Raw genomic sequence first — 144,179 nt, 5'->3', positions numbered from 1 at the left:
TTTACCTCAGTAAATCATTGAACATACACACATAAATATATAAGTGGTGCGACCAACGCATTAGAGTCATCTGCGCCAGTTCAATGGGCATATAGGGTTATAATGGGTGTGCGTTCGATTAGCTTCCCCGGGTCGACCCCGGTGTGTGGCGTTATCTTTTTCCAGGACGAATGTGTGCAGATAATTACCCACATGCGTTTTGGAAAAAAAAACCTGCCACACACCGGGGTCGACACAGGGAAGCTAAACGAACGCACCCAATATGGGGACTAAACAATGGGCCTTTGGACAATACTGTTTACCGAAAGGACCAATATTGTCGTCAACCCGTACTGTATTGCAAAGTGTTTACCACTGCCACGTTTTCACAGGGAATGTTTATAGGCTGTAACAGTATCAAGTCATTAGCAATGTGGTTCCTATACGTGCCTCTGTACGCTAAACCCACTGATACGAGATCGTGCGTCCCCCTTCCAGGCGAAGACATTGCGTGACTTAGCGGCAGGTGTGTACGCTGTCCAACATTAATGAAAAAGGTGCTTTCCTCAATTACTTTTTTTCAAGAACGCTAGGAGGTATATATGTCAATGGTAAAGTGGTCGTCTAGGGTCTGGAGCACATAGCACACCTCAAGGTAGAGGGAACTCGGCCAAAAGTAGCCATGGGGTGTGTGGGGGGGGGGGGGGGGGGAGTAAGCACCAGTTTGGGTCCACGATCTGCACTAGACCAGGAACTATCCGCTCTGAGTGTGCGATGTGTTGTACGGACCCTTGGGTGAACAAACAGCTCGAGTATAAATGGAGAGAAATGGGGTGTAAACTAGTGGGCACTTTTATTAACCAAACAACTTCTATAATATCGAGTTTAATCGTTGGAAGAGTCTATGACCAGCACAGTCATGATACACTAGACCAAGAACTACATGATTTGCTCCGAGTGCACGTTGTGTTGTACAAAAAAACAGATCAAGCGGCTTCTTATAATTGGAGGGAAATGGGGTGTAAAATAGCAGGTACTTTTTTATCAACCAAACAATTCATATAATATGTTGTGTTGGACGGACCCTTGGGTGAACAAACAGCTCGGGCGGCTTGTTATACATGGAGCAAAATGGGGTGTAAATTTGTGGGCACTTTTGTCAACCAAGCAATACACAATACGTCGAGTTAGTAACGTGGGAAGTTTATTCTGCCACATTGTGTACCATAGTCCGTGGGTATAGCATAGGGACGGTAATGATATCATGTCACGCCGAAGAGACGGTAATGATATCATGTCACGCCGAATAACATATATAACACAGTAAAACGAAGCCAGTCCAGGAGACGGATCAGGGCGATAATCGAAAGTATGGGTTACAGTTGGGTAGCATTTTGAACCTGCTTTGCCGCAGTCAGTTTGTGCTGTCCGCATTTACACCCAGCCATCGTCGAATCCTAGAGAGAATACGGGTACGACCGACAGCCAGACAGATAGACTGGGTCCCTGTCTTTATGCACAAGGATAAAAACAGGTGTCCTGCTACTCAGTTTCAGTGATTCTATTGGATACAATGATATCATTGGATAAACGACATGAGCTTCCCAATGCCCAAATACTACACTCCTATCACGTCCGCCATAGAATTTGATTGCGTATCTCTACGTGAAATGAATGTAGATCAAAGGTGAATGTACACGCCGGCTGGACGGCCGGTCTCTGATGTTATTCACGAGCTTCGAAGTGTCATATGTTCAGGCTACCAGACTGACAGACAGATGTTGTCGTTCACCGCGAGTGACATAATCGGAGACTTTTGACGGTAGGTGGCAGCAGACTTTTTAATTTCTATAGACCTTATCGCAAAATCTACAATAACCAGACAGGTTAACAAATTTAATCTACCCAGTGTGGATATACACATGGTGTTATACCGCAAGCCAAATATACATAGATACCTGACATGCAATGCCTCTAATCTATCAAAAAAAAAAAAAATAATCCTACTCATGCTTACTTTAAAACCCCCAAACGATTTGTACTTTTTAAAATTTTTTAAATAAAATTAACAAAGAGCATCGGTATAAACATGCCTCTTTAAAGTTGCATCACAACCCAACGACAGCATTTACTGTGAAGCCGTGAAAACTAAATTAGCCGAGGGGCCCAAAGCGTCTTCGACTCCAGTATCCTCTTACGATAAGTGGCTCTCTTGGGTTGGTCTCCGTGAAACATTAGGGACTTTTCGTTTTCGACGACGGATGGTTCTGCGACGGGTAAGATGACATTTGGCGTCATCTGCGCATGCGTCGGCTTTGAGGACGGTCGTCCCTCAATTTCTACGACAGTACTTTGGATGAATCTTCGTTGTGCTGAAAACGACAACGTTTAGCTGAACAACCGTCGCAGAACCATCCGTCGTCGAAAACGAAAAGTCCCTATAATCGGGCTGGGCACACCGCATTATTAAAGTCAAGTATTCGCTAACATCATCATTCAAAATAATAATCACATAACGAAACGGTAAACTCTGCCAAGTCACTGATAAAAAAAAAAAATGAAAAAAAGAGAGAGATGTTTCTGACAGTGTTGTGTAAACATTCAAATAAAACCACGATATGAGATCCACTACCCGCTGGGCGATTCGTCCGGGAGGAAGCCTTTTGATCTATTGAAAATCATTTGGGGAGATACATAATAAACACCACACTGTGTGAACATAAAAATAACTGCTGAATAAATCACGGCAGAGTAAAAGGTGCGCCATTGCTTCTAGGATGAAGGAATAGTTCCCGACCCGTACTTTTCCATAAAAACACAAACGCATCAAGACCAACGTTCGTGTCAAATTTGACAAACTTAATGATGGTGTCACGTTTCCACAAAATTTGTAAAATTGATCCGAGTTGAAGTCCAATTTATGAAGTTGATTTCGAGGTCAGCCTGACCGAGAAATTGCTCAGGCCCCCCTGGATCCGAGTCAGTGGTAAGCCCCCCCCCCCCCCCCCGCAAACCGAAGTTCGTATCAGTTCTGAGTTTGAAAAGAGATTTACACATGGTGCTACTGCACACCTCACCCGATAGCCTTGAAAAGTCCCGACAACGCACAGATTTTTCTTGGAAAGTTATGATTAAGAAATAAAAAGACACTTCAGGTACAGGTATCATCTTTGTGTTGGTGTATGTCTTTCTTAAAACATCCACAGGCAGGTGTGATATTCGGTCATCATCTTAGCAAAGTCCTTGCATTAAGGGCCGAATCAGTTACACCATGGGAGTGGTACTCAAAGAATAAAATATGGATTGAAATGCTTTTGTAACTGACCGACCCACATTAACAACTACACAGCTACCTCGCACTGACCCAATTACACTCAAATGAACAAACCCGAGGTGGGCGGGAACAATTTAGTCAGGCCACACGTATTTTTTGTTGGTGTGTTTGCTTCTTGTTGTTTTTTTAGATGATTGTCCCGTCAATGGAACACTGCAAACTCCCAAAAGAGGATAAAAATACACGCCAAGCTGGGAACAGAGCTGTTTCTCCCACAAACAATGGTTTATTGTATATGATATGAACTGCAAAAGTCATCAAGAAAGTGTTATTCAGTAATAGACGACGTGAATTACGTGGTTATAGTTCGAACCCAAAACCTTGTGATTGCAGCAAGTCATACAGTCTAATCACTAGACAACGGTGTAAATTAATAACATGACAATAGGCCTACATTTGTTAATATCAACAAAGGAAAATGACAAGCAGACTGAGCGCCGAGCGGCACCAGGTAAGAAAGTCCAGTAAATTCCCAACCGTTCCCCTTTAAGTCCCCCAAACCCTCCCATTTCAGCCTGAAGAAACATACTGACAGGGGTCATCCGAAAATGGTTCATTTTGCCTATCGTACGGATGCACATTCTTAAATCGATACATTCCCACCAGCAATCTATTGATCCATCACAAACTACCATTGGAGAATATTACTTTTATAAACAAATTGATAACTGATGGCTTCAAATTTAATGAAATATGATACTTCATGAGATAAAAATGAGTTTGGAACTTTAGGCCCCCATCGGTTAAAAAAATATCCGTCTTCTAGCAAATTGGCTAGATCAATAATACAAGTTTGCGAAATATTCTTTTTTAGCTCTTTGGTGCTCCTGGAAAAAAGGGGGCGGGTGTAAAAATAAAAGATGAGTAAAACGAGAAGGTAGAGCAATCTTGTTGGCACGGCAGATGTCCCGATTGTGTCTAGGTTCCTAAGGCATGTCTTCTGCCGAGAAGTTACAGGCGTTCCATGTACTTGGTGGAAAAAACCCAGCTCGACTTAGAATAACTGGTTACATCAGGTTAAACAGACCATTCAGAGTTAAGTCTTCACAATCTGGACGATTTCTTATTTCAATTTGGAACGGAACATAATGCCTCGGGGAAAGTAGTTTTAAGCATGTTTAGTGTATTTGGGTTTCGGAAACCCCCAGGGATGTGCACCGTGTGAATCCCGGAAACAAACCTACTTCGCTTGATAATAGGCTGGTTCTATTACGCCGTGATCCACTTCGTTGTGATTCGGGATATATCAACTTCAGGGCATACGACCACAATTGCTTTTACACGGCCTATTGAAAATCCCGAGCTGTTAAGGTTTACTTTTATCAGTGAGGCCGCTCTCTTTGCAGTTTAAGAGGAGGGGCACAACATCACATGATTGAATCCTTTATACTAGGTTGTGTTTGTTGGTAAAATATATTAACCAAAGGTCGACCGCAAAATAAAATAATTCTGAGAATGTAGTGAATAGGCCTTGCAACCATAGACGATAGATGAGATTGCATCAGGTGTCCTTAAGCGGGCCCAAACTATAATACGACACTGTAGTTTCCAGTACTAGTAAACAAATTGGTATCTTTAAAAAAATAGTATCTTAAAACAAATATTATCTTGAAAACAAATGGAAATGGCGGCCATATCGCATTTTTCAGTGGCTTATTATTCTATTAGGACAATAATGAATGCCATCTTAGAACCGGCAGCCGTTGGATGTTTGAGTGGTTAGCATCACTCAAGGAAAAATATGCGGCCATCTTGGAATTGGCGGCCATATTGGATGTTTGGTGGCTAATGGTTTTTTTTCGCCTTTACTGACGTCAGAAGAGCATCCATTGAAATGTTGATGCTTATATAACAAAGTGAACAATTCATGCACTTATGTCTATCCTTGCGGCCATGTTAGCATACCAAAATACTTCTAATGTAAACTTAACCGCATAGGTACAGAGGAGTGCGTCACAATAACCATACATTAATTCTCAGCATAATAGAGAACTTCTTTTCAAGAATTGTGAAACCGTATAATTGTTTATGAGCACATTAAAAGAGTGACGTCAAGCACGAATGACCTGGCTTAAGCCTATAGCCATATCTTATTTTCAAGTTGTAACACTGGCCTTACACATTTGATCAATCACCACACATTCTCGAATGAAAAACTCTTACTAAACTATAAAATGTCACATTTGCACGCGAGAACAAAATAATGTATTCGCAGATTGATAAATGATAACCATTTAGCCACTGGACCGCCCGGCCACCTAAAGCGATACACTGTATTATGCGGTAGGAGGAAACCTCGCTATAGCTTTTGTTTGTAGAATAAAAAGAAACATCAAAATAAAACTAGATAGTCATTAGTAGGTCTACGCATTGGTGAATCCATCTAGTTTTGTACAGATCATTATTGATTCATCCCTTCACAGTTGACTTGTCGAAGCTAATGATGATGAAATAATTTAAGCTCTTACCCAACAAAACGATCATTAGTAAACACAAAGGAAACGGTATTTTCCTCATTTATGGTGATATTGTCGAAAAGTAACGCCTTCGCAAATAATCAGCACTGAGCCAGATAAAAGCCTTGAAAAGCTATTTTGTCCATTTTATCATTATACAAAAGTAATCGCCACAAATACTACCGTATGCGTTTAACGAGGGGGGTTTATTGTGTGCCCCCCCCCCCCCATAAGGACTTGTACAAATATCACCGAAAGGGTCAAAAATTGTGCATTTATTTATAAATAATCAGCCTTGGTAAATGTTGAACTATGATTCCAGTAATTTACTGCAAGAATCTTGAAAAATCATTTCGGCAAACTCAAACGGTGCAGGGACTAGAGGGATAACATAAGGCCAGGTGGGGAAATGGCTGATAATTGCCCCGGTGACGTGGGGGTTACGTGGCGGGGTACAATGCCCGCGGTGACTCGCCCCCACCCAACGGGCCGGACACCATGATGAAGATTTCAAGGTACCAGGGTCTGATTGGTAATTATAGTGCTAACAACTTCAATTAAGGTATATCATCAAAGGCACTGGACACTAAATTGGTAATTGCTCAAAAAGGCATGACATTTTATTTGGTAACGAGCAATGGAGAGCTGTTGAACTTTGTGAGAAACGGCTCCCTCTGAAGTAACACAGTTTTTGAGAAAGAGGTTTCTCACTCCAATATAAAATACTCCAGCTGCAGCGTTTTTTAGGGATTATTCTCCGTGCAAATTTGATGGCCAATTGAGCACAGTTAATTTTCACAGGTTTGTTATTTTATGCATTATGTTGGGATACGCCATGAGAATACTGATCTTTGAAAATTACCAAACATATCCAGCGCCTTTAAATGAATGTTAAGCCGGCCACAGCGTCGGAGAAGTATTCATTTTCTCTCCTTTTCCTGAAGAGTTCGAAATTTGTTCGTCACTTTAGATCGCCTTGGGGACAGCACATAGCCGCGTAGTCTAACACCGCTGCGGAGCAGCACCGTAATGATGTTATATTGAGGTGACAACAACATCAGAATTTCTCATCATGTGTAAATTAAAGAGAAGGAACTTTTTGCAATCAAGTTTCAGAGATACATATTGGGCTAAGAGTCACCTCTGACCAATTTTTGTTGAAACTGATGGGATCCAGATTTTAGGAGGACTAATTGAAATAATAAGTATTGTTTGAAGCTTTGCATGGTGTGGAGAAATAAGAAGAAAATAAAGTGAACTTGCGGGTACAACCATGTGTAAATCTCTGAGGGTGAGTGTTGGCTCCCCAAAGAGCCGGCCTGGTCTCGACGTTTCGAACAGTATACGCTGCTCGTCTGCAGGAGAGGAGCAGAGTATACTGTTCGAAACGTCGAGACAAACACCGGCTCTTTTCAGAGCCAACACTCACGTCCTAAAAGATTTGCACATGGTTGTACACACAAGTATACTATTTATTTATAGTTTCTTCTTATTGAAATAATATATTAGCATGTCCACGTTTTGATAACCCCTAACTTATGGTGGTTTTCACAAAGAGAAGAGACTGGTCTTATCTCGAATTAGGACGAATTACTCGTCCTAACCTAGTACTAGCTTTAAGTGTTAATCTCCTGAAGAGTCTTGTAGTTAGGACTTCTTTTTGAAATCAACCACTTGAGTGGTAGATTCCAAGAAGCTTTTTTGATAGTTTAAGTAGACCAACGAGCATGACTTATTCAGTCATTTTCTGGAGATTATTATTATTTTGTTGTCTGGAAAAAAAAATTTAAGTGTAAATTCAGAAATACTTCTCATCCCCGGGTACAAAAAACTCGCTGAACTTACATGTGGAATGAAATTATCGGGTGTGCGCAAATAAGAATTCCAGTTCCATGACAACGGCTATTTGAAAAGAAAAAAGAAAGAAAAAAAAATCACACTGATTACTTTTGTCTCCTTTTTTAAAGAGTTCAACATTTTTCGTCACTTCAGATTGCCTTGGGACAGCAAATATACCCGCTTGGTTCAACACCGCTACGGAACAGCATCGTATCGCATAATGATGTTATACGAAGGTGTGTTCTCATCATTGGTGAGTGAAAGACAAAGGGACATTGCCAATACAGTTACTCTTTATTTTCACAGAAAGGGAGAGAAACACTGCTGACAACAAAAGTTTGAAACTGGAATCCAGATCTTTGGAGGTACACTGAAATGATGGCATATCGAGCTTTGGCAAGCCATTATGATTTCACAAAGAGTTAAAAAGGTTGCCGTATGTTCGTTAAGAAGATCTTCCAGTCAAGGAAACTCCCACAAGGGGATATACAAAACACCCAAACTTGCAACAGCCAATCTCTCTCATACAAACATTGGTTAAACTTCTATGATTATGAATTGCACACATTAAAAAACTGTGATTCACTATTGTACAGAGGACAATTACGTCATTGTGAAATCAGCGGTTAGCTTTGGGATTCGAACCAAAGTAACTTAAAGTCCTGCAGTCTAACCACTGGACCGCTATGAGCAAGTTCGAGTTTGTGCCATGGTTAACTTTGACCAATTGACTCGAACCCAGGCTGGTCGACCATTGGTTGACCTTGGTCGACCCTTTTGAACCACCCTCTTTCCCTCTTCACTGGTCCCAACCGCATGTTTCATTTGAACATTATTGTGTTAAGCGCATAGAGGCAAACCAGTGGCACTAGCGAAAACGCGGAAGGTTGACTAGACTTCCAAACGGTCGTTCGAGTGAGTGCATGCGTCACTGCGCATGTATGTTGAACTCGAACTTGCTCTAAGTTGTAGAGTTCAACGAAGTTCGCCACAAACAAAACCACTCTTTGTATGGAGTTCGATGAAGAAAATAACATTTGTTAATACGAACAATTTCTCAGTGGAGCCTAAGGTATGAATTGATATTCCTCTTAAAACAGTCCAGATTGTAAGGCCTATGTGAAATAAAGCTGTTTTTTTGGAATGGATCCTTGTTCTAGATATACACATCTCAGTCAGCAAATCAAGAGTATACAACTTTTTTTTCACGCTCAAACATTGACAGGAGGAACTACGTCGGACACACTGGCTGCACAATTACTCTGTAAAACAGAGAGAGACTGGCTAGACAGACATACCGTGGAAAAAGAGCTCGTATTGTTCGTATCCCAACACTCTTCACAAACAGGGAAAGGGCAATTAAAAAGAACACACGAATTCCGAGTCCTATCCAATAATGTTTCTAAAAGATTTAGGGCGTCAAATATTCATACAGTTCCTATACAAGAACAAAAAGGGAAAATTAAAAAAATGGGTGAGGAGTGAGATAACAAACCAACCATCATGAACAATTATCAAAGTTTAATTTCCCAAACGTTCGGTTTTACCTTGTAGGTCAAATTTTATTAAATTTGTTTGAACAATAAATAACACAACCATTTAAATAATTATATGAACAGTAATAAAACACCGCAATGTACTCACAGAAAACGCTGTATATAAACCTTTCTCACATAAAAATGAATAAATTATTGAATAAATAGATCTAGGCCTATAGAATTGATAAATTAATTCAAGAAGAAACAACGCAGATGATGTTTAACAGAGAAAAATACTACATAAATATCACACACAAGTTCCAAATTGCACTCGAGAGTTTTTTCTTTTTCTTTTCAAAAACTATATTTCAACATATAAAGTGAATAGACTGCTTTAGCATTGATGATGGTATATACAGTGCAGGCCAAGAATTTCATCGTCAGGAGATCGAGGGCAAGGTCATTTTCATTTTGCATAAGACACTCCCAGTGGTAAATCTGAAAGTCTATAATATGGGGATATTTTAAGGGTAGCCAAGGATAAGGGCAACTTAGGCCATGGCCTCTCGGTGTATTCCATGCATGCAGTGACATACAGAACCCTTGCTCTACCGCCTTAATGAGGCCAAAAAACAATGCACAATATGGTAATGGTTCAATACCGAACCCCCCCCCCCCCCCCCCCAAATGTTGTCCTTTGCCCCGGCTTGTATCATCACAGCCCCCTCCCCCCCCTCCCCCCGAATGAAACCGTCCAGTTACACTACAGGATTGATAAACCAACGAAAACAAGATATTTCAATTGACACGTTTACCGGTTACAGAATACCACACAACACTAATTTCCTAGGAGAATTACCTGCCCCTGAAATACCATTAGTGAACAAAACATACTCAATGTCGTTTCTTGAATCACTGTTGCTCGTTCCGATCGCAGTCAACAGTCTGTATATTATGAACAAATTCACTGACAACAGACCGACATAAAAAAAAAAACGCAAATCCGTCGTTTTCAGAATTTGACGAACTATAAACCAGGGGATGGAATTAACATACTCGACCTAAAAACATCTACGATTAAAGATGCTTTGTCGGATTTTTGGCCTCAAACATTAAAAAATAGATTGTTTTGAGTGAATGGTATTTCAAAGAGTATCACCCGCTCTAACGAACAAAGGTTTACTTTTACTTTTAATGGTCAGGAACCATGACAAAAATTTAAAACGTTTCCTATAAAACACATACGAACTGGTCACGTGATATATTGTCGGGATTCCGACAAAAACTAATTTTAAGCACTTTATTTCACTGCTACTAATACTTGGCGGACTTTTTCGAGCAATAGCTCAAATGAAAGCTTGTAACTTTCTCGACCCCCCTCGAAATACACATTGAATTTTAAATCAAAATGTGTGGGTCAAATCGGGCTAAAATCTGACATAGCATCTTAAATTGTCATTTTGAGGACAGTATCTCTAGATGCACAATCTCAGATGGATGACAGTGCTACAATTCCAAGGGTCCAACCTAAACACATTTACCGTCTTGCCACAGTAAGAGACACGTTGCTAGTATGTACATTTACAAACATAATGCAGAATACCCCCCCATTCAATTCCCACAATTGAAGCAGCAGACATTACTCTGTGCATACACGGTGGCCTCATGCCGAAGAGAACATTGCTTGAACAAAGACAAATTGACACCTGAGTGGGATTTGAACCAACGTCATCCGGATTCATGTGCTGGTGCTCTATCAAGTCAGCTTTCTGCGCTATGTTTGCGGTATCCCTAGTCTTTTTCAATATCTTTTTTTCTCGGGGTGTCAGTATGAAGCCATACAATTACCCGTTAACTGTCGTGTAGCCAGGGATCACACCCAAGTTTATGACACAACCTGGGAAGCAGAACCTAGGGGATTACCTTTAGGGGATGCAACTTTAAAAATTTTTTTTCTGCTAAACAATTTAGCAAATTAAACAGGACCCATGTAGTACAGCATCTAGCTTGTAACTTTAATCTGGTTAGCATAATTTTGTTATCCCCAGAAGTGCGAATACTCGTTAGACTTGTCGCCTTACTTGAACAGTTTGTGCATTTTATTTCTGATACAGGATACAATACTAATTCGTCCTACTTCGATTTGCATTTGTAATTCCCACCCACTCCAACAAACAACCAAAACCTTAAAATCGAACATAAACCACCGAGCTTTTCATGAGATACAGGAGCCAGCGTTGGGTTCGGTTCAATCACGGAGGGTGATGTGTTACTCCATGGTCTAAATATGGGTTCAATCATTTAACTATTTGAGGAACACGAGCAAAGAGCTGACGGTGATCAGAAGATGGAGTATATACGTACATGTATTTAGAAACCTATTGTTGACATCCATTAACCAGCTATCACTGCACACTTCAGCATCAGACACGCTCCAGACGAACCAAATCGTTATCCATTAGACTTCAAGTCTACAGACTATTGCAACATTTACTGCCGTATCCATCACCCACAGACCGCCCCGTGGTCCCCGACCCATACCCGCAAGGAAAAGGGCAGGTATACGTTTATATGTATATACATATGTACGTCGGATTTAACTTCGGAGCTCCGTTTGTTCGTTGGGGTGTTTGTTGGTGTGTTTGTGTTTAAGTTATTGTTGGTGTTTGTGTTGTTTCTTTTTTGGTGTTTGTTTGTTTGTTTGTTTGTTGTACTTAACTGGGGTTTCGTGTGTTGTTCTGTTTGTGTATTCTTACTACATGTGTTTGTTTTAATGTCCGATGTGTGTTTGTGTACTTGTTGGTATTCCCTGGTCTGTTTGATGTGGGTTTCGGTGTATTATTTTTGTCTACTTATAATAATGTTTTTATCAATATTGTGTAATTTTTAATGTTATATATTGTTATATTTATATTCATATTTAAATTTATATTTTTACATAGTTTTTAACGATTCCTGTAAGTGGCGGCTTTCCGCTGTTGGATGTCAATAAATAAATAAATAAATGTTATGGTTTTCGTGTGACGTCAGAGGTCACATCGTCTATAGGGCCTACACTTGACTTCGGGGACCGTTAGAGTATTGCAATTCCATTGTATACAATAAAACTAACATTGTGAAATTTTCTTTTTTAAAAGGTGGTAGCGTTTTCGACACACTGCCGAAAAACTGGCGATGTTATGTCTAAGCAGAAAGAATATACTACAATTGGAATACACAATCTATGAAACGTTTTATACCGAAACGTTTCGAGTAACGTTTAGAAACGTTTCTCGGATTGAAATGTTGTTGAATTACTCTCTATGCCTAAAACCAAATTCCAAAGGGAAATGCTTCTCAAAATTGTATAATTAACAACAGCTGCAATATAAGTTTCGTGGGAAATCATTTTTTTGAGTAATTGGCAAAGGGTTAAATGCAATTGTTTGATGCGCCGAACTATTCAAAAAGTGTGACGTGATCACCTTAAAAAATGTACACTTGGTTGATCTGTATTCAAGTCTAGCACATCAAGCCGCATCCTAGGATGTTTTTAAAGCAATTCTTTGATTGTCAAACATGTTGAATTAATAAGCAACACGTATTGTGCGTGTTCCTGTGCGAAACAATCCCTGTCATATTTAATTTACTATTGTATATATAAATATTAAGGCAGCATAAACCTTGGGGAAACACCCAACACATTGAAAGCACACATTCTCAAACATGCATCCCTGCGGAGACATCTTTTGGGTTTTTTCATTGCCCCTACACTGAAGATTTTCCCATAGACTTTGCACACAAAACTACTAGTGGAGCACCCCGGTCTTTAGAATTTCCCTATGGAGTCCTTTTATTTTCCCTTTTGTGTTTTGTTCTTGTTCTCCAGAAGGCACCAAAATATGAGAGCACGATGTGCAAATACAGCTGTTGAATAATTTAGAAGAGATTTCCTCACAGGTTATGCGTTGACTTTTATAAATGAATTCATGTCAGATTAGTTCTGATGTGTACATGATTGAAAGACCCCCAAGCCAATCACTGCAACAAGTACAGGAATACTTTGACGTTTGTTAACACATTGGAGTTAGCCAGCAGTACATGACGAACCATCACATCAGTACCTGACAAATCACCACTCGGAAATTCATGATGTTTCAATTTTAATGAAAGACTCAAGTGAGGGTTCTTGGAATAATCAGCGAAGCTTAAGTCATGGGGAGAGAAAATAAAGCAGGTCGGTAGATCTTGATTAATCAAGATTTCCCTGCTTTATATCAAAACTACTCTAGGATGTTTTTTCCAAAGATATATATTTGCATTTTTTTTGTGGGTCTGAGCGTAACATGATCCATCCCACAGACACATGGGCTGAAGGTAGGAATTGATATTCCTCTTAAAACTTGTAGGATGGAGGGAAACATGCACCAGGCAAAGAGTTCTAAAGAAATGCAGTACATGGAAAAAAAAACCTGTTGGAATGGCTCTTTGTTCTACATCTCCGCAAATCAACATTTGTTTTATAATATTATTTTAAAAATAAACAAAAATCCTTGGGAAAGTATCACAAAATGAACGGTAAAACTGACCTCATACACAGCAAAATAAGCTGACAAAGTAAAACTCCACTTGTCTATAACCGTTCATCAACCATTGTGACAAGCCAATCAAAACAAGGCAATACAAACCACTGGTATTTAATACAATCTGATGTTCTTTCCAGAACCTCCTTTTGTTGAATACACACAAAGATCAAAACACAAGGGCTCAACTCAATTAGAGTCAGATCGACCCAGCCTTTCAAAAGCTCACTCACATCCCTCAGAAACGCAAGACTTATTTGATGATCCATATGGCACAGTACACATCAAGATATTCTTACTTGAGGAACAATGCACACATGGTCAAGGTTTCGCTCATCTCCTTAGAAGAGTGGGAGCTAAGTGCAACCAGGACATCCTATGGCACTCCAATTTTCCCGATATCCGCTATGTAGGAAACCAACTCTGTCCAGGTCACTGCACCAGCATCTTACCTGAAAATACCGACATAGCTCATATTCTGTCGACCCCTCTCAGCCTCTGCCACTGAATTGGGTTCCTACCGCACCAGTCGATTTGCCGCTCTCGATGGTATGGTGAAGTAAGGGCAAGGTTGTTTGCCTTGTCCCCCAGGGTCTGTGCACCAGCATCACACCCAAGGACATTGGAATAATTCATCCTCTGCCTACCTCTTAGCCTCGGCCCATTGTAACCCACACCATCAGTCGGTTTGCCGGCAGCTCTAGATGGTATGGTGAGGTAAGGGCAAGATGGTTTGCATTGTCCCCCAGGGTCTGCGCACCAGCATCACACCTGAGGACATTGGAATAGCTATAGCTCATCCTCTGCCTACCTCCCAGCCTCAGCTCATTGGTACCCACACCATCCGTCGGTTTGCCGGCAGCTCTAGATGGTACGAGAAGTAAGGGCAAGATGGTTTGCATTGTCCCCCAGGGTCTGCGCACCAGCATCATACCTGAGGACATTGGAATAGCTCATCCTCTGCCTACCTCCCAGCCTCAGCTCATTGGTACCCACACCATCAGTCGGTTTGCCGGCAGCTCTAGATGGTACGGTGAGGTAAGGGCAAGATGGTTTGCATTGTCCCCCAGGGTCTGCGCACCAGCATCACACCTGAGGACATTGGAATAGCTCATCCTCTGCCTACCTCCCAGCCTCAGCTCATTGGTACCCACACCATCAGTCGGTTTGCCGGCAGCTCTAGATGGTACGGTGAGGTAAGGGCAAGATGGTTTGCCTTGTCCCCCAGGGTCTGCGCACCAGCATCACACCTGAGGACATTGGAATAGCTCATCCTCTGCCTACCTCCCAGCCTCAGCTCATTGGTACCCACACCATCAGTCGCTTTGCCGGGCAGCTCTAGATGGTACGGTGAAGTAAGGGCAAGATGGTTTGCCTTGTCCCCCAGGGTCTGCGCACCAGCATCACACCTGAGGACATTGGAATAGCTATAGCTCATCCTCTGCCTACCTCCCAGCCTCAGCTCATTGGTACCCAAACCATCCGTCGGTTTGCCGGCAGCTCTAGATGGTACGAGAAGTAAGGGCAAGATGGTTTGCATTGTTCCCCAGGGTCTCCGCACCAGCATCACACCCGAGGACACCGAAATAGCTCTTCTTCTACATGTAGATCTGCCTACCTCTCAGCCTCATCCCATTGGTACCCACACCACCTGTCAGTTTGCTGGCAGCTCTAGATGGTATGATGGGGTAAGAGCAAGATGGTTTGTCTTGTCCCTGTCTACCAGATTCTCCCATCAGCGTAGGCAGGGTTGGCTTTAGCATACTCATGTCTTTCCTGTGAGGCTTGATAGCTGGATTCAAGCAGAGCTCGGTGCTTTGCATCCTCCTTGGCCGTTTCCTGGGCTCTAGCTGCCAAATCTCGGCTGCAAAGATTCCAATGACAAAATCCAGTTACAATCAATCAATACCTACCCAACCCATTTCACTATAATAACAGGCATTTTAAAGAGCGCTCTTACACGATTTTGTATTTTTAATGCCCATTAGTGCTTTTATAGTTTTAACTGCTTGTATAGTTCTATATTTTTATACTGTATTTTTATACATGTTTTAATAATGTCCATCTGTAATGTCCCTTTTTGTCTCTTCGTAAAGTGTGGCATCAGGAGATTAACTCGACAGTAATTTAGTTTACTTTTTAAAAATCCTTCAGGGGTGCTGCTTTTTTTGGTTATTGTATTGTATGTTCTTGTTTTTGTTTTCTTACTGTTCTTATTGTCTGTGCTTGAATTTTTGCCTGTGAAATTAATAAGTGAAAAAAATGAAAATGAAATGAAATACACAGGGTACCACAGCTTTTTTCACAAAACAGTAAAATAACTGAAAAATTAAAAGAACTAATAATGAGAAAGAAAATTAGCCATCAACAATTGAACGGAAAAGTTTTTAAGGCAATTCTTGAAAACTACAAGTGTCTGAGCTGAACGAATTTGATGAGGGAGACGGATCTGAAGGCATGGGGAAAATGCATAAGAATTTGAACTGCCAAGAGTGTCATCTCTGAACCAGAGCGAAGTCCAGGTTGAACTGCCAAGAGTGTACTCTCTGAACCAGAGCCAAGTCCAGGTTGAACTGCCAAGAGTGTACTCTCTGAACCAGAGCCAAGTCCAGGTTGAACTGCCAAGAGTGTACTCTCTGAACCAGAGCGAAGTCCAGTTTGAACTGCCAAGAGTGTACTCTCTGAACCAGAGCCAAGTCCAGGTTGAACTGCCAAGAGTGTACTCTCTGAACCAGAGCCAAGTCCAGGTTGAACTGCCAAGAGTGTACTCTCTGAACCAGAGCGAAGTCCAGTTTGAACTGCCAAGAGTGTACTCTCTGAACCAGAGCCAAGTCCAGGTTGAACTGCCAAGAGTGTACTCTCTGAACCAGAGCGAAGTCCAGTTTGAACTGCCAAGAGTGTACTCTCTGAACCAGAGCGAAGTCCAGTTTGAACTGCCAAGAGTGTACTCTCTGAACCAGAGCCAAGTCCAGTTTGAACTGCCAAGAGTGTACTCTCTGAATAAGAATTTGAACTGCCAAGAGTGTACTCTCTGAACCAGAGCCAAGTCCAGGTTGATAAACCTTGATAAAATGCATAAGAATTTGAACTGCCAAGAGTGTACTCTCTGAACCAGAGCCAAGTCCAGGTTGATAAACCTTGATAAACAGGAGCAGTATTGTGAAGACATGTGTATGCATTGATGAGGATTTAAAGATAGGTAAATGGAAAAGAACAACTTTAGTTTCAATCTACATGTTTAGTGAATGTAAACGTATGACCACTACCGACCAGTGTTGGAGGTCTTAAGACCTGTGTCAGTGTCAGTGAGGAGCCTTCAGGTCTAGTGTCATTCTTGGACTACTGGGTCTCAACTACATGTACAACACTGCTACCAAACCAACCATCCACTAAAACGTTTAAATTTTAAACTTTCTTTGCATTTATTGATTCTGGTTGTTAAGCAAAAGTTAATCACTGTACAAGCCAAGAACCCATTGGAGAAAAGACAACAAAAGGAAGTTTCAGTTTTAGATGTGGCGGGAAAACTCAGAAAAATTGTTCCAGGGAAAACCCACCCAATCAATAGGGGCTGAAACCCACCCAATCAATTAGGGGCTGAAAACCCAATCCGAATACATATTGTGCACTGGTGGGATTTAAACATAGTTACCAACGCTTGCATCTTGCAATCACAATGATTTGACCACAATCAAAGACACTATTTAGAATTACAAACAACATAATAGGTTACAAATTTCCACGGTCGGTGAAAATTCCACATTAATTTTGTTCATTAGAAAATAGAAAGTGTACAACTATATTCAGGGAACTGTCTGTACAAATTAAGGAGATTTGACAGCTCTGAGTGGAAACAAACAACAGGGTGGGAATCTCACACCGCCAAGGTTCCAAAGTCAGTAAAAATTTCACATTAATTTTGTTAATTATGTAACACATAGAAAGTATACAACTTTTTTCCAGGGAACTGTCTGTACAAATTAAGGAGATTTGACAGCTCTGAGTAGAGAAAAAGTTTAGGGTGGTAATCTCACACCACCAAGGTTTTTTGACGGGTCTCGACTTGTCATAAAGATAATAACTAGTCATCATCTGGCACATTAATTAGTCTCAGATGACTAGAGTCATTAGTGAAGTGTACTTATAGGGGTTTGTCATTAAGAGACAGGCGTCTCATAGATTGGATGTGTAATTGATATGTTGTGTATTCTTACAGGGGGGTCCTTTGTGTACATTAATCACTCCATCTGGGTGTTATTTTTTGCATCTAATGTTTAAATTTTACATTGTTCCCATTCTGGTAAAATAGGGTGTCATTTGAAGCAATTTACGGGGTTATCAACATTGATTATGGAAAAAAATTGTTAGCCCCCTCAAATAGTGATTGGAAAACATTTATTTTAAAGTAATAAATATTATGCCCAAAGATCCATGGCAATCATTGCTGTTTGTTTTCATTTTCTAGAAAAATTGTGAAATACCAACTTAAAATGTTGTGGTTTTTGTTTTAGATATGAACCGAGTCTCACCCATAGAGCTATACATATTGACTAAACTAGAGCGCTAACTTGCTCTGCATTTTGAAGCCACCCTGGGTGCAGACATGTTTGATGTAATGCGGCAGTTCGGAACGATTTTAATTTTAAGAGAAAACAAATTGCCGCGAAATATTTTACATTCAGTGTGTGCGCTTTCGTACGCGACTGTCCACTTGCGTACGTCCGCGCTACAAAAAACTTTGACTTGATTGAAGTACTTTAAAAAAGTATACGCGCCTTTTAAACATGATGCACCTGACGCTCGCAGTTGCATTTTTTTGCTGCATTTTTTGCTTTGATGACACATAAAAAAGAACAAACGCACTATCATGCAAATAGCCGTACAATTGGCCTACAAAATTTCAAGCTTTTGTATTGGTTTATACATAAACATGGATGCGCCCACACGGCTTCAAAACCTTAGTGCGTGTATAACGGGTTGTTAGCGCTCTAGTCAATATTCATAGCTCTATGGTCTAACCAGATATATTTTCTATTTTAATTGGGGAGAGGGGGGGGGGGCAAAGACATCATTTTATGGGAGCTGCTTTATGTATGAAATAGAACCATTGGTTTCTGCTTTCGTTTTATGTCCCCCCCCCCTCCTCTCCCTGTTATGCAACTGAATACTATACATGTAGGTTTTCTCGGTCAAATTCGGCAGATGAGCAGTCAATTTAATTTTAATGCATTTTAATAAAAGCTGTTTTGCCTCTCCAGTTGTTACAAATACAGAAATCAGCCATGACACACACGCATCAAGAATTGCTGCAAATTTGAATGCTGCTTTGACGAATTTTTAAATTGAATGATTATTTTGTTAAGTCGAATGACGCAACATTACATTTGACTAATCATAAAACGAAATCGAATGACTCTTTTTAGTAGCATTAGATTTCGCGCGAAATAGAATAGCTTGGTGGTTGAATTGGCTGCTCATTTACCGAAATTGACAGAGAAAACCTATATTACCATGGGAAAATGTCAATACGGGACCTGACCTACGCTTTGACAATTCCGGTAGAGTGAGTGGATGTAAGTCAAACATTGTAGCTGCTTTTAGCCCTCAAAATCTCTAAAATCCCATTAAAAAGTATGAAGAGTTACTCATTGTCTGGACAACCTGACCCCCTAGTACGATGAAATTTTACCAGGTTTGCCATACACAGTGAACATATGTACCCGTCTCAACTCTAAGCCCATGTTGTTGTACACATCATAAATTTGTTGTTGACATTTTCTTCATCTGGTTTGTCATTGATGGATGGATAGTATGAAATAGATGAAATAATGAAATAATGTTCAGACTGCCGGATAATTCTCTGGGGAATAATCATGTCATGCTAGAGGCAAGAACAATTTCAGTCAAGATCTTTCAAGGGTTCACATTGAATTCTGCCTCCACTTGTCTCATGACTGACAGGAGTAGATGGATGATGTCACTGATGAGCAAAGTCATCTGTGACAAATTGACAGAGAAGGTTTGAGATAAAATCCCCTAGGAGATCTGTGTTTTATGACCGCTCAGGTACTTAGTGTTAATGAAATCCCAGAGTTGACTGATTTATTGGGAGATTTAAATCATAATTCGGGAGAGCTAATAATTCTTAATTGAAGAGTTGAATTGTGAAGGATGCAGTGGCGTAACCAGAGGGGGGGGCCAGCGCCCCCCATTCAGAACCCTTGCCCCCCCTCTTGCCCCCCCCATATGAAATCAGAGAAAAGTATACTCTTAAAGGCCTAATATATAAATCGTTTAAGGTTGCATAAAATGCTGCCGTAAAAAGGAAAACTTTTATTCATATCAGTAAGCCCTGGACTATAAAATGAAAAATGCATGGAAACGCGCGCGCGATCGTATTGGCGGTAAATGTTTGTTGTGGTTTTGTGGTTACAGACAGTGCAGGATGTGACAAAGTTCTGTTAAATACGTGGTGGTCTGAACGCAGACCAATAGCTCCGTTAACAGAACTTAGTCAGCTCATGGAGGTAGAAAGATGCACTACAGAGAAATTTACTACAGCAAAATGGCCAGCGAAAAAGGTTGCTTAGACCATTTCTTCCCTTTGAAGAAAGCGGTGCAATTGAGAGGTAGGCCTATTTTAAATATCCGTTTCATAACTAAAATGAAACACCCACAATTTAAATCCTGTATATTTTTTTTTTTTTTTATGGCTTACACTTATTACAATAAGGCCAAGTAAAAATAAGAAACATGTTTAGTGTCTGGGTTTCTCAAAAAAAGGAAGGAGGAGGGGCTTTTTTATTTTTTATTTCAAGATGGCCGCCATGAATGTCAAATATCAATTGTTTTTTTCTGCTGCTGAAACACACAAAACATTAATGAAACAGTTTGGTCAAGGCATTTAGACAAGACATTCTTTTTTTTTTTTTTTTTGCTGAGATCTATTAAAATAACCCCTTTTCAAAAAAAACCAAAAAAAAAATGTGCATAAAAAAAATTAAGAACAAAAAAGGAGGTGTCCTGTAAAAAGGAAGCGGGCGGGGACGCTAAACATTTATATTTTTCTATTTTTACTTGGCCTTATGTTATTATGTTTTGGGTATTTACACACCCACAGAGCCTATTTGAGAATGCTTTGTACAACTCTAAATTGGTAATTGGTGATTACAGTTGGTAATTTAATCCTTTTATACAGTCGAAAAGTTTTATCTTATACAAAATGTTCTCTAAGATTTTGTTGTTTTCGCAATCTTTTGTTACCTGCTGACTATGTAGACTGTTTTAGAACTGCATTGGTGTGTATCAACTATATATCAGTTAACATATTTAATAATAATCTTGCACTTCTTTGGCCCCCCCAAATTTAATCATTGCCCCCACTTGCCCCACCAAATGAAAATGTCTAGTTACGCCGCTGGAAGGATGTGGCTACAGGCAGGCAATGCAAGAGTGCCTTAGGCCTATGTCACACCTGGAAGTTTACAGACAGGCAACCAGCTCCAGGCAATCTCCAATAAGAAAAGGCATTCATATTTATCTGAACATGTTCACCATTGTTCCCCTACTCGGACTTTACGATCATCTCAACAGTCATTGCTCATCACAATTAACAATAACCAATAACATTTTTAATGGTAAAAAATCATTCCTGAAGTACTCCATTTCTTTGGAATAGTCTTCCTGTTCATATTTGCCAGGGTAGTTTTTTACAATGATTCAAGTCCCTAAAAAAATCACTTGTACATATGAAGCTGCTTCTTTGCAATCTGCTTTAATCTTGTAATATATCTTTCAATCAATTTATGTTTCATTGTTCTCTTTGTGCTGTTAGTATAGAGGCTTTTGCATTAGGCGCTTTAAAATGTCTTTTTCATTATTGTTATGTTTATTATTTGAATGTTCACATATTTTTCTTGGGGATCAAAAGACATTCTTCAAATAATGACCTAAGAGCTACATGTACCAAATTGGTCCGGTAGCATGCACTGTAGGCCTTTTGGCAACCACTCACATCAAACCATGACCTCATAGCACAGAGATTAAAAGTAATTGATTTTCCGGGAGGAAAACCAGACAACCTGGAGAAAAACAATTGCGGCATAGGAGAGAACCACTGCACAACTCTACTCACATACACGTATGACCCTAGCAAGAAATCGAACCAGGGCCACTTTGGTGAGAGGCAAACACCTTCTGCATGCCACTCCAGATGCCGGTCCAAAACACCAGGGAGCCCCGAGACTTTATCACCAGGTATCCCTGTGACTTTATAACCGCGATGAGGTGAAACTGAATGACACACAATATCTGACACTGGATCACCCAGGAGATCTGAAAACTGATCCCCGCGGAAATTTGAGACCAAATTTCCCGGTGAAACCAACTTTCAATCTACGGAGAGATCAAATGGTAAATCACGGAGATAACCTTAAAGCTTATTTTTTACCCACCTTGCTTTACTCTCATCTTCCAGAGTTGAGTCCTTGGCAGTGACTGACAGCTTGATACAGGATATCATGTAGGGTTGACTGAACATCAAAGCCTACATAAAGCATAATAAAAGGAATGGTCACAGAAATTTGTAGGCCTGGAAAAAATTGTAAGTAAAAAAATTAAAAAAACACTTCCTTAGAGAAGACAACTTTGACTATTCACAAACTCAATTTCTCATCTAAATGTTAATCTGGTTGATTTATCCAACCTTAATATTATGCTAACTCCTTATTTTTGTATTGACAGTTGTATTGTTTTTGTATGTCATTTTAATTTATCAATACAACCCACAAGGGAAACTAACTGGGTAAATTTTGTAATGATTTCTGGGGTTGAACAAAGAATTGACTAGAATTGGATTCGAACCAACGACCCCCAGATTAAAGTGCCCACGCTCTACCAACTGAGCTATCTGGCCCTTTGTTGGCGGTGTCCCTATTTTTGTCAATATCTTTGTGCCGGGGGTGCCAGTCAGAAGCCAATTTTAATTTAATCGTACTCATTGTAAGTATTAGTGTATTCATTCTATACGTACATGTGTACATGTAGTTTTGACTTTTTATGTAATTAAAGCAAATGTAAGCCATGTAGTACAAACCAGAATACCCAAGTTTGAATTTGTAGGGTGTGCCGTTTCTCTTGTTAAAGTTGAATTAAGAATTGGAGATTATAAATTAAATGAAAATTATGTCAAAATGGACATTCAACTTTTCAGGTCAATAAGATGGTTCAGTAGTACAATCTGTTTATTAACATTTACAGTAATTTGTATTGGTTTTTTTTCTGAGCTGAGTGTAATCAAAGGCAGTGGACACTATTGGTAACTACTCTAAATAAGCATAAAATATGTATTAGCATAAAACCTTCCTTGGTATTGAGTAATGGGGAGCTGTTGATAATTCAAGACATTGTGAGAAACAGCTCCCTCTGAAATAACGTAGTTTTCGAGAAAGAAGTAATTTTCCACAAATTTGATTTTGAGATCTCAGCATTAGGTTTTGAGGTCTTGAAATCAACCATCTGAAAGCACAAAACCTTTTTTTTGTGACAAGGGTGTTTTTTCTTTCGTTATTATCTAGCAACTTTGACAAACAATTATCTCAAATTTTCACAGGTTCATTATTTTAGGCATATGTTGAGATACACCAAGTGAGAAGACTGGTCTTTGATAATTACGAATTGTGTCCAGTGCCTTTAAAACAAATGAACGGTTCCAAAATCCAAAGGTATACCTTGGTATCATATACTTTGACTTTAAAAAATCCAGCAAAAAAATACAAGCGACCAACCAAGTTGAACATTTTCGCACTGAAAAAAAAAAAACGAAAAAAAAAACCCCCAAAACCTTCTGAATTTGCTCCAAATGTTAACATACCTTGCCTTCATAGAAGTACTTCAAAGCCTTGTGTACAGATGCATCATCAGCGAGTAACACCCAAGCTATACCATTGGGTTTCCGCTGAACGAAATCCTATAAGGAAAAAGGGTATTTGTCAATTTGGATGTGACAGGTTTAAATTTCAACTCAATTCACATACTGTTATTTACAAAGTAATACGATATTCAAGGTAATACTGAACAAAATAGGCCCAGTTGTTATAGGCTGGGAAAAACAAAGACAGTATAGAGGCTGATTTGACAGGCCAACGTTTGTACCAGGCTAGTAATCAGCCTGTGGATAGACATAGACAAGACAGACAGACAAACTTTTCATTTCATTTCATTTCATTTATTAATTTCACAGGCAAAAATTCAAGCACAGACAATAAGAACAGTAAGAAAACAAAAACAAGAACATACAATACAATAACAAAAAAAACAGCACCCCTGAAGGATTTTAAAAGAGTAAACTAAATTACTATCGAGTTAATCTCCTGATGCCACAATTTACGAAGAGACAAAAAGGGACATTACAGAAGGACATTATTAAAACATGGCATACAGTATAAAAATATAGAACATGACTTCTTTGTGTGGTATATAAATGATTGATTGTTTGTTAATTAAAACATGATTTTTTAAAACTATAAAAGCACTAATGGGCATTAAAAATACAAAATCGTTAAAAGAGAGACTCTAGTTAATTATGCAAAAGGCACTATAAATTTGAGAAATAAAAAACAGCAGCAAGGTATTTGAATGGGCAAGGCAACTAGAAAGTTAAACTGTACATAGGAAGTATTAAAAAGAACAAAATAAGTTTCAAACAACAACGCTTAAAGACACTGGACACTTTTGGTTATTGTCAAAGACCAGTCTTCTCACTTGGTGTATCTCAACATACGCACAAAATAACAAACCTGTGAAAATTTGAACTCAATTGGTTGTCGAAAAGCGAGGTAATAAAGGAAGAAAAAACACCCTTGTCACACAAAGTTGTGTGCGTTCAGATGCTTGATTTCAGAAGGTCTCGAAATCAAATTCAAATATTTTAGTGGAGAATTACTTCTTTCTCAAAAACTACATTACTTCAGAGGGAGCTCTGTTAAACTAAGCTTAATAGGCAGCGAGATCCCTGGCTACACGGCAGTTAACAGTGGAATGTCTTCTGATTGGAAACCCTTGAACAAGGATGTTGACAAAATGTGGAGACTGTCAACATAGTGCTAGATAGCTCAGTTGGTACAGTGCTGGCACTTTAATCCAGAGGTCGTTAGTGCAAGTCCCTCTCTAGTCAGTTTTCTCTGTTCCTCAGCCCCAAATTATAGATTTTTCCCCATGACTTCTTTGTGTGGTACATAAATGTTTGATTGTTTGTTAATTAAAACATTATTTTTTTTTCTTCAGTTAAATGCATTGGACTCTATTGGTAATTACTCAAAATAATTATTAGCATCAAAACTTACTTGGTAACAAGGAATGGAGAGCTGTTGATAGTATAAAACATTGTGAGAAACGGCTCCCTCGGAAGTAGCGCAGTTTTTGAGAAAGAAGTAATTTCTCACTAAAATATTTAAATGGATTTCGGGACCTCACCTGTGAGGTCCCGAAATCAACATCTGAAAGCACACAGCTTCGTGTGACAATAGTGTTTTTTCTTTCACTAATATCTCGCAACATCGACAACCAATTGAGTTCAAATTTTCAGGTTTTGTTATTTTGTGCATACAAGCATGTTGAGATACACCAAGTGAGACGAATGGTCTTTGAAAATTACCAAAGGTGTCCAGTGTCTTTAAGGACTAGTTTAATGACAAGCTACATGTAACTGGCCCTGCTGGCTAGTCACTAAAAAAGTAAAGGGCAAATCCTGCAAACAGGGGCCAATTTTATAAAGCTGTTAAGCAGAAAATACTACTTAGCAAATTTCTTTGCTAAGCAAAATACGAATTGGGCACAAGCTGCAACATAACAGAGTATGGCAGTATTTTTTTTACTGGTGGCCAAGTTTCCGCTAAACATGATTTTTCTGTGCTTAGCAAGTTTTTATGCTCACAAGCTTTATGAAATTGGGCCCAGATGACAACTATATGCTTACCTTCATTACGCAGACTTCCTTAACGAGGCAGTCAGCTTCGGATTCTAAGTCCCCTTCCAGCTTACCAGCTGAAACACTAGCTGGTAACCCAGTCAGGTAAATGGCATGGGAGCGAAGGGCAGACACCTGTGAGATTAATTTTAAAAAACCAAAATAAAATCCTGGAACTTTCCAGCAAACTTGCCTAATACAAGAGCAAAATTGAAAGACAAAGTCCTATTGTTTGTTCAGTTTCGAATATTATAGACCTGTTATACAAAGAAATTTGGCATAGCAAAAAATTTGCATAGCAAAGAATTCTACTTTAAGGCCTCGCAGGGAACACTTCAAATTACTTCCCTTAGCACACATCTATCCCAGAAATGTTGACATTACCCTGTAAGCATGACAAGATTTCCAAAAGCCCACAAGTTTGCGGAAAAGCAACACCATGAAAGTTTGTTATTGACCCAACTCACCCGACGTCTTCATCAGAACAATCTTGGATGCGCCATTTTGGTGGTCAATGCCACCGTCAGTGAACCGCGCATTTTATGTTAAGCGGCATCTACACGTAAACCTATTGACCACCAAAATGGCAAGCGTGCCACTGTCGCTGCAGGTGACGTGCGTGCAAGGGGTCAATGGCATTATTTCTCATCATGATCACACACATGTCAGGCTGCTTGGGTGTAATTTTGAGGCATTTGCTATGATTAGTGGGGCTTAATGGGTCAATTGATTACATGTAGGTTGAGGGGTATACAATAAAGATCATCATCACCTGTAGCCAGGATGGAACGGAAGGGTCCTTAGCCACACCAATAACATGAGACCACTCCTCTGCTGTCATGCTGCAATCCTCCGTATCTCCTGCAACCAACGAGGTCATAATGTGTTAGAATACTAGTCACTTTAACCATGCTGCAGCCATCTACGTTTTCCTTCCATTTAAAGTCAATAAACCAAAATGAGAATGGTTCCTTTTGCACTTATATTAATCATACAAAACTGCAATCAGGAAATTATGAAGACTATGGCTACAGCATGATAATAATTTCATCATTGCGTAACTTGACACTTACTAAATGTTCACTAGGCCTAAAACTAAAACCTTCTTAAACAAATTAGAATCCCACAGAATAAGGCATTTCCTTCCATTAAAGTCAATATTAACAAAAATGAGGCTGAAGGGGGTATTGCAGTATGGTTCCTTTTTGCACTCGTAATTAAAATTACAATCAGAGATTATGAAGATATGGCTGCAACATATTAAACAACCTCATCATTGCTAAACTTGAAACTAACTTAATCTTAACTAGGCCTTCATACTAGAAACCTTCACAAATCAAGTACAATCCTACAGTATTAGCAAGAATACAATTTCACAGTTGATGACTACGTACATGTAGGCCTGGTATAAATAAAGTCAAGCATGAGTGGCTTGGTTACATGGAAAACTATATTCATACTTGGGGAAGGACATAAAGTTATGTTTGTTTATTATGAAGGGGTACATTTGTCTTGACTTACAGGGATAAACTATATTACTACAAAGTCCTTAAAGCTCAAGGAAATCCCAGGCTTCGAAATATAACAAAACAACAATTGTCTGCTGAGCAAACATTTAATCTTAATATCAACTAAAAACTTGATTTAAAACAGTGTAGGAATTCAGAAGTGGGATAGAAAACCTGTAAAAGGAAAGTTGGGATAGAAAAAGAAAATGTCAAATACACAAAGTTAAACAGAATGATAATGATAATTTTGTAGCACAAATTCCATAAAAAGTATTAATGAGCAATGCAAATATTTCAACAAACACAAAAAGCAATTTAACACATCAAAACATTCACAAATGCAATTGAAACCGCAAATAAAAGTAGCACTTGTCAACAACAAGTGCACAAGCAATAAAAAAGAGTATAGCTTAAAGGTTGGATCGACATTTAGTTTTTGACAACGAAATGCAATAAAAGTCAAACAGTGAATACAGTGCCTTCTTCATGAGACAAAAGTAAACAAATGTCACAGTATTATAATATGTCAAACCCTCACATTTTGTAACAAATGCATTTAAAACCACACAAGAAAGACAGTAATGGTTAGAAACAATTTCAAGCAAGTAATAAAAACACAGTTTGCAAGTATCATATATATAGTCATACAGTCACAAAAGTAGTCATTTGAACATATCAAAATATTCACATTTCATAGCAAGCACAACAAAAATTACACAAGGAAAAAAACACATACATGTATCAACAACAATAACAAGCAATAAAATAATTAGTTTATCAGATACACTTTAAAATGTCACAAATAATAATATTATATCACATTATGGTAAAACTCAAATCAATCAAATTGTTATTTTGTTCAGTAGCATTTCACACAATCATGCAATCAGTTCTTACAGGCCTGTAATTTCATCTTTGAACCTTGTTAAAAATGCCTTATTTTAAAAAGGGCACTTCCATTGGAAAATGTTAAAGTCAACCAAAAACTGTTGAAAGGGCACCAAGGCCAAGACCAGGGGCACTGGAGGCCAAGGCCTATGTGGACTGCGAGTATTTCCAGACCTGTTTTTATAGACCCCATGCGCCTATCTTGTCCCTCATCTTGAGGGTCAAAACTGTGCTCAAACATGTCAAAGGAATTGTCTCCTGCATTCTTAGGAGGTGCGTTCTGCAATGCAAAGGGTCTTCACTGACATTTTCCTACAATCCAGCCAACCAATAAGAGCGATCCTTACCTGATGTTAGTGAGCCTTTCAGCCAATCAGCAATCTCTAATACATGTTGGAGAGACAGCGATGGTGATTGGCTACGAGTGTAGTCCGTCCTCACTGTCACACTGTCAAGGTACTGTCCGTTGTCGGGAGATCCACCAAGGCCGGCTAGCCGTATCGTCAGCCCATGGGGATGGGAAGGAAGAGGGCTTCCTCCAAGCAATGGACGACCCTCTTCTATCTTGTAACCTTATGAAAGAATATCAATGTTCAATTAAAACAAATTACATTGAAAAGCAAATCTTTATGAACCTCCTATAGTGGATGATACCCATGCCTACTTCCTTGGGGACTTTGAAGGAGGTAAACCTGTTTTAGCCCCAGCCGTCGATTTCACAAAGAGTCAGGACTCCTCTTGTCTCGAGTTAGGACGAGTAACTCGTCCTAACTTAGGATTAATCGTAAGGTCTGCATGCTACAGTGCAGTGTTGGGACTCGTCCTAAGTCCTAAGATTAGTCTTAAGTTAGGAAGAGTTTTGTGAAATCGACGGCAGGAGTGGGTAGCAGCCTGCCCCTGGTGGCAGTTAATTTGGAATGATAGCCCAAATGAGTTAAGTGTAGCCTTCACCTTGAAGTGGCCGTCCGGCCTTGTGAGTTGGGCAACATCTCACAAAAAAAAACCTTGGTTGAACCCCTTTTCTTTACGATAAGTGCACTAGGTACTTTTACGTACTTTACACAACACCATACATGGCTTTATACCCATACAAAGGACTCAACAAGAATGGTCAAGTGTCAAGGCCGGGACTCAAACCACTATTTTGCTAATCAGAAACACCAGAGCTTCATTCCGATGTTCTCACTTCTTGGCCATGACACGCCTCTTTCCTATTTTTGTAAAACAAATTAACTGTAAACCTTTAAATAGAATCACCAACAAATGAGAAAAAAGGAAAGAAATAACAGATATTCGGTGTGAAAATGAAAACTACAGTTTACAAACAACATTTCTCACCAAGTTTCACAGCCACTAAGCTGAGTAAATCAATCAAGTCAGTCTCATCCAGATGGGAGTCCTGACTTGAGACATCGAGTATCCTCAGGCTGGATGCTTCTGAAGGATTCAGGGCAGTCACCATAGTGGTTAGACCCTCCCCACCGATGGAATTGTGCCCCAGGAGCAGAGAGCGAAGCCGTGATGTTGAGACAAGCATCTTGGCAGCTGTGTCCGCACTCTCATCTGTGAGCTGAATGTCCATACAAGAAAGTAAGAGTATATGAATGAAGTCTTGAGTATTAATGTTCACATTAAATTGATGTTATAAGGATGCTCCATAGAACTGCCAAGCGCAGTAATACGGCATAAAAATGCGAGTTAGATTTTAATAATGTCTGGTGTTTATTATTCAGGTCATGCTGTCGCAGGATGTTCTGCTTTCCCTGCTGGAGATTTGAAGACTAGCATAAGACAGGATAGAACGGGAAAAGCTTGTGTCCGCCTGCTGTGCAACCAACTGATGATGATGATAATAGTGGCTTCTTATAGCGCACATATCAACCACTCAGTGACGCTCAAGACGCTTCAACATTCAGTGTTTTCCTGCAAGGTATTGTGGAGCTACGTTTCTCTTAAAGTATGAGACCTATAACTTCACTATAGAATGGTTTACAAGCAGCTGTGCCACAATATGCAGCCAATCAAACCAGGAACACTGGGGTAAACCCTTCCCTTTTTGATAAGTAGACTGGGTTCTTTTAATAATCATAATAATAACAAATTCTTTTATAGCGCATTTCATCAATGCGCTTTACATTAGTGCCCTGGCCAATAACATCCCTGTAATGTTTCTCAGCTCCCTAGGAATATATACAGCCCTGAGCTGCCTGTGGGGCGCTTATGGCTTTATCATACACAATATCAACCTCTATACCCTCACAGGTACCCATTTATACCTCTGGGTGAAGAGAAGCAATTATAGTAAAGTATCTTGCTCAAGGACACAAGTGTCACGACCGAGATTCGAACCACACTCTGGTGAATCAGCACCAGAATTTGAATTTGATGCTCTTTACCATTAGGCCATGACACTCTTTTAGTTGCATTACACAGCACACAAGACCAAAGGCTTTACGTCCCGTACAAAAGACGCAGCAATAATAGTTTCTGCTACTGCTTACAGTTTACACATGTACTTTGTTGCTGGTAGGACAATCCACAAAACTAGGGACTGCCCAACAAGATTGCACTCTTGAGAACACGGTTGTTATGTACTTACTCTGTTATTGGACAGGTTCAATTCCACCAATGAGCAACCATCACGTCTTGATAGAAAAGACTGCATCAGACTAACCGCTCCTTTATCTGTAATTCTATTGGCTGATAACTTGAGGGAGTGAATGGCCAGCCCTTCACTAACAGCTGTTGTGATTGGTTGAAGATCAGAGTCTTGCAGGGCACAACTGGCCAATGACAGGGACTGTAAACTACAAGTTGATCCTGCATTGCAAAATATGTACCACATACATGTATAAATTAAAGAATACACCAGAAGGGGCATTTACTTGGTAACAATTTTAAATGATTTGGGGCTGAACAAAGAAAATGTTTACTAAGATATAAATTTACATGATAAGTCAACAAAGATATAAATCAACAACATGCCAAAACAAATAAGGTTACAAATGAGATTCGATGGTGTGTCACTAGATAAACAAATATGAAAAACAAGACAAGAGTCGGAGGACATCAGCTGATAAAAAACATGCATACCTGAAAAATAAGAAACAATGTAGTTTACCAATAAATGCACACAAATAGAAAACAAAGAAATATGTTTGATAGAAAAAACATTTTGACATACACATACTACATTTGCTACAATTTATACAATTTAATTGAAGATAACTCTAAATATGCAAATGACACACTTGAATGAAAAGATCATTCTTGAAAATCAATACATGTAAAAGAACTTCCCTACAACCATGCAAGATTCAACATACAAAATTAAAACAATTCAGCATTTTCAAATTTATACGACACTGGCTTGATAATCAACACCACTCCACTACTCAACATGTGTGCATGCTCTAAGGTGGTTGTTGCTGCTAATAGCAAGAACGCCGTAACCGATACATTGTATTCAGACAAGGCATTAGGCTTTGGTGGCTACGGCTAAGTAAGATTTGGCTACAGCTACGACTGTTGCTAAGACTGTGGCTATAAGGGCGACCCTAAACATGTACTTCAACGCATGATGATGAGGTGATCTAGCTTTAGCTGTTCAGACAAGGCCCAAGTCTCAAAATGTCAGCCACATTGACTACACTGATTGAGCACAAAACATAGTAATAATGAATGCACCTTATACACATGGTAAAGAACTCAACCAGCAAACAAAACCTGTTAAAAAGACCAAGTCAGTAAAGAACAATAATACAGTTATCAAAGTATGCAGTATAATAAAAAGAACAAACATGTAATAAGAGTTAAAAGACAGAGAAAACGGTGAACCACAGAAATTGTGCACAACGATTTTCAGCTTTCCATGGCACTTATACATTTGAAAACTTTCCCCCAGTCCTAGATTGTATCGCAAAATTGGGTGTGATCCAGCATCACTTATCATTGTTATTACATATATCAGGTTTTTTTTTCCATTATGCTTTTTAGTTTTACACACTAACCTGCAGAAGCCAGCAAACCTTTCAAACCATCAGAACCGGATAACTTCAATCCTTCTAGGCACAGGTCGATCAACGCAGATGGCTTCTGACACAGTGACCTGAGCTCACTGACCTCAGATGGGGTGGTCTTTGACCTTTTAAGGTCAAGAGTGTGAAGCATGGCCCAGGTGCTGGAGCCTTGTAGAATGCTAGACAGACCCTTGATGCTGAAGGACCCCAGATGGAGATGTTTTAGGTTGCTGGGTTGGCCGTCTGTTGAAATAAGAAAACCTTAGTAATCATCATCATGTGACATGTCGGGGCCGGCCGGTCTTGTTCACCGGACCCAAACTCTGGAGTTGTTAGCACCTGAGTGGGGGTTTGAACCCTGATGATGACACTTGTGTCCTTGTTGAGCAAGGCACCTAACCATAATTTCTTTGTAAAAAAAGATGAGAAGGGTGCATCCTGCTCTACCAGCCAGGCTGCTGTCCTAGAGCAAGTTTGAGTGTGCACAATGGTTAAAACTAAAGGTTGATCATTTGCACTCGAACCCAGGCTGATCGACCATTAGTTGACTACTGTGGTCTGTGGTCGAACCCAAGCTGGTCGACCATTAGTTGACTACTGTGGTTGACTCTATTTGGAACCAGCCTCATGCCCATGGTTTCTTTACTGGTCCCAACAGCATTTTCCATTCTAACATGTGTAAAGTGCAGACACTATTGCGAAAAGGCAGAAGGTTGACCAGACCTCCAAATGAGTCGTTCGAGTGTGTGTGTCACTGCGCATGTACATGTCACTGCGCATGTACATGTACATGTACATTGCTGGTCAGTAGTCAACCACGGGTGAACTAAATGTGCCCACTCGAACTTGCTCCTAGTGGTTGATACCCTAACCTGTATCCTTACTGACTGTGGCATTCCTCTCAAAACACTCTAGATTTTAAAATTGAGGAAAACATGTACCAGGTAAGAAGTTCCAAAGATAAAATTCTGCAGTATGTGGAACAGAGCTGTTGCAATACCTCTTTATTCTACCTCTCAGCAAAGCTATAGTGTATGGGTTAAAGAACAAGCAAAAAGCATGGTTTCATACTCAAACACCAACCACCCAGTAGAGAGCGCCACCGTTTCGCATTCCAATATCCAAACTTTGTCGCCAGAACTAATGGTGGCTCACATAATTATAGCTTAAAATACAACTCTTCATTTTGATTTGCTTACCTGCGTTTAACAGAGTTGAAAGAGTTCCCAAAGCAAGCGCAGTAATAGCCGTATTTCCAGTTAGATCCAGTTCAGACAGGTTAGGCAGAGATCCAGGCACGTTATTGGCCAATGATGTTATGATGTCATCAGTAAGCGAACATTTCGCAACATTGAGTGATGTCAACATACTTTGTGTGTCTGTGCTACCTCCAAATAGATTGCCTGTCAAGTCATGAACAGAAGCAATTACACAAAGGATATCTGCATGTAAAATATTGCAAAAGTCCTTCCCGTTACCTACACAGAGACGGCTTTGATGTCTTGTACTGCTAAAGACAGTGGACACTGTTGGTAACTGTCAAAGACAAGTCTTCTCACTTGCTGTATCTCAACATATGCATAAAATAACAAACCTTTGAAAATTTGAGCGCAATCGGTATAAATCAAAGTTGCGAGATAATAATGGAAGAAAAAACACCCAAGGTAGTGACACGAAGTTGTGTGCTTTTCACATGCTTGATTTCAAGACCTCACTTCTAAATCTGAGGTCTCAAAATCAAATTTCGAAAAATTACGTTTCTCACAATGTTTTATACTACATGTATCAACCTCTACCCATTACTTGTTACCAAGTGAGGTTTTATGCTAAGAATTATTTTGAGTAATTACCGATAGTGTCCACTGCCGAGTTTAACTGCCGAGAATGCCGGGTGGCTACAGGCAGTTTGAATCCCATGTGGGTTTTAACGATTTTAATAATGTAGATGTTAAATTTTCTTTAGAAGATTATTTGGTTTTACCATTACACTGAGATTGCCTGGTAGCTGGTCTAGTTGATATTAGAAACTGCTCGAGATTGGCAAAGGTCGTGGGTTTGAATCCCATCCAGTTAACATGCCTGTGATTTTTTTTCACGCAGAACATGCAGAACTCAGGAAAGTAATGAGTATACAGTGCTTACACTCATCGATAAAAGCGAATAATATTATAAAACCTGTTAAGCAATGGTACTCTGCTTAAAAGGAAATTGATGGCATCAGAAACAAAATTGCAAGAAAGGATTGTGTGAATAAGCTTAGTTGAAGGCGTTTGTTCAGGCTGTTGTAGATGTAAATCAATTGAAATGGAGTAATCATTGCTCAGCGCTTATCACAAAGGGCTGTCGGATAATAAATTGTTTGCGTAAATTGAATTATTTTAAAAGGAAATTATGATTCTGATTTACTCATCTGTTATTGAGAGTGCTACATTACGTGGGGTTTGGTACAATGGAGCAAGAAAACAAGATACTGGTAAAATGAAACAGGTTGTGAATCAATAATTAAAAAATCCTAGGGATAGACATCGATCTTGATGAAACTTGCAAAGATAAGGTTTGATCTAAAGCAGAGGCAGTTGTATGTAACACCAACCATCCATTAAACAAATTCTTCATCAAACTAAGAAGTGGTAGGAGATGGCAGTCACTGCGATGCAAAACAAACAGCTACCTCAACTCCTTCATACCATACTCTGTCCGTCTACTCAATGAATGATGAGCCTCAGGCGTTTAATCACTTTGTTTACTTTCTGCTTATTAGATGTTGTTCAGTGGGTTTCAGTATGATTCCATAGTGGTTTATTATGTAGTTTTCTAATTAAATAATCTTATTGTATTTCCAGTAGTGTGTTTATGATTGTGTGTTATTAATTTATCCTGTATTGCATGTGTAGAGACACGGGAAGGAGCTCCGGTGCTCCAAAGAATAAAGGACGAGCATTCGTCAAAATACAGATCAATACTAAATAAATGCCAGTCAATGACAGCTAAAATATATCAAATAAACTTCTCATATAGGTTTAATGGTAATCCATAGCAAACAACACAAAAAGTTACAACACTACAGTATATACATGACATGTCATTACACAGGTGCACAGTAAAAGTTCACAAAAAGGTCAAACATGTGGCTTCCATGCTACACACACGGACAGACGCCCTACACACGATCTATAAATAGTCTGATCAAAGTAGAACCCTACAAATCACAATAATTCGCGTGGCCAGAGCCATGCTCCCTATAAAAATAGAGAGAAATCCAGACCAAATAAATATGCTGTTCCAAGAACGAAGCTATTGAAAAAGAGAAAGATCGTCACGTGACAGTCCTAAAAGTAAACTTTTTAGAAGTTCAACAATGAAGCGCACTTGGCAGATCATTACACATGTATACATAATGAATTTCCTACATAGTAGGACCAATAGCATAGCATTGAATTGAATTGAATTGAATTGAATGTGTCGGAACCTACCATTAACCACAAGGGTTGGTTCTTGTGAAGAGACTGAGGTGTCACAGATGTTACAGACTGTCATGGCGGGGTGCTTGATGCAAGATGCAATGAGGCTGGTTAGCTCAGATAGGTTGGCCACCTGAATTGAAATCACATGAAAAAGCAACATATAAAACAATCATCTTAAAGGCAGTGGACACTATTGGCAATTGTCAAAGACTAGCCTTCACAGTTGGTGTATCTCAACTTATGCACAAAATAACAAACCTGTGAAACTTTTAGCTCAATCAGTCATCAAACTTGCGAGATAATAATGAAAGAAAAAACCACCCTTGTCACACGAAGTTGTGTGCGTTTAGATGGTTGATTTCGAGACCTCAAATTCTAAATCTGAGGTCTCGAAATCATAGTCATGGAAAATTACTTTTTTCTCGAAAACTATGGCACTTCAGAGGTAGCCGTTTCTCACAATGTTTTATGCCATCAACCTCTGCCCATTACTCGTCACCAGGAAAGGTGTTTTGCTAATAATTATTTTGAGTAATTACCAATAGTGTCCACTGCCTTTAAACAAGCAGCCACTTGGATGTTATGACTTATTCGACCACACCATCAAGAAAAAGTAGGAGCATCTGAATTGGTCACTGTAAGGGCTTTTTAGTATAAATTCCTCTACAGGCCTGTAACTTCATCTTTGAGAGTGCAAGACCATTTTTCATTTTGGAAACTGGCAAAGGACACTTCCAGATCTTGAGTATATTCCAATATTAGCGAGGTTTAGCTGCACGTTATGTTAGCAAAAGCGTCACGTTTTTAGCATACTTTAAGTTACCATTTCTCACGACAGGTTCGTATATGTACCTGCAAACATCATACGTAGGTGAGCATGAAATAAGCCCAAAGTGCTGACGTCACCTAAAAACGACACAATTTTCTGACGTTCAAGTTCTTGTTTTTGCTCGCGTAACGTGCAGATAAACCTCTCTATTATTGGAAAGTTTTGAAGGGGCACCACCAAGGGCAACAGAGTTCACAGCCTCCCATCACAGTGGCCGTGTACTTCCAGACATGCCTCTAGGATTATTATGTCTCAAGGCCTGGACCATCAGTGTATCCTTACCGTATTTCCTCCAGCATGGAGCTTTTCCAGCGATGTATTTAGACACAAAGCCTCCATCAGTAATCTCATGCCCTCATTCCCAATGCCGCAATTCCTCAACTGCAGAGTCTTCAGAGAGCAGTTTGGAGACTGCAAGTTAATACACAAATAATGAATTTATTTTATTTGCCTACCAATGCAATGGAAAAATATTAAATGTCACAAGAATACAGATATTTATGTTGAATGCAATAAATAAATTTACCAATCAACAATGACAATAAAAACAAAGTGAAATACAGTATTGAAACCTGCAAAAGAGTAAAACAGATCTCAAAAATAAATTAGCCAATAATAAAAAATAATAAGATGATCTTTGTTAAGAACAACAACTTAAATAAGTTCAATACCAAATGGGAGCCTTTTGTATTGCTATGTACGTGTACCAACTAAATGCCCGGTTGCATAATCACAAAACCTGTTTTTGCAATTTGCCATTTCTCTTTTAGTATCGTTATATAAGTAGTTGGTTTTACCAGTAGTTTGTGTAGCTTTGTACATTAAAGAAACTTGAATAAATTTCCCCCTGCAGGAAAAAAAAAAAAAAAAAAAGCCTATTTTGAAAAAAAAGTGGCTCGCACACAGAGCTGTGAAATTTTGGTTGATCTACAAAGACATCTGCTCAACAACCTGAATGGAGGGATAAGTACGATCTGAGTTAGACGATCCCTCTGCAAACCCATGGAGGATGGGAAAAGAGGAACACTAACCTGCAATACTTCCTTGAGTCTCTGTGCAAAGTCTTGACTGTCCGTCATGTGATTGTGACTGATGTCCAGCTCCTCTAGAGTGGAGTTATGGAGGAGATTCTCCAGCAAGACGTTCAAGTTGGATATCCCACAGCTTGATGCACTATTAAAGAAATAAAAACAACATCTCAAAAATTATGCAACCGACAATAATAATAATAATAATAATAATAATAATAATAATAATAATAATAATGGAAATTTATATAGCGCCTATCCATGTAAACATGCTCCTGGGGGCTGTGTCAGAAGCCATCTGCGTTGGATCGATCGAGTTGGTCTTTGAAAAGCGTTCTGTAACCGTTGCAAAAAATGCAGACCTGCATGTTTCATTGATGTAGTGGAGGCAAAAAGCCATTTGGAATTTAGATCTGAATAATAAATGGTAGAATGACTTACTTGGTGACAAGTTACCGCTTAAATTTGGTTTCCTAATAGAAAAACTTGCTACGTCACTTGTCTCGGGGCAAGCTTTTAAGTAGTTTAAGAGACATCACGCCATTATCGTACAAGCAGCGTGGTAGAATTGTGGTGAGATCTTGTGGTGATAAAAATGCAGCCCCTTAGTATTACTTTTTCAATGTTAGAAACAACAGCTTGGTCGGAATTGGTCTAGGTGTAATCATAGTGGCCGCGAGTCAGTGAGGATTTTGACGTAGAAGCAGTACAGTTGTGATGTAGTCTTTATTTTATTTGCCAAATCGTTGGATTTTGACAGTGTCCCAGCTTGATAATTTTTTTTAAATCTGGGAGATCGGCATGGTCTTTGGGGGTATAAGCAAGTTCATTGTACCAGATATTCAAATGTACCTCAATGTCTTGAGGGTTTTGTTAGTTCCAAGAGCAGGTCCAACACAACGGGAGAAGAAGTCTTTTCCAAGCTGGTTGCTAGACACATTCAGGTTGATCAAAGAGGAGTTCATTGACAGCATCTTCCCGAGACATTCCTGTTGAGAAATCATAAGAATAGGCCAAGACTCAGAATCTGACAGCAGTACCTTTCTTAGTTTCAATCACTCCCATTATGAGCTTACATTTTTGTAATGAGTTAAATGCAACACGCAGAAGAGTACTCATTGCCTGACTGGCATACACTTAGGGAATAACAGTGTGAGGTGCCGGTCTTCACTACAGGGTAGAGGTCTTGTTTGTAGCTGGCCGCTGTATCGACAAAGCTGAAAGCAAGGTCTATTAAAAGAACATGTTCCCTTGGATCAATCGAGTTGGTCTTAGAAATGCGTTTGAAACCGTTTATAATTAAATGCAAAGGTTAGATAGATAATTTAAGAATAGAATGATCCACACAAACTCGCTTCGAAATTGCACAGTTTTCCTCTTACATTTAGGTCGCGAAGAAAACTGGTTGGCCATTTAGTGGAGTAAAAACTTTGACTCCAAATCTTGACTCCATAAAATGGTCGACTGTATATTAGTTCGCGACGTAAAATGAACACCGTGCAATTTCGAGTGATACTTGTGTGGATCATTATATTCTACTTTTAAAATATCTTTCTAACCATATGCATTTCATAACAACTGGTTTCAAACGCTTTTCAAAGACCAACACGTCTGATTCAAGGGCAATGTGTTCCTTTAACATGGGCCAGCTACCAATCAAGGTGACGAGTGTCACTTCTGAACAATTAGTGGATTTGACTCAAGTACTGGTGTTGTTCGAGAGTTAGTTAGGTTCCTGGTCATGACTCTTGTGTCCTTGATGAGTAAGAACACAAACCAATTGCTTGCAAGGCCTTTGGATGGGATGTAAAGCAATTCATGTAGGTCTTGTTGGTTGAGTAATGCAATCAATTAAATCCAGTATACTAATATCATCAGGATTTTACCCGATGGTAATTATCATTGAGAGACTAAAATCAGCAAACAGATTACAATCAAACAGTATAATTAAATGCAAGCAATAGTTAATGGCCAGACCCCAGCTGTGTCCTTCTCAAAGGCTAAACAAAGAGAAAGACTCTGCTAGGGTCGAAACGGTAGGCCAGGATTAATAATAATAATAAAAACAAATTCTTAACCATAACCATAACCATATCAATGCGCTTTACATAAGTTCCCTGGTCATAGGGTCAATAACATCCCTTCTAATGTTTCTTGGCTCCCTTGCGAGTATTCAGCCCTGAGCTGCCTGTAAGGCGCTTGTGGCTTTTCATACACAATATCAATCTCTACCCTCCCAGGTAAATTTAATACCCCTGGGTGAAGAGAAGCAGTTATAGTAAAGTATCTTGCTCAAGGACACAAGTGTCACAACCGGGATTCAAACCCACACTCCGATGACTGCACCAGAACTTGAATTTGATGTTCTTAATCACTCAGCCATGACACTCTATTAACTATTTTTTGGGAGATATTATAATTAACATCTACAAGTTATTAAACAGACTTACTGAGCTATCGGTATCTGAACAATTGTTGGAGAGATCTAAAGACTGGATGGTGTTGTTGTGACTCACTGCCATGGCAATCACTCTGAATGCCTGAGGGCCGAGTTGATTCCCCGACAAATTTAGTTCCTGGGACAAAACAAGAAGAAGAAAAAAAAATGAATTGAAAAATGCAATTCGAAGCTGATCTCACAAGCATGTTTTTACGCACAAAGAACAGCTAATAATATTCTCAAATCAATTGCCGCTTTTTATGCATTTTGACCTCAGTGAGGTGTGTTTTCATTTTGTGACCTCACACGCAAGGGATCTAGATGCAGTTGTAGGCCCACTCCTTTCGAAAAGGCACCTCTCTTAAAGGAACACGTTGCCTTGGATCGGTCTAACTATACGCATTTTATAACAAACGGTTACAAACGCTTTTCAAAGACCAACTCGACCTATCCAAGGCAACTTGTTCTTTTTAAGGGTTTGGGTACTTTTCGTAACAAATTCAATGTCTACAAATTAAAATTAAACACACTCATTTCTCAAAAACTACAGCAACTCAGCAAGAAGGCCCCTAGCTTTTTACCACCAATTATCTTCAAACCAGGTTAGTTTAATGTAAATCTGTGAACGTTGTGTTTTGTGTCTTACAACATGTACAAGTTGACAAAAACTACCCAAACCCAAACCCAAAAGAAATGAAAATTAAAAAGAGGTGCAATGACTAGAGGCATGGAGGTAATGTACAAGTATCTCTTATGCATTTGGTTTATCGCGAATAGCAAAATATCAAGAGAGGGCGCTGTTGAACCCACACAAAGGTATAGGCGTTGAGTGCGCGAGTCGTAGAAACTGCATAGAAACCGCCCCATATTCCTTCCCACAATGCATTGCGTTTCTGAATCGCGATAAACCCATCTGTGTAGCCATCTGTAGCAGACCTGTTCAACTGTAAAAGTCAAATTGTGCAACAGAAAAATGCAGAACTGAAGATTTTCTTACCGTAATTCCTGTGAGTTTCAGCAGGAACTTTTTGAAAGGAAAGTCCTGACCAGCAGGGGCTCTCTCTAGAGTCAGGGTACTGACATGAGGGTCTGCAAGTCCAAGCAACTCCTCGGATTCCACAAGCCTACAGAAGCTTCTTAAGCCTTGGTGAAAACGCTCTTGGTGGCAGACTGAATCGGGGCGTCCATTTTCCTGTTGTGCTGGGCTTTCTGATTGGCTAACACAAGGGTTATCTTGTGTCTCCTGTTCTAATGTCAAGCTTTTTGACTGGCCTACATGTACATTAGGATTGTTTAATCTTGCAATCTCTTCTATGGGGCTTTTTGATTGGTCAACATCTGACTGGTTGGCAGACTGGTGGCAGACTGGATCAGGGTGTCCACCTTCCTGTTGTGCTGGGCTTTCTGATTGGTTCACACAAGGATAGTCCTGTGTCTCCTGTTCTAACAAGCTTTGTGATTGGCCTGCATGAGGATTGTTTCTTGCCTTCTCTTCTATGGGGCTTATTGATTGGTTCACATCTGTGTGGTTGGCAGACTGGATGCAGACTGAATCGGGATGTCTAACGTCCTGTTGTGCTGGGCTTTCCGATTGAGGTAAACAAGGCTTATCTTGTGTCTCCTGTTTTAACAAGCTTTTTGGTTGGCCTGCATGAGGATTGTTTCTGGAATACTCTTCTACATTTACAAGGCTTTTTGATTGGTCAACATCTGACTGGTTCAGCTCCTCCTGTTCTAACACACCTTGTAATTGGTTGACTTTGCCAACACTGTTAGAATCTTGAACTGGCGGATGTACCTTACTTGATGGTCTCTGATCTGTTTCACTGTGCTCCATTTCTATTTCATAAGACGAATCCACTGGCAGAACTTCAGGAACAACCTCACAAGATTTCTCCAAATCACTTTGCTGTTCAATGCTGTGTGGAATGCGTTCAAGGGTTTGAGTACCTACAATTTCCGGTTGTTCTTTATTTGGCGACTCTTCACCAATGTTATAACCGCTGGAATTTTCGGAGCCAAACTTTTTGACTACATCTCTTTGACTTGACTTCTGATTTGTGGGCTCCAAGGTTAATCCACCTGGCATGTCCACCAAAAGTTGTTGTGTTGGATTCGAACTCTGCTCATCTGCCTTAATGCTGTCAGCCGACATCTCCACAACTTCATTTTCGTTAGCAACTTTTTTCTCTTTGGTTGAAAGTGATGATGATTTGTTATCATTGAGAGTAGAAGAAAAATTCTTACTCCCATCGGCAACAGATGCTGAACTCAACTGCTCCTCTTCCGCCAAATCAGATTTTATGGTGCCATGTTGTTCACTCCAACCTATTTTATGCACAGGAACAGTTTTACTATTCCTATTGTTTGGATGTTCTGCACCTGTAACTGAAGGAGGTGAATTGAGTCTCGATGAGGGAGTACGTTCTTTGGTATCACCGAGGAGTTCACTTGAATGATGAACATTGTTTTTGGTCTCTGTATTGTCTGCAGCCTCTTTTGGTGGATCATTAACTTGTGGATCAGCTTGTTTATGTAGTGCTGATGTTGTGGATGTGTTGCAACCCATCACGTTGACTCTCTTTCACTGATTATTCAACAGTGTTCATTTGAAAAAATGCATCTGAGGACATAAACATCAAACAAAATAAATTACATAAAATCGATTTAGTTGAAAATATTGTAAAGGCAGAGTACTTTGATTTGAACTGTTATGGCATGCACTAAACCCCACACACTCCAAATACCCCTGGAGGTCAGAAAGTTGGTCACCACAGTCACATTGGACAGTACAAGCCTTCTTACAACAGCAATGAAGAGAAAACTCCTGAAGGTGGTTTTAGCACATCACCGGAGCCAAGTGAACGCTGGCAAATTTTGTCCTCCAAGGGTCTGTGGAGGGTGCTCGAAAGCGAGGACGCCCAAGGCGAATCTGGATTAATGACATCAAGAACTGGATGGCAAAAAAGACCAGGGGCCGATTTCACAAAGAGCTAAGATTGCTAAGTTGCTAAGTAAATTGTGAGGTCACAATACAAATTATTACGGTAATACAGACATTTTGTCTTGGGTGATGAAGTTTATTGCTTTGTGAAATCAGCCCCGAGACTCGTCAGACTGGCTGAACACTGCGAAGAGTGGAGCCAAATCTTCAAGAGTGCAGAGTGGGAGATGATGATGATACATATTGGTAATTGTCAAAGACCAGTATCCTTGTCATAGCGTGCCTTAAAAACAAACCTGTACAAATTTGGGCTGAATTTTTATCAAATTTGCAAGAAAATGATGAAGAAAAAGCAAAACCCGTGTTGAATAGAATTGTTGTTTTTTCCAGTTACTTTTACATTACTTGAGCGCGGACTACAATTTGTGGATGAAAAATTACCCGAGCTTTCTCTCAAGTCAAACTGGATTATACTCTTTCTTTTTTTTCAACAGCTCTCTAGGAGTCTACATGTAGTCTAGTCTACACTAAAAGTGCTCTATCGACTATGTACACCGTATGTAGTATCGTATGTTATCGACCCTCATGTTTTCAAACCCCAACTTTGATTCCTGTTTAACCGCGAGACTGTGCAAGCTCCACCGGTGACAGAAGCTCTGCAGTTTACTCACTGTCTGTATTTTCATCAGGCTTAAAAGATCACGCTGAGAATAAAGTTTCCTGTCGTAGGTTAAGCTCAAACATTTATAAAAATGATTAATTTTTGGCATAAATCACTAATGCAATATTATGCCAACAACCAAATGAGAAACATCATCCAACCTCTAAATTTCAAATCAAATTATTATCTGCTCGATTGAGTTTTATTCTCCTTTAGTCACTAGATCGATCATGTGATGTGGTTGCTATTTGGGATTCTATGGTGTGCCAACACAGGACAAAAAAAAAATTTTTTAAATAAATTTTTATTTTTTTATTTTTTTATTAACGGCAGACTGTAAAAATTCTGATAAACGGTATAAATAATATGTCTACATTAGAGAGAAAATAATAACAGATTGGTTTCTTACTCAGGTACCCAAACATTGCTGGTCTGAAATGGGGGAAAACAATTGTTTTGAAGTGTTTGTGCTTCAAGGGGGGTTGGGGTGTTTTACTGTCATGCCTAATTGTGATATCTCCGGGTTCTAGTAGTAGCCATATGGCTTGGGACAAAAATGTACTTAAATTTATTTAATAGTAAATGAATGAGATTTTTTATTTATTTTGCATGCCATACTAGCTTCTGAATAGTCAATAAAATACCAACCAATGAAAGGTTTGAAAACATATAACGTCGCTCCAATGTCGTACATATGGATTAGCAACGTAAATAGTGGATCATCTCTCGCAATAGAAAAACAAAACTTTTAAGATTTCAACACACGATGAAGTAAGTGTCATTGTAAAAAGGTTCCTTAAACGTTAGAGTGTCACGGCCGAGTGGTTAAGAGCATCGAATTCAAGTTCTGGTGCTAATTCACCGGAGTGTGGGTTCGAATCCCGGTCGTGACACTTGTGTCCTTGAGCAAGATACTTTACTATAATTGCTTCTCTTCACCCAGAGGTATAAATGGGTACCTGCGAGGGTAGAGGTTGATATTGTGAATGAAAAGCTTTCGGAGCGCCACGGCAGCTCGGGGCTGTATACTCCCTAATGGGAGCTGAGAAAGATTAAAGGGATGTTATTGGCCCAATGACCAGGGGACTAATGTAAAGCGCATTGATACGGTTTATTGTGAAATGCGCTATATAAGAATTTGTTATTATTATAATTCCCATTTGCGTTTGCGTGGTAACGCTGTGCAGTCAAGATACGGTGACCAAGAATTAATGCGTCTTGCATCATGCGTCTCGCACGCGAATGTACACGCATACACACACATGCATATGAGGCCCAAAACCCACCACAGAAATATTTATGCTGTCATGGAATGTAAATCTGTTGAAATAAGTGGCTTGTTACAGGTAAGATTTGAGTTTTGAAGCTTTGAACTTGGCTATAAACATGGTATAAAAGTTCTAGCACTAGCAGTAATCTAATTTTACCTCCATGACCATGGTACAACGTACATGTAAAACTATCTCCATGAATACTTACTTACTTACATACTTACATACGATTTATGGTAGTTGCGATAACGTAACCCTCCTGCCTGCCGACGTTATCGCAACTAGATTGATGGGAGAAATTGTATGCAAGTAAGTTTTTATGGTCATTAACTTGTGGACAACTTTACCAAGTTGTACACCCTGCCTTCAAGTTCAATTCAACAATAACTCACCATCTCTCAGTCTCACATCACATAATAATAGTCATAATCGTCATAGTCATGATCATGACCATCATACATTCTATTCTTTAATTTTTTTTTAAATTGTTTTGAATTATTCCTTTATTATTCCTTATATGTATATTATTATTATATAAGTTATAATAATGGCACTGGACACAATTGCATTGGTTATTACTCAAATAGTTATTATCATTACATTATGGTGTTACCTTAAAACCTGTCTATGTTATAATTAATATTAGCATACAAACTTACTTGGTAACGAGCATGAGAGCTGTCAGTGATGGTATTACTATATTAACATTGTGAGAAACGGCTACATCGGTCTCTGCCCTCGTGTTTGAGAAAGAGTGTACCGTAACCAACGGGCGTAAGTTCTCACTCAAATATTTAAAGACTTCGGCCTGAAGCTTTAATTTAGGCATTAGCTGCTTCGCCGTCGGGAGGAGGGTTACGTTATCGCAACTATTTAGGCATCTAAAAGCACACAAATTTGGGCAACAAGAGTGTTATCAGCCAGTCATGGAATGAAACTCAGCTAAAAAACTTTTAGTGTGCGACTGCTCGACTCCGCATGACAGCAGCCATCACAACACTAAACAATAACAACCAAGAGAGGGCGCTATACCGAATATAGACTACCGACTTTTGAAAACCACTGTATTCTTTATCATTCCTCTCTTGCAACTTTGATGACCAATTAATTACGAGTCAACATTTTCACAGATTTGTTATTTTATGCATATGTTGGGATGCAGCAAGTGAGAATACTTGTCTTTAACAATATTACCAAATGATGATTGTAGGCCTACCCCCAAAGAAGAAGAAAAGATAACAAAAACTGAGACATTGTTAAATCAAAATCCTTTTATTTTGTCCATATAGTTTGCCCTGTAGGCAGGTAGGCCTATACCAAGTATTCTGATTAAGTCCAGTGTCGATCACTTTCCTTGAGTACCGAAAGCTGTTTCTAACATAAAACACATTGTCCACAGATTTACATACACAATTTAACGATAACGAATAGAAGAAAGCAGACCTTAAAATATTAGTTGCTGAGGTGCTGTACTTTTTGAGAAATAATGGTCAACTCATGATCACCGATACAAAAATTATTTTCATGACATTGTTTTACTCATTTTGTCAAAAACTACAGCACCTCAGCAAATAGTATTTTCAGGTAAGATTTATACCATCATTATCTTAAGACTGTGTAAGTTTAATTTAAGTCCGTGTTAAACATGAATCTCACACAATTGCAGGTGGCAAGCAACTCAGATCACGTGATATGATCATTAAGCATAATTAGTCGTTTGTCGACCCATATCGTCAATAAAAAAAAAAGACATTTGAAAGGACACGTTTTAACGCTGTTACAACCCTTAGTTGATACCAATTCTTGTCTAAAGTTTTGAAACTAGAAACACCAAGAGAGTACGAGATAACACACTGAGAAATATGAGGGAGTGTAAAGTTGAGTTGTTTATTGAACATTGGCACCTGTAAATATAAATTTGATATAACAAAAATATTGGAATATAATATATATACATGTAATGTCTTTATTTTTTATAAATTTCCTCTAGAAAACTTGAATTGGTCAATTAGCCATGCACATTTTCTTAATGCTATTATGTTTACAATGAAGAACAGAAAAAAACCTACATTTCTTAAAAATAACATAAAAAGCACTACATAAAATTAACCCAAAACCGCAAGTACACGTGTAAACTTGACAATATCCTATTGCCAAATTACACTTAAAGGAATACGTTGCCTTGGATCGGTCGAGTTGGTCTTTGAAAAGCATTTGTAACTGTTTGTTATAAAATGCATAAGGGTAGAAAGATGTTGTAAAAGTAGAATACGATGTTGACTCCCATAAATGGCCGACCGTGTTAGTTCGAACAGTAAAAGGAAAACCACGCAATTTTGAGGCAAACTTGTGTGGATCCTTGTATTCTACTTTTACAACATCTTTCCAACCATAATATGCATTTTATAAAAAATTGTTATAAACGCTTTTTATAGACCAACTCGTCTGATCCAAGGCAACGTGTTCCTTTAATGCTAAACAAAACAATAGGGTCTACAGCTACAGGTAGTGACCACCAAAAGATAAGATACATGTAAAAGCAGTAAGCAGAAAATAACAAACAGATTGTAAAACTCTGGTAATAATACAAAATTAAGAGAGGTTTGCAGTAAAATCACTGAAAAACTGACCCTTAATTTCAATACAGCTCTTAAAAATACTAGACACTGTTGGTAATTTCTCAAAATAACTGTTAGCTTAAAAACTTACTTGGTAACGAGCAATGGAGAGCTGTTGATAGTATAAAACATTGTGAGAAACGGCTCCCCCGAAAGTAACGACAACATAGTTTTTGAGAAAAAAAGAAATTTCTCACTAAACTAATTGAACATAAAACCTCAGCTTAGGTCTCGAATTCAAGGCATCTGAAAGCACACAACTTGTGCGACAAGGGTTTTTTTTTTCTTCCTTTATTCTCTCGCAACTTCAATGACCAATTGAGTTCAAATTTTCACAAGTTGTTTTTTTATGCATATTTTGATGAGATACACCAAGAGAGAAGACTTGTCTTTTGACAATTACCAAAGGTGTGTTCTTTAAAGCCATTATACACTTTCGGTAAACAGTATTGTCCAAGTCCCACACTTCGTGTATCACAACTTATATATAAAATAACAATCCTGTGGAAATTTAGGCTCAATCAGACATCGGAGTCGGGAGAAAATAACGGGAAAACCCACTCCTGTTTTCGCGCGTTTCGCCGTATCATGACATGTGTTTATAACAAATCCCTAATTCTCGTTAACGAGAATTTATATTGTTTTACCGTTTTCTCAAAAAGTAAAGCATTTCATGGACTAATATTTCAAGAGAAGTCTTTCACCATTACCTTCTGTAAACCCTGTAAATTATTTGTAAATCTGTGAATTTTTATTTTTTTTCTGTACCGAAAGGGTCCAATGGCTTTAAACAGAACAAACCAAAGAAAACAGGTCAAGTTAATTGGCATTCACGATTTCCGAATTCTGCTGGCAAGTTTTTTCAGGACCTCTCTCCACGACTCATCATTGCATAGGATTGATGGCAGGGAGAACTTTTCCTGTGCAGGTTCCGAAGCCAACCCTATAACCATCACCCTGGCAGTAACCTGAGTGAAACAAAATATACAAATACTTAATCAAAGTAAAAACTTGGTTCTTACATGGCGCTATATCAAACCTGATGGGCATAGTAACAAATTGCTCAGTATTTTTTTCCTACAAAGATCTATGGAGCTAAGTTTTGAAGTATGAGGCCTATTCCTGTGTAGCAGCATGTAATGGTTTACAAGATGCTGTGGCGCAATATGCAACATCGACCAGCCAGGAACACCAGGGTGAGCCCCTTCTCTTTACAATAAGTGCACTGGGTTCTTTTATGTGCATTACACAACACAGGGATCCATGGCTTTATGTCCCATCTGAAGGACGCAGCAACAATGGTTGAGTGTCTTAAACCCACACTCTACTGAACAGAAACACCAAAGCTCGAGTATGGTGCTCTTATGATCCGCTCGGCCAAAACACGCCACTTGATGGAATTTTCAATTCAGTTATGAGGCTGATTCCTGCCTCTTTTTAAAGTTGAAGATTTCATCGAGGGTTGTTCAATGGTTTGTTCCCTGCCTTTCACCCCTGTGGACCCTGGACCACAGCCTTGCACCGGGCATGCTGGGTGAGATTCCCTATCTTAAGGTTTTCCTCCCACATCTAAAATTAAACTGTCATTTTGGTAGGTCTCTTTGGGTTCATTACCAGAAAGCAGTGTTGTTTTAACCAAGATTTGTTTTCTGAAGTCCAGGCAAGTCGCAAGTCATCTTTGCCCAAGTCAAGTCACGTCACCAGTAATTTTTTGCTCAAGTCACAAGTAATATTTTCACAAGTCAAGTCAAGTCACAAGTACAATTTTTGCAAGTCGAGTCACAAGACAAGTCAAGTCAAAAGTCAAATTTTGTAAGTCAAGCCACAAGTCACACAATGTACAGAAATAAGCTCAATAAGTCAGGTCAAGCCACTTAGTCAATGAAGATGGCGACTCAAGCCCAAGTCATCGACTCAAGTAAACACACACTGTTAGAAAGGTACATTTTTATAATAATATTTTTTAATAATAATTTAATGAAAAGGAAATGGTGACTTCACTCCTATATCTTACCAGTCAGTATAACTTCATCGTTGTCCTCAAGGAACTTGCGTGTAATTCCGTTACCTAGAGCCACTTCCCTGGTACCCTTCCAGCAGAGCTCAAGCATTGAGCCAAGGGAGTCATCCGTCTGAGGAGAAACAAAAATGGCAAACACGCTTAAAGGCAGTGGACACTATTGGTAATTACTCAAAATATTGATTAGCACAAAACCTTACTTGGTACTGAGTAAGTGGGAGAGGTTGATGGTATAAAACATTGTGAGAAACAACTCCCTCTGAAGTGACGTAGTTTTTGAGAAATAAGTCATTTTCCACGAATTTGATTTCGAGACCTCAGAATTAGATTTTGAGTTCTCGAAATCAAGCATCTGAAAGAGCAAAGCACACAACCAACTTCGTGTGACAAGGGAGTTTTTTAGTTTTTTTTGTTATTATCTCGCAATTTCGACGACCAATTGAGCTCAAATTACCACAGGTTTGTGCATACGTTGAGATACACCAAGTGAGAAGACTGGTCTTTGACGAATACCAATAGTGTCCAGTGTCTTTAAGCTGTGTTCCCATTGGACTTGTTCTTCCGCTGTCACGCGGAAAGTTACCGTGACTGGCTTTGGTCAATGGTGTAATTCTACCGTGGGTTTTGCACATCCTTGGGGGGAAAATGACACCTTCCAATCCAATTCAGTGTGCAACAATAGTGTACGATTGCTCCTCCACAATAAATGTGTGTTATACTTACTGGGCCACTGATGGTTCCTGACGCAAGAAGGTCCCCTGGCCTCATGTTGCATCCTGTGACAGAATGATGGGCTAATTGTTGCTTCATGGACCAGTACATGTCCTAAATAACGCAAAAGGGAAAACAAAGTTGAGGATAATTTTTTCAAGAACATACACGTTTAGCAGAGTTGACGCAGGTACCAACTGCACCTCCTGTTGCAGCATTCACAAACAAACACAATTGAAACTTGAATCTCCAAAACTCGCTGATTTCTTAACAGCGGGGGGGCATTTCAGATGAAATAATTTTTGCAGGATGCATTACTAAAACAAAGCTTTCAGATGAAAAAAAAATACAAAATTATTGGTCATTCAAAAAGTATGACACTCCCTTTAAAGGCACTCCATTGCTCATTACCAAGTAAGTTTTATGCTAACAATTTTGAGTAATTACCGATAGTGTCCACTGTCTAGTTCCTTTATGTGTTATAACTACACAAAACTTGGGGTCATTACAAAAGTACCTTAAAGACAAAGGACACTATTGGTGGTTGTCAAAGACCAGTCTTCTCACTTGGTGTATCACAACATATGCATAAAATAACAAACCTTTGAAAATTTGAGCTCAATTGGTCGTCGAAGTTGCGAGATAATAATGAAAGAAAAACACCCTTGTCACACGAAGTTGTCTCGAAATCAAATTCATGGAAAATTACTTATTTCCCGAAAACTACGTCACTTCAGAGGTCGCAGTTTCTCACAATGTTTACCATCAACCTCTCCCTATTACTTGTTACCAAGTAAGGTTTATGCTAACAAATATTTTGAGTAATTACCAATAGTGTCCACTGCCTTTAAAGACAAAGTGAGAAGTTGGTTAGGAATATTTACCTTGAAGTTTGTTTGGCAGATCGTCACAGGTCCATTGGTTCCATCGGCAGAGATGGCAGCTGCAAGGTTGATGTCAAAGTTGAAGTTGTCTTTGTGTTGTAGATACGGAAGAGGCTCAACGTCCTGTGCCAAAAGAATAACAAAAATAGTTATAGTTGGTTTTTATACCGCGCTTTTCACACCCCAAGGGCATCTTAATGCGCTCCAACATTACCCCGGGCAACTGGACCATTTCATTTATTACTTAAACCCTCTCAGCTCCCTGAGGAGTATACAGCCTGTGCTACAAATATGCGCTACTCAGCTAAAACAATCACAAGAACCATCTCGCCCTCACAGGTACCCATTTTACCCCTGGGTGGAGAGAAACAATTACAGTTAAGTGTCTTGCTCAAGGAAACAAGTGTTCACGACTGTCGAACCCACATTCTGCTGAACAGAATCACCAGAGCTTGAGTTCCGTGCTCTTATCCGCTCTTCCAGTCCACAATATCATTGGATTCTTACATAGCGCTTTATTCACGGTAGCGACTAGCGAGGCTGGGGTTGAGTTTAACATATTATGTTGAAACAATGGCATTTTTGGAAAAAAGCCCATCAGGCTTTAATCATGCGTGGGTCCCAATCATTACACGACAAGATGACCTTACTTGGTTGACATTTGGGACTGCGAATGAAGCAAGAGCCTCCATGGTGACGACCCAGGGTGCTATTGTGGTGCCAAGATTCTTGGCCAGGAAGGGTCCAAGAGGAATGTATTCCCACTACAACAGAAAAAAAATAATGATTACACATATATAGCGCTTTATCACACCACTCATTTTTTCAAATCATTCATTATTGGTTTTTTAACAGGTTGATCAGAGCTAGGACTTGACTTTTGAGAGACCCTAGTATGCAGACCTTCTAATGGTTAACATGGTGCAGCAGCACATTCAGTAGCCACTACAAGGAACTCCGGGGCAAAGTTCTTCCATTTACTTTGCGGGTAACCGGGTTCTTTAAAGCCATTGGACACTTTGGGTAAACAGTGTTGTCCAAAGGCCCACACTTCATGTATCACAACTTATATATAAAATAACAAACCTGTGAAAATTTAGGCTCAATCGGTCATCGGAGTCGGGAGAAAATAACGGGAAAACCCACCCTTGTTTCCGCACGTTTCGCCGTGTCATGACATGTGTTTAAAATAAATCCGTAATTCTCAACAACGAGAATTGATAATTGTTTTACTGTTTTCTCAAAAAGTAAAGCATTTCATGGAACAATATTTCAAGAGAAGTCTTTCACCATGACCTTCTGTAAACCCTGTAAGTTATTTGTAAATCTGTGAACTTTTATTTTTTTTCTGTTCCGAAAGTGTATAATGGCTTTAAAGGCAGTGGACACTATTGGTAATTACTCAAAATAATAATTAGCATAAAACCTTACTTGGTAACGAGTAATGGGGAGAGGTTGATAGTATAAAACATTGTGAGAAACGGCTCCCTCTGAAGTAATGTAGTTTTCGAAAAAGAAGTAATTTTCTTTAAGCAAGACACTTAATCATTGTTGCTTATAGTTCCTTCGGATGGGACAGAAAGCCACAGGTCCTATGTGTTGTATAAAGCATGTTTAAAGACACTGGACACTATTGTCAAACACTAGCCTTCTCACTTGCTGTATCTCAACATATGCATCAAAAACACCTGTGAAAATTTGAGGTCAATCGGTCATCGTAGTTGCGAGATAATAATGAAAGTAAAAACACCATTGTCGAACAAAGATGTGTGCTTTCAAATCCTGGATTTTGAGACCTCAAATTCTAAATCTGAGGTCTCGAAATCACATTCGTGGAAAATTACTTCTTTCTTGAAAACTATGTTACTTCATAGGGAACTGCCTCTAGCTACCGGGCAATCTCGGTGGTCTAGTTGGTATGACATTGCTCTAGAATTGCAAGGGTCGTGGGTTCGAATCCCACCCGAGTAAAAAATGCCTGTGATTTTTTTCACAGGACTCGGGGAAAGTACTGAGTATACAGTGCTACACACATCGGTGTATGGGAAAAAACCAAAATTAATATTCTTTATCCCGATGCAAATTTAACATCTATTTTAATCATAGGGAGCTGTTTCTCACAATGTTTTATACCATCAACAGCTCCCCATTACTCGTTGCCAAGAAAGGTTTTATGCTAATAATTATTCTGAGTAATTACCAATAGTGTCCACTGCCTTTAACAGAAGAAAAGAAAACACCTAATCTTATATTTGCATCCCTGTGGAGATGTTTTTTTGAGATGTATCAGGCCCGAGGGGTTATCTGTAAACATTACTCACCACTCCAGTCATTCATGAGAGTCATTCCGAAGATATGATCCTGGGCTTTAGTGACTGGTATAGGTTCTCCCAAGTCGTTACCAGGTCCAACAAAGAAAGCCTGTCCAATAATCAAAAGGTTTATATTTGGTAATCACTCTTCAAAAAAAATGGCACTAAAAAGAGTCAAGCGATCATTTAAACCTACTGTAATCCAAACTTATAATTGATTTAAAGGAAAGGTACAAGTTTGGTAATTACTCAAAACAGATATTAACTTAAAAACTGACTTTGGTAACAAGCATTGGAGAGCTGTTGATAGTATAAAACATTGTGAGAAATGGCTCCCTCTGAAGTAGCATAGGTTTTGAAATAGAGGTAATTTCTCACTAAAATAATAAAAGACTTCTAGCTAGAAGTCTTTTATTCCTATCTGAAAGCACACAAATTCGTCCAACAAGGGTGTTTTTTCTTTCATAATTTTCTCCCAACTCCGATGACCAATTGAGCTCAAATTTTCACAGGTTTGTTATTTTATGCATATGTTGAGATACACCAAGTGAGAAGACTGGTCTTTGACATTTACCAACTGTATTATTTGGACATGTACATATTCTTGCCTGTATTACATTGTGTTACTGTGGAAACAATAAACCTTGAACATTGAACGGTAGTTTTTCCAAGTACATGAAGCATAAAGCATTTTGAGAACACTGATACCACCAAACATGTGGGTCAAGGTTTTGTGACAGTGATGTAATGACTGGGTATAGTATTCTATTTTTAGTCCTGATCCCATCCTAGAAAGTGCGTTGACATCTGTTTCATGGGCGGATTGAAATCGGTAGAAATTGTGAAAATAAATCCTTTTATATTATACATTACCATTTCCAATTCAAAGTCCATCAGTCTACAAGGACCAAATGTTGGAGGTTTGCCAGAATAGAGAGAATAAACAAAAGTAATTAAGTTTTCTTCGTACTTAACTTTTTTATTACTTCTTAACACCATTGTTTAAAGGTTTTTGGGTACTTTTTGTAGGACACAAAACACGAATGTCCGTAGGTTTACATTCAACTTACACGGTTTAACGATAATTATAGAAAGCTTCCCTTAAAATGTTACTTGCTAAGTTGCTGTAGTTTTTGAAAACGTAAAACAATTTCACAAAAATTATTTTAGCATAATAATTTGAGTACAACGGATCTACGCGACTCTCCTGAAAACATTGCTCTGTAATTTTTGCCTTTTTCTCAAACACCTGGGGACTAATGAAGCTGTAACTTCTGCAGATAAATTTATTACATACATCTTTATACACAGTGAGTAGAGATTCAGTTCATGGCCAAAAACTTGATGTACATGTACAAAAGGTAGCAACACCATTATAAGGATGCTTTAAAGGACCTAAAGCTCATAAATCATACCACTCAAAACAGTGAATCAATACATACGAGCTAACCTTTAACAAACCCCACTATACTTTGAGAATACCAAGAGTACTTACTTTCATCAAAGCATGCCTGACCGTAGGGACGTCTGATTGGTGTGCCCGAGACGACCACTGATGAGGCGCGTCCATGGTAACCAGCTGGAAGATGCTTCCTACAAAACAGAGACACAGTTTTTCCTCAAAAGAAAGTTGAGAAGAAGAGGAGAAAAACTCGGCTGGGAAGGGACGTGTCTGATTTACAACTAAGGATCAAGTTCATTTAGTTGCTAAGCCGACAAGCTTGGCTAAGCACAAACAGCTTAGAACCCAAACTGTTGTGATTGTCTGTAAATGATATCCTATTTTTGTAGGAAATAGAGACACCCCTTCGCCATCCCTTAAAAATAAATTTGCAAATACCTCTGAAGTTTTAAAGGGAGTGCTTACCTTTGGTGATTACTCTAAAAACTGACGACCATGAACCATAGAGTTATATTTTAGAACTAGAGGGCGCACTGGCCTATATACGCGGCCCGGCATGCGCGCATGCGGCCATTTTTCTAAGTTGACAAAACAGCATTGCACACTGTGTGTTAGTGCGGCCATTTTGTAAGTTGACAAAACAGCATCGCGTAGCGTTCAATTAACACAAACTCTAACGAGTACTTCACATTCAACACGCGTACACAATGGCGCGCGTGTCTCCTTGCGGTCCCGTCGCGTTTGAGCAAGCAGCATCACCAGTGCGCCCTCTAGTTCTATATATAACTCTATGCCATGAACATTTCACAGTAACCATCCCAAGGCGCTTTACATTAGTACCCAGTGGTGGTTTTCACAAAAGAGTTAAGACTAGTCTTATCTCGAGTTAGGATGAGTTCTCAAAAACTGCATTACTTCAGAGGAGCCGTTTTCACAATGTTTTTAACAATCAACAGCTCTCCATTGCTCATTAGTTACCAAGTAAGTTTTTATGCTGCAATTATTTTGAGTAATTATCAACAGTGTCCAGTGCCTTTAAAAACCTTGCCGAGTAACTTACCAGTTTGGCGCAAGTTCATCACCCTTTTCCCTGAACATTTTGCCAACATTTACCGAATGATGAAGGGAAGAAGTGAAGTCGGTATAGTCTCCGATCTTAGCTGGGAGGTGCATGACAGCTTGACTCTGAGGCACAAAGGCTCTGAAATAAACAGACATACAGTACAAGCAAAATAAAAGAATCAAGAATGGTGTGTTGACAAACACAACTGCCCACTCAGATTAATCTCATTATTTAGTCATTGCTTGAAAAACTTTTGTTTTGTTTAAGCCAGGCAGGGCCAAATTTCATCTTCCGATGCTTACACCTTAGCAAATTTTTCTGCTACAGTAAGCACGAAAATTTGATTACCGTTAAGCAGCAAGTATGAACCGGGCTTAAAGGTAAGGTACACGTTTGGTAATTACTCAAAACGAATATTAACTGAAAAACTGACTTGGTAACGAGCATTGGGGAGCTGTTGATAGTATAAAACATTGTGAGAAACGGCTCCCTCTGAAGTAGCATAGGCTCCCTCTGAAGTAGCATAGATTTTGAACAAGAGGTAATTTCTTCTAGCCAGAAGTCTTTTATTCCTATGTGAAAGCACACAAGTTCGTCCAACAAGGGTGTTGTTTCTCTCATCATTTTCTCGCAACTTCGATGACCAATTTACATGTAGCTCAAATTTTCACAGGCTTGTTATTTTTTGCTTATGTTGGGATACACCAAGTAAGAAGACTGGTCTTTGACAATTACCAAACGTGTACCTTCCCTTTAAAGGCAGTGGATACTATTGGTAGTTGTCAAAGACTAGCCTTCACAGTTGGTGTATCTCAACACATGCATAAAATAACTAACCTGTGAAAATTTGAGCTCAATCGGTCATCAAAGTTGGGAGATAATAATGAAAAAAGAAAACACCCTGGTCACACGAAGTTGTGTCCGTTTAGATGGTTGATTTCGAGACCTCAAGTTCTAAATCTGGTCTCGAAATCAAATTCGTGGAAAAAACTTCTTTCTCGAAAACTATGGCACTTCAGAGGGAGCCGTTTCTCACAACGTTTTATACCATCAACCCCTCCCCATTACTCGTCGCCACGAAAGGTTTTAAGCTAATAATTATTTTGAGCAATTACCAGTGTCCACTCCCTTCAAGTCTACTGGCCCAACACCAAGACCACTGGCCTCGGGCCTGCAGTCCAGTGCAAACTTCAAGTCCTGTATTGTCTTTACCTCAGCATTGTCTCCAAGAGTAGGATCATCAGCAGACAGAATCTTCTGCAAGGTCTGACGAGCTTCCTTCCAGACAGGTGGGCCGAGACCCATCAGGTCATTAAGGACAGGCTAAAAGTCACATAAACATCAAAATTCTGATGGTTACCAAACAAGGTTATCAAGAAAGAATTGGCAAGGAACACAATGTATATACACAAAAAGAGCTGTCCTATGACAAGAACAGCTTTAAAGGGACTGAACAGCTTTGGTAATTGTCAAAGGCCAGTAATTCTCACTTCAAGTTGGTGTATCCCAACATAGATACGTACATGTATGCATTAAACATAATAAATCTGTGAAAAACTGGACGCAATTGGTCATCGAAGTTGCTAGAAAATATTATGAGATAAAACACCCTTGTTGCAAATTTGTGTGCAAGGTGCATATAATTGAAGAAGTTGTAAGTTTGTTATGAAATCTTGCAGAGGGCACCCATCAGCAAAAGCACAGGGCACCACTGCAGTGAATGTGGGTGCTGTGTGTGGATTATTTCAAGGCCTGCCATTCACCTGTGTATCACACTTCAACCACATTGAGTTTGCCACTACAGTGACGTTAGTAACGATACCTTGTCAAAGACATCTCTGCATTCAGACAGATGAGGTCCATTGAAGAGCTCTCCAACAACAGATAGATCCAACACCTGATCCCCGATGGCAACACCAATTCGATGTTGTGCCTGATTTTACATCAAGAGAAAGCAGTTATAATGACAACCATGATTTAAATGACACATTATTACATGCTCTCTTTAAAAATCTATTCTTCAAGTCTCAAATCTTGTGGCCTGTTTGGTGGTGTACAGGATTAGCGATGGTTGTTTGACATGTCTCATGAAGATGGAAACATTTCTCTATCCTGCCACCACTTTTTCATTGGTTATTTAATAATTCATGAGTATCAATTTTATACTCAGATAAAATGATATTCTTTTTGAAAAAAAAAAGAGAGTGAATAAACGGTGGCAGGATACAGAAACTTTACAACATCGCACTATCTTTACTGAACAAAAAAAGCATAGTACTTCACGCATAGTTTTGTGGAAAAAACACAATTCAAATCAACTGCTATTGAAAGTGGTGGTGAATGGGATGAAAGATAAGATCTTTATCTACGCTGGTAGGCCTACTCAGCAAAAGTCCACTTGTAAAAGCTGAGGTGAAGACTATGTGTGCGTGAAACATGGAAAGTTGTGCTTAGTAAATAAGTGCAAGTAAAAACAACACTAGTTGGCACTAATGTGTGACCTGAAGATGATCACCGATGGAGCGGTGATCATGACGTCTGCAGGGAGTGCATTCCAAAGTCTGATTGTATTGTGCAATTGTTGCAGTAGTCAGTTTCATTCACTGTCTTAAGTTTCAGGGTAATGTATTCTCTTTTGTTTCCACTTACGTTCTCGGCAGTTGAGAAGACTCCGTAAGGAAGATTCTGAATCGGGAAGTCACAGGTTTGATCGTATTTGATAAAAGACATTTTTGGTCATGAATCCTGAAGACAATGTCACAAAAAAATATAAAAAAATAAATACCAGCAAGAATTATTCACTGAACTGCTCGATTTACTAATTGACCTCTGATTTTTTTTTTTAACCATGTTTACACGTTGATATGTCGTGACCAAACAGTTAAGACTCGGAGCACCGAACTCAAGCTCTGCGTTGTCTGATCAGCAGAGTGTGGGGTTCGATGCCCGGTAAAGTCGTGACACTTGTGTCCTTAAAGGCACTATGGGGTCAATTTCTCAAAGCACTAGTCCTAGGAGATAGTAATAATGATATATGGCTAGTCCTAAGTTAGGACGAGTAATTCGTCTGAACATAGTTACTTGAGATATAAGACCAGTCTTAAACTCTTTGCGAAATCCACCCCTGGACAACTTTGGAATAATAAAGACGTGTTCTAACTTGGTCACCCCAACATGTAGACCTAGTTTTACTTGGGCTCTGCCTCTGTCATGTCTGTTCTCCTTTTTTCGAAAATTATTTGTCATTATATCGGTCATAATGACAAATTTCGAAAGGTACCCAAACATAAATAAAATAATAAAATCTGTAAACAACATTTTTACTCAAAAAAGTGGTCCAATGGAAGTTGCAAGAGAATAGTGAAAAAAGAAAAGAAAAAAACTTTTCTTGCACAAAAATATATGTGTTCTTTCAGACGCCTAAGCAAATATTAAAAGATTCACTGAAGTCGTCAGGTCTGAAGCCTTTTATTTATTTGAGTAAATTAAGAATTTACCTCTTTCTCAAAAACTATATAATTTGAATACTATGTTATCTAATTTATTCCTCCATGGTTATTGTTACTTCAGTTAGTCCTGGACTTCTTTTCTAACTAGATTCCTAAAAGTAATATAAATAAAGCAATATGAATATAGGTATAACAACAAGTATTATTATAATAATTAATAACTAACACTAACTTAACAACAACAGAGAGGGCTGTTTTTCACAATTTGAGCAATCATGAAGGCTGCACTAGAAATGAAGACAGACAGATCTTACGCCAAGAATTATGGTAGATGCTTGTTCTCAAATACTGCAAAGGACTGGAACTAGCTCAACACTGTTAGTGTGGTACTCGGTACGGGTAACTTTCCGTATGGCGCCACCACTTTTTCACTCATTTTTACAAAAAGGGATATATCAATGAGGTAAATTAGATACTATATTATTTCATATCGAATGAAAAAGTGGTGGCGCCATGCGGAAACTTTTCCCTGGGTACGACCATGGGGTAGGGCGTCGATCGTCAGAGGCGGCCACTGCAAACGGAAAAGTCCAACCTGGGTTCGGCGTACACTCAATATATAGCGCATAAGTAGTGCCCATGTACCCTCCATGGGGGGGGGGGTGTAACTATATAATAGAGCTCCTCGACCTCACCTCATATTGAGCGTCATCAAAAGGAGCTGTTCCTACCTCCATTTATGATTTATGTCATGTCAAGATCAAGATCAAAGGCTCAAACTTTTGGAGCTCATTGCTATCTGAAGTTGTTTGTGTGTGTGACGTGCCATGCCACCCCACTGCCACTAAACTGGCAGCATCAGTCCTCCGCCATCCCATCACATCATCACACAACAGTTTATTATTTTTACCACTGAGGGGGGGGGGGGAGTAGGGCGCCCTCAGCTGGATGGCAAAATAATGTTGTTTATCATTAAATGTTTGCCTAATCTGCTATGCTGAGCACTTATGGGGTATGTGCATTTGGATTGTTCATTGCAATGCCACATGAGACAATTTGCAGGCAACCAATTCCATGCAATGTCCATAAAGGAAAGGCAGTCATTCACATAATTTTATCTTGGGGATTGTAATAATATTAAGTCATAATTATCGTTTGAATTGGTTTTACTCCGGGTGCTTCCAAAGTGTTGATTTTGTTGCTGCTGCAGTTGGTTGCCTCCAAGTTCCACACAAGTTGCCTCGTGCGACACGGGCCCCCTGGCAACGTCAATGCATGACGTACATACTCAATGCAAAACAACCATCCCCGAGGCAACTGTCCGTTTTTCATGGAAGTCAACATCTTTTAGTCGCTTCAACCATGGAGGAATAAAATAATTTATTCCTCCATGCTTCAACTATAGAGGAAGAATTCTTGAGAGCACCGGAAATGCCCAGTATTGATTGTGTGAATGTTTACTTACATACAGTTACACAGGCTTACCCGTTATAGTCAATTTACATACTTTAGTGTAGGAGGCTTTGAAATGACACTGTGCGCTTACCTACGGTGACTTGAACCATGCAGAGATTGAAATAAGATTGTTTGATGCAAATGTTTGCTTTTAAGGGTGTCGTTTATTGGGTTTACCTTGAGTAGGCTATTTCATCATTGGCATCGAAAGGTCACCAGGTGAGCAGCATCGGACAAAGCCTGGAAGGTCACTGATGGGGCAAAACTTGTTCGGGGAGTTTTAAATTGACCTGGACCTACCATTTTTATTTTAGCATGGGAAGCCGATGCCGTGGAAGAACAATCTATGTGAACATTTTCAAACAATTTGTTATTCAAGCCAGAGGTTCACACTTCAGTACAAGAGAACTTGGCGAAGCAAAGATGCCTCGCGAACTTAAAAAAAAACAACCTGTTTGATTTCTTATCGCCTAAAGCATGATGTTTGTGTAATATGCATTGTCTTTGATAATCTTGTTATTAATTACTTACAACAAAACACCTTGACCACGGGCAATCATTACACAACACACGGGAGCAACAACTTTACGTCCCATCCGAAGGACGAATCCTGGTTGTGTTCTGATGATCAATTACACATTTTTTGTAACGACTTGGACTAGAACCCACACTCTGCTGATCCGAAACACCAGAGCTTGTGTCCAGTGCACTTAACTTTAGGCCACGACATGCCACATCTTTCGTGAAACGAACAAAAAAGAGTTTTGTCATGCTGGATGTATAGTTACATTAATTCGTATACCGGGGAGGGGAATAATACCAGCCCTAAATATTGGGGAGACGTTCTGCGCACTGGATATAATTTAAAAAAAAACAAATTTAAAATGCGAAAACAAAAAAATAACAGACATGTCTTGTATACAATTACCATTGAACAAACTCTATTTAGTAGTTAGATTGTGGACAAGAAAGCAAGGAAACTTATTTAGCGGGAAAAGGGACGTAGGTCCATTTAAAGTGTCAAAATAATAGCCTGTAGTGGGACACATAGAGAGCATGGCGATTTGTTGTACCCTCTTTACATTTATACAGCCCTCACCTTACACACAACCCCCTCCTTTTTGTTGGGGGGCGGGGGGGGGGTAGGGGAGGGCAACTCAGGTTGTTTTCGAATACTGGTTTAGAAATCGATAAATCAAGGATTCCGGGCTCTTTTCTTGGTATTACAGAACGACCCTGATTAACTAGTCATTGATTAATGCCAACGAAGGGCCAATAAAGAAAAAAAAAACCTCACCCCACAAACCAACAATAATAATCTGTGTTAATCGATAGTGTTCCCCCCTTTGGCGGGTGTATTGCCCAATCTTCCAGGGATGATTTGCGGGTTTATTATAACATGGAAAGGTTTGCGGATAACACATGACTATCTCTAATGAACCGTTGGTTTCAACTCGACGTTTTGATCAGTATGCTCTGATCGTCTTCTGGAGAAAGGTTTATTATAGCTCACTTTCCGAGAATGTTCAAAATTGGCGGTTTAACAATTTATATTTAGATACATGTGATTATACTTGCTGGGCCGGTAGATTGTGTTCTTTTGAGAACTTGTCTTGCTTTATTATTTTACTACCGCAGAGTAGATTTTTCGGAAAATCGGGAGACTTCTCGGTAAAAGAGCTTTAAACTACCATGCAACTGACTTAGCGTTGGGCATGGGCCAAGTCACACGAGGTAAATTTTGCTGGCGACCCGAGGCAACCAAACGCAATTGCAATGCATACTATATATAAAGGACACTTTAGTAGCACACGAGTAACTTTTCATATAATATCTAATGATCCCAAATGTGTGAACAGTCAAAATGTGAATGACTTCTCTTCTTAAAGATTCTCTAGAATTGGTTGCCTGTATTAACTTGTCACACGTGACATGACCCTTATAGAGGTGAGACTTTTTTTCTCCGTTGCAAGAGTTTGTTTATAGTGGTTAAAGCAGTGGTTGTGATGCAACACTCCCAAACCAGTTTGCATTACTGATGCATTGGCAAGTTGGTCTCTGTTCATTAAGAAGATGAAACAATGCCCATTGCATGATCACTATGGCATCGATAACTGAAGCCTCTACATTTCAAAATCCATTCATTTGATGTGTATCTTAAAGACACCGGACAACTTTGGTAATAGACCAGTCTTCTCACTCATGGTGTATCTTAACATTTATGCACAAAATAACAATTGGTCATCGAAGTTGCGAGATGATAATGGAAGAAGAAACACCTATAGCCACACGAAGTTGTGTGCTTTCAGATTTGATTTAGAACCCTCAAAATCTAATTATGAGGTCTCGAAATCAAATTCAAATATTATTTGTATGTATGAAAATTATTTTTGTCTTTCTCGAAAACTACGTTACTTCAGAGGGAGCCGTTTCTCACAATGTTTTATATTATCAACAGCTCCCCATTGATCGTTAACAATGAAGTTTTTATGCTAAACAGTTATTTTGAGTAATTACCAATACCCAATGCCTTTAACAATCATTCATACATACCTAAGACAGTTGGTCGAGAGGGCATCACGTGGGGGTGTTTGGGCGTGACACGCGAGCTTGCACCTGTGCTTATAAGACAGTTTCTTCATTCCTATTGGTCGAGAGCAACGGCGGGACAGTTGTGCCACATCACGCGATACGCGCGACGCGCACAGCAATCTCCTTATAAGGAGTTGTTTAGCCGAGGGCCTTACCATCTCGTAGCTGAGGGGTGTTTTGTTGAAAGAAATTATTGAACAATTAAAATTTTTGCATTTATTTAACTTTTTGACCAAAAAGTGTTGATGGTTTTCTTACCAAAAAAGGTATTTATGATTGGGAATCTACGTCTCGGTAAAATTATCAAGAATCAGGCCCGGCGGGTTTAAACCACTAGTTGAAAACCTCTTCACCACACATTGAATCCCTTATTGAAATATGCCAACGGTTGCTAGGTCTCACTTCGTGGAATCTTCCCGGTGACTGCAGTGACTGCAACCTTGCATGTTGTACAGTTTCATTCTTGTCTCTCGGGGAGGAACTAACTCTTTCTGACAGCAGACCTTACATACAGATCTTCACCCCTTCTCAATGCTATGCCGATAAAAGCAACTGTTCCGACAAGGAAACACAATCAAAAAGCCCGTGCAACTATGATGAGGCTAATTCTCTCTATGGTTTGTGTTTTAGTGGTTGGATCGGCTCTCTGTTCATTAAGAAGAGGAAACAATGCCCATGTATGTTATCGAATGACATCAATAACTGAAGCCCCTTCTTTTCAAAACTCCATTCATTTTATTTGTATTATTATAGCGATTGTTGAAATAAGCCAGCAGTTGCAAGGTCCCACTTCTTGGAATCTTCCAGGGGACTGCAACCTTGTATTTTGTACAGTTTCATTCTTGTCTCTCGGAAGGAACAAACTCTCACAACAGACAGCAGCACTCCTTAAGAAATACCTCTTTATTTTTGGCACACAGAATTATTGTTAATCAATAGTCTTTTTAACGAGGTATGGTTTGATTTTACCTGGAAATGAGCCTTTACATCACCCTGTCTTGTTTGTCGTACCACCAGACTGCATTATCAATAATTAATGCCGATTCTCGAGGTGCGAGACTTGTTTTCCATTGGTCCACGTTTCTTGTCTGCATTATAATCAATATATTCAGATATCAACTTAAGTTTGATATTTTTTGATAAATTTGGAACAGACTGCTTTATTCTCAATGTGTATGTAGGCAGACAGCATGCCTTACAGACAACAGACAACAAACCTCCTCAAGAATTACTTCTTTATTTTGCAGCAATGGGCAAACAGAATTATTGTTAATCAATGGTCTTTGTAACGAGGTAGCAAAGATGGTTTGGTGACAATATTTTACCTGGAAATGAGCCTTACATCACACTGTCTTGTTTGTCGTACCACAAGACTGCGTTATCAATAGTTATTTATTCATGAATGGGAATCAAAGTGTGTTGAATCGGTTTTCAACTAGTGGTTTAAACCCGCCGAGGCCTGCATGGTTCTTGATATTAATTTAAAATTATCGAGAACCAGTGATTCCCTTAATAAACCACAAGGGATACTGACTCGGATAAACTAACAAGTCAGTTTCCTTTGTGGTTTATTGTTTGATATCTAAAATAAAAAGTTGCACCCCTTAAAGGCACTGGACACTATTGGTAATTACTCAAAATAATTGTTAATGGAAAGCGGTTGATATTAAACACATTTTGAGAAACGGCTCCCTCTGAAGTAACGTAATTTTTGAGAAAGAAAGTCATTTTCAACTCAAATATTTGAATTTGTTTTTGCGACAATCAGAATTAGATTTTGAGGTCCCGAAATCAAGCATCGACTATGAAAGCACACGACTTCGTGCGGCAAGGGTGTTTTTTTTGTCTTCCATTATTATCTCGCAACTTCGACGAATAATTGAGTTCAAATGTTCACAGGTTTGTTATTTTATACATTATTTTGAGATAAACCAAGTGAGAAGACTGGTCTTTGACAAATACCAAAGGTATCCAGTGTCTTTAAATAAGGTGAGACCATGGGAGCCGCTTCCCTGTTTGTATCGTAAACGTGTGGGCGATCCCTGGCTACACGGCAGTATTGGTTGTATGGCTTCGGCTGTTCCGAACAAAGATTTTGGCAAAATAAGGAGACCGCCTTGGCCGAGTGCGGCCACGTTGAGTCGAGATCGTTGGTTCAAATTTCGCTCCAGTGACTTTGGCTTTGTTTTATCCCAAATAACTGTTGTTGATAGTGTGGTTGTTGGGTCGTGGGACACACCATAAACTATTTCGCCCAACTTTAAAATGAGATAGCTTGATACTGCGTCCTTGCCCTACATTGTGCACTCTGCTTTGCCATTACGTGGTATTAGAGATTATAACAGGTCTTCATTTGACCACTTTTGAGTCGTTAAATGATAATGTATATTAAAATACAATCTCATTCAAGTTGATAAGATTTCAAATCGGTATATCAACACAAACAATCCAGCAACGCAAACTGTTTGGAAGATTGTGCTGCTGTTGACCGTGTTGTGGCTTTTAAAAATAATGTCATAAACATTCTGCGGATTTTTGTTTTTGTTGTATGAGTTGCGAAGCTTGCAGGGTCACTCATTTTCATTTCATGACAGCTTTCATTAAATACAATTTATTTTCATATTTAAAGGATACACGTTTGGCAATTGCAAAGACCAGTCTTCTCATTGGTGTATCCCACCATAAGCATAAAATAACAAGCCTGTGAAAATTTGAGCTTATATAACTGGTCATCGAAGCTGCGAGAAAATGATGAGAGAAAAAACACCCTTGTAAGACGAATAAGTGTGCTTTCAGACAGGAACACAAGAACCTCTTTCTCAAAATCTATGCTACTTCAGAGGGAGCCGTTTCTCACAATGTGTGATACTATCAACAGCTCCCCAATGCTCGTTATATACCAAGTCAGTTTATAAGTTAACATTTGTTTTGAGTAATTACCAAACGTGTATCTTCCCTTTAACGGGAGAGTACACCTTTGGTTGGAGAGCTGTTGGTACATAACAAAATAGTGTTAAAACGACACCCCTTGAAGTAATGTAGTTTACGAGAAAGGGAAATTGAATCTGAGCTTCAGGCATGAGGCAGGGGTATGTTTTGGCGACCCATGGCCGGAAAATCCTGACGTAAAATTCGTTGTTGACCGACAACATTTCCGAGAACTATACGCGAAAACAGGTCGGTAAACCAGAAACTATTTGTGACGATAGGTACGTCTCTTGAAAATTCATGTTCTTATAATAATAATAATAATAATAATATACCTTATTCTTGTTTATATTCAATTAATGGAACGTCTTTGTTCAATGTGACGCTTCAGAGTATTTAATTTGTTTTAAAGGCAGTGGACACTATTGGTAATTACTCAGAATAATTATCATCATAAAACCTTTCTTGATTACGAGTAACGGGGAGAGGTTGATAGTATAAAACATTGTGAGAAATAGCTCCCTCTGAAGTGACGTAGTTTTCGAGAAAGAAGTAATTTTGCACGAATTTGATTTCGTGACCTCAAGTTTAGAATTTGAGGTCTCAAAATCAAGCATCTGAAAGCACACACCTTCGTGTGACAAGGGTGTTTTTTCTTTTATTATTATCTCGCAACTTCGACGACCGATTGAGCTCAAATTTTCACAGGTTTGTTATTTTACGCATATGTTGAGATACACCAACTGTGAAGACTAGTCTTTCACAATTACCAATAGTGTCCACTGTCTTTAAAGAATTCCATTGAAACTTTTCGAAAGTATACGAACGCCCGAGTATAGGCTTGTGTACCCTTTCTCTATGGTCAACAAATCTTAATTAAAGCAATGATTCATCATATCCGATATTGCAAAGGAGCACATTTCTCACTTTACATTTCTCAGTCATGGTCATATTTGTTCATATAATGTTAAATATAGCTGGCTAGTGCCTATAATACACAAAAGAAGAAGTCCTAAAATCCATCCAATGTGAGCCCGTGGCCAACGCGATGTAATTTCATAGAGCAGCAATTGTCACTATTTGAACTGCAAACAGTGACCGAATCATAGCCGCTGATGAGCCACTTTGTGTTCATTGTAAAAGGAACAAATAGGTGTTTATTAAAGTCAATAAATACAGTGTTATCCTTCTTCATGGCACTGTTCTTTTTTTGCTTAAATCGATCATAAATCGATCGAGAGACCTTTTTTATGGTACCTTTTCGACAAAGCCATTGTGGCGGATAGCATGCATGAGTGGGAAGTTATCAGCATCAGACGCATGAACAATTTCTCTTCGATTGAAACGAATGTGTGTATTATGAGAGAATGGGACAAGCAGGAGGTCTAACAAACATGTATGGGTGGTACATGTATCCCTACACTATAGAACCTTTATGTGGTGGATCAAAGTTCGAATTCTACCACGGGAGCCCCTGGGAGAAAAAAATATTATGTTCTAGTCTTATTTATTTATTTCCTTCATTAACCCCAGGTAAGCCAAATCAGTAACCTGACATGAAGCATAAGTTGGTTACTGTTGGTGTCGTTTCCTCTGGGCTTTCACTTTTTATGTCTATACCAAACAGAGCAAGGATTTACTGGAATATCTAACCGATGGGATTCGATTCACGCCCGGTGGCTGGCACAAGGCCAATTTGAATATCATTATTTGAATTGAAGGGAAGCCGAAGGATATATATATAGCTGCCATGTGTAGATGAAGGACCCTGTTCCAACTAATTCATTCGTGTGTCTCATAACAAAATCGCAAACTATTATATAGCTGATGTCAATTTTATAAATTTTGTTTAATTTGTTTCACCCTTGATACACACACATCGTAAAGAGTATAATTATCTTGCTGACGACGCGTCGTGTTCTACTTTCTATGTTCTCCCAACTAATGACTGTTATGCATTATATCACACATCTATATATTAATCAGTATTGTACCTTCGCTCGTGTTTCTTATCCATTATTTCCAAAATTCCTTTCATCCCGTAACCTACGTGGTTTATTTGCCATGATATTGTCTCTGTACAGCAACCCAATAGCAATAAGTGCTCAGTACAACCATGCAAACATACATAGGTAAACTTCCTGCAAGAAGAAGACAACGCCCTGAAATTTGAAAGAAGGAATGAACCATGTTGTCTGTAGGTGAAAGTTCAACTATGCAAGCCTGACAATTCATAGGCAACCTTGTGTTTCTTGGGAGATTTCCGAAACGGAGAAATATGGCAGGCATGCCGCAGCTAAATGACGAACACCTTCACAGTAACGACATGAACTTAGAACTTTCGGCAATTCAAATAAGCGGCGGTAACTTTGGGGTATCAATAAGAGCCGTGTGGCCGGCAGAAGGTCTCAAGGCTGGATTTCCGGCCGGGCACTCAAAGTACAACTTTTTACTGAATTGAAACATCCACAGCAATAAAATGGCTCATTTGAAAAAGAGAATAAAAACGTCTTCAACGCCACCAAAATACCGCTGCCCGCATTGTGACAGTGTCTAAGAAATCCTATTCCATCACCCCCATTCTGAAACAACTACACTGACTCCCTATCTCTCAACGAATCATCTTCAAGCTGATGCTCATTGTCCACAAAGCACTTAATGGCAAGAATCCCCACTATATTTCTGCACTTCTTCAAGTTTACACTCCATCAAGAAATCTTCGATCAAGTTCCATGCTTCTTCTCATGTAACCCAAGTCTCGCTACTCCGTGGGAGACAGGTATTTTTCTTCAGCTGCGCCACACATCTGGAACTCTCTACCACCTAATCTTAGATTTGTCTTTGTACCACAACATTCAAATCTCTTCTCAAAACTTATCTTATGTCACAGGTTTTTACAGGACTAATTTCGTTGTGTCTGTTTTACGTTGTTTTGTATTGTTTTGTTTGCTGTTGAATCATTATTATATCATTTTTATTCAAGTTATACAGAAATACTTCCAAGACATGTTTTTATATTCCCATGTGTTATTTAACTTTCCTGTAACGGCCTAAGTGCATGGCAGAAAATGACTTAAGTTGCACTCTTACTTTTCTTGACACGCAACACAAAATTGGGACAGCCCTTGCAATATTGTAATCCTCTTGCCGGGCACATTTTCGTAAAAGGAACCTTCTTGCAGGCACACGACGAAAGGCTAAGTTTCTCATTTTGATAGTCAGATGGGAGATGGAGAACTGGTACCGTTTATGACTTTATAATCGATGAGATTGTGTGCACACATTTTATTGAGTCGATACCAACCAACTTCTGTCTTCAAAGAAAGCCTCAAGACACTGGTCTTGCCCCATAAAATCATAAGAAAGGACCAATAAGGTGTGTCTCATTGTCTAAGTTTAACACGTTGGCAATTATTTCACGTTACAAAAATTCGCAATTGAACAAATCAATGGCCTGAATCCGATGTGCCGCGTCAGTGATTACCGCTGTCACATTATAATCCCAAAAATACACATCCCTTGACGTCACTGGGTTGCAAAGACAAACTTGGCCAGAAGCCAGATTCCCAACATCTTGCGGCAAATACATACCCAGAACATTAGTGTTGTTTGCATGCCATAATGACGGGCAATTACGAAGGATAGTATTCTTCGAAATGCTGAAGCAAATAGTCAATATCTTGTCATTGAGTGATCCATTAATAATTAATGACCAGGCTCTAACCTGACCATTCGACACTCGTGTGTGACCCGCTAAGAGCTCTTTTAAACTACACTTTACACAAACCAGTTTGAACAAATAAAGAAATAATCTGTAAATTAAGCCATAGCTTCTGACTCTTACACAACGGGACAATATTGCAAACATGAAATAAACAATTGAGACTTAAAATAAGATTTAAGATGGGCCATATTATTAAAAGAGCCTTCAAGGTTTCAAGTTCTTATTCAATGGGTGTTCCTCACACTAGACTCTTAGAGATGGTTGCAAACAGTAACAAGTAAAACGAATTGTAAAGAAACACACACATAAAAACACCTTACCAACCAAACATACAAACAAACAAACAAACACTCCAACAGTCCAACAAACAAAGAGACAAAACATACAGACAGACCCAATACAAACGATTATGAAACTAGTTATTGAGGGAAAACACCCTTCAGATTTTGTGTAAGCGTTAGCCCTCTCGCCCGTCCTGGATCAGAGAGAGGGAGAGAGAGAGAGAGAGAGAGAGGGGGGGGGGGGGGGGGGGCAGAAGGAGGAGGAAGCGCGCCAGTCTTTCGATGACCAGCGGCGGTACGTGTAGAACCCCTCCCCCACCACACACTCAAACCTTTATAATATCAATGGGTAAAAACCAAAGTCAATACACTCTTTATCTCTGATTCAAATTCAACATCTCTTATAAATTATATACTTTATAAAAATCGAATAGATTGTTTCCGTTCCTGCGATGAGCAGTACTGATATTATGAATCTACACTTAACTTTAGATTCGTTCGAATCTACATTTTCCAGTTCAAATTGGTAAACATATAATTTTAAACGAAACAATTTACTGGATAAGGTTGCAAGCACTTTATACCATACGCTTAACGATTTTTCAAAGAAATAGTTTTAAATGTGACCAAACGTCTTTGACAAAGTACAAAGACTGGGGGAAATAGTTTAAGTCAGAGAAGGGACTCTGAAGATGCGTGACTTCAGTGCTCGCCTTCTATCCACGAATCAAATAAATCTACACTTTCTCGTCAATTCTCCACGCAACTTCCAAAGAAGCTCACAAAACGCATCATAAGGAAATCAAATATTCGTTTCAATTATTTTTTTTTGGGGGGGGATCTGTTTCCAGAAATAACACTCTTCCGCTAAGATGCAGCCTAATGAATATTCACACCGCACCGGGTCGATGAACGTACAATATCGATTGTGTTTTCCGCGTAGTTGGTACCGCTATGTCACGAGAACGGTTTTAAGTCCATGAGCAAACAGTGCTAGTTATTTCATCAGATGACTCTGTCAACTTAGTCAGTGTTTGCGGAGCAGTGGAGCAAGTCGGTTTATATAAACCTTTGCTTGGTATTATCACGGTATTATCACTTGACACTTTCAGACCACGGACACACATTTTATGAGAAGACATCTTGTGAAGACTTTCTCCTTATTTCTATGAATGTCGTTTTGATCGCCTGATAAAGAAACCCGTAAGTACACGAACAGTGACACTGTATGAGTAGTATTTTGAAGTAAAATTTTAACACCTCGAAAACCAAACTAAACTCTAAAAAAATGAGTTTTAGATGGGTTTCACCCTTATATCCCTTTTACGGGAAACGAACGTTTATTTTCGTTTCTTAAAATGAAAGGTTCAATGCTTTTGTTCTTCGTTTTTTGTGTGATCTGTTCTTGAACTTTTAGTTGTACAACCATCGAAATGTTTACACTCAAAGTTTGATTGTCTAACGATTTTACATAATCAATTGCTTTTTTATAATATGATTATAGATTCAATTATAGTGTTTTATTATGCAGTTTAATATGATTTCTTACATATTATAGTGGTGTGTTCCACCCTCTTCAAACCTGAATATCTTTATGTTGATTGAGTGTAGCACAGTACTCGTAGCATTTTGTTTTATATAACAAGTTTTTTTACTCCATGGTTCGACCCTGTTGAAAAAAGTTTTTCACGGATATACCTAATGACACATTAAAGCATTCTGACAATAGACCCGTGACCATTTCATTGCCACAAGGCCATAATCTTGTGTGCAATAAAGAGCCACAAAATAACGAGTCAATATTTAGTGTACGTCGCTAACATAAACAAAAGACACACCCTGGCACGGAATACCAACGGGGTGAGCTGGGACCTTACTCTGTCCTGTGGCTGGAGGAAAGAAAGAGCGGAGGCTGAGCCGTATGCGTAGTTGTTCTTGATCATTGTTGTCTGAATCCATTAACGGCATTACCTTCATTCATTTGGTGTTCAATAAGTGGCACGGTGTACCACCTTCCCTGTGTGTCTTAACTGTGGCCTGGGAACCTAAGATTGTTATGAGGATTTCAGAAGCCTACATTATTTATCTTATTTTAAAGGAACACGTTGCCTTGGATCGGTCGAGTTGGTCTTTAAAAAGCGTTTGAAACCGTTTTTTATTTGTTAAATGCATATGGGTACAGATGTTGTAAAAGTAGAATACAATGATTCACACAAACATGTTTCGAAATTGCATTATTTTCCTTTTACCTCGTTGACTAACACGGTCAGCCATTTATGGGAGTCAAATTTTTGACTCCCAGCATGGCCATTTATGGGAGTCAAATTTTTGACTCCCACAAATGGCCGACCGTTTTAGTTCGCACATTAAAAGGAAAACCACGCAATTACGAGGCAAACTTGTGTGGATCATTGTATTATACTTTTAAAACATCTCTCCAACCATATGCATCATTTATAAAAACCGGTTATCAAACGCTTTGAACAGACCAACTCGTCCGATCCAAGGCAACGTGTTTCTTTAAAATGCCAAGTAGTGCTCAAAATGCTATGTGCGAGCGCATGCGACCTGATCAGGACTTTGTTGTTATACAATTTATTGACGCCATTCTTGATTCTCGGAAAACTTCGGACATCGGCTTCCACCTTGCCAACCTACATAACGGTCTTTTGAAACTTCGTCATCAACAGACAGTCAAAACAGCTTGGTCCCATTGAACATAAGAGCATTAATCGATCGAGAACAGGCTATTTTCAGAAACATATTGATCCCAGATTCTACCATAGCATTATCAATAAACCATGCATTATTAACTCTATTGTGGCCATACAGAACGGGTAATCATCAGTTTCATGACAAATAAGTCTGTGATTTCGCAACAACCCAAATTTCAAGGATTCACAGCGAACCGCTATTTGCCCTTACCTTGCAGGGGTATAGACCAACCTGTGTTTAACAAAAGGGTGACATTCATTCCATCGCCTTTCTGGCAGGCAAGATACTACACTGGCCGTAATAGGAGACTTTTAAATTTGATGTCGTAATTTTCACGTAAATTCAATAGTTATGAAAGTGCCGAAGAATATTTCAGATGTTCTTTTTCGTTCTGATATTCAATAGTTATGAAAGTGCCGAAGAAGTTTTCAGATGTACTTTTTCATTCTGATAAAAAACCAGAAAGTACCATCTCTGCTAGCTATCAGTATAAGACGCTTTCTTCCATCGAGATGTGTATGTACCAATCGTGCAGTCCACGCCCTGTGGCTCTATTGTCAACAATGTGATGTCATCCATGTAGATAGGAAGTTTGAAACATAAATATTGAGAAGTATAAAACAGTCATAATATGGCCTTAGCGACAATGATGCAATGGTCACTGATATTTCTTATCTAAATTGTTCTTTCAGAACCAATGGAACGATGAATCACCACGGGACGCCGGTTGTATAAGCCAACACAAAAAAACTCCATTGTGTTTCAGTAACAACCAAACAACTGAAGATAAAGCAAGATTTGTCACAGTGGTTTGCGTAACCTAAACAAAATAAGTTAACCTATAAATAAACTTATTGTGGAGACTATTAAAAACAGTTTTGCTGAGTGGAAAACGAGAGTTTTCTGTCTGTTAACCGTTAAATAACATGCCCAGCTTAATAGTGCCAAATCCAACGTCTATAATACATATTCTGAGCGGTAAGAACAACCGTGACGTCATGATGGACCCCACAAAGAACTTACTGAGCGCAATGAGGTCCAACAGTTTCTCGCGAATCAAGTCAGCACTCACGGTTCCGGGGATAAACTTTGACGTCCGAGATCCAGAGAGTGAGTTCTACAGTCTCCTAATGAGAGTTTGCCTCTTAGATATGGCGCCAAAGAACCGGCGCGAACTGGCCAAGATACTTCTTGATAAGAAAGACATGAACGTGAACGCCAAGGACCGGGATGGCAGGACGGCCCTGTCACACGCCTGCCTCCTTGGGGATGTTGGAATGGTGAAGGCACTGGCCGAAGACTCAGACATTGATCCAAATCTTGGGGATCGGGAAGGGGACACTCCGCTGATGCACGCCTGCAGGGGAGGCCAGTTTGATGTCGTCACGGCACTTCTGTCTAATTTCAGGAGGGTGGGACTTCTGGTGAACGAACCGAACAACCAAGGTATGTTTACGCCATTAAAAAAAAAAAAAAAAAAAAATTAAGTGGAAATCTTGGTCTACTTCCAGAAGGCACACAGCCTAGAGTCGTGCATGTTCTCCAAAAACGCACACAATTCGGATGTGCAGATATGGTTATGACTCAATTTTTACCATCTACAAATTTTCTTATTCAATCGTTTCGGATACAACTATATCTAATCTTCCTCAAAACCCGAGTTATTATGGTCAAATTGAGTTTGGTAAAAAAACTGGCATTTTGCACTGTTGTGCCGTGCTATGAATATCCTGAAATTTACGCTATTATTGAAAATGTTAAACCTTTAAGAGTTTACCATGAATGTGAATTACAAAATGATCAACTGATTTACCTTGTTTTCATCCAGGTATTACCCCACTGATTGAAGCAGCAAGAGGTGGCCATGCCGACATCTGCCGAAGCCTAGTGACGATAGGTAACGCTGACGTCAATGCTCGGGACACGAAGTCTTTCAACACCGCCCAAGACTACGCTATCGCCAGCCGGCGTCTCTCTACCCCAGACATCCTCCTACTCTCCCCAATAGCCCAGAAGAAACTACAGGCACGGAAAAAGCGGGAGGCCATGGGTCGCAGCTCGCTCTCCGAGCTGATGAAACGAGCTGCCTTCTATCCGACCTCATCCTGGCAGCATAAGGAGTCCGGCACCGCCATCTGCCTTGAGCACTGCGACGGTAAAGTGAAGCAAACGAACAGTACACCACATACCAAATACAACCCTCTGCAACGGGAACATCTACAACAGCTGAACAGTGCCGTCTTCCAGGTCGCCAAGTACGGACTCATTCGAGTAGCAGAGCAAACCCAAGAGGAGGAAATCGAAGATATCGAGATCCCTAAGAGACTACGGGAGCGTAGGCTCTCCCTCTCTCTACCTGACCTCCGCGATGAGGACTCGGAGGGAGACGCAAAGTCAAACAGCCGATCCTTAAGCCCTTACAGACCAGCCAACCCACCAGACAATCTCCTCAGTGTATCCCGTCGACCATCACCACGTTCATCACCACGTTCATCACCACGTTCATCACCGCGTCCATCACCATGCTCAAGCCCGCAACCAAGGCGTAAAAGCTTAACACCAAGTGACAATCACCTCAAGACCACACCCAAACCCCAACACAAACCACACCCACCACCTCGTTTGAAGCTGCCCCCAGTGGTCGATTCCTTGAACCTTAGTCCCGCAGCCGGGAGGCGCAGGGGTAGCTTCCCTAATAAGGCATTCTCAGGTATACGACCGATACCAGTTGTAAAGACAACCAGACCGGGTATGAAACTGTCTGGCAGCCCACCAAATAACTGGGCCCCATCTGTACCAAAACCCAGCACCAAAAGCCACAGTACGGTGCCTGTTGTACACGTCATAACAGCAAATAAGAACGTTGATACAAAGGCAAGAGTGTCATGGGAAGGAAAGCCGTCTAATTCAGTTCCCTCATACCTCTTTAGATGATAAAGTTATACTCAATGAATACTAAGAGTGGTTGGCGATATGACCGTGTGAAAATTCTTTTGAGATTGTTATGAAAAGAACCGTTCAACTCGACATTTCGATCTGTGTGTTCTGGTCGTCTTCAGGAGAATACAGCCACCATCCTCCTGAAGTCAGCATTCCCTGATGCAGAGCAAACTGATCAAAACATTGAGTCGTTGGCCACCGTTTTCCTTTCTCAGAACCGACACTACTCAAAGAGATTTCACTTAGTGTTACCGCAAACCTGTCTTAGTTTACTTCCACCACGCAAAGTTTTAAAATCCTGCGCTATGATTAAATACTGCGGGTCAAAATTATTGGTGCACAGTTAACAGAGAAGAGAGTTGATGTCCATTAACTTTCCTTAAAAATGGACTCTACATCGGAGCTTTGTGGATGAAGGTTGCCGAAAAATGACAGGTTCGCATAATGTCTGTACATTAAGCAGTCAACTCGACTCAAACCTTTATTTATTTGTTAAGACAAATTGGGATTTTCATCATGCTCAATTCCAATGCAATTTATGTCCTAAAAGGTTTCTTGTAAACAAAAAACCCAGTGAAATATAGTTGATGGCAGTACATATTAAACTGAAAGCACTCTTTATAAAACTTGTTTTGAAAACATAATTTATCACAGCAATGTGTTTATTTTTGTGTGAAAATGGCGAAAGTCTGGCCTGTAAATTGAGAGGGCTTGGTGGTTGGTTTCAATTTACAAAAGGGCCACACACATCAAATGCACACCCATAGACGTTTGAAAGCACACCAAGGCAAAGAACAGTGCACTGAGGGCATGGCATTCTTGTAATTCCAACCACAATTAAATGTTCAAAATAATATCATGTGTAAAATAAGTTGGATTTAATATTTACCTTTATCTTAAGTTTTTTTTCAAAATAAAGATAGCAATCCTGCATCAAAATGTATATAAATTTATTTATTGTGTATTGAGTAATTAAAACTACTGCTATGAAAAGCAATGGTAATGAAGTTTGTATTTCGCAAGATTCATTTAAGCCCGACCCATTATTGTATTTTAAAGTGAAATTTGAATCAGCGTGAGAATCACGAGGAAAAAAATGATTAGGGTGTGACCAATCTATGGTGTGACCAGTCTCTCAGGGCCCAGTTGCAAAGAGCTGCCTAATAAACAAACTCATTGCTTGAAGGCAGTGGACACTATTGGTAATTACTCAAAATAATTATTAGCATCACTTTACTTGGTAATGATTAGTGGGAAGAGGTTGATAGTATAAAACATTGTGAGAAACGGCTCCCTCTGAAGTGACGTAGTTTCGAGAAAGAAGTAATTTTCCACGAATTTGATTTCGAGACCTCAGATTTAGAATTTGAGGTCTTGAAATGAAGTGTCTGAAAGCACACAACTTCGTGTGACAAGGGTGTTTTTTCTTTCATTATTATCTCGCAACTTCGACGACCAAATGAGCTCAAATTTTCACAGGTTTGTTATTTTATGCATACAAAATTATGTTGAGATACACCTAGTGAGAAGACGTCTTTGACAATTACCAATAGTGTCCACTGCCTTTAACACAGTTCTGATCAGCAGAAATGAGCAGGATACCAGTCGAAAATTGTACATGCGGTAACCTTTCTCTTTCTGGTAAGCATAATTATTTTGTTGTGCTTAGGTGCTCAAAGCAGACCTATGAAGTTGGGCCCAAAATACTCAATATTAAAAAAGATACTCCACAAAAGAATTATGTTAAAGTCGCTCAGCCTCCTGAAAACCAATCAGATATATTTCCGAACAGCTAAACATCAGATTTCTTTTACACTTTTGATAGGTCAGCCATTAGGAATTCCTGACGATTACACCAATACTGCCCCCCCCCCCCCCAAAAAAAAGGGTTGGTTTTCCCCCCAACCGATTTGCTGCCAGTTTTCGTGACGGAATTAACCACTCCCCCAACCAAGTAGGACCAAATTTAGCATAAATTTATCAGGTCTCCTCAAAAGTTGAAACACGGAACCCAAGGTTGCGGTATCTTGTCATAAAGGAAGATTTTTGGTGACAGTAGATGGCAGCAAACTTACGTCAGGTAAACCGTTTTTCTTTCAAAATATTGTCTGTGCTGGGGATGGGGGGGGGGGGGAGGAAGGGGGGGGGGGGGAGACACCCATTCATCGGCATGGTGTACAGGAAAAAATGCAGTTTTCACCTGAGTGACGGCTACAGAGAGTCGTGTAATCGACCCGCTGTTGGAATATCTAACACTATGCCTCATTAAAAGGACCATTCGGAAACTGAAAACATCTAGGACAAAAGAGCTATTCTTCTTACGATCCATGTTCCAAACACCGACTGACACAAAGTTACTGAATTAGAAATCACACAAAAGTCTTCATTATGTTTAAGCAGTTTATTATGTAAGATCAATCTCAACACAAGAGGGCGCAAGTTAACTGTTACTGAAAAGGTAAACACTATACATATTTTTCAAGCTACACAATTTTGAATTATTTTTCCCCAGATCATAATATTTGACAACAGTTTACATTATAAAATTCCTTGGTAGGTTTTAATATACATTGCATAGTTCATTTAATGTTTTAAATCTTAAGTACAAAAACTTAAAGACTTTTTTAATGATTTATCGCAAAAGGCCAGAGGGCCACTTTAAGGTGAGGGCTATAACTGGTTTGGGCTATCTACTCCGATCAACCATGTGTTACCAAATTGGTAACCAGTTCCCACCTACTCCTAGGGTTGAAACAAGGCTCCCTCCTTTTGAGTCCTAGGCATACATGATGGGTATCATCCACTAGGAGTCTGTCTGGTAGAGCAGAATGTACTACCCACAGCTTTATACAAAGCAAACATAGTTAAAATGCCTTACTCAAGTGCCACGACCGGGATTCGAACCCACTCTCTGCTGCTGACAACCCCAGAGCTTGGGTCATATGAACACTCAGCCACAAGACACCACGATACATACTGCCCTCTGTTGGTGAAATTGTTCTCACTAATTTTCCACTTGAATTGGCAGACAAGGAGAGAGCAGGTTGCTGATGCCATGTCTTCAGTTAATAGTTTCGCAAACTATGCATTATTTCAATGAAATCTTCTACAAGTTAAATCATGTATGCACATTAGTCTTGAAATTATTTCAGTTGCTTTTCAAAGCGTCACTCTAATGATTGATGTTCTGGTAAATCTCAAATGTAAACTCTATGTCATTTTCTTTTTGTCTTTCACCGTTGACTGAAGGATCACTGAAAAAAAAAGACAGAAAAAAAGTGTATTGGCTTAATTTGTTACCTATTAATAAGGGCTCTACATTTAGTATGGTCCCATTTCTTTGTATGCACGTGTTAAGAGCTGTCATTGGCTGTGAAGTGAGAGTCCTGTGCAGGGAGTACAGCGCATACACTTGCCAATGTTTCCATTTTGTCATCGAAGATCCGTCGACTAATGCCAGGGGTCTATTTGCAACCTCTCCCTGCGCAAGTTTTTGTAACTAGCATGGCCTACTCACTTGTACCCCTTGGAGTTGGTTCATTAAAAAGTGCTAGAATCTGGCACATTATAATAATGGCCGATACACCTTGAGCGCCCTTTCAAGTATGGTAACGTTCAAAAGAGGCATCAAGTCAAAGAGCATCTGGTCCCCTTGCATTTTTCTTTGATCTTGTGTTATGTACCTTATACAGTTAAGGGCGCCCACATAAACATTGGTAATTGTCAAAGACTATTCTTGTCACTTAGTGTACCTAAACAAATGCTTAAAATAACAAAGAGAACATTTGAGCTCAATCGGTCGTCAAAGTTGCAAATAACAATGAAAGAAAAAAACCTTTGTCAACTGAAATTGTGCGCTTTCAGATGCTTGATTTCGTGACCTTAAGTTCTAAATCAATCAGGTCTCAAAATCAAATTCGTGGAAAACTACTTCTTTCTCAAAAACTACATTACTTCAGAGCGAGCTGTTTCTTACAATGTTTTACACTACCAACCTCTCCCCATTACTCGTTACCAAGAAAGGTTTTATGCTATTTTTTTGGGGGAGTAATTACCAAGAGTGTCAACTGCCTTTAAGCATCATACAAGCACTCAAAAGATATTAACAAGCGTGTATGCAAAGTAGTAACCCTTAGGAGCAAATGAGCGATGCTTCTCAGTATATCCATACCAGGGGTTAGTGACGATCAGTGACCTATAGTGAACAATCTCCCAACTGCCATTAGGCAATCTAATACTCTACGTATCTGCTTTTCGTAAAGTCCTCAAGCCTCACCTTTTTTCAAGTTGATTTATTTCTAGTGCGCTACGATCTTGATGGAATAGCGCCTTATAAATTTTAATTGTTAAGTTATGTTATGTTATCGAAAGGGCGCGCTGCTCATTTCACACACAAAGACTATGCACCCAACAAGCGCACAACATTTTTTTACAGCAGTAAATTTTTGTTAGCAAATCAGCGTTGATTTTAAGTGTTTCACTTCCAGGGGTAAATGACAAGAGGTATCAAAATGACGCACTGCTCATGGTGGTGAGGCTGTCACCCTTTAGAACGATGCTTGGTAAAGGTCTATTGAGAAATATTAATGACTGGTTCGAACAAAGTAAAAACATATCACATCAATGTTATCAGTTGAAATAAAAAGAAGACAAGACTTACCTGACCAATTGAAACCTTGAAAGGTCGATCTCCGGGATGAATGTATCGCAGTCAAATGAAGAATGGATTCTTGTCAGATAAATCTTGTGACACAGGGATGACTTCATTGCCTCCTGTTACAAACAGTCATTATTATTATTATTATTATTATTATTATTATTATTATTATTATTATTTATTCATTCAGCCATTTCAACAATACATAACCATACGAGGAGAAACAAAAGCAAAAATAATTGTGGTCTATAGACCTGCCTCCCCACATCTGGTCACATAATAATTTAAATCACAAGTGTTTCCGCAAGACGGCTTCCTTCTAAGAACACCACGCTTCTCAACATCTCTCGATCTGAACACATTTTGGGAGACGAAGTTATTTGCTTTCAGATGCTTGATTTTGAGACCTCAAATTCAAAATCTGAGGTCTCAAAATCAAATTCGTTGAAAATTACTATGTTTTTTCAGAGGGAGTCGTTTCTCACAATGTTTTATACTATCAACAGCTCCCCATTACTCGTTACCAAGTAAGGTTTTATGCTAATAACTATTTTGATTAATTACCAATAGTGTTCACCACTTTAATGTTTCAGAAGGAGCCATTTCTCATACTCTAGCACCAGCCTCCATTGCAAGTAAGTTTTTAAGCTCACAGTTATTTTGAGTAATTACCACTGAAAGTGTCCAGTGGCTTTAAAGCCATTGGACACTTTCAGTAAACAGTATTGTCCAAAGGCCCACACTTTGTGTATCACAACTGATATAAAAAATAACAAACCTGTGAAAATTTAGGCTCAATCGGTCATCGGAGTCGGGAGAAAATAACGGGGAAAACCCACCCTTGTTTCCGTGTCATGACATGTGTTTAAAATAAATCCATAATTCTCGACAACGAGAATTGAAAATTGTTTTAATGTTTTCTCGAAAAGTAAAGCATTTCATGGACTAATATTTCAAGAGAAGTCTTTCACCATTACCTTCTGTAAACCCTATAAGTTATTTGTAAATCTGTGAACTTTTATCTTTGTTTCTGTTCCGAAAGTGTATAATGGCTTTAATATGAATTATGCAAAAGCTGACACACGAGTGTAACATCAAGCTAACTGGGCCTGCTGGATTAATGTCAATGAAAAAGTTTAGGGCAAACTCTTCATTGATCACCAAAGCAAAAAGAACCAAAAAACAAAAGCAGAGCAAAAAAAAAATCCTACATTTGACTGACCTTGTATGCAGAACTGCCTCCGATTATCCACACAGCATCTATGGCGTCTACAATGGGTGCTTCAGATAGGACGGTCATTGCATTGTCCAGACTGTCACACAAATGGTCCACTCCTTCAGGGCACTTGCTGTTAAAAGTAAAAAAACAACTGTGAATCTTTAGTCTCACCTACGTTTCAAATAATGGCACCCCGAAGCAAAGGTGTACATGGACTGACAAAATAGGGAGACTGCTTGACTTTAAAAGTGGCTTCTTGTATAGCGCACTTATCCGTCACTCAGTAGCGCTCAAGCTTTTACATTCAGTACTTTCTTCAAGTATGTGGGACTACTTTTAAATTACGATACTCCTTTTACGTACACCAACTGTAGTACCACGTACAATTGTAACGTTTAATAAGGTTCTGTGGTGCAATATATGCAGCCAATCAAACCAGGAACACCGGGGTGAACCCCTTCCCATTACGGTAAATATACACTGTTACGTGCATTACACAAAACATGGGACCAACGGCTGTAAGTACAATCTGAAGGACAAAGCATCATGGTTAAGTGTTTTGCTGAAACGGACACCGGTGTCACGAGTCACGAGTTGGACTCGAACCCACTGTTAAGAAAAATTAGAGTTTGAACCGTGTGTTCTTAACCACTAGGCCACAACATGCCACAGTACTAGATCTAGGGTTAGATAGCTCAATTGGTAGGGCACCGACCCGACAAAGCAAAATCCTGCTTTAGTCACTTTTTGTTTGTTCAACCCAAAATCATTTTTAACAATGATTCCAAGCCCAAATAGATGACCTAGAAATTGAACCTGGCTCTCAGGCCCAAGATGTGTTTTAAAAAGCCGGTAAAATAATAACTGTACGCGTCAGTCTTATGTTTTTCAATTGAACACCTAGAAGTGTAGCCTAGACCCTGTAACTTACTGGGGCACTGTACTCCTTTTTTTCGCAATGTTGTCATTATTGGTTGTACCAGCTCGACCAATATTAACAACATTTTGAAAAAAAGAGACTTACTAGCTAGTACGACCAATAACGACAACATTTGGAAAAAAAGGGGGTGTAGCGCCCCAGTAACTGGGTCTAAGTTAGTTTAGCCTACTCAGATCATCAGATGTGTAAAATATGTAATATAGAACCAGCAAGAGGTATGTTATGATTTGAACTAAAAAAATGAAAACATAGTTTTATAAATTTGTAAAAAAAAATTACCTTAATGTTTTACTGAGCACAACATTCACTCTGTTTGGGAGAGGACGGAATTTTTCAGGGATTGACAACCAAGTTTTGCGTCCCATGATAACAGCATTCTTCCCGTTTTCCTTTGTAGTTGTTGACGTCTGGCCACTGAAGAACTTCATATCTGTCCTACATACATGATGATCAAGAGAACATGTTTTGTTAAAAACATTGAAAAAACTTATCACCAAAATCATAATTTCTTTCAAAAATGAACAATAAACAACAAAGTAAAGCTTGATTGATGCCTTGAAAAAGTAAACTGTTTTATACTTCTACTGGTTTTTTTTGCAGATATTTTACTTAGGTTGTTCATATATTTAAATTTTATTTTTGTTTGTTTGTTTGTTTGTTTGAATAGTCTTCCCATCATCAAGGGAACTCGGCAAACTCCCACAAAAAAAACCAACGTGGGATATAAACAACAACGTGACCAAGCTGGCAACAGCCAATCTCTTCATCATACAAACATAGGTTTAACGTCTGATACTATGAATGATACAAATCAAGAAATTGTGACTCAGTAAACTACTACTACTAGACGACAAAATATGTATTCTATTTGTAGTCATTGTGAAATCAGCAGTTAGCTGGGGGATTCAAACTGTTTATTTAACCCACAACCTTGTGATAGCAAGCCCTGCAGTCTAACCACTTTCAAAAAGCCCTTTAGAGGACCAGATTATGACATTTTTTTCATGTCGAGTCACACAAATTGCAAAAGTTTGTTTTATTGTTGATTCATGTTATTGAATATTGGGTGGTTATTGATGCAAAATCGAAAGTGAGAGTTTCAAGCCAGAAGTGACCTAATTTGCATATTGAAATTAGATAGGTGGTAATTACAATTAGCAATCTTTAACTAAAAGGTCAATTATCTCTAAAACCGGTGCTACTACTTGCCGTCAACTCGCTGACTTGCCGTCAACTCGCCGTCAACTCATTTTCGTGCCGTCAACTCATTAAATTTACATGAAAAATTTATAAATGGGACACGGAAGTGTTAAGTCTGGGTTAAACTACATTTTTCTCATGGTTTTCGGTAAAAATTCATTCACAAAAACGACTTTGTGTTGATAGAAAAAAAGTACCAATCATTGACATCTTGGGCCAAGACTAATCAATGTGAAAAAGCAAGATGGCGGCTGACGGTTTTGCTGTTTCTGGATAATTTTTTCACGATAAAAAAACTCAATTTTTATTCCGAAATATGACCTAAAACTTTCGCGAATTCTCTTTGAGCTGATACTTTACAGTTATATGCTTCTTTTGTGGGTTTTAAATGTATATTGGAGGAGTTGACGGCGAGTTGACGGCGCAAATGAGTTGACGGCGAGTTGACGGCAAGTAGGACCCTCTAAAACTATTCATTTTATGGACAAGGACAGCACAGTGACAGTCACGTCATGTACAGTAGCTATCTGTATTGCGTGTAAATATAAATGGGCAAAACAAAACAGCAAATTTACCTCAATCTCCACGGGATTGTGCCATTGATTCCTATTCCCAAAGAATCGTTGCATTTACAAGCAGCAACAATCAGGTTATAACGCTTCTGCTGAAAACCCATTTCTGTAAATTTCGGCAGTTCTAACATCGACGAGTAGAGTTTACTGAAATACAGCGGTAGTTGCGATAATCGTAACCCTCCATCCTCCCGACGGTCGGAGACCGGAGGGTTACGACACAAGACTGATATTATCGGTGTAACTAGCAGTTTTGACCAGTTTTTGCCAGACTCGTGATCAGATTCGTCCTTTTTTTCCACTTTCCAAAATCATGACAGACATTCTAAACACATGGAGTTGATCTTTATTGTATGACAACGTCATCTGGAACCCTTAAAACTACATCATGAAAATATTTGGCAGAAAAAACGACAAAAACTTACCAAAAGACTGACCGAATATATCCATAATCCATAGCGGGACCAACTAGTGATTTTGATGTCGCACTTGCTTGGCAACAACCAATCAGCGTGACCCAACCATCGATGTCGTATGCGTATCGGCCATTCCAGCTTGCAAACTCACCGCACTGTGTGTGTAAGCACCGATCCCCCGCACCGAGTGCGCAGCATGCAGGCATGTACATGTAATGTGTACACTTGCACACACACACAACGTCAGGGTGTGTTTGGTGTGTTTGGCCATGTGGGGGTATGGAGGTACTTACTTACGAGCTGTATAGTTTGTGCACGCACGATGTTCACACAGTACATGTACATGTACATGTACATGCCTGCATGCTGCGCACTCGGTGCGGGTGATCGGTGCTTACACACACAGTGCGGTGAGTTTGCAAGCTGGAATGGCCGATACGCATACGACATCGATGGTTGGGTCACGCTGATTGGTTGTTGCCAAGCAAGTGCGACATCAAAATCACTAGTTGGTCCCGCTATGGATTATGGATATATTCGGTCAGTCTTTTGGTAAGTTTTTGTCGTTTTTTCTGCCAAATATTTTCATGATGTAGTTTTAAGGGTTCCAGATGACGTTGTCATACAATAAAGATCAACTCCATGTGTTTAGAATGTCTGTCATGATTTTGGAAAGTGGAAAAAAAGGACGAATCTGATCACGAGTCTGGCAAAAACTGGTCAAAACTGCTAGTTACACCGATAATATCAGTCTTGTGTCGTAACCCTCCGGTCTCCGACCGTCGGGAGGATGGAGGGTTACGATTATCGCAACTAACAGCGGGTGAGTTGTGTTTATGTTTCGCGGGAAAATTATTTATACGACGACTGTTTTATTACCGTTAGGACCAATCAACAACCAAACACGAGCGAGAAACAACCATGCAGACAATAACGTACGTCATAAAATAACATTGACTACCATAAAAATACCAACAACTAATTTGTCAAGTAACATGGGGGAGAATCTATGTAAGGAAGACCTAAAACACTGTTTACTTTTATTTAAAAAATTAAATCAACAGCCGTAGACAAAGAGAAAGCTCGCCCTCTTCTGCTTCAGAAACGATTTTTGTTTTATGGCTGCAAGCCCGCCCTCTGCTGCTTCAGTAACGGCAATATTTACGGGGGCGGGGCGTGGGGCTGCTTATACGAGGTGGGACCGTCAGGTCTGAGGTTTGGGGGTTTGGTGTGGGAACTGATGGGACCGGCAAAACAGCTGCACCCGAGACCTAACCATACTGCAATCTCCATTATGTTATAGTCATACTTTGTCAGAGTTGATTATTACTTAATAGAAATATAAAATCAAACTGTAAGATTTTTGTCTCCTGGTTTCAGCTGACGGTAAAATTAAAGCTTGTTTGAATTCCAGGCTTGGTCTTTTTTTTATAATAATTATGCAATGTCACATGAAACATGGTTTATAATAGATTAAAAAAGAAAGAAATGTAATCAATGAATAGAGACAAATACAATAGTAATGAAAACAACATAAGTTTTCATAAAGACATTAAAATTATTGCTATAAAGCATTCTGGATCTAAATAAATTAGACAAACTATAATGACATCTATCTAAAGATTAATTTTTATAAATTAAAATGTTTTCGTTGAACTGCTTCCAATACAAAGCTGTTATTTTAAGCTTACTTTTTCGGGATTTCATTTCATGACAGCTCAAAAAGTAGGCTCGACTGGGTTTTTGTACCATGGTCAAAGTCTGAAACCTTGTATGTACAAGTAGGTCTAAATCTAAACTACATATTTATAGTCGGCAACGCTTCCTAATGGAAACATCACCACAAACTTTTTGTTAAGACTACAATGAGGAAATTTCAGTTTTAGACGGAGGAAAACTCCTTTAAGGAAAAGCCATGCAGTCAGGTAGGGACAGTAACACTCAAACCACAAAATTTGCCGCTAACCCCTGAAATACGCTTGCCGTAAAAAGCACATAATTCCCTGCTTCTGTAAGCCCCGATTCTGTGCTTACGGTAAAGCAGAGCCAGAAATTGAGCCCAGATGTGCCTTTCCTGGGTGTCATTTTGGGTGTCAAAATCTGATATACTTGTACATGTACATGCACAAAAGAGAGTGGACACCCAAAATTAGGCGCATTGTTCAGAGGCGTGTTTTGTATTGTGTAAGAAATCGATAGCTCCCTCTTGCATAACGCATAACCCTACAGGTACACTGATGTCACGTGCCATTTTTACGCACAGAGAACAGCTATTGTCCAACGATCTGCCTCCTTTTTGGAGGTCACGGCATAGGGAAAACCCCTGCAGTCAGATAGGAAATAAAAAACCCAATCCACATCGTGGCTCCGGTCTGGACAGAGGTGAAGTTGGGACAGAAACCACTGAGTCAACCTGACCTGCCTAAGCCAAGGTTCTGACGATCCTGTTTAGAAGCTAGATTCTCTCATAAGCTTCAAACTTGAATCTGATGCCATTCTCCTCGTAAACATGGCTGCCGATGTCTGGATCACTGTTTAAGGAAAAAAAAGGAAAATAATTTTAGCTGGTGAAAACGTGGAAAAGATTAAAGGCAGTGGACTATTGGTTATTGTCAAAGACTAGCCTTCACAGTTTGTGTGTCTCAACATATGTGTAAAATAACAAACCTGTGAAAATTTGAGCTTAATCGGTCATCGAACTTGCGAGATAATAATGAAAGAAAAAACACCATTGTCACACGAAGTTGTGTGAGTTAAGATGGTTGATTTTGAGACCTCAAGTTCTAAATCTGAAGTCTCGAAATCAAATTTGTGGTAAATTACTTCTTTCTCGAAAACTATGGCACTTTAGAGGGAGCCGTTTCTCACAATGTTTTATACCATCAACCTTCTCCCGACTACTTGTCACCAAGAAAGGTTTTATGATAATAATTATTTTGAGTAATTACCAATAGTGTCCACTGCCTTTAAGAGAAAACTTTCTGAGTGCAATTACCAAATTGATGATAAAATCTCTGTGTATACATACCACCAGGCGTTGCGCGTAAGCTTTTAGAAAAGTGACCCAACTGGCTAGTACACTGTGCATTTAATTGGCCCAAGAAATGTTTAGCAGCCAAGATTTGAATCATGTATTGTCACGAGTCCAACCCATCACCTTTTTGCACTGGTCAAAATTCTAAATAATAACCGGGAAGCTTTCTGTTTGTGAGAAAAATATGCAAATGATCTTAGCGACCCTGTAGCATTTCACGCTATGAAAGGGGTATACATTGAGATAACCCAGCAATTGTCCATGTTTCTGTGTCTCTTACCTTACAAGCTTGAACTTGGTTAAGTCGACATCTGGGCAGAATGCATCACACTTGAAGTCACCATAGACACGTGTGATGTAATATCTCCGGAGCTGAGGAGACTCCAAGCCTGCCTACATGTATACAAGTACACACAAAAATAGTTAACGGATATACAAGATATACAACGATAACAAACACAATTGTTTAATTTAAGTCTGATCACTAACTGATTATGAAGTACATACTGGAACATTGTTTTTAGAACTATTTCCCAGTAAAAACAAGTCATATTCCCTAAAACTGTATCTGATATCTGTATACAGAAAAAACTCAACAGCTGAATTAGGTTGTTAGAAGGAAAATTAGGACATTGTGTTTACATGCTGAAAACTGTGCATGGTTTTTCATTTTTGTCTACCAACTCAAAACAACGGATAAAGCCCATATTTTCACTTGGGCCATTACCATTTCTGTAACCTTTCTAATCTCACTGGGGAGTATATAGCCCCAAGAGCATGAAGAGCTGCCATTGCGCTCCAAAGGCCATTTTAAACACAACATCAACCTCTACCCTCGCAGGTTCCCATTCATACCACTGAGTGAAGAGAAGCAATTACAGTGAGTAGTTGTGCTCAATGACACAAGCTTCATGACCAAGACTCAAACCCACACCCCATAAAAAAAAACCACCAGAACTTGAATAAGATAATAATAATAATATCGAAGTCTTATAGGCCTATAGCGCACGTATCTACCAATCAAGGCGCGGAGTATATACAAACTTTCAGGAGGATAAGTTATTGCAGTGATGAACTCTGAGACCCAATTATTTAGGACCTTATAAGGGTTTACAAGGTGCTACAGCGCATACAGCAGCCACAGCCAGGAACACTGGGGCGAACCCCTTCTCTTTTCAATGCTGTAAACGGCCTGACCATGACACCCTATAATCAGCATAGCTTCTGTCTACCTTGTACACTGCATAGCCTCCAATTATCAACACGTTATCCACAACATTCCTAACTTCTGGACTTCCGATAATTGCCAGTGCTTCGTCCAGATTTTTACAGAGGTAGTCAGCATGAGGTGGCTTTTGCCTGCAAGTAAATCAAATAATTTCATACATAAATCTTCACTGATATGGAAGAATATTTTTTGAAAGACAGTGGGCGCTTATTGGTAATTGTCAAAGACCACTCTTTTCACTTGGTATATCTCAACATATGCATAAAATAACGAACCTGTGAAAATTTGAGCTCACTTTGGTCGTCGAAGTTGCGAGATAATAGTGAAAGAACAAACACCCTTGTCACACGATGTTGTGTGTGTTTAGATGGTTGATTTCGAGACCTCAAATTCTAAACCTGCAGTCTCGAAATCAAATTTGTGGAAAATTACTTCTTTCTCGAAAACTATTTCACTTCAGAGGGAGCCGCTTCTCACAATGTTTTATACCATCAACCTCTCCCCATTACGCGTCATAAATTAAGGTTTTATGCTAATAACTATTTTGAGTAATTACCAATAGTATCCACTGCCTTCAAAGATAACCACGCTTCTACAATGTAGTCGTTGAAACAGGGTTTGCCCAGGATTTTTTAGTGACTGGCCAAATAGCACCAGTTAGCAAGTAACTTTGCTAGTCTATATTTCGAGAGGAATGGGAAGCTTTTAACACTGAACTAGCCATCCTAACCACTTTGAATGAATTTCGACTAATTCTCCCATGTGTTGTTCCAGCCAAATTCAAAGGTACCATACAATTGTTTGGTTTTGACGATTTGAAAAGCGCCCTCTATATTATCCCCTTTTAAGCTCACTAAATAAACAAACTTAAGTAGGTTTTACTCTCTGGTCACTGGTGAAATCAAGACTTTTATAATTTTCTACTTTAACGTGTTATGTTGGTCTTGCTTATCGAAAAACCACAGTTATTACTTGGAGTAACAAGTCTTAAGATCTTCCTTGTGGTAATTGAATCCATATTTAGAGAGGTTTAAAAAAACAACTTTGTTTTCACCACTGTCTCATCACCCTGGAACTACTACGTGTCAAGTGGGGGCGCATTCACATAACGGAAAAAGATGTTTGGCACCTTCAAGTGTTTTAAAGGCATCTGACACTTAGCATAAAAACTTACTTGGTAACGAGCAATGGAGAGCTGTTAACAATTAAAACATTGTGAGGAACAGCTCCCTCTGAAGTAGTGTAGTTTTTGAGAAAGAGGCAATTTCTTATTCAAATAATAAAAGACTTCAGGCCTGAAGCCTTTTATTGTGCATCAAGGTTGTGCAATAAGGATGTTCTTTCTTTCACTATTCTCTTGCAACTTTGATAACCAATTAAACCCAAATTTTTACATATTTTTATGTATATGTTGGGATACACAAAGTGAGAATACTGGCCTTTGACAGTTCCCAAACGCGTCAAGTACCTTTAACTAGCATTTAGCCATTGGACCACTGTTTTAAAAAAATTTTTTTTTATGCAAGTCGCCAGACACACAAGGTCTGAAAGGCCACTTCAAGGTGTGGGCTACAATTTATTTTTGCCAGGGGCCATTGCCACCTTAACAGTCCATCAAAAGCCCGGTTGGTAGAGCAGAAAGCACTACCTCCCCAACTGTTAAGAGAGAATGCTGTGACACTTACTCTAAAGTATTACTCAGGATGAAACGCAGGACGTTTGGATTTTTTTCTCCTTGTGAAACTGATCCTGTGAGTCGACCGCAAATCAGGGCATTCTTTTTAGTTGGGCTGACTTTGTTTGTTTTGTCCAAGTAGAACTTTCTGTCCGTTCTAAAAAGAATCATACAATTAGAAATAGTGTGAAAACAGAGTAGGCTGTTGCAAACTGGTTACAAACCAAACGGACCTGTTAAATGCAGAAATAGTATACGTAGTTTACGGCCTGCCGTTTTGAGCCTAGTAAATCCTTTTTTAGAGTCTTTCTTTTTAGCCAGTAGAAAGACTCTGCTAGGGTCGAAATGTCAGGAACTATTTTTTGCAATAAAAAAGACTTTCAGTTACGGTCAGATACATACATGTCCAGAGAATATTGCAATATATCTAAACACACAAAGTACCATAATGCTTTACATAGCATAATATTATTTTTAAGAATTTTTTTTATTTTTTTTTTATCTGGCTTGAATTTTGGGTAAAAAAAAAAGAGACCACAGGGCTTGATGCTCAAAATGTTTACTGGACAAAAATTCTTTTCTCAAGACCAGAACCAAGTTAAGAAAACAAATTCCTGACCCAATTAACATGCATAACATTTATTTTAACAAGCACTAAGATGTAAGAGAAGATTGATGTCGTTTGTCTCTATGGGTATTTAATGTTGTGCCTTTCTAAACCAAATACCTGGTGCCCTCCTCTTATCACCCTTTGTTTTTTTGTCTTGTATGTTCTATGATTATTTATTGTGATATTTCAAGGAAATAAAAAACAAACAAACAAACAAACAAACATTTCATAAGAAACGGTTTCAAACGCTTTTCATATACAAACTCGCCCAATCCAAGGCATCATGTCCCTTTATACAGGGGTATAGTATTATAAATACAAATATTGACTGCTTCGAGTGCTACGGTTAAAACTATGACTCCCGAGGTGATCCCCCACAGCGTTCCATTTTCCCGAGGCGAAGCCGAGGGGAAATTTCGCCTCGGAAAATAGAATGCTCCAGGGATCACCGAGGTTGCCATAGTTTAAACCATTGCACGAGTAAAAGCAGTCAATATTTGTTTTATAACACCCCAAACATTTCTAAATACTGTACTTTTAAGCTACAGACCTAAATGCTACATTCCACGGACGACGCGAATACAGATTGCGAAAACTTTTACTGTGCTGCATGCAGTGTCATGTAATCCGAAATTGTTACAGACTATTAATTTATCATCCTCGTACACGCAACGGACAACTGGGTACTGCACGTCGTGTGATAGTCTTCGGACTAGCGCACGGCAAACCAATGCACTATCAAACGGCCGTCGTCTAGTAAAACTATCATGTGACTCGCTCTAAACCAATGAAAAGGCAGAATATTGGTAAGGGGTGTTATAAAGTTCATTATGTCATTACTCAGTAGAATTGAGAGGTACTTCCATCAGACTCAAAACTTGAACCTGTTATCTGTTGTTCAAGATGTAACACAGTGAGGTACAACATTGCTGGACTTGTCCGGTCAAAGTTTACCAAAATTAACATTCAATTGTAACATTCAAGCCCTGGACATAAATAAATAGATAAAAGGAACTCACGGTAACTTCCAAGGAAGGCTCATAGCTATCCCTATCCCCATCTTATCATCTGCAGCAACAATCATGTCAAATTGTACTGAATGGTCGCCATGGTTACATGCCATCTTTCTTTCTAGGAAGGTCTGCGTCTGAGATTTGAAAAGTAAATACGAAACAAGCTTTTCATGTAATGTTTCAAGACCATCACATGATAACTGTATGATTGGGGGTGGGGGGCCGGGTTACAATTATTGCATTCTTCAAAATGAATGTGTAGGCTATTTAGGCAGTTTCTAGGGTGTCGTTGCCAAGTAGTTTAGAGCATAATTTTACGTTCTGGTGGTTTAAAGACAGTGGACACTATTGGTAATTGTCAAAGACCAGTCTTCTCACTAGGTGTATCTCAACATATGCATAAAATAACAAACCTGTGAAAACTTGAGCTCAATCGGTTTTCGAACTTGCGAGATAATAATGAAAGAAAAAAACACCATTGTCACACGAAGTTGTGTGCGTTTAGATGGTTGATTTTGAGACCTCAAGTTCTAAATCTGAGGTCTCGAAATCAAATTCGTGGAAAATTATGTCTTTCTCTAAAACTATGGCACTTCAGAGGGAGCCGTTTCTCACAATGTTTTATACCATCAACCTCTCCCCATTCCTCTTTACCAAGTGAGGTTTTATGCCAATAATTATTTTAAGTAATTACCAATAGTGTCCACTGCCTTTAAGGCAGCTGTGGTTTAGAGCATCATTTTACTTTCTGGTGGTTAAAGGCAGCTGTGTGACTGTGGGATTGAATCCCATCATGAAACTTGGGCCCCTTCTCCTCTCTAAAATTTAGATGTTAAATTTTGAATACTGAACTGTTCAGAGCCCATTAATTTGTTTATTTTTACATGTAAATTTCTCTGTTTGTTCAACGCCTTGATCTAGTGTCTAGGATATGGTGCGCTTTATGTATTATTATTATTATTATTATATTTTTAGTGGTAGTTGTACATCGCATGTGTTGTGAACTGCAAGTAAAATAATTCATTTACACTTAAAGGCAGTGGACACTATTGGTAGTTACTCAAAATAATTATTAGCATAACACCTTTTCTGGTGACGAGTAATGGGCAGATGTTGATGGTATACATGTAAAACATTGTGAGAAACGGTGCCATAGTTTTCGAGAAAGAAGTAATTTTCCACGAATTTGATTTCGAGACCTCAGATTTAGAACTTGAGGTCTCGAAATCAACCATCTAAAGGCACACAACTTCGTGTGACAAGGGTGTTTTTTATTTCATTATTATCTCGCAAGTTCAATGACCGATTGAGCTCAAATTTTCACAGGTTTGTTATTTTTTACATAAGTTGAGATACACCAACTGTGAAGGCTACATTGTAGTCTTTGACAATTACCAATAGTGTCCACTGCCTTTAAATAAGTTATAGCACTACGTAAGCGAAGGAGTCTCCCCATGTACATGTAATGATGGCAATAAGCTGTTGTAGTACTTTAACAACCTTTTTATAAGGTCACAATGCAACATTTTAAAATTGTCTCATACCTAATACAAATACAAACAAAAATTGTGTGGGAGATCAATGCAAAATCAGTGCTTTCACTTACCAAAGATGACAGATGCTTGTTGATTGCTTCAACACTACGCTACTGCAAGCAGGCCCACAGCTCTTGTGCCTATAGATACAGTAAAAGTATGGTGTGCTCTTATAAAAACAAAGTAAATAAACCAACTTTATCATTGTGCGAAGATCAAGGTTTAATAAATGGCAATTCCCTAACCATACACACTATACACTTGACAGTATGCACAAATGTGTCTACCACTGTCACACCACAACCAGCTATGGTGTGCTCTTATAAAAACAAAGTAAATAAACAAACTTTATCATTGTGCGAAGATCAAGGTACAATAAATGGCAATTCCCTAACCATACACACTATACACTTGACAGTATGCACAAATGTGTCTACCACTGTCACACCACAACCAGCTCCCATGAAAATGATGTGAAGTTCCCTCAATTTGCCAACCAGAGTGCGCAGTTTGCCAACCAGCTCCCTCTAAAGTGAGGTAGTTTTTGAGAAGTAATTTTCCATGAGTTTGATTTTGAGAACTCAGATTTAGAATTTGAGGTCTCGAAATCAAGCATCTAAATGCACACACCTTCGTGCGACAAGGTTTTTTTTCTTTCTGTCATTAATATCTCGAAACTTCGACGACCAATTGAGCTCAAATTTTCATAGGTTGGTTATTTTATGCATTTGTTGAGACCGTGTTACATCGTCTGTGAAGACTAGTCTTTGACTATTACCAATAGTGTCTAGTGTCTATAACAATGCAAAGTCAGTAGAAATTTATTGACTTAAAATACAAAGTCAGTAGAATAGGAACCAGAACATCGGTCACTTCACTTTAAAAGCCTTTTCAGCTACAAACTTTAAGCTTTTCAATTTGGTCAGACCATGTTTGTCAATAATTTCTTTTGCTGATGATGTCAGTGGGGTAAGCAGAGGGGCCCGGGTTTGGTAGAAAGCCCTGGCATAGAACCCCTTCACCTCTTTTGCCCCCCTCACACTCCACTCGGTTTAACTCACAACAAAAGCTCGCTGACATGTAAACCTCAAATTAAGAAAAAGCCCACTATCTTCTGTTCGGATCACTTCTATCTCTCTAAGTTTTCACCTAAATCTCTCTGAATACAAGTTACAACCATGTATAAATATTTCATTAAACGCTACGTTTTCAGCCATGTCTGTTGATTTCTGCTGGGAAAATCAACACATTGAGGAGTAACCAAAATGTGTATTTGGGCTCGATGGCTCAGTTATAGGGAAGGTACACTATTGGAAATTGTCAAAGACCAGTGTTCTCACTTGGTGTATCTCAACACATGCATAAAATAACAAACCTGTGAAAATTTGAGCTCAATTGGTCATCGGAGTTGGGAAAAACTGATGAAAGTAAAAACACCCTTGTTGGACGAATTTGTGTGCTTTCAGATAGGAATAAAAGACTTCTAGCTAGAAGTCTTTTATTATTTTAGTGAGAAATAACCCACTATTTCAGAATCTATGCTACTTCAGAGGGAGCTGTTTCTCACAAAGTTTTATACTACATGTATCAACAGCTCTCCAATGCTCGTTACCAAGTCGGTTTTTAAGTTAATATTTGTTTTGACTAATTACCAAACGTGTACCTTCCCTTTAAAGAGTTCAGTTGGTTAATCGGAGGAATGTCATGAATGTTAGTGCAAATTCTGCTCAATTAAACTTGTATACATGGACACTATTGGTAATTGTGAAAGACCAGTCTTCTCACTTGATGCATCTCAGCAATTGCATAAAATAGCACACCTGTGAAAATGTGAGCTCAATTGGTCGACGAAGTTGCGAGATAATAATGAAAGAACAAACCCTTGTCACACAAAGTTGTGTGCTTTCAGACACTTGATTTCGAGACCTCAAGTTCTCAATCTAAGGTCTCGAAATTGAATTCGTGGAAAATTACTTCTTTTCTTTCTTGAAAAAAAAACTCCACTTCAGAGGGAGCCATATGATTTATCACAATGTTTTATACTACCAACTTTTCCCCCAGTACTTGCTACCAAGTAAGGTTTTATGCTAATTTAGCTATTTTGAATACTTACCAATAGTGTCCACTGCCTTTAACATTATTAACTTAACACTTAACAGTCATCTAAAAAACAGTACACTCATTTTTTAAATAGTAACTGACAAGAACTTTAGTTAATTTTATTATAGGTTTTCTCGGTCAATTTCGGAAAATGAGCAGCCAATTTAACCACCAGCATATTCTATTTCGCACGAAATTGAATGCTTCTGAAAACGGTCATTCGATTTCATTTTAAGACTAGTCAAATGTACTTTTACGCCATTCATTTTAACAAAATAATCATTCATCGAAGCTGCATTCAAATTCACAAGATTTTTTTGAGGCATGCGTTAAGTCATTCAGTTAAATTTTTGGGCAGTCAATTCTGGACTTTGTGCATTCTTAAAAACGCTTGGTTAAAGATGCTATGTCAGATTTTTGGCCGATTTGACCCAAAAATTTTGATTTAAAATTCAATAGGTAATTTGATGGGGGTCGAGAAAGTTACAAGCTTTCATTTGAGTTTTTGCTCGAAAAAGTCCGCCAAATATTAGTAGCAGTGAAATAAAATGCACTAAATGAGTTTTTGTCAGGATCCTGACAATATATCACGTGACCAATTCTTATGTGTTTTATAAGAAACGTTTTAAATTTTTGTCATGGTTTCTGACCATTAAAAGTAAAAGTTAAACTTTTTTTCGTTAGAGCAGGTAATACCCTTTGAAATACCATTCACTCAAAACAATCTAGTTTTTAGTGTTTGGGGCCAAAAATCTGACACAGCATCTTTAACTTGTTGTTTCCTTACGAATGTTAAAGGCATGTTGTTCATTATTTTGGCACTCTTGAAGATATTAATGCCAAGATGTCTGGCACGCCAACAGAATGATTGTTCGATTGTTCGCAATAATTTAAAAACAAGTACATTACAATAAAAAAAAAAACATTCAAACACATTCAAATCAGGTCTTGCTCAGTAAAAAAAACTTGTGGGGCCCCAGCCAGGTAAAGTCTACTGGAAACATAAAATAAAGAAAATAAGGTTCCCTTGATTTAAATAGTGAAGGTACGAAACAGTTGCCTTTACAGTTTATCTATTTATTTGTATTTCTTTAGTCGTAGTAGGTACTTTTTTAAATCCTCGTTTTCAAAAGCGAAATTGATTGCCACTTACCTTACGAAATTGAAAATGATTAAATCAGCAAAATCTTTGTGAGCCCCATTTTCCTTCCCACCAGTGTTGTAGCCACGGTGGGCGGTGCTGGGCGGGCCCGACCAGGACTCACAGTTTTTGCCCAGCACAGATTTCATTGTCCACTGCACCGTGCATTGATCTCAGTACAGCTCATGATAAGGAGTATCAAATGTCACAGAGAAAGAACACAATCAAAAGACCATTCAACTTATTGCATGGCCCCCCATAACGGGAACAGTTTGGAAACCTGGCCCCACTTCAGCAATAATGGCACATAATTCAGCATTATTGCCCACCACTAAAATTGGTCTAGCTACAACCCTGCTTCCCACAAGGCTAGCTGAATGGCCACACAAGTGGGGCTACTTCACACACTGCACTGAGGCGCAAGTGCCTTTTGGCAATTCGGCAAAATCAGTCAGGTGGGGAGGGAAGGAATCACGATTAATTTACACTTACACTTAGTACTTACTTACACTTAAAGGTTTGATGGGATTTTTAATGTTGTAGGCTTATGCCCTTTAACACCCGATATCCATTTTCATTCAGGTATTTGTCGAAGCTGTTTTTGAACTGATTGGTTGTCTTGGCTTTGACCACTTTTTTGGCTGGGTGGGAGTAAAAAAAAAAACTAAAAAAAACCACCTACAAACTTACACGATCGGTGACCTCTCTTCCAACGCTGGAATATTCTCATCATCTACTTGACACATGATCCAACGGCTTGCAAAGAAATATAATAAATTGAAGACAAGCAAGTAAAAGAAACAATATTTTGCTATAAATATTTGGTGAGATTATTAACGAAGAACGGTACCATGTCATGTGTATGTTGTTTTGACACAGCATGCAGTGTTGGTTGTTGTTGTTCACCACACCGCGCACACGTAAGTGCACCAGACCAACATGTCCTAAAGATGATGGTTAAAGTGTGTCTGGCTACTACACGCCGCACACCGCACCATGCATGCTACCGCAATCATCGACGGGGCTTACGTGATGGTTCAAAAGAGGGCGTTATCAGAAAAACAGTTTGTGGATGCGCCAAAATGCCTCTTCTTCTCGGATAAGTTCGGCGGCCCAAAGTTTCATGGCTCTGATCCGCCGAATTCTGCGCTTACGATCACCGTTCTGTGTTTACGTGGTAAACAAAATTTAATTCCAAACTTGCCGACCTGCCGAAAATTGAATAGAAATGTGAAGTTTAATTGTCTGAAAATAACAATGTTTGATAGACTCTCAAAAGGCTGTATCTTGGCCGAGTCAAGACGGTATTTTGCAGTAGTGCCCATAATAATATTATACTCAACCCGTTTGGATATTATGATCGTTTAATTTGCTGACGGATATACTGTATTGGTTGATTGTGAAATAAACAGTCAGTAACACAGCATAAACAAAAGCACAACAAAAGATTAAAACAAAATAGTTTCACAATGACCAATGCAGAGCAGGCAATGCCCCATAGTATAAGGCGAGCGGGAAACGGGAGGAGAAAAACAAGACTAAACGGCGAAAAGAAATTTAGAAGAAAAAAGAAAAGAACAGGAAGAAATCACTTCTTGATGTTTAAGTTGGTTGGCTAGATGGACATACGAGTAGACATAGAACAATTATGGCTATTTGTAAAGGTCCACGGCAGTTTGACTTGGTTGTCTGAGGGCTAAAGATGACTCCGAAGACGTAAGGTCTGAGAGGTCATTGAATAGGTGTCCCTCGCCACGCCACTATTTTTTTTTATATGGTCCACTTTTTCCTTCGCAGGCATTAGACTGAAACTTTTTAAAGTAACTGATCACTATGATCACTTTAGTTCGTAAACATGGCCGGGTTTATAAGCCTATTATTAACTTTTCTTGTCAGTGTCTTCTGAATGTCTTCATTGGCACATATCCTCCATGGTTTATATAACTCACACATAGAGGCGTATTATTTTGAAAATGTTTTCACAATATAAACGGACAAGCACAGGGAAATTAGGTCAATGTGTTGCCTTGGATCGGTCGAGTTGGTCTACAAAAAGCGTTTGAAACCATTTTGTTATGAAATGCATATAATTATTATGGGTAGAAAGATGTTTTAAAAGTAGAATAATCAATTATTATAATGATCCACACAGTCAAGTATCACTCAAAATTGCGCGGTTTTCCTTTTACGTCGCGAACTAACTCGGTCGGCCATTTATTTGACTCCCATATTAATGGCCGACCGTCTTAGCCGGCGAGGTAAAAAGAAAACCACGCAATTTCGACGCATATAATTTTGTGTTTAGATCATTGTTTTCTACTTTTACAGTATATTTCTACCCATGAGCATTTTATAACAGAACGGTTACAGAACGCTTTTCAAAGACCAACTCGACCGATTCAAGGCAACGTGTTCCTTTATCTGAAGGAGTTATCAAGAAAGGGTCATTTCCATTCTCCCTTTTGTATGCCTGTCACTTTGAAAATACAATGAAACGGCATTTACGTGAATAATTATTTGCCGTGAACAAAATATTCATGGCGATTTCACGGCAAAGCTTTTCTTATTCATACCGGTAATTTATTGTTCTCGTTACAAAACAGACCCCACAAAATGTTTATAACGGACCCTCACAAAGTTTCAAGCCCTGTTGTTGCTATTTCTAAAATCAGTTTCAAGTGCACACCGATTATTAGAGCCGTTGTACACTTTACGTACAGAAAAAAAAAATTCACAGATTTACAAACAACTTACAGGGTTTACAGAAGGTAATGGTGAAAGACTTCTCTTGAAATATTATTCCATGAAATGCTTTACTTTTTGAGAAAACATTAAAACAATATCAATTCTCGATATCGAGAATTACTGATTTATTTTAAACACAAACCATGTCATGACATGGCGAAACGTGCGGAAACAAGGGTGGGTTTTCCCGTTATTATTTCTCCCGACTCCGATGACCGATTAAGCCTAAAAATTTCGAAATGTGGACCTTGGACAATACTGTTTACCGAAAGTGTCCAATGGCTTTAAACAAAGAGTCAGAGAACCTCATCATAGCTACGTTGTTGTGTTTCTACAAAACAACGGTGATTTTGATAAAAGGCCTAGGTCCAAACAATGGGAGAACAAAAACAATCACGTGCTTTATTACCAGTTCGACAAAAGTGTGAAACGATGTGTGTGTTCTCTATACTTTCCCGATCTGGCACTTCTTGGAGCTGGCTTCACCTTGTTTCAAATCACAATACTCTATAATCAGTAGCAATACGCTATGGCAAAGTCCAGCTAAAGACAATCTGAGCACTAATTGGAAATTGAGTTGTTGTCGAATTTCCAGCTTTTCTACTATAGCCACTTAGGGATAAGTGAACTAACCAGGTTTTTAAATCACTATTACTATTGTGTTTATACACAGTTAAATAACTGAAGTTCAAGTGGGCATTACATGCACTGTACTTGATTGTCTGAAGATAATCATTTTGATGGTTTGTTCTTTGAATGTAACTACACACCAGGTTCAAACATGGAGGCCTGGTTGAAGGTAACGTTTTGCTTCGGGTTGGCTTTACTGCTGCAGGTCAGTACACAAAATTGTTAACTTATCAACCTCAGCGTCGATTAAGCAAGTCACTAATTTGAGTGATTTCATTCGTAAGAGCTTCATTAATCCCTTAAACAATGTGTTATGTCTGTAGTTTGTGTCATTTTCAGATAGATGAAATTGTATATTATAGTAAAATGGCTTACCGTTGCCTAAGTACAGAACACTGGACTCAAGCTTTGGTGTTTCTGATCAGTAGAGTGTGGGTTCGTGTCTCAGTAGTGACACTTGTGTCCTTATAAGCTAGACACTTAACCAAGATGCTTCGTTCTTCGGATGGGACGTAAAGTCGTGGGTCCCGTGAGTTGTGTAATGCACGTAAACGAAGACCTGTGTACTTTTCGAAATGAGAAGGGGTTCACACTGAGTGCCACTGGGCGACGGATATGAGCGATATATCCTTCATTGAAAAAAAAAAAACACTTCTGCTGTTAAATGGTGTTTGAAGTACATTTTTGCGTATTATCTGCTGCATGTTGACGGCGTATATTTGGCCTATTGTGAATTAATGACAATAGTTTGATGTTATGTGTGGGATGTTGCTTTAATATCCATGCCTGCTCATCACTTCAACAAAGAGCCCCTCATATTGATATGGTGAGTGGTGAAGTAATCGAGAATCTTTCTGAAAAGCACAGCAGAATGGTATTCATGCGAACTCAATTTCCCCATTGGCTGAAATGTTTCTTTATTTAAATGAATTTCAATTCGGTTTAACTCAAGACGTTTATTCCGTATACTCTTGTTGGAAAACAGTACAGTGTGGGAAGTGATAGTACATAAAAGCAATAACAAAATCAAAATTTCAGCAATAGCACTTGCCGCTTTTGTTCAGGTAGATCTTGGACCCTTATTAAGGCAATAATATAACATGATTGAGCACAGACTGAAGTATTTTAGTGGCGTCACTTTATACACGACCATGTGGATTACTTTTACGACACCTTTACAGTCCAGCGTTACGAATATACAGTAGACTCACTGTTCTACAGTAGACTCACTGCAAATGTCAGAATAATCGTGGATCACCTGATGAGTGAGTAATTAAAGATAAGAATCACAGATTGTTTTTTTGGAAACATAGTGCATTATTGTTAACGTTTACAGAAAGATACAACAAAAAGTCATTTATATGTGAACATTCTATCTATAACCACCGTGCTGAGCCACAACCTGTCATGCTTATTTTACAAGAATGTTTATCGAGGTTACAGCGGGTATAGCAACATGTCTGGCCGTAGCATGTGCGGTTGGACATCAATCCTCAAAATATCTTACAGAGTTAGGCATGAATAGTTTGCCATTCAACTGTTTTGAGGTGAAAACTTTTACCAAGGGGATCCTACTTGAAAAGTTGTGTCTACAAGGCCTGTATCATCTTTATCTTCCTATCAATAAGATATGTTTTGTGTTTGTTAATTAATTGAGTATTTACCAATCTATGACCCTAGCTTTAAAGACACTGCACACCTTTGGTAATTTTCAAAGAGCTGTGTGTTCACTTGGTGAATTCCAATAAATAACAAATCGGGGAAAATAGAAAACACTCTAATGTTTCACAACTTAAAGGCTAATTACTCAAAACAATTATTAGCAGAAAACCTTACTTTGTAGCGAGTAATGGGGAGAGGTTGGTGGTACAAAACATTGTGCTCCCTCTGAAGTGGAGTAGTTTTCGAGAAAGAAATCTTTTTCTACGAAGTTGATTTAGAGACCTCAAGTTTAGAATTTGAGGTCTCGAAATCAAGCATCTGAAAGCACACAACTTCGTGTGACAAGGGTGATCTTTTTTCATAGTTATCTCGCAACTCCGACGACCAATCGAGCTCAAATTTTCACAGGTTTGTTATTTTATGCTTATGTTGAGATACATCAAGTGGGAAGACTGGTCTTTGACAATTACCAATAGTGTCCACTGGCTTTAATGCGTGTGCTTTATAATTCAGACGTCCAATAAAAGTCTGTTAATACTAATTTGAGTGAGAAACACAAATATCTTTTTCAAAAACCATTATTACATCAGAGGGAGCCGTTTTCTCAATGTTTTGTATGGCAACAATGTTTTGAGTTATTACCAAAAGTACCCGTCAGTGCCTTTTATATATAGTGTAGCATTATCTTTTTGATTGAGGGTGCAAAGCGTGAAGTGTTGCCGTAAATTGTTTTGTATCACCTCGTTACTCGCACCATTACAGGTGTTGTTACACTTCGATCTGATTTGATAACAGCCAGATCAAACTTCGCGAACAGTTTTGACTTACTGCGATGGGAGCACACATAAAGGGATCCTGAGCAAATGGGAAAATTTCATAATTCATAAAGAGCCCACTTTGGGAACGTTACTGCAAAAACTCCAAAACAAGTACCGTAAAATACCACCCCCTCCACCTCCCAAGGGTACACAGCAAAAACCGGGGAGTTACATTGACTCTCCTGGTATCTAATGTGACGACACCGACACGGTGCTATAGTTTCACAAACGATACAGCAACGGGAGACTTTTGGGACGCTTGGTGGCAGCGGACTTACCAGGTAAAATCGTTTGCCATGCTCAGAACTACGTAAACAATGGCAATTTACCTGGTAAGTCTGCTGCCACCTAGCGCTCCAAAGTCTCCGACTGGGATAAATAACACCATGTGAGTGTTATCACAATAATATATACCAGGAATAATCAACTTAACCCCCAAGTTTTTGCTGTGTACTTAAAAAAAAAAATTATTGGGGGGGGGGGGTGTTTTTTATGGTACCTGTCTTGGAGTATATGCATGTAGTTAAGGTACTTGAAATGTGGTTTGTATACTGCATACAAATAAGATTAAAACCAGAAGAAAACAGTCTTTACTTTACGATATAGGATATCATATTTTTCGCTTCCTGAGTGAACAACTGATATCTAATTTTTATTTTATTTTTATTCTGTTATTTGTTTTAAATAATCTGGTTTGTTTTGATTTAGACAATAGATAGCAGCTGTTTATGGTAATATGGGTCATCAAAACTGTTCTATTGGCAACAAAAGTGTACGACCTATTAACTGAAACTTTGTAACAAATAGTAGTAGTATTACATAAAATAATAAGTCAGCATTCGAAGCAACAATGTAAAGGGACACCTTAGATCGGGCGAGTTGGTCTATGAAAAGTGCTTGAACCGTTTGTTATGAAATACATAATTATGATAGGAAAGATGTGGAATATTGGAATAATATACTGATCCATACAAATATGCCACAGAATTGCGTGGTTTGTCCTTTTATTTTGCGAATTAAAGTTTGTGGTGTCCACAATTTGACTCAACAAAATGGCATGCCGTGTAGTTCAAGACGTATAAGGAATTGAAAAACTACAATTTGGAGGCATTATTGTGTGAGTCATTATATTCTACTTCTAAAACATCTTTCCAACCATAATAAATTATTGTGTTTTATAACCCCCGGTTTCAAACCCTTTTCATAGACCAACTCGACCGATCCAAGGTAGCCCTGGCGGCCTTACACTTTCGTATTATACAACATTACAGAGGAAGAGTCCTATACTAGATCCAAGGCAACGTGTGTCCCTATAAGTATCACTTTATCAAGCAGTGGTGACTTTCTAAACCTTAAAAGTCTCCATTACCTTGATATCTCAATAAAATGGAGCTCCATTTTTAATGAATGTGTTTTGTTTTGTCGAAAGGTCTTTCAGCCTGTCAGACCAGATGCCTCAGTGGAGTTTGAATTCATCAGTTTCGAAATGATAGCTGCATGCTATTGTGATCCTGTGTGCGGTAAATGTGACATGTATTTCGAAGTGTGCTTAGACGAGGACATCACACCCGGGTAAGTGTTCCTCATTAATTGAGATATTGGTATTGTGGATTGCACACCTCAGCTTGTCGGAACAAACAACAATATGCCCCTTTCATCCACAAGGAAGTGATAAACTTAATCAATCGGCAAAATGTGAACAAAGTGTATGGGTTAAAATTGTTTTGCTGTATAAGAGTTTGTCTTACAAGGGTTCGTGTTAAAGTGTACATTGTTATTTTACAGGTGATTTAGCGAGTAGGTTTCATCAACAACGTGCGAACGTCGCGTAACCCATTTTTATGCATACAACTGTGGCTTGCCAAGTTTTGCTTACTAGCAAAGGTTACCCTGATTTGTTTTTGTCATACGGTGTATTAACTGTGTATAGCTTTACTTAATTTGGGTTGAACAAAGACAAAAGTACATTTTTGTGCGTGAAATATTTACCTGAGACCTTTGATGTTATTGGTTGAAGTCGACTGTAGTGCTAGATAGCTCAGTTGCTGAAAACGGTCGCACATTAATCCGGAGGTTCCATGTTCACAAATCCAACGGCGTCAATTATAAGTTTTATGTGCTAAAGAATTATATCCCTTTTGGTTTGCTCCAGCAAACTAACACATGGTCAAATATCTTTAACTTAAGGCCGGTCTAATGGTACTTGTAAACGAACATTGACATAATAATAATGATGCTTTTTTACAAACGAAACAACGTACAGACACTTTCGAATAATAATATTATGTCACAGACACAATCTTTGTTTACCCATCTATTAAAGGCAGTGGACACTATTGGTAATTACTCAACATAATTACTACCATAAAACCTTTCCTGATTACGAGTAATGGGGAGAGGTTGATACTAATAGTATAAAACATTGTGAGAAACAGCTCCCTCTGAAGTGAAGTAGTTTTCGAGAAAGAAATTATTTTCCACGAATTTGATTTCGATACCTCAGATTTAGAACTATGAGGTCTCAAAATCAAGCGTCTGAAAGCACACAACTTCGTGTGACAAGGGTGCGACAATGGTGTTTTTTCTTTCATATTAATATCTCGCAACTTCTATCGACCGATTGAGCTCAAAATTTCACAGGTTTATTATTTTATGCATATGTTGAGAAACACCAAGTGAGAAGACTGGTCTTTGACAATTACCAATAGTGTCCAGTGTCTCTAAGTAAGTTACTGTTTGTCAATGGTGATTTTTGTTTTCGCGCAGTAGGCCTACCTAATATGAAAGCTAATAAATTGTTCGAATAATATACAAGCAAAAGCTTTTTGTAGTTTAAAATTTACCATTGACTGCGTCAAATCGGCCAAAAATCGGACATACTAATTATACATATTTTGATAACATTATTTTCTTTTGTTACGTTTTTCAGAAACAATCATTTCGGCCGATGCAGTTTAGACAACGTTCGGACTGATGTAATCCTTGAAAACACTAACCATTTTGACTTCCCGTCAACCATCCCTACCAAGATAAGAAACCCTGAGGTTTTCAACAAAGTAACATGGAAGGTAAGGGTGAAAGTTCTCGTAGATCAAAGACGGTTGTTTTGCTTTTAAGATGAGTAGTCCCCCTTTGAACTTACTGTATTTTCTACAACCTTGAGTTCTATTATTTGTTATTGTATTTACTTTATTTAAGATGTCTCATTTAATATTTGATGTAGCAAACGAGTCTGTCTTGTGATTGTTATTGTAAAATTTAATGAACTTGAATGTTATGGCAACATATAGTTATACTCACCCAAATTTTGTTCAGAGAAATGCTACAGTTAGTTTCCGCGTTTCATTAAAACTCGGACAGAAATCTCTGACGCAGACTAAAGATTCCAAAAAGATCATGAAGCATTTTACGCGAAAAAGATTGGTAGTGTCCGATTTGAGCCTTTCATAATATTTATACACAAGGCACGCAATATTCTTGAGTTAACATTATTGGCTCGCTTTTAATTTGCGTTTAGGGTGGGTTTCGAGTCAAGGTACGAGCAAATGATGAAGATGGCTTTGGCAGTGATGATAAGATAAGCGACTACTACAGAAATGTAGAACTACCTGCTTCACCATCTAAGGCCCTGGCCGGGTGGAACAGCTACGACGTGCGCGACACAAAGTCAAAGTACGTAAATTCATGTACAATATCATATTATAGACATTACCCATATAAAGGGACTGGTAAAACAAAACATAACAACATAATGTATCAAACTATTTCGTCTTTCAATTTCTTTTTTTCGTTTTACTTCTAAACTCTATTGCGTTACCTCAAAATTTTATTTCGTTACACGACAGATAATTCGTCCCCTCGAAATACTATTTCACTCCCGCTAAACACTATTTCGTTCCCCCCCCCAAAAAAAAAAAAATCATGCAGTTATGTCGAAATATATTCCCTCGAAACAATTTCATCACATCGAAAAACACCATGGATGCGAACTGTGAGCAAATTACTATTATGAATGTAATTATAAGAGTTTAATATACCTCTGATACGATATTTGAGAGCGACTATCATTCGCCAGTTTAAACATTTGCTGTATACGGCCTACTCACGCAGCATCAGTCACACAACTGCATGTAAAGCATATTGACGCTCGATGCGTAAAAAAAAAAAAAAAAAAAAAAAAACAGTAGCCGAGAAATAGTGAAACTACAAAAGGCCATTATTAATGTACGAGAGAGAGAGAGAGAGAGTTTTTTTTAAATGACCTATTCACCTGGAAGAGTGATACTTTCTCTTGCTGTAACTTGTTGTCTTTTTTTTCATCGGTAGGTTTTATTTTCAAGTTAAAGTATACTGCAACAAGAACTACTACACGTCAAAATGCACTGTGTATTGCGAACCACCGGACGACGATATTACAGGGCACTACGATTGCGACAAAATTACAGGGGCCAAGATATGCCATAAAGGATGGGCAGGTAACGTGCTTACCGAATTGTCTACGTTTGGTACCAATTGCTTCAGGAAAAAGGTTCATTTTTAAAATGGGAAGAAAACGAAAGTTGTTAACATGATAGTAACTTTTGCCAAGGTAATTTTTGTTGATTAAGTAATTTGAACCACATCTTAATAGTAAAGGCTATTTCACTTGTTCCCAAATTCGTAGGATTGGACTGTGACGTGGATATAGATGACTGTGCGTCGGCACCCTGTAAAAACGGAGCCACGTGTGTTGATTTCATCGGTTTCTTCGAATGCTCGTGTGTACCCGACTTCGTCTACGTTGATGAGTTTTGTGAAATAGACGATTGCGCAACCCAACCTTGTCTCAGTGGAGCTACATGTCATGACCTCATCGGAGACTTCTCCTGCACATGTGCACCGGGCTTCAATGGAAATGATTGTAGCATAGACATCGACGAATGCTTGAGCTCGCCATGTCACAACGGGGGTACCTGCATAGAGGGAGTTGATTCTTTCAACTGTTTATGTTTGCCGGGTTTCGAGGGTGGACAATGTGAAACAGATATTGATGAATGCGATTCAAATCCCTGCCATAACGATGCAACGTGTTTAGATGAAGTGGGTAGCTTCACCTGTTCTTGTGCAATCGGATATGACGGCACTTTATGCCAAAATGAGATCAACGAATGCGAGCCCGATCCCTGCCTCAACAATGCTACGTGCCTTGATCTCATTGGTCACTTCCAGTGTGTGTGTTCTGAAGGCCACTATGGAAACCTGTGCGAGGTAAGAATATTGCAAGGCTAGCTGTGACGTTCACTGCTTGTTATCTAATACTTTTGTTTCAAAGTCAAGTGTTTTTCAGGGAATTTGTCGAACTATATTATGTTTTCGTATTTGTACAAACACGGGATGGAGGCTGGTGTCACATCATCCTGGTCGCGGGATATTACGTTCCCCATGGGGAAATTAACATGGGCTGAAGGAGGAGGTTCAAAAGTAGACCGAGATCAATAGTAGGTTGTACATAATAAAATACTATACGCAGTATCACTAAAGATGTCTTCAAAAACTAAAAGTTTAATCCGCCAATCACTGCAAGCACATATTAATACAAATACTGAAATAGCAGTAGCACAGTACAATCACTGTTATGTAAGGGCGAAAGCTAAAAGGGGTGGCTACATGCACAGGTTAAAAATACCAATTCACCTTAGTCCTAATTTAATGATAATTCTTTGATAATCACTTCTTCGGTAGTAAAACTTGCTCTCTCTTGCGCATGTGTGTGTCAGGTTGACATCAACTACTGCCTGAATCAAACTTGTGCGAATAGTGGAACTTGCGTGGATAGACTGGATGGTTTTCACTGCGTTTGCCAGGAGGGATTCGAAGGTGAAATGTGCGACGTAGAGGTGGATGAATGTGACAGTTCTCCTTGCTTCTTCAACTCAACCTGTCATGATCAGATAGCAGGATATAGGTGAGCCTGTTTTTAAATCTAGGTGCCAGATGCTTTATTGGTGTAGATTTGAAAGCCTGAAGCAGCCAAACAACTAACTTTGACTAGTAACGTAATTTGGGGGAAAACAAACCATGCAGGCTTTAAGATACATAGTCTATACAAGTCGTGCCCGATGAATGAAGTTGAATGCATGGACCCAAGCCAACAACTATATCATCGAAATTAACTGACAAATAATGCTTAACAAGTAAAAGTGGCGAACTTTACACCTCTTGTAGGCCTTCTTGTACCGATTTCACAAACAGCTAAAAGATTAATCTTTAATCCAATTCGCTCTTAACTATACTGTTTGATGTCTTCAGTTGAGTCTAATTGCTTTGTGAAATCGACCCCTGGTTTTGACTATGAATCACTAATGAGCATAATCACGTTGTTCACGGTACTAACGTTTTCTGTTTTGTTGCAAGAACTCTCAAAAGTCGGACAGACAGGTCTTGACTCCTGTTTCGTTATACGTCACAACAGCAAGTACTCAGTTAGCCAACATTAATATCAATGCTGTTTCCAAAATACATTCATAAATACCTCAGACAGTTTCGCTATTCCTATTGGTGGAGAGGGCGTCCCGTAGGTGTGTACAAACCTTTGTTTATGACCAGTACAAATTGTTGACACATGGGCGTGACACGCAAGCTTGCACCGGTTTCTTCTTTCTTATTGGTCGAGAGCAACGGCTGAAACATAATTTGTGCCACATCACGCGATAAGCGCAACGCGCACAGTATTCCATTATAAGGAGTTGTTTACCCAAGGGCGGCGGAGGGCTTTACCATTTCATAGCTGGAGCCGGGTGATGTGTTGAAAGAAATCATTGAACAGTTATAATGTTTGCATTTATTTTACTTTTTGACCAAAATGTGTTGATGTATTTGACCGAAAAGGTATTTATGAATGGGAATCAAAGTGTGTTGAATTGGTTTTCAACTAGTGGTTTAAACCCGCCGAGGCCTGGTTTTTGATAATTACCTCGACTTCGTCTCGACAAAATTATCAAGAACCAGGCCTCGTGGGGATTAAACCACTAGTTGAAAACCTCTTCACCACACATTGATTCCCTTATTTATCTTTTCCTTACATAACATCAAAAGCTGTACATGCCAACCAGGATACGAAGGTACGAACTGTCATGAGGAAACAAATGAATGTGTGAACAATCCTTGTAAAAATGACGCAACCTGTGTCGATGCCATTGCTGGATTTAGCTGTCAGTGTCTTCCCGGCTTCGGAGGGAAGGTGTGTGAAGTTAACATTGATGAATGTTCTAGCTCTCCGTGCCACGACAACGAAACGTGTGTGGACGAACTGAATGGATACAGGTACGATGATTTGAGAGTAGACATTCGATGCTAGCTCCCTAGGTATCGGTTGGCTAGTTTATCAACTTCTAATACTGACGGGAGCTCTTAGTGACTACCTACCAAACATTTATCATGTTGTATTTGATTTACTATATCGCATACTTCCCTCCAGTACTGCACCAATCAGTCAATGAATTCACCATTTAGAGCAAATTGGTCATATGGGATTGTGTTTGTGACTATGGAAAAAAAAAAGTTTTTTAAAGTTGTGTTTGATTTACTATACCGCATACTTCCCTCCATTTCTGCACCACTGAGTCAATGACTTCATCATTTAGAGCAAATTTGTCACATGGGATTGTGTTTGTGCCTCAGAAAAAAATGATGTGGTTGAATAAGTTGTTTTTAATAATTGTTTTTAAGGTGCATGGATGGTGTAAATTGTCAAGAGGACCCATCAACCTGCAAAAACAATGCCACGTGTTTGGAGCAAGACAGAGGGTTTACATGTCTCTGTGAAGCTGGCTACCATGGCGACTTTTGTCAGTACAACACAGACGAGTGTCACAGTTCGCCTTGCATTAATGGCACATGTATTGATCTTATTGATGGGTTTTCCTGCAAATGCACACCTGGTTATACCGGCAACCTTTGTGAAATCGAAGCAGATGAGTGTGCAAGCATGCCTTGTAGGTACGGGTCATGTGTTGATGAGTTCAATGGATATACCTGCTTGTGCTTCCCTGGGTATGAAGGTCTAGACTGTGATTATGAAATAAACGAATGCGCCAGTTCACCTTGTGTCAATGGCACCTGCTTTGAGAAACTTGACATGTTCACCTGTAATTGCATTCCAGGCTTCGAAGGACTACTTTGTGATATAAATACGGATGAGTGTGAAGGCTCACCGTGTGTTCATGGAAAATGCTCTGATCTTGTGGATGGATTCCAGTGTGCTTGTTCACCTGGGTACGGAGGGCCTTTCTGTGATCAAAATATAGACGAGTGTGGAAGCTCACCTTGTGTTCATGGAAATTGCTCTGATCTTGTAAATGGTTTCCAGTGTGCATGTTCACCTGGGTATGAAGGAACTCTCTGTGATCAAGATACAAATGACTGTGCTAGCTCACCTTGTGTTCATGGAAATTGCTCTGATCTTGTGGATGGATTCTCCTGTACTTGTTCACCTGGGTACGGAGGGCCTTTCTGTGATCAAGATATAGACGAGTGTGGAAGCTCACCATGTGTTCATGGTACTTGCTCTGATCTTGTGGATGGATTCTCCTGTACTTGTTCACCTGGGTACGGAGGGCCTTTCTGTGATCAAGATATAGACGAGTGTGGAAGCTCACCGTGTGTTCATGGAAATTGCTCTGATCTTGTGGATGGATTCCAGTGTGCTTGTTCACCTGGGTACGGAGGGACTTTCTGTGACCAAGATATAGACGAGTGTGGCAGCACACCATGTGTGCATGGAACTTGTACTGATCTTGTAGATGGTTTCTCTTGTGTGTGTGTACCAGGGTTTGATGGATTTTTCTGTGACCGAAATACAGACGAGTGTGCTAGCTCTCCATGTCACCAGGGATCCTGCTCTGATCTTGTTGATGGATTCCATTGTGTATGTTCACCTGGGTATGAAGGGGCTCACTGTGATCAAGATATAGACGAGTGTGCTAGCTCACCGTGTCTGCACGGGATTTGTGAGGACTTGACTGGTGGTTTCCACTGCGTCTGCGAGGTAAGTTAACGTAAAGGCACTGCACACTATCGGTATTTACTCGAAATACTTGTAAGCATAAACAGTTACTTGGTATCGAGCAATGTCGATCTGTATTTAGTATTAAACATAGTGAGAAACGGCTCCTCAGAAGAATCAAAGTTTTTCAGAAAGAGGTAGCTTCTCACTTCTTCTATAGGTATCTGTAACAAGAGTTGACCAATTGCGGCAGTTTTTCACAGACTTGTTATCTCATGCACATGGGGAGAATCACCAAGTAAGAATACTGGTCTTTGACTATTACCACGTGTCTTTAAAGTAGGCCCTATTCTTATTTAAACAAAAGATGGCCCTTTCTTATCTTTAACAGTCATCATCAACTATTATGAAAAATCATACTTAAAACCATTGGCAAACACATTTTTTATGCAACCACTACCGTTGTTTGACGTTGTTTTTACTGAACAGTTTTTCGACTCCTATGCGACTTTTGTGAATGTTTGTCTGTGTGTCTTTCTGGTTGATACCCCATAGATTGACTGCAGTAATGGTCGATGTTATGATGGACTGTGCCTTTGCGATGCGGGTTTCGAAGGTAAAGATTGCAGCGTCCAGACTGACTTCTGCCGTAGCTCCCCATGCTCCCAGGGAACGTGCGTTCCAATGGACAATGGTTTTAGGTAAAGGTTTTAAAAGCCCGTTTCATGCTTCCCGCAAATGCGAATACGATACGAATTTCGACGTCACAAATCCGCATCAAATATTTGAGCTCTGTACAACTTCTGACAAACTGTGCTGCCAAAAACAGCTCTATGACGTCAACATTCGCTTCACATTTTGCATTTGAAGAAAGTATGAACCGGGTTTTAGTCTAGTGAACAACTATGGCGAAGTTCATAATATGTTACTTGAAGTTTTTCTATACTGCAACGAAATATTCTTTAGGCATCTTTAAATTCAACTCTTTTGTACATCCGTACCTCTCCGCTTGTAATAAATACGAGTCAGTTTATGTGGTCATTGTTTTTGTAGTATTTACCAAAATATGACCCTGCTTTTATGAAAGTGGGATTGACCCACAGTCGTTTAACGCTAGCTGCAGCCGTAACACCTGGCTGTGTCAGCTTAAAGTAGACTTCGAGTCCCGGGCACAGCAGCTGTGGCAATGCCCACCAGATTGCATTTGTTGGGCATGATGATGATGGTGATGATGCATACAGATTTTGTATTCGTTCCACAGCTGTGAATGCGACCCCTTCCACATTGGAGACTACTGCAAAGAGCTTATCGACAAACCCTGCTCCTTAGGTCCGTGCGAGAATGGAGAATGTTCACCATTAGGTGAAGCACCAAATGGATATAGCTGTTCCTGTGCAGAAAGCTTTTTTGGAACCAAGTGTGATATCGGTAAGGTTCCCTCTCTGTAAAACTATGTTGTTTCACAGCTTAGGAGTTTCTTTACACTCAAGTAATTTCTCAAGTTATTACAAGCAATTATCAAAATATTTTGTTTATCCACATATGTTCAACTAGACGATGGCCCCGATGAAGCCATCTTTCTCACCGTGGCCACTCTATGGCGAATTCCCTGCTTCTTATAAAGCCCATCTGCCAAAATAGCTTCACTTTATCTGCGTCACTATTACCCCTCATAAAAAAGTCTACAATGTGCGATTATTACCTTCCAGCTTACACACTTCAAGTGGGTCTCTATACGAGACAAACTTTGCTTGTTTTGGAGACCCAGGGACGTTATCACTCTCTATTATGCATTCACCTCTTTATTTAGTATTGATTGACTGAGTGGAACTAAGGTAAAGTGCGTTCGGTAAACCATGTGAACTTTGTTTACGATAAGTGTGACCCTTTTACACTTTTCTTTTGATGACAGATTTGAACTCTTTTGGCTGCGTCATTGTTCTTATTGGATCAGTAACCTATGAAGCACATATCTTCGAAAAAAAAATGACGTCACTACTAGATCTGTTGATATCATCAAACCATCTAATGCGAGTAAAAACCAACCTCAATGTAATGGTGGTTAGCATTGAACAGTATAACGCTTCCGGTACAAGGTAATTCGATTCAAGTTGATCGTAGGGGAATAACAGAGTCTACTCTCGAAGGTTAAAAAACCGACATTTATGTAAAAAGTAAAAACTCTTCTATTCACTTTCATGGCAGTGGAAATAACTTTTTATTTAGTTTATGTCACAGCACAATGGTTAACATGTCTTCTTTCATGGTAATGTTTTGTTTTGTAATAACTATTAATTATCGTCAAACTAACTTGCATAATAGCAACTTTTACATTTAAAAATAAAACATTTGTAGATATTTGTGGTTATGACTCTGATTTCGCCGATAAAATATCTCTCATATCTTGTTTTTCCCCAGTGAGACCCTCACAAAAGTAATGTACGTAACAGAGTCATTGACTGGTTACGTTGACAAGTCTCGTATAGAGACAATGGTCAATGCAACCTCCAAAGTTACGGCAATTCATTATCTGGGTTATGACATATACAGAGCTAACGATGAAGACGACTCAAAGGTATGTTTCATTATATAGCGTCTCTAATAGGAGTCTTGTAAAGCATTTGCAAACGGTGTCACAGGAACGACGCGACGCACGACGCGACGGGCGACGGAACGGGCGACGCTTCAGCACGACGCGACGCACATTTGTCGTCCTTGGGACACCATACCCAGGTAAATCTGTCGGCCGGAGATTCTGTCCCTCATATTGGATATCAATTAGACTTGGCCCCTGTCTTTATCCGCAAGGATAAAGACAGGTCCCCGGTGTCAGATCCATTGATTCCATTGGATACAATCATCGTTCGATAAACGTGCAGTGCCCAAGTAGTCACTGCTGACACTTGACAGCGCATCTCTATGTGAAATGACCGAGGTCAGGGGTCAAACTACACATCGGTGTTGCATTTTTTTTTTTTAGGCCGGTCTCTTGCGTTATTCTCGAGCCTCGAAGTGTGACGTCAGATGTTCGTGCTATATATCAATATGCACTAAAGGGGGATGATTAAAACGAGGGCGTTGTAGTTTGTCCACAGTTCGTCGATGGGGGGGGGGGGGGATTCCGGGGGGGGGGGGGGCACACAGAATTTCCGGGGGGAATAATCTCATGCCACACAGGCATGAGATGTTAACAACATAGATTGGTAGCTGTCTTTCTCTTCTGTGGCTATAGACAATCAAAGGCATATTTGATAAACATGCAGGGACTAAGCTTTCAACTTCTGCGTCCATGATTGCTTTCCGGTTTTTAGGGGCGCTGTATCCATGCAGATTGTATTTTTTGCTATATACTTGACCAGCAAATTCCATCTCCATTGTCATGCACATTCTTGTTGTCTTTGCAGATTTCAGTACTGAACCACTGGTATGTGTTTGTCATCCTTGCTATTTTGACCGTCGGAGCTGTGGGTGGCGCAACTGCTTTTTATCTGGGCCGTAAACCAAGGTAAAAATGACCGATATATAACATGTTTATACTTCTAAGTGTTTACAGCGGTTCTGTATTTTGCAGTAGGACACCGTCACCTACAAGTATGGTGTGAGTCAACTGCACAAGTATTGCCACACTATGCCCGCGATGGTTAGTGAGAGGCCTTTGCATGGATATGTTCGATCTAGCTTCCCCTAGCTTCACATGAAGTAAGAAACGGGCTTTACGGAATGAGCACTGTTTGGCTGGGTACAACAAAATGTATTGGTATGACCGCATACCACACGGTGCACTGCTTTAGTGTACACAACCTCTTAAAAATGATAATGAAAAGATTTCCATTTTGCTAAAGACTGTCTTATATTTGCGCAGAATTATTGGCAATGATGAAAGTTCGATCCTTGATGACACTGTGTCGCTGCCCCATCTTGGCAAAAACGTACTGTGGAACCAGTCAGGAATTCTTCGCTACACAAGTCACACCTGGCACAAGCATGGACAAGAAGTTCCGGAGTGCACGAATGTGGAGAATCCAATGTACGATGAAGAGTATGCTGGGGGAACCTCTGAATATAACTTTTAGAAGAACAACTTTATACAGTCTACTTATCATTGGAAACTTATGTTGCAAACTATGAGTCGCGACACAAACGTGAATCTGTTCGAAGCGCTAGAACTTATCATGGGTTTGTATAGGTTTTCGTGCAATAGACCTTTATCACTCTTTCACCACGTTGGTCTTCTTCCTCGTATCGAATAACAGTAATGAATGCTAATAATCATTTGGCAAATAGGAGCCAGACTTTTTTGTTCTTCTAGCCTCGGTTTGGAAACATTGATAATAACGGGAGAAATTCAAGATGGCTGCACACTGATAAAGGTCTATAAGAGCACGAACTTCTATTGTGTTTGTTCTTAAGTTGTTTATGCAATATGAGCATATAATTATTGTTGATACTTTCTTTCTGCTTCTTCTTGCGACCAACTCTTCTTATGTACATTTAGACTAAGGAAAACAAGTACCGTGAAATTACGTCATCGTTTGAGTTACTTTTGTTTATTCCCTTTTTTCAATAATACAATTGTCATTAGAAATATCAGCTCGATTCTTTTGGTAAGCACATTTAGTTATTGATGCTTTTAACATTTTTAACAACTGCTAACAAGTAGCCTTGCTCAAGGCAGTCGAACTATTCAAACCGAAAAAAGACCGCCGCTGTATTAAAACCCAACCGTATGCACTGTGCGTAACATCGCACGACACGATGCCCCCGTACACTATCCGCATGCGTCGGCCTGACGGCCTCCGCATGCGGTTAATGGTACGAATGCGGATGAATTGTGTGCACAGTAGTCGTACGATGTGACAGTGTGTATACGGGTGGGTCATGCGGTGTGATCTCGCACGCACCACGCACAGGGTATACGGGTGGGTTTACAGCGGCGTCTTTTCGGAGCGAATAATGCGACTACCTTGAGCAAGGCTAGCTAACAAGTTGCATTTTAATGTAGTATTGGAAGTCAATGCAGCTAAAAACATATTTAAAGTGTTTAAGCATTATACTACCGAAGTCATCCGAATAGTCTGTTTTTCCTAAGTCAACAATTGTAATTTTCTGCAATGTTCATTGGAATGGTATCGCACACGTTGTGTGATTTGAAGAGTTTCAATGGAATGCCGGATTGGATAATTAATGTACATAAAATATAAGCCCTTTAATAGTAATAACACTGCTAAAACTGCTAACAAGTGACACTTTACTGTAGCATTGGAAGTCAATGTAGCTACGAACCTTGGTATACACATATTATATAAAGTGTTAGTACTATACTGAAGCTTTCCAAAGCTTGATCCAAAGTCAATAATTAGTGAGATTTTCTGCAATGATCACTGGAATGGAACAAACATAAAGATGTGTTTTCAAGAGTTTCGATGGAATGCCAGAGTGGAGTATTATTGTAGCTAAAATAGATTACATAAGCCTCTTATATTAATAATCGTGTAAATACTTCATGAACATGTAAGTCTTAACTTGAGTAATGTAGCTTCTTATAACCGGAAGTGATTTTTGTTTGTTTAATTTGGTTGTATTTTAACAAAATCTTCTTCTACAAGAGTTTCGAATACAAATTTGTTAATATATCTTAATTAGAGATATGACTCTTACATACGAATTAATTAAGATCAGAAGACTATAATTCAGTATGTTTTATTTAAAAGTTTACCCAGAATAAATTATTTGAACTTTCACAGAAGAAGATTAATTTCTTTAATATATTGTATGCGAGACAATTGTTCCTAAGACGTGATTCTTATCTTCCGAGTTGAAATAGGCATAGTCACAATCTCTGAACGGACTTTCAAGACGTAACAAATCCCTTGATTTCTTTTTAAACAATGGCACAACTATTTTGATACGAATCAACTATTTGGATACATGTGCCGCATTGACGCTGTAGGTGACTCAAGTAATCGGTAGTTTTAAGAACTGATGAGTATTCAGTATTCGAAGTTCCAGCTCTACAAAGGGTAAATTAGTACCTTTTGTAGATCAAGTTTTTTTGGCCCATGAATCCCTACTCACTATAATAGTTTATCTGTAGAAATTTCAGCTTCATTGATTGCCAAGTTTTTGAAAAGAAAAGAAATTGAAAACCACAGAGTAACGTTTTCAGGAGAGTCGCGTAAGTCCGTTGTTTATGCCAAAGAAAAATTTGTCTCACTGTTCCCCTTTTTGTTTTTTTATAAAATCAACTTTTTGAGTCCAGTCCACCACAAATACAAAATCGTTTTTTTTTAAATGGTTTAAAAAAACGAAAACTTACTTATTACGATATGGCTTTTATATACGTCTGAATAAACTTTACTGACCTGGTGTATACTGGCATTATTTGTAAAAAAGCTTCATTTTAAGAATAGTATTTTGTAGTCAAATTATGACCGATTGGAAACACTTGCGAGAAAATTAACCATTGACTGGTCAAGAACCTAGGTCCAGTTTCACAGAGGTTGCATCTAGTTATTAGTAACTGGTATCCTGCCAATACAGCGCACTGTATTTATTGAAACCCGTTACTTTACAGAAATCAAATTCCCTTGCTGACGAAGACACGTTTGCCCTCACATCTATTGAACGAATTATGCTTTAAAGGATTCGTGTACTTTTTCAAAATGTCCACAGATTTACATTAAACTTACAGGGTTTGAAGAGAATGATAGTGGAAAGCTTCCCTTCAAATTACTAACTAAGGTTGTGTAGTTTTTTAGAACTGAGTAAAACAAGTCACAACATAATTTTCGTCTTAACCAGTTATGATATTGTACCAAAACCATAGCATAACTGGTTAATACGTATTTTACATGCTAAAACTCACGAAAATTGTTACTTTTACTCATTTCTAAAAAACTACAGCACCTCAGGAAGTGCAATTTCAAGGGAAGCTTTCTAATATCATAATCTTCAAACTGTGTAACTTTAATGTAAATCTGTGAACAGATTGTTAGGAAAAAGTACGTATTCCCTTTAAATCCACGGATGAAGATATACAACTTAACTTAAAACAAACGGAAGTTTTTGTATAAGTTTACTCAAACGTCAAAGGACCGTATTGTGTCACATAGACCCTTATCAAGGTGCAGCCATCTTAAATTTCTCACATTAATACCAATGTAACCAAACCGAGGTTGGTCTGGTTCCTATTTGCAAAATCATGTTTAGCATGCATTATTGCTATTCGATACGAGGAACATGACCAAGATGGAGGCAGCATGAGAAAGGTATAGTGTTCATTATCCCCTCTCTCTAGTACAAGCACTTGGTTGCGTACTATACTGTTACTCGCCCGTACTGAAATCAGCTCTGATTGGGTTGTTCGCACACGGTTTTTCGTTGGCGTCGCACTCGGCAGCATCTCCTTTCATTGTCGCATAGCAATTCTCATAGGATGCGTCATACACGGGATTGGTGACCGAACCGGAGTCAGACTGGTCATCAGTGTATAGATGTTCTGGGCTGGACAAGTTTGTCTCCACGGTGCTGTATTGACCGTCATCTTCGTTGATGTGACATTCGTCCGGTGGATTTATAGTAAGGGAGCTATTTATAGGAGAAGAAACACATACCAAAACAAACAAATATATAACGACCGGTGGAAAAAGCTTTTAAAGGCGAAGTATACCTTTGGTGCTTGTAGCCGTTTGATTGATTCAATCTTACATGTATAATTTTGATGTACAGTATAACATAAAACTAAGACGTAAAAACTCATTATTTGCGTTTTTGAGACATACCCTTATGTCGGGAGCGTAAAATCTATGCAGTAAGTATAATCCCTTACATGAATAAAGAGTCTGAGAATCGCTACTGCAGTAACGCTTCGCATATTCACTTTTCGCGGCATAAAAACCGAAAGCTGATCCAGGCTTCTAAACAACAAGTTTCCATTGCTAAATCATTAAAAGAGTGCTAACCAAATGTATAACTCCCTTCAAAAGCTCTGCAATCCTGCTTGTGACGTAGGTCACTGAAAGCCAAGCCTACCTCATTCAAACTGGCTACAAAGAATACCAGAAGAAGTCCAATGAAATCGTATTGGACAAGGGTTTTTGTCTAAGGATTTCGTATGCAAACAATAAGCAAAATAATGCAGAATCTCAATGATAGATTTATCAGTTCCTTCAACCAATAGCACTTGTGTTTTTTTTTGTTAAAAGACAAATCCAAAGAAGATAAACGCTTGAAGAGAATGCATGCGGGTGTATAGCGTATTGACTTGCAAAGAGCGTGTGAAAACAGGAACTTGTGAAAATTTGTCATCCTGGAGAATACAAAGCATAACTGCCACAAAGCAAATACATCTTTGGTTTCTTTTAAGAGTTAGCTTACATTCATAGCAACGATTTCCTTCTTCAGACCACCTGTCGATTAATCAACTTAAGTTGACATGTAAAGAGTTCTCCTTTTATATTGTCAGCAGAATTAAGTCCAATTCTCATCGTCGTTTAAACTTGAAATTACACCCGATTGCCAAAGACCAATGACTCAAATTTTAAGTCTAACATACCGTCTTTTACGTGTGATGATTATACCTACTGCAATGGAGGAAACTGAACCCATCGTAACAAGGAGAAAGACATACCAATGGGTAGCCGGCCAACTCTGTGACAGATAAATGTACGATTTAATAATATTGTTATGTTAATTATAATGTCGGGTCAAGTTCTAATTATGTCTCCTATTAGTGAACATAAACACATGTCAAAAATATGTCAAAGTCGATATATAGCAATTAAGTTCATACCATGTGACATTATTTCCAGGCCGAATCGTTGACTTTGATCTAGTTGTATTACACAAAATAATGTACAATGTGTGTAATATTTCGGTGCTGGATGTCTGTGTGGGGAAAAACAACTAGGGGTAGGCCTACACATGCATTTTTATTTGAATAAAATACTGCAACACAGCTTAATTACATTTTTAAAGAACTTTAATGCCAACATTGGATTTCGAACCGAGGTAGGTAAAGCAGGGCAAGATGTCAAATTCTCAGTACCTACAAATAATTTTTTGCAAAACCCCAAGATTGGGGAAACCCAATAATTGAGACTGTGTGGCTTTAGGACGGGTGCCTCAAAGTAACCCACCTCCAGTGCGCTTAACCTAAAGGTAAAACGATACGGATACAGACTGCATTTACATAAACGATTAAGCCCAGTTACAGTATTGAGAGCTATCCTGTTGAAGTTGCATTATGGGAATGAATATCCAAACTCCATTTCGGTTAGAAATTCGAACCGAGATTTCAACACATTCCAAATGAAATTATATACTTTTAAATGCCGTGGACACTAAAGGTAATTACTCAAAATAATTATTAGCATAAAACCTTTCTTATGACGAGTAATGAGGAGAGGTTGATGGTGTAAAACATTGTGAGAAAACGGCTCCCTCTAAAGTGCCATAATTTTCGAGAAAGAAGTAACTTTCCACGAATTTGATTTCGAGATCTCAGGTTTAGAGCTTGAGGTCTCGAAATCAACCATCTAAACGCACACAACTTCGTGTGACAAGGGTGTCTCCTTCTTTCATTATTATCTCGCAACTTAGATGACCGATTGAGCTCAAATTTTCACAGGTTTGTTATTTTATGGTGGCTCTGAAGGGACACAGCCAGTCGCAAAAAATATTCACGACTGGCTGTGTCCCTTTAGGGCCACCATAGTTATTTTATGCATATGTTGAGATACACCAACTGTGAAGGCTAGTCTTTGACAATTACCAATAGTGTCCACTGCCTTTAAGCAAAAACCGTTCGCACCAATCAGGCCACCTATATACAGCTTCAAAGTTGAACTAACCTGTTGTTCCCTTGTTAGTAGCCGTGGTATCGCCTTACCCTTATATACATCGTATCCAAGCTGCTCGCTCACTAAGTCATTTGGAGCGTTGTTGACCCTTTGTTCCACCGTCACTTTGGGCAGATACTCAGTTGAAGACCGGGCAACGAATGTCACCTGGGAAAGAGGACCCCTTTTGTAATATCAGAAAAGAAAATTAGTTGGTGAAAATGCTGTAATTGTTTTGTTAACTAATTCAGTTATTTGTTTTTATAATCTTTATACAGGATACTGAGCTTACAGGCAGTGGACACTATTTATAATTACTCAAAAGCATTATTAGCATAAAACCATACTTGGTAATGAGTGATGGGGAGAGGTTGATAGTATAAAATATTGTGGGAAACGGCTCCCTCTGAAGTGACGTAGTTTTCGAGAAAGAAGTAATTTTCCACGAATTTGATTTCGAGACATCAAGTTTAGAATTTGAGGTATCGAAATCGGGCATCTGAAAGCACACAACTTCTTGTTACAAGGGTTTTTTCTTTTCTTCCATTATTATCTCGCAACTTCGATGACCGATTGAACTCAAATATCCACAGGTCTGTTATTGTATGCATGTGTTGAGATACACCAAGTGAGAAGACTAGTCTTTGACAATAATACCAATAGTGTCCACTGTCTTTAAGATTAGATCAATACACTAATACAACTCTTGTTAAAAATTCTATCAACCATTTTGGAGTATTGTTCACAATATTAAAAAAAGTGTAATGACGTCACTGACCGATGATGACATTTGGATGACACTTGAACATCGAAACTACCTAAATAAAACAGTAAATGTAAATAAACTTCGTTTTCTATTTCGATTTATCCAGAATAGCTCTTATTTCCTTTCAGTCATATCTTTATCTCTCACCCATTGTCAGATCTCATGTATTCCTCTATATCGACTACTTCTACTTGAATGCTGTCCTCTGTTGACCGTGCGAATGTAGACAGCAGTGTTCCAAGAAGAGAGGCCATGTTCTTCTGGAACGCTTGAGCATCCTTGAGTATCCCATCACAGAAAATGACGCAACCATATACCCCCAGCTCTATATAACAAGTAAAGTAAACTGGGGTTTAGTCTAAGAGAAACTCTTTAAGCAGTACGTATACTTTGCTTAAAGGTAGTGGACACTATTGGTAATTACTCAAAATAATTATCATCACAAAACCTCAATTGATATCATCACAAATTCTCAATTGGTAACGAGTAATGGGGAGAGGTTGATCATATAAAACATTGTGATAAACGGCTCCCTCGGAAGTGACCTAGTTTTCGAGAAAGAAGTAGTTTTCCCACGAATTTGATTTCGAGACCTCAAGTTTAGAATTTGAGGTCTCGAAACCAAGCATCTGAAAGTACAAAACTTCGTCTGACAAGGTTTTTGTTTTTCATCCATAGTTATCTGGCAACTCCGACGACCAATCAAGCTCAATCTTTCAGAGGTTTGTTATTTTATGCATAATATTGAGATACACCAAGTGAGAAGACTGGTCCTTGACAATTACAAATAGTGTCCACTGTCTTTAAAGTAAGTGTATTTTTAGTTGTTGTTTTCGGAACAATAATATTTTAGAGCAGGGCCCAATTTCATAGAGCTGCTAAGCACGAAAATTTGCTTAGCATGAAATTTTCTTCCTTGATAAAAACAGGATTTTCCTAGTTACTGTCATTCAGCTGTTGTATGCTTACCTTGAAAATCACGTAGACATTTGGTTGGGAAATCCTGTTTTTATCAAGGCAAACATTTCATGCTCAGCAAATTTTTGTGCTTAGCAGCTCTATGAAATTGGGCACATGTTGTGACGCATTCACATTCCATGTCTGTAGTTATACAAGACATGCTTGGCCATTTTCATTGTACAAGAGGGTACCTTTTGGAAAATATTCAAGTGTACATGGTACCAAGGCCGAGACCAATGCAACCGCGGCCGTGGCCTTTGCCTGCAAGACAAAACTTGTCATTGCTTTCGATTTTAATGGAATCAAAAGATAGCTATGGTTTGTCGTTCTTACCTACGTCACAAGTGAATCCGTAAAACCCCTCTTTGCAAGTACATTGGTAACCATTAGGTTGCTCCTCTGACGTTATACATTCACCGTTAACGCAGGGGGACATTGAGCAAGGGTTGTCTATTAACACGTCACACAGGTCGCCTTGGTGAAAAGGCCCACATTCACACCTACATAGAAACACGAAATCAACAGATATGTAAATATCAGGCATTAAAAGACCGATATTAAATGAAGTCAAGTGGGTTTGGAGTTTTTTTTCTTTCTCCAAACCCCCAAAAATGAGTTTTTATTAGCTTGGCACGATAATATGACACGGCACTGTAATTGAGCTGAGTTTTTTAGTTGTGTTTTTCTCTACAACCTTTCTGATTAACATTTACTATTTTAGTTCTAGTCTGTGTTTAATTAACCGAAATGTTCTCTTTACTGCTATTTGTAAAAAATATACTAGAACATTGTTCAATTAAAACAAACAGGTACCGACACTCGTCTCACCCATGATCAAACCGGGCTAAGAGTGTTTGTTTTCTTGGATTGAATCTCTGAAAACTGAATAATTTTTTTTTTAAAGATTCACTGTTATTACTGCGTGGATAACTACTTACTTGAAACTGTTCACTAATGTAACACATGTTCCGTCTGAGCAGGGGGAGCTACGGCAATAGTCAATCTGGACGCTACAATCATCACCCTCGTACCCAGACTCACAAATGCACTGCCCGTTGTCGCACTGACCTTTCATACACTCCTCCTGCAAGTGGAGACAAAAGTATTCATTTATTTTATTACATCTCTACTCTTTAATGGCACTGAACACATTTGGTAGTTGTCGAAGATAAGTATTCTCTCCTGTTGCATCAAAACATTTGCCCAGAATAAAACAATCTGTGAAAGATTGGACTCAAAATGGTTACCGAAGTTGCAACAGAATAATGAAAGAAAAAACACCAATGGTGCACACGTTTGTGTGATTTTGTCACTGCTTTCAAAGGCTAAATTAAAGGCTGCAGGCCTGACGTCTTTTAATATTTGAGTGAGAAATTATGTATTTCTCAAAAACAACTACTTCATAGGGTCCCGTTGCTCAGACTGTTCGTTAATATCAATAGCTATTCTTGCTCGTTACCAAGTAAACGTTTTAATTAAGATTTGTATTCATTTTTTGTTTAATTGCCAAGTGTCCAGTGCCTTTACCCTAGAGCAGAACTTAAAGGTGGTATCATAACAAGCAATTACTCTTGTTTTGAACACCATGATTTACACATCAAGCCCCTAAAACGTTGGCGACATGCAACTTCCAAAACTGATTTGTACACTTCTGCAATCAGTAAGGTTCAAAGGTACACAAACTATTACATGGTTTCCAATGTCAGAACAAATTACGCTTACCACGCAAACACACACGAACCCGTTGATTTGGTCGACACACGTCCCGTACGTGCAAACGGAATTCGCGCATTCATCTACGTCATGCTCACAGATAGTTCCGTCGTATCCAGGTGCGCAGTCACACTGGAAGCCATTCACAAGATCTAAGCATGTGCCGTTCAGACATGGAGAACTCTCGCATTCATTGATATACCATTGACACAAGTTGCCGCGGTAACCTGCCTGACACCGGCAGCTGAAATCTATACCGCCGTCCATGCACGTTGCGTCGTTAAGACATGGGTTGTTGGCACATACGTCCATACCGTCATCGCACCTTAATATACAAACAACAATCCAGCAAAATTCCAAGCGTTAATTACAAAAACAATTGTCGATAGTTGTTCCTGGTGGGATGTTGAGGTTTTCCACAAATTATATTTTAACTTACATGTGCACCGTGTATGTGAGTGTATAGGCTAGATGAAGATGGCACACCCGAACAATTCCTTGGCCAGAGTTTATACTCTACCCATAATCAGTGTCAATTGCCCAACCAATGGGTCAATTTAACCCATCAACCTGGTCAAAATTTGGTGTTTAACAAGTTTTGGGTCAGGTTCAGTGGGACCCGACTCTGGGTCAGTTTTAACCCGTAAGTTTTAAGAGTGCACCCGATGCACCTCTGAAAGCAGCCTGTTGATTTATTTTCAATGGTTTCAGTAAAAACGTGTACTGTATATACCAGTCGTCACCAAACATTGTATTAAAGGCAGTGGACACTATTGGTAAATACTCAAAATAAGTATAAGTATAAAACCTTACTTGGTAATGAGTATGGGAGAGGTTGATGGTATAAAACATTGTGAGAAACGGCTCCCTTATGCATATGATGATATACATCAAGTGAGAAGACTGGTCTTTGACACTTACCAATAGTGTCCTGTGTCTTTAATTGCATTCTGTCCTAAATCATTATGTATTACCTCTTACCTATAGCCATTGAATATGTCAATGCACGTTTCATTGTCGAAACAAGGGGAGCTCACACATTCGTCGACTTCAATATCACACAAGATGCCTTGAAAACCAGCTTGGCACAGACAGACAAAGCCAGCAGCTCGATCAACACAAGTCGACTGATTCCTGCATGGGGAGCTCACACACTCATCCGTGTCCGCCTCGCAGTTGGTTCCCTCGTACCCATCCTGACAAATGCATCTAATTCGGGAAAAATCATTTTATAATATTCTCAAAAAATAAATAAAATAAATTGCTTTCACATTAAGTAAAAACAGGTTCCATAACAGTACACGTATTAATGTCCTGTCTCTAAGTTCCATGTGTTTTTGTGTTGATATCCGAAGGGTAAGTATGCTGGTTGACTTTGCTAATTCATAACCACAAGAGTTGTTTAAAGTTCACAAAGTTCCAACATCTTAGCTATAAGTGCTATATACAAATGCATATTATACGGGAATTGTCATTTTATGCAGTAGTGGGTTTCCCCCAAAACATGAAATTGTTTTGGTTGCAATCACAACAAATACTTGACAGCTTTTAAGGGTTGCATAGGTGCAGTAATATCCAGATCCAGAAATCATTAAAAGTACCATAGGAGCATAAAAGAATTTCCTTAAAAAAATACCGATGGGGATATAAGATGTGTTCATTCAACCACAAGAAAACCACACCTACCTGTAATTAGCTAGCAGATCATGACACGTGGAGTTGTGCAAACATGGCCGACTCATGCACTCATCAGTCTCTACGTCACACATGACGCCTTCAAAGCCCCTCTGACACAGACAGTGAAACCCGTCTATTTGATCCAGACACGTGCCGTTGTTTGCACATGTCAGGTTCGCGCAGAAGTCAATATCAACCTTAGGAATACAAGGTAAATTGTTTGTGTGTTTGTTCGTTCGTTCGTTTGTTTGTTTTCGTGGTTTTTTTTTTTTTTTTTTTTTTTGGGGGGGGGTGTTAGTTGGGATGGTGATCTGTTTGTTTGTTTGTTCGTTTGTTTTTTGTTTGATTAGACGATCTTCCCGTCAATGTAACTCGGCCAACTCACACAAGGAAATATAAACACCCGGCTGGCAACAGCCAATCATTCACATACACATTGGTTTTACATAATTATCAATTGCACAAATCAAGACATTGATACTTCAACAGCGGTTAGCTTGGTATTCGAACCCACAACCTTTTCATTGCAATTCCTACAGTCTCACCACTGGACATTCATCCAATGTTCTCGGTTACTCTATATAAAATTGCAATTTGTTTTAATGGATTTAGGTCGTAACCCACCTCGCAAAGCTCACCGAAGTACCCATCAGAACAATTACACTCGAAGTAACCAACGTGATCTAAGCATGTGGCGTTATGTTGGCACGGCCCTGAAGCACATTCGTCCACTTCATCTCGACATAATCTCCCCGCGAAACCAAGACTGCAATGGCACACAAATCCATTCACCACGTCATCACAGGTCGAGTTGATACCACAGGGATCAGATAGGCATTCATCAGTGTCTGTTTCGCATAAAACTCCATCAAACCCGGCCGGACATGTGCAGTTAAACATACCCAGTTGACCCTCCGTGCAGTTCCCGCCATTTCGGCACGGCCCGCTAGCACACTCGTCCTCATCGACATTGCATAAATCTCCCTCGAACCCCGGGGCACATGTACAGGAGAAGTTGCCAATTAGGTCATTGCACGTTGACCCGTTGAGACAAGGATGATGTGCGCAGTCGTCTTTCTCATCACATAAACCATCGACGTAGATGTAGTCGGGATTGCAAGTGCAGTTAAAAAACACGATAAAGTCATTACAAGTGCCGTTATTTAGGCATGGATTGACCTCGCAATAATGTAAAACGAGGTCGCACTGCTCACCTGTAACAAACACAAAAAAAAAAAAAAAACAATGCTCAGTTAACTGAGTGTAATAAATATACTTGTTGATAATCCTGTTTCAATTAGTTTTTCCACATGCTGACTCCAGAACCGTGTATAAAACCACGTTCTTGAAATAATCTAAAGCGCTGGCTATATACTAAAAATACTATTGTCCCATTTAAAAAAGGAACATTACAGAATTGGTTTTGCTAACAAAACAGTTGCTGGCAGTATAAGCACTTTAGGTAATCCACCATATACATAAACTGACAAACCTGTAGAAGTTTGAGATCGATCGGCCATCTGGGTCACGAGAAAATAGTCAAAGCCGATTACACTTTTTACATGACATTTGTGCAAACAAAAAAAATGAATAAAACGCTCACTGAGCGATAAACCCCAAACGCAAGGTTAAGTTAGTTATTTCTCATCAAATTATGACATTTCAGGCAGAAATATTTCAAAGGATGTTTTCTGCTATCATCATCACAAGACCGTGTAAGTTTGATGTGAATCTGTGATCTTTACGATTTTGTTTTCTTACCAATTCTCTAACGTTCCTTTAAAGCAATTGGACACTTTCGGTAAACAGTATTGTCCAAGGCCCACACTTCGTGTGTCACAGCTTCTATATAAAATAACAAACCTGTGAAAATTTAGGCTCAATCGGTCATCAGAGCGGGAAGAAATAACGGGAAACCCCACCCAATTGTTTCCGCACGTTTCGCCGTGTCGTGACATGTGTTTAAACAAAATCCGTAATTCTCGATATCGAGAATTGATATTGTTTTAATGTTTTCTCAAAAAGTAATGCATTCATGGAATAATATTTCACGAGAAGTCTTTCACCATAACCTTCTGTAAACCCTGTAAGTTATTTGTAAATCTGTGATTTTTTTTCTGTACCGAAAGTGTCTAATGGCTTTAAGTGTTTTTTTTGTATTTAATTTGTTTATACTTTTGACACAGAAATCATGAATTGACAAGCAAACCGTATAAATTTATTCAAAGATAAAAAACGTACCCTTCCATTTTGTTGGCTAGTTTTGTTTAAATTTGTTTCAAATGCTGACTCAATGAGCGTGTGTATAGACCACTTTCTAACCAGCAAATGGGCTTAAATTTATTCTAAAGCATTGGCTCTACTACAACTACTATTACCACATCAATAAGTGTTGACAAATTATGTTTCCTTTGGGCTTTCGGAACATAAATCATGACTGGGGATGCACAATAATATATAATAGTATTTCAAGATAGGTAAACCATACCTTGCCAGCCAGGTTTGCATAGCTTAGCCCCAGTAGTCTGATCACACGTGTAATGCCCATACGCGTCGTCCCGTGGAGAACAGTACACGCTGCAGTCCGAATTATAATAGTTTCTGACACAGTTCACCTTCACCTGGAATGTGAATCTGTAAACAGAAAGTCAGAATAAAATGAAGGGGGATCAATTTCAAAACTGACCATAGGCCTATAGGCCTATAGCGAAAGTTAATAATATGGTTTTTAAAACCGCTCGATAGTTTTAATCTTAAATCGAAACGTAGATGCAAACAATAAAACCAAACTGTGAACATTTCATTTCAAAAGGTGATTACGTTTTTGAGTTTAATATCATCGAAAATCCGGATAATTACCAGTCATACCAGTATGCGTGATAAATAATACCAATAATAATCATAATAAATAACTAACTAAATAAATAAATATATAGAGAAAATTTATTTGGGTTTTTACCCATACATCGATGTGTGTTAGCACTGTATATCCAGCACTTTTCCGAGTCGAGTAAAAAAAAAAAAAAAATCATACACATGTTACTTGGGTGGGATTCGAACCCATGACCCTTGCAATTCTAGAGCAGTGTCTTACCAACTAGACTACCGAGGTTGCCCGGGAAATGAGGCTGTTCGAATATTATGTTTTGTCAGTGGGTACCGCAACGACATAAAATTATGTTTGAAAAAACAAAAATAATATTGCAATTTTAATCTGGTGGAAAAATATAAAAGGTTACGCTCCGGTATGTCAGGCATTAAGGCGCCGGTTCAGTTAATGGCACACATTGGCCCCTCCCCTTTGCCATATAGAACCCTTGTGGAGTGGCCTCCGACCCAGAGCGAGCACATCCCCCCTGTCTCGAACCCTAGCCACTGCGCGGGCCCTGTCCCTTTAGGGGAGAAAGGCAGATCAGTTATTTGTAAATCTGTGAACTTTAAATTTTTGTTCTGTTCAGAAAGTGTCCAATGGATTTAACTGGCCTATATGAAGCAGCTTTATTTATGATGCGATATTTGTATGAAGTTATTCTTTATAAGCGTTTGAAAAAAAGTGAAGTCATATGGGACAACCAGAGCAAACTTCAGAGAGCCCAATTTCAAGTCTTTATGAAGAGAAGAGAATACGTGTTATATGCGCTAACTTGACCACTTAAAGGAACACGTTGCCTTGGATCGGTCGAGTTGGTCTTTTAAAAGCGTCTGTAACCGTTTGTTATAAAATGCATATGGTGAGATCGATGTTTAAAGAGTAGAGCACAATGATCCACACACATTTGCCTCGAAATTGCGTGGTTTTCCTGTTACTCTGTGAACTAACACGGTCGGCCATTTATTGGAGTCAAAAATTTGACTCCATACAATGGCCGACCGTGTTTGTCGACGAGGTAAAAGGAAAACCACGCAATTTCGAGTGATACTTGTGTGGATCATTTGATTCTACTTTAAAAATATAAAATTTCTAATCATATGCATTCTATACCAAACGGTTACGTACACCTTTCAAAGACCAACTCGACCGATCCAAGGCAACGTGTTCCTTTAAACACTACTTACTGCGTGTGTGTTCCCATGTTGTATTCTGTCCATTGGGCACTTGACTGCGAAACGGCTGCACTTTGAACGATGTTCAAGAATGACTCGTCAATTAAGTCATCACCATTTCCATCGTCATCCCAAACTTGTAATTTTACTCGCATTCCTCCCTGAATAGAGATAAGTTACGAGGAAAAAAAGGTTAAAACAATACCATTTTGGAAACAAAATATTCACCTAGTAAGATATAAAAGTACTCTTGAATTTAATCCCATAAACTCCACGGGGAAGAGACAACGATTGAAGTTTCAGTTTCACATGATTGTGGGAGGAAGACCCCAAACGAGTTGTTTCAGAGAAAACCATGGCAGTCAGGTATAATATTAAAACCCAATGCACATAGTACCAGGTGGTGTTTGAACCGGGGTGTCAGAGGGACACCACGTCATTGTACATGCAAATAGGAAACGTACGTTTTTTTTTCATCCTCGGTTTGGTTTCAATGATTTGAAGTTGGAAAAAACACAATCAGCTCATTCCACTGAAAAGGTATGCTCCACTAGAGTAAGATCGGGGCTAAGCACAACAGAAAACTATGCTAACCAGAACAAAGTTACCAACCAAACTACCATGTCACAATCTGTGACTGGTATCCTGCTAATTTTATCTAGCAGGATTTTTAACTACTTGAATATTTCCAGTTCTCACCTGCCATCTCAAGACGCTAATGGCCAGTGGGTTTGGGATGTCGTCTGGCACTATGGCGGGAAAGTTGAACTCATCATTATCTGTGTAAACAACGTCAGTCTCGATGGTCCGTATGCCACAGTCGCTGAAATCGTTCGATCTGTATTATGCAGTTGTGGAAGAAAATAAAGAAAAAACATCAATAAGAGCATCGTTATGTATAATGCCAAATTCTTCCAAAACCGATTAAGACATCTACACAAACAAATAAAAACTGAAATAGTTAAGAAGAGCAACAATTTTAGTAACTAGACATGTAGTGCATTTTTGGTTGGCCTCCGTGAAACTGCGTATTGTTTTAAAGTCTACCTGAAAATGTAGGTACACACATGGGTCCAATTTCATAGAGCTGCTTAGTGGTCGATTTTGTGCTTAACGTGCGCACCTAGCAAATGTTTTATTTCGTAGCCTTGGTTAAGCAATGTTTCTTGCTGAAAGCGGCAAGCAATCAAGCAAAAAGCCAAATTTCTATCCGGAGGACATTATTGCCTATGCCATAATGTTCGCCGGACGGATTTGCATAAACAATCGTGTCCGCCCAGACGCTGCTGCATAATGCAATTGTGTCCGCCCGGACACATTTGCATATGCAGTTGTGTCCGCCCCATGGAAAACCGTCCTTGCAGTAAATTAAACGCCCTTGGTCGACGGAACACCTTTTGCCAATTGTTTACAAGCTAAGTGCCTTTTGAGTCATTAATGACATGGAAAATGTTCGGCCGTTGGGTTTTCGCTGCAATAATAACATTTAATACGTGAATATGTTCAGCTTACTTACGCGCGCACATACATGTACTGTCATGTTTATGTCCGCTGGACAGTATTTTTATAACCCCGGACACGACTGCATATGCAGAAGTGTCCGGGCGGACAGTATTGCATGGCGGACACAATTGCATCTGACACCGGCACAGCGGTGTGTACTGTACGTGTGTTTGTATGGTAGGTGTAGCGAAGTAAAATAATGTATAACATGCTTCAGAAATGTTGTACAATGTATTCTCTTTTTGTTTACTTTCAAGCTAGCAACCGCTCGTGAAATAGGTCTACGCTTAAGCAATAGGGTTGCTACGTTAAGCAAACAAATTTGCTTACCGTTAAGCAGCCATATGCAATTGGGCTATGCACACAGTGCAACATAACTGCAAAACAATGTAAGTGTGACCATGGAGGTGTGACGCGCAGCGGTGTGCATTTTACGTGTGTTTGTATTTGTAGCTGAGCGAAGCGGACGAGTGTCTAAAATGCTTCAGAAATGTTGCGCAGTGTATTGTCTTCTTATTTACTGTCAGGTTAGTGTGTAAACCTTTCAAGGGGCGCTTTGAACCATTACAAATAGTACATTTTACAAGACATAGAAGGCGATGAATTTTTTTATCGTCACTCTGCATTTATATCGCCCCCTTGTGTCATAAGGGGGCCTACCTTCTTCTTTTTTGCTAAAGCAAACGATCTAAAATCTTGCGCGCGCAGTTTGTTTACGTGCCTAGGATCGTAAAACAGGTGTACGTTTAGCATGGATAGTAATGTTTAAGGAACTGTGTTTGCCACATTAAGCAATACAAACATTGCCTGCCGTTAAGCGGCTCTATGAAATTGGGACATGGTCTGTATTATTATGGGTAGCAGTATATTATGTTACCTCACAATGGAATGCCCCAAATCCCGTATGCGTAGGCTACTTTTTGTTTGCTATTCTCACCCGACAGAAAATATCAGTTGATTTTTCTGGTAAAACGAAGGCCGAACGTTTTGATCAAATTATGTATATTTTAGTTGACATTTCCTGTATGCCTATATATAACTATTTAATTGCATGCAACAACAAGTTACTCTTTCAGAGCAACCACTTCATCTTAATTCTTTTTTTTTTTTGCGTTGCCAGGCGGTAAGAGTAATAAGTTCTATTTTAAATGTCGACCATTTAAAGCGTAAAACCCTGCTTTTGAAACAAAAATATTACCCCAGGATGGCATCATCAAGGCAGATCAGGAAGTAGTTATCACAAGATCCACAGCTGAAAAAACGTGGGTCACAACAGCCTCCGTCCAGCTCCGAGTGGTCGGGGTTGCTGAAGCTTTTCAGTTTGAATGATATCACAGCACTTGACTTCACCACAACACATACCTATTTTAGTTCATGCAACAAAACATGTAGGTTTGACTATATCAAACTGGGCCGTAGGTAGACTTGTGGACAAGTATGTTAGGTTTAGATCTTAAAGACAGTTTTCCCATAATTATATGACTTCATTTTTTTTTACGGAAAAACAGCATAATCAGGTAATCACGAACAGCATAATCATCTATCTTTCAAAACTAAAAATTAAAACAATAATGAACGACATTTCGTGCAGATAGCTCAGTAGCCGGCAGCATAGTACATCATCTACCAGCTTGCATTGAACGAGTAAGTAGTTTTAAAAGCAATAATTAGTATGTGACTTACGTGGATAGATATCATCAATAATGAAACAAACTTGAATGAGTCCATAGCGATTGTAGACGAAACAACCCGATCAAAATGAAAACACGACAACGATGTATTAGGAACAGCTTAGTCAGACGTACAGTAACAACCAATGCTCAGAGAAACTAGCAGCAATAATTATTGTCTCACATAAAGATCGAAACTTGCCGAAAGCCATAAATGAAGAGTACGTTTACTAAATGTTTGTTATTTGTTTCTATGCTAAGGGGCGTTACAATGTGTACTTCACAATCTATTTTGAGGACGTGGTCTGTAATTTTTATTTCTTTATTGGCGTTAAGTAGCAGCGAATATTTTAGGGTCAAGTGTGTTCGTCACGAGTTTTACAAACACGTTTGCCACATTGAAACTGCGACTGCACTGGGTATAGATTCATTATTTTTGCCTTAGTTTGATTCCAACTCTTACAATGGTTTGCACTAAATGGTATCAATTGCAATTTCTGTCAAAAGTTAAATATTATGATATTGATTTAAGTCACATTTTCTCTTTGATAAATCCAGGTCTCATTTGAGAGTATTGGGTAGACTACCTAAATTACCGAGGTTTGAGCGAACTCACGCGCCGGGGATTTTGCGTTCTGCACGGCGTGAAGTCGGACTATGCCATGGAAGACCGCGAAGTTGTCGGACCATAGCTAACAGCTATACCCCTTCTAAACAAATAATCTGAGGGTCAAAACAAAGGAATTTGCAGCCTCTTTATTGTAAATATTGACACCAAAATCATTACAATGAGGGCAATTTAAAACCACATTTTCCGTGCACAACATCATAATGTGTGAATTGCCTATAGTTGGTGGAACTTTCACTTTTACACTATTTGTTTGACCTTTTTAAATTTTCTGACAAGGAAATAATAAAAAATACTGAAGCCAAAGTTTACAGGACCTCGGAAAATTAGGCTAAAACTGTCAAAACACGACATGATAAATAGCTGCTTTTTATGATAACTCAACTGTCAATAAAACTAAATGTTATTGGTATATAAACTTTATTTCATCTGCTTCAAGTAGCCATACAATATTTACGTGTCCAATTTAAAGACATTGGACACTATTGGTAATTGTGAAAGACTAGTCTTCGCAGTTGGTGTATCTCAACATATGCATAAAATAACAAACCTGTGGAAAATTGAGCTCAATCGGTCGTCGAAGTTGCGAAATAATAATGAAAGAAAAACACCATTGTCACCCAAAGTTGTGCGTTTTCAGATGCTTGATTTCGAGACCACAAATTCTAAATCTGAGGTCTCGAAATCAAATTCGTGGAAAATTGCTTCTTTCTCGAAAACTACATTACTTCAGAGGGAGCCGTTTGTCACAATGCTTTACACTATCAACCGTTCCCTATTACTTGTTACCAAGTAAGGTTTTATGCTAACAATTATTTTGAGTAATTACCAATAGTGTCCACTGCCTTTAACCCTCTTTAAAACATGGGATAAGCTTTTTAACGCAAGCACCGGCCCGCTCTTAACTCACGTACTGCATAGATACTATACCGCACGGCACAATACTTGATACGGTGGGGGTCGAAGCATGGCTTTTTGAGGTATCAACGAGAGGTTTCAAAACGATCGTTTTATCATGGGATGAACTGATCTTGATATGCAAAATTATGTACGTTCCGTGTCAGATTTATACTCGACCTTATTAAATTCAGGTCAGTTTCTATGTAGCGGGTTTTCCTGTTCCGGTGGCTTATAACAATGAATGAAACATCAAATGACTGAAACATGTGTTTCTTTGTTTCTACCAGTGTTACTTTTTCTGGGGATTGTTGTACAATTCATGTAGTTATTGTTGTTCATGCTGTTAATGTTGTGCGCTGCTAACACTGCTGTTGGTTTTGCTGCTGTGCGCTGCTGTCCGTGTGTGCTGCTGTATTGTTATTGTTTTGCGCATTAATTATGAATACAATAGTATATAATTTACTCGAACGAGATATTCCCCTTTTAGCGAAACTTCGTGAACAATAAATTTATAGCAGGATATGGACAGTTTTCCAACAGAGTTTCCAAGAGTATGCCTAATGCGACAGCCTTTTGACTTTTGATGTACATCTGAATTCATGAACTCTGCTTCACCATCATGTCATTGTTGAACCCGTCCTGAGCACTCGGTACTCAATGTGCCGTGTGAATAGCCCACATTGTTGGGGCGATGGCTCTCCGTTATCATCGGTCTAAATGGCAACTATGATAAAACCGATGCTGAAATAGAGCCATTTTAACCCAACTATGGTGTAGTGATTGTGTCAGCAGTGTTCTGGGAATCTTCGGAATTTGTAAAGAGGATACATTTCTTGCTAAAAACCACAGGCAAACTTGGAAGTAGTTAAATTATCGGCATGTTAAAAATACATAGGTCTACCGGGCATTTAAAAGCCATTATACACTTTCGGAACAGAAAAAAAAATAAGATAAAAGTTCACAGATTTACAAATAACTTACAGGGTTCGCAGAAGGTAATGGTAAAAGACTTCTCTTGAAATATTATTCCATGAAATGCTTTACTTTTTGAGAAAACATTAAAACAACTATCAATTCTCGACAGCGAGAATTACGGATTTACAGTAAACACATGTCATGACACGGCGAAACGTGCGGAAACAAGGGTGGGTTTCCCCGTTATTTTCTCCCGACTCCGTAGACCGATTAAGCCTAAATTTCCACAGGTTTGTTATTTTATATAGAAGTTGTGATACACGAAGTGTGGACTTTTGGACAATACTGTTTACCGAAAGTGTCCAATGTCTTTAAGTAAGTGCCTTGGCCCTCTTCTTTGCAAACGTCGACTCACATCGGACGGTTGCGGGGATGCTACTATGCATACATGGTTTCTGTATGAACTTTATTTGCAGAAAGTAAGGCAATTATTATATTTGAAAAATCATTCTGCACAATTTTAAAAACATTTTTCACAGGAGTACTTTATGGTAGGGTTCAACAAGTATCAGCGGTAAACAGTCTGCCGTTATTTTGGCAAATGTCATTCGAGGTCAACTAGCTGTCGCATTTGTTGTACTGTCCGTTATGTGGAACAGGGAGCCCCCTGCCCCTCGTGTACAGAGACACGCCCATTGTACATTTCCCAAAGAATTCCCGAGATTCCATAATGACAATGAATACACAGTGAGAGAGGAGAGAGTTACCACGCCATCATCAGGCACCAGATGATTTGTTTTACGGGAGCATACGTACATGAACAAAGCCTTAAAATCTTTTCGACGGAATGCTGAAAAACACAACGGTTAAATAGTCCACTTCTCAACAGCTTTGTATCCAGTTGAAGGTCTATTGTAATATCAACTATTACAACTCGTACTGCAGCATATACTGTTCTCCACGGGTCGACGGGTATGGCATTACACGTGTGACCAGACTACAGGGATGTTGTCTGTAAACCAGGCTGACAAGGTACGTTTTTATCTGAAACGGCTATATACCAAAATGCAAAACGCCTTGTAATAAATTAACACCTATACTTTCATCCAAAAAGATTGAGGATCTTGCGAAACTGACAATTTTGTTTATTTAATAACCAGACATCAATTTATGTTTTGTTATTAACTCGTTTCACACCACATACTGAAACATTTTGTTGAACGCTTTGATATTTTCCCGCATTTCGCCACCAATTTATCTGCCCTAAATACATTTTGTTTTACCTTACTCTTCTTAATTTACTGTACAACGCTGTAGCCTATCTTTGTAATAACTTTGTAACATTTTGATGCATTTAAAAAAAATCTTTTAACTGTGTACCTTGAATCGAGTTTCGCCTTTGGGCTACCTGTTTGAATTTGTATGTAATGATAATAAATATACCCATTTGTTTGTTTGCTAACGGTAAGCTGAACCGTCGAATTAGCGAAATTGGCGTGGCAAAATTTAGGGTACCTGTCCGTGATGGCAAACGTTGAGAACTCGTTTATATTCGCTAAAATTAGACTACTGGTTAACATTGTGAAAGACATAGTTTTTTTCAGGGTATGACTGTGATACTGTCACCCAGCCATGCGACTGCAGAACATGCATTTACGACTCTTCTTGTACTAGATATACGGCACCACCTTCTTGCGCAGACGGTTGGGGAGATTTTATGCTATTATGCGGCAATTAATTCGTAAAAACCAAACGATGACCCACCGGTACTGCAGCCAGACAGCAAGTACGTTTTAGTTAATTACGTGTCCAGTTTTAAATGCACTATTGATAGTTACTCAAAATAACTGTTAGCATAGAAACTTGTACCGAGTAGTGGAGAGTTGTTGATAGTATAAAATTGTTAAAAAAAACAAAAAAAACAAAACAGCTTCCTCTGACTAAATTTTCACAGGTGTTTTTGTATGTGTGACACTCATTTCGATAATAGGTCGTGTAATAGACTTCTGAGGATCTCGGCTCTCTGTTAATACCAATCTGAAATTATGAATATATTCAAAACACTGTTAGACGGCTGTCTGTCTTCATTGAAATTGGGAGCACCCGAAAACCTGACGTTGGGGGCGTTTGGTTAACAAAATTAGTTAAAGGAGGAAACTAAAGTTGTTAAACCCCAAAATAAGGCGGGCATGTTTCATACCTGTCACATATGCATATCTTAAGTGTGATGACTGGTCTTTGACAATTACCAATGTTTTAGAGTGTCTTTAATCAAACAACAATCATGTGAAAGCGTATAAGTTCTAAACGTTGACATTAAACTGGGGTCGTATTAAGCCGTTTTGTTTAGAGTTTTTTTCTCCGACAGTTCTGTGCACAAAATTCCACTTAGGGGGGCTGTTGATAACGTATCGAATCATGCATGCATATACTTGTCATTTGCGCAATCAAGAAGTGTAGAAGTCGCCCTAACACTTTAAAATCATGATGCAGGGATATGATAATAACAACGCAGGTACAAACTGCGTCTCTTTAACAATTTTAGTTCAAGAGGTATGAAAGAGTTTGGCTTACAGACATATTTTATCGGGGCCATTTTCCCAGTGAATAGTTGTCTTTCTTTCTATTCGCCACAGTGCCATGTGTTTGTTAGACCATATGTTTCCCTTGTATTAATGTATAAACAAATGTTGTAATTTTGAATTGTCAGTGGCCAAGTTATGGATCCCCTTTGCGAATTACTGATTTTACCTGATGTTCCAACATTTGCTGCGTTTCACTTTAATAGTTTGTTTAATGAAGGCGGGAAAAAACTTAGATTGGGAAAATCAAATCCAATCTGTCTCTCTCTCACTACAATTATACATGGTTTTTTTATGCGTGAAGTCTCAAAATCAGTTCAAATATTTTATTGAGAAGTTAATAATAATTATCTCAAAAACTACGTTTTACTTCAGAAGGAGCCGTTTTTCACATTTTGTTAAACTGTCAACAGCTCTCCGTTGTTCGTTACCAAGTAAGTTTTTGTGCTAACACCTAGTTTGAGTAATTACCAATAGTGTCCAGTGCCTTTAAACGCTTTTTCCCCATTTACTTGGGCGCGCCATCTCGGTATGAGGAATGAACCGATTGCAATATCAATGTTCACATGTGATCAAGTGACCTATAATGGGTATAGACAATCAGAGCTGCACAATAAAGAAAATGGGAAAATTCGTACCGATGGGCCATAATCGGCTGTATTTTCGATAAAAACTCTTCTAACTAAAAACGAAGCCGCTTTTCTAAAGTTAAATGTTGTGATATTGATTTAAATCTCAATTTGCTGTTTTATATTTTAAGTATTGTACTACAAAAAAGTTTCTTATCGTAGTATTGTTAGACTGGACTTTTGCGCTGTGCACGGCGTAAAGCCGGCTGGGCAAAGGGCGACCGCAAAGGTATCCGACTCTAGCTGACAGCTACCCCTTCTAGTCAAATAACTTGACGGTGAAAATAAAGCGAATTTGCAGCTTCTTCAGGAGATTTTAATTGAAAATATTGGCTACTAAATCATTACAATGCCAGCATTGTAAAACCACACTTTCCGTGCTCAAACACGTGCAGCGTGTGAATATGGCGTGGGATTTCCTAGTTGGTGGACTATTGGTTTTACCCAATACTTGCATTGTTCAGCCAGGTAAGGTCTCATGTTACAAACTCCGGAATACTCTTCAGTGATTTCGAGAATTGAGGGTTTATTGAACAAAAACATGAGAGTAAATCGCAAACAAAAACACAAAGCAACCGCAGCTTAATCGCCTTGTAACAGTAATCATGTCTTCTTATAGCACGTTTATATGCAGTACGCCGTGTTTGTTTACATTTTACCCACTATTGTCACGTGAGGCACTGAGCGCAATCGGTCTATTGATTATGACCATGAACACATCAGTTTTTAAGCACCAACACTGTAGCGCAGTGCGTAAGGTGCTGGGACTGTTTCAGCAACTCGGATCATCCGGTCCGGGTTCGAATACCGTCTGTCTCTAATATAGATTCAAGGCTTTTTGCTGCCCCTGATGGGACAGTGTGATTGGGATCTGCCTTGCTTTCTCCCCTAAAGGGACAGGGCCCGCGTAGTGGCTAGGGTTCGAGGCAGGGGGGGATGTGCTCTGGGTCGGATGCAAGTCCTGAAGGGTCCTATATGGCAATGGGGAGGGGCCAGTGTGTGCCATTAACTGAACCGGCGCCTGAATGCCTGACACTTCCGGAGCGTAACCTTTTATATTTTTCCACCAGATTAAATTTGCATTTTTAAATGTTTTTACTTGTTTATTATTTTGTTCAACTTTCCTATTTATCGCGATAGTCGAGTTGGTAAGACACTGCCCTAGAATAGAATAAAGGATGTAATGTTGTTTAATGGGGGTCTGGTAAACTTCATGGACTCAATTAGGGCATTCAGATTGTTCTTTTCCCCAAATTCCAAAAATAAATAAATTTGCAAAGCCCGCACTTGAACATTAATTTGTTAAATTTTTACAGTCTTATTTAAACAGGGTGGCTTCCTAAAAACTGCTTTCCTTGGGGGCACTGCATTAGAACACATGAGTGTACTACAAATGTTCACGTAAACATAAGAAACTGTTGCAGATAGATTGATCGTTTGACCGAGGGTTGATAAACTAATGCTGTAAACTGTACAGACTGAAACAAATTAATTCACGTATAATGTGTCTTGTTACCCTCAACAGGTGTTCTGGTTCACACAGGTGTTCCGGTATGTAAAGTACCACTGGTGTTTCTAGACCATAAGGACATCCCATAGGGGAGGTTGTTGAATTCGTTTCTGAGCAACCCCGCTTACTTGAGCTTTTCGCTATCAAGAAGTGTGCAAGTCGCCCTAAACCTTTAAAAATTTGATGCAGGGACATGCCTTGGTGACTAATGTACAAACTGCATCTCTCTAGCGTTTCTAGCGTTCGATTCTTGACTGCGCCGTGTGTTTGTATACATTGTATACAAGCACAGTGTACGTCAATATTTGTATGGGGTGCGTGTTCACTCCGTCGTTTCTAGCCCCGCCTTAAAAAATCGCATAGCATTAAGTTTTGTACGAGACGAAAGCCCTTGAAAATGGCAATCCTGTGGTGGTATTAACTGTTGAAGATTGAGCATGATACTGGGATTAAAATTACCCGTTGTAAATGTTGTTTTTTTCTCTCCGACAGCTCTGTGCACAAAACTCCCATAGTGGAGGTTGTTGAAATCGTTTCTGAGCAACCCCGCCTACTTGAGCTTTTTTCTATCGAGAAGTGTGCAAGTCACCCTAAACCTTTAAAAACTGGACGCAGGAACATGCCAGAATGACTAAGGTACAAACTGCATCTCCCTAGCATTTTTTGTTCCAGAGTTATTCCAGTGCGTTGCTGAAAGTTTTTAATTGTCCGGGCCTATTTTTTGAATGACCCCTTTATTGTTGGTTGGAATCCTGACTGCGCCGTGTCTTTGTATACGTTGTATACACGCACATTCTACGTCAATTTCTAATGGGTGCCTGCTTGCGCCGTCGCATCTGGCCCCGCCTTAAAATTCGTCAGAGCATTAAGTTTTGTACGAGAGGAAAGCCCTTGAACATGGCAATCCTGTGGTGGTAAAATTTTAAGGATTGAGCATGATACTGGGATCGAAATTACCCGTTGTACATTTTGTTTTTCTCTCTGACAGCTCTGTGCACAAAACTCCCATAGTGGAGGTTGTTGAATTTTTTTCTGAGCAACCCCGCCTACTTGAGCTTTTTTCTATCGAGAAGTGTGCAAGTCGCCCTAAACCTTTAAAAAATGGACGCAGGAACATGCCAGAATGACTAAGGTACAAACTGCATCTACCTAGCATTTTTTGTTCCAGAGTTATTCCAGAGCGTTGCTGAAAGTTTTTAATTGTCCGGGCCTATTTTTTGAATGACCCCTTTATTGTTGGTTGGAATCCTGACTGCGCCGTGTCTTTGTATACGTTGTATACACGCACAGTCTACGTCAATTTCTAATGGGTGCCTGCTCGCGCCGTCGCATCTGGCCCCGCCGCAAAAATCGTCAGAGCATTAAATTTTTAGGAGAGGAAAGCCCTTGAACATGGCAATCCTGTGGTGGTAAAATTTTGAAGATTGAGCATGATACTGGGATCGAAATTACCCGTTGTACATTTTGTTTTTCTCTCCGACAGCTCTGTGCACAAAACTCCCATAGTGGAGGTTGTTGAAATCGTTTCTGAGCAACCCCGCCTACTTGAGCTTTTTTCTATCAAGAAGTGTGCAAGTCGCCCTAAACCTTTAAAAAATGGACGCAGGAACATGCCAGGATGACTAAGGTACAAACTGCATCTCCCTAGCATTTTTTGTTCCAGAGTTATTCCAGTGCGTTGCTGAAAGTTTTTAATTGTCCGGGCCTATTTTTTGAATGACCCCTTTATTGTTGTTTTGAATCCTGACTGCGCCGTGTCTTTGTATACGTTGTATACACGCACAGTCTACGTCAATTTCTAATGGGTGCCTGCTCGCGCCGTCGCATCTGGCCCCGCCGTAAAAATCGTCAGAGCATTAAGTTTTGTACGAGAGGAAAGCCCTTGAACATGGCAATCCTGTGGTGGTAAATTTGTGAAGATTGAGCATGATACTGGGATCAAAATTACCCGTTGTACATTTTGTTTTTCTCTCCGACAGCTCTGTGCACAAAACTCCCATAGTGGAGGTTGTTGAAATCGTTTCTGAGCAACCCCGCCTACTTGAGCTTTTTTCTATCAAGAAGTGTGCAAGTCGCCCTAAACCTTTAAAAAATGGACGCAGGAACATGCCAGGATGACTAAGGTACAAACTGCATCTACCTAGCGTTTTTTGTTCCAGAGTTATTCCAGTGCGTTGCTGAAAGTTTTTAATTGTCCGGGCCTGTTTTTTGAATGACCCCTTTATTGTTGGTTGGAATCCTGACTGCGCCGTGTCTTTGTATACGTTGTATACACGCACAGTCGACGTCAATTGCTAATGGGTGCATGCTCGCGCCGTCGCATCTGGCCCCGCTTTAAAAACCGTCAGAGTATTAAGTTTTTTACGAGAGGAAAGCCCTTGAACATGGCAATCCTGTGGTGGTAAAATTTTGAAGATTGAGCACAATACTGGGATCGAAATTACCCGTTGTACATTTGGTTTTTCTCTCCGACAGCTCTGTGCACAAAACTCCCATAGTGGAGGTTGTTGAAATCGTTTCTGAGCAACCCCGCTTACTTGAGCTTTTTTCTATCAAGAAGTGTGCAAGTCGCCCTAAACCTTTAAAAGTTGACGCAGGAACATTCCAGGATGACTAAGGTACAAACTGCATCTCCCTAGCATTTTTTTTGTTCCAGAGTTATTCAAGAGCGTTGCTGAAAGCTTTTAATTGTCCGGGCCTGTTTTTTGAATGACCCCTTTATTGTTGGTTGGAATCCCGACTGCGCCGTGTCTTTGTATACGTTGTATACACGCACAGTCGACGTCAATTGCTAATGGGTGCATGCTCGCGCCGTCGCATCTGGCCCCGCCTAAAAAATCGTCAGAGCATTAAGTTTTGTACGAGAGGAAAGCCCTTGAACATGGCAATCCTGTGGTGGTAAATTT

The 144,179-nt window shown here is 39.1% G+C and overlaps 7 protein-coding genes and 1 non-coding gene across 11 annotated transcripts; 3 read left to right on the top strand and 5 right to left on the bottom strand.

Moving 5' to 3' along the window:
• Positions 1 to 15,344: 15,344 nt before the first annotated feature.
• Positions 15,345 to 41,886, bottom strand: LOC117288045. The gene is made up of 16 exons (XM_033768728.1): positions 40,787 to 41,886; positions 39,800 to 39,925; positions 38,202 to 38,338; positions 37,353 to 37,494; positions 36,604 to 36,732; positions 35,502 to 35,622; positions 33,228 to 33,431; positions 32,020 to 32,271; positions 30,609 to 30,829; positions 29,348 to 29,579; positions 28,357 to 28,581; positions 26,386 to 26,474; positions 25,623 to 25,748; positions 23,520 to 23,615; positions 22,102 to 22,193; positions 15,345 to 15,512 (listed from the first exon to the last, which is right to left on the bottom strand). Exons 1-16 carry the CDS (start codon positions 41,876 to 41,878, stop codon positions 15,368 to 15,370), a joined length of 3,429 nt encoding a protein of 1,142 aa, XP_033624619.1. The 5' UTR covers positions 41,879 to 41,886; the 3' UTR covers positions 15,345 to 15,367.
• Positions 41,887 to 48,037: 6,151 nt separating this feature from the next.
• LOC117288043 (fumarylacetoacetase-like) lies at positions 48,038 to 59,509 on the bottom strand. The gene is made up of 14 exons (XM_033768725.1): positions 59,357 to 59,509; positions 58,325 to 58,420; positions 57,498 to 57,608; positions 56,865 to 56,998; positions 55,673 to 55,813; positions 54,709 to 54,803; positions 54,084 to 54,142; positions 53,220 to 53,319; positions 51,848 to 51,915; positions 51,549 to 51,662; positions 50,899 to 51,021; positions 50,027 to 50,128; positions 49,298 to 49,415; positions 48,038 to 48,251 (listed from the first exon to the last, which is right to left on the bottom strand). Exons 2-14 carry the CDS (start codon positions 58,403 to 58,405, stop codon positions 48,169 to 48,171), a joined length of 1,329 nt encoding a protein of 442 aa, XP_033624616.1. The 5' UTR covers positions 58,406 to 58,420; positions 59,357 to 59,509; the 3' UTR covers positions 48,038 to 48,168.
• On the top strand, positions 52,797 to 52,869 carry Trnas-aga. The gene has a single exon. It is a non-coding gene; the product is annotated as a tRNA-Ser (tRNA).
• An 11,733-nt stretch (positions 59,510 to 71,242) lies between the features above and the next one.
• LOC117288562 (ankyrin repeat domain-containing protein 34A-like) lies at positions 71,243 to 75,907 on the top strand. The gene is made up of 4 exons (XM_033769468.1): positions 71,243 to 71,307; positions 73,512 to 74,265; positions 74,648 to 75,323; positions 75,402 to 75,907. Exons 2-4 carry the CDS (start codon positions 73,746 to 73,748, stop codon positions 75,751 to 75,753), a joined length of 1,548 nt encoding a protein of 515 aa, XP_033625359.1. The 5' UTR covers positions 71,243 to 71,307; positions 73,512 to 73,745; the 3' UTR covers positions 75,754 to 75,907.
• Positions 75,908 to 78,309: 2,402 nt separating this feature from the next.
• On the bottom strand, positions 78,310 to 86,752 carry LOC117288211 (dihydrofolate reductase-like). Its single transcript, XM_033768979.1, has 6 exons — positions 85,587 to 86,752; positions 84,351 to 84,508; positions 82,855 to 83,010; positions 81,639 to 81,765; positions 80,420 to 80,532; positions 78,310 to 79,013 (listed from the first exon to the last, which is right to left on the bottom strand). The coding sequence occupies exons 2-6, from the start codon at positions 84,476 to 84,478 to the stop codon at positions 78,932 to 78,934; spliced, it is 606 nt and encodes a 201-aa protein (XP_033624870.1). The 5' UTR covers positions 84,479 to 84,508; positions 85,587 to 86,752; the 3' UTR covers positions 78,310 to 78,931.
• Positions 86,753 to 86,824: 72 nt separating this feature from the next.
• LOC117288210 (dihydrofolate reductase-like) lies at positions 86,825 to 97,992 on the bottom strand. Of its 4 annotated transcripts, none has more exons than XM_033768977.1 (7): positions 97,782 to 97,992; positions 93,930 to 93,998; positions 92,330 to 92,457; positions 90,711 to 90,857; positions 89,030 to 89,156; positions 88,078 to 88,190; positions 86,825 to 87,294 (listed from the first exon to the last, which is right to left on the bottom strand). In XM_033768977.1, exons 3-7 carry the CDS (start codon positions 92,431 to 92,433, stop codon positions 87,219 to 87,221), a joined length of 567 nt encoding a protein of 188 aa, XP_033624868.1. In that variant the 5' UTR covers positions 92,434 to 92,457; positions 93,930 to 93,998; positions 97,782 to 97,992; the 3' UTR covers positions 86,825 to 87,218. The 4 variants fall into 4 exon arrangements, with proteins under 4 accessions (XP_033624868.1, XP_033624867.1, XP_033624866.1 ...); XM_033768976.1 differs by having other exon boundaries at positions 97,790 to 97,992; XM_033768975.1 differs by lacking the exon at positions 97,782 to 97,992 and adding an exon at positions 97,112 to 97,353.
• Positions 97,993 to 101,898: 3,906 nt separating this feature from the next.
• Positions 101,899 to 116,624, top strand: LOC117288042 (fibropellin-1-like). Its single transcript, XM_033768724.1, has 16 exons — positions 101,899 to 101,952; positions 104,384 to 104,526; positions 105,884 to 106,022; positions 106,472 to 106,626; positions 107,281 to 107,459; positions 107,618 to 108,201; positions 108,711 to 108,898; positions 110,029 to 110,256; positions 110,662 to 110,747; positions 111,735 to 111,979; positions 112,493 to 112,638; positions 113,199 to 113,365; positions 113,850 to 114,033; positions 114,356 to 114,512; positions 115,342 to 115,442; positions 115,800 to 116,624. Exons 1-16 carry the CDS (start codon positions 101,899 to 101,901, stop codon positions 116,008 to 116,010), a joined length of 2,967 nt encoding a protein of 988 aa, XP_033624615.1. The 3' UTR covers positions 116,011 to 116,624.
• A 2,638-nt stretch (positions 116,625 to 119,262) lies between these two features.
• LOC117288040 (fibropellin-1-like) lies at positions 119,263 to 134,160 on the bottom strand. Its single transcript, XM_033768723.1, has 15 exons — positions 134,123 to 134,160; positions 133,638 to 133,801; positions 131,636 to 131,774; positions 130,949 to 131,097; positions 129,381 to 129,526; positions 127,517 to 128,106; positions 126,902 to 127,089; positions 126,197 to 126,424; positions 125,225 to 125,540; positions 124,441 to 124,586; positions 123,836 to 124,002; positions 122,690 to 122,867; positions 121,789 to 121,960; positions 120,492 to 120,586; positions 119,263 to 119,524 (listed from the first exon to the last, which is right to left on the bottom strand). The coding sequence occupies exons 1-15, from the start codon at positions 134,135 to 134,137 to the stop codon at positions 119,263 to 119,265; spliced, it is 2,955 nt and encodes a 984-aa protein (XP_033624614.1). The 5' UTR covers positions 134,138 to 134,160.
• Positions 134,161 to 144,179: the final 10,019 nt, after the last annotated feature.

The sequence above is a fragment of the Asterias rubens genome, chromosome 3 (genome assembly GCF_902459465.1).
Source record: "Asterias rubens chromosome 3, eAstRub1.3, whole genome shotgun sequence".
Taxonomy (NCBI): Eukaryota; Metazoa; Echinodermata; class Asteroidea; order Forcipulatida; family Asteriidae; genus Asterias; species Asterias rubens.
This window is presented reverse-complemented; position numbering and strand designations above follow the sequence as displayed.

What these genes read in the sequence shown, in the direction of transcription:
- LOC117288042 (XM_033768724.1), top strand. Translation starts at nt 101,899, where the DNA reads ATGTTTATCGAGGTTACAGCGGGTATAGCAACATGTCTGGCCGTAGCA. An exon ending in TCAACAAAGTAACATGGAAG is followed by an intron (nt 106,023 to 106,471) that starts GTAAGGGTGAAA and finishes ATTTGCGTTTAG; the next exon opens with GGTGGGTTTCGAGTCAAGGT. An exon ending in TATAACGCTTCCGGTACAAG is followed by an intron (nt 114,034 to 114,355) that starts GTAATTCGATTC and finishes GTTTTTCCCCAG; the next exon opens with TGAGACCCTCACAAAAGTAA.
- LOC117288045 (XM_033768728.1), bottom strand. Translation starts at nt 41,878, where the DNA reads ATGCCAGGTGGATTAACCTTGGAGCCCACAAATCAGAAGTCAAGTCAA. An exon ending in GTTCAGATACCGATAGCTCA is followed by an intron (nt 38,339 to 39,799) that starts GTAAGTCTGTTT and finishes ATTTCTCAACAG; the next exon opens with GAATGTCTCGGGAAGATGCT. An exon ending in GACTCAAGGAAGTATTGCAG is followed by an intron (nt 36,733 to 37,352) that starts GTTAGTGTTCCT and finishes ATTAACTTGCAG; the next exon opens with TCTCCAAACTGCTCTCTGAA.
- LOC117288562 (XM_033769468.1), top strand. Translation starts at nt 73,746, where the DNA reads ATGCCCAGCTTAATAGTGCCAAATCCAACGTCTATAATACATATTCTG. An exon ending in GAACGAACCGAACAACCAAG is followed by an intron (nt 74,266 to 74,647) that starts GTATGTTTACGC and finishes GTTTTCATCCAG; the next exon opens with GTATTACCCCACTGATTGAA. An exon ending in CCACGTTCATCACCACGTTC is followed by an intron (nt 75,324 to 75,401) that starts ATCACCGCGTCC and finishes TCACCTCAAGAC; the next exon opens with CACACCCAAACCCCAACACA.
- LOC117288043 (XM_033768725.1), bottom strand. Translation starts at nt 58,405, where the DNA reads ATGTCTTTTATCAAATACGATCAAACCTGTGACTTCCCGATTCAGAAT. An exon ending in TCTCATGAATGACTGGAGTG is followed by an intron (nt 51,916 to 53,219) that starts GTGAGTAATGTT and finishes GTTTACCCAAAG; the next exon opens with TGTCCAATGGCTTTAAAGAA. An exon ending in CAGGAACCATCAGTGGCCCA is followed by an intron (nt 49,416 to 50,026) that starts GTAAGTATAACA and finishes GTTTCTCCTCAG; the next exon opens with ACGGATGACTCCCTTGGCTC.
- LOC117288211 (XM_033768979.1), bottom strand. Translation starts at nt 84,478, where the DNA reads ATGTTAGAACTGCCGAAATTTACAGAAATGGGTTTTCAGCAGAAGCGT. An exon ending in GAGGCAGTTCTGCATACAAG is followed by an intron (nt 80,533 to 81,638) that starts GTCAGTCAAATG and finishes TGTTTGTAACAG; the next exon opens with GAGGCAATGAAGTCATCCCT. An exon ending in TCAAGGTTTCAATTGGTCAG is followed by an intron (nt 79,014 to 80,419) that starts GTAAGTCTTGTC and finishes TTTTTTTTTCAG; the next exon opens with TGATCCTTCAGTCAACGGTG.
- LOC117288210 (XM_033768977.1), bottom strand. Translation starts at nt 92,433, where the DNA reads ATGGCATGTAACCATGGCGACCATTCAGTACAATTTGACATGATTGTT. An exon ending in AGCCTTCCTTGGAAGTTACC is followed by an intron (nt 90,858 to 92,329) that starts GTGAGTTCCTTT and finishes GATTCTTTTTAG; the next exon opens with AACGGACAGAAAGTTCTACT. An exon ending in ATCCTGAGTAATACTTTAGA is followed by an intron (nt 89,157 to 90,710) that starts GTAAGTGTCACA and finishes ATTTACTTGCAG; the next exon opens with GCAAAAGCCACCTCATGCTG.
- LOC117288040 (XM_033768723.1), bottom strand. An exon ending in TACTAACAAGGGAACAACAG is followed by an intron (nt 120,587 to 121,788) that starts GTTAGTTCAACT and finishes TATCTGTCACAG; the next exon opens with AGTTGGCCGGCTACCCATTG. An exon ending in ATCATCACACGTAAAAGACG is followed by an intron (nt 119,525 to 120,491) that starts GTATGTTAGACT and finishes TCCTATAAATAG; the next exon opens with CTCCCTTACTATAAATCCAC.